This window comes from Muntiacus reevesi, chromosome 8 (assembly GCF_963930625.1).
Source record: "Muntiacus reevesi chromosome 8, mMunRee1.1, whole genome shotgun sequence".
Taxonomy (NCBI): Eukaryota; Metazoa; Chordata; class Mammalia; order Artiodactyla; family Cervidae; genus Muntiacus; species Muntiacus reevesi.
Genome location: NC_089256.1, coordinates 19386240 through 19530418, shown reverse-complemented (window position 1 = coordinate 19530418; position 144179 = coordinate 19386240). Strand labels below are relative to the sequence as shown.

Genomic DNA, 144179 nt, shown 5'->3' with positions numbered 1-144179 from the left:
GAGCTGAGAGACACATGGAGATAAGTCTCAGGGAACAGAGACTGGTATGTGCTGAACCTGAGGGTGAAAGAGGAACAGGATTCAAGTCCCCTCCCCCTGAAACCGAGCAGGGTCCTGTGGGGCTCCCAGGCACGTAGTATCTTTTTTGTTCCTCATTTCCTTTGGCAAGACTCCAGCCTCCATGACCTTCCCTGAGTTCCAAAGGGCAGATTTAAATAGTTGAGGCTCCAATACTTTGACTACTTGATGTGAAGAGCTGACTCACTGGAAAAGACCCTGAGGCTGGGAAAGATTAAGGGTAGGAGGAGAAGGGGGTAACAAGATGAGATGGTTGGATAGCGTCACTGACTCATTGGATATGGATGTGCGCAAACTCCAGGAGCTAGTGAAGGATGGGGAGCATGGCTTGCCGCAATTCATGGAGTTTCAGAGTTGGACATGATGTAGTGACTGAACAGCAGCAACAATCAAGGGAGGAGCAGTCAAGAAACCATCTGAGAGGAGGAACCAAGATGGTGGAGGAATAGAACGGGGGGAGACCACTTTCCCTCCTACAAATTCATCAAAAGAATAACTGAACGCAGAGCAAACTTCACAAAAAAACTTCTGATCGCTAGCTGAGGTCATCAGGCACCCAGCAAAGCAACCCATTGTCTTCGAAAGGAGGTAGGACAAAATATAAAAGATAAAAAGAGAGACAAAAGAGCTAAGGACGGAGATTCGTCCTGGGAAGGGAGTCTTAATAGAGGAAGTTTCCAGACACCAGGAAACTCTCGCACTGGCGGGCCTGGGGGAAATGTTTGAATCTCGGAGGGTAACCTGACTGAGAGGGGAACAATAAATAAAACCCACAGATTAGGAGCCTAAAAGCAACTCCCAGCAGAAAAGTACACCAGACACCCACATCCGCCACCAGCAAGTGGGGGTGGAACGGAGAGGAGCGGTCGGCATTGCTTGGGGTAGGGTCCGGGCCTGAGTGCCTTGAGGACAATCAGAGGGAGTTTTGTGAGTTACCAACTTAAACTGTGAGATAGCAAAAGAGAGAGAGAAAATTAACCGGCCCGAACACACTGCCGACTGTTCGCAGAACAAAGGGACTGAGAAAGTCCAGAGAAGAGCTCGTCGCAGGCTTCAGACCGGCCCAACCCCGCCGGAGGCTGGAGGCAGGGGTGAGGGGAAAGGGGCAGGCTCGGCCCCAAGGACCGCATCCCCTACCACACTGCAAACAGACCTCCAGTTTCTAATCAAAGACCTCCTGAGATTCTGGATGGTCGACATCTGCCGGGAGGGTCGCGGCGAGACAGAGGGTGCAGGCACCCGACCGGCGTGGGCAGGGACTGAGGCTGGGGACGCGGAGGGCAGAAGGCGCACGCACCGGACTGGCGCCGGCAGAAACTGAGACTGGGACGGTGGAGGGGAGAAGGCGCGCCGCACCCCGGGGAAAGTGCGCCCGTCAAGTCCCTGGCTGCCTGAACCGCTTGGACGGGGAAGGCACAAAAAACAGGCGCAGCTATTTATTCCGAGCTTTTGTGGAACACCCGAGGGCTGGAACCACGCGCAGCGCAGGGCAGGCTCCATATAGAACTGTCGGGAGCCTGAGCAGCTTAGACGGGGGAAAACAGCGCCAGCCCCTCTCCGCAGCGCGACGGAACTAGCAACCTGAATAAGAGACCACCTCCACCCGCCTGTGTCAGGGCGGAAATGAGGCCCTGAAGAGACCGGCAGACAGAAGCCCAATAAACAAAGGGAACCGCTTCAGAAGGGAGCGGTGCAACAGATTAAAATCCCTATAGAAAACACCGACTACACCGGAAGGGGCCTGTAGATATCGAGAAGTGTAAGCTGGAACGAGGAGCTATCTGAAACTGAGTCGAACCCACACTGACCGCAACAGCTCGAGAAATTCCTAGATATATTTTTACTTTTTTTTTTTAAGTAAGACAAAAAAAACCTTTTTTTTCTTTTTTCTTTTTTCTCTTTTATTTTCTTTTAAAATTCCCTATTACTCCCCCATTACTCCTTAACTTTCATTTTCACAGATTTTTATGATTTTTTTAATTAGGAAAAAAATTTTTTTTCTTTTTCTTTTTTTTCCCTGTTTCTCTTCTATTTTCTATTTTTCTTTTTCTCTTATTTCTTTTTAAAGTCCTCTAGTACTCCTCTACTACTCCTTAATTTTCATTTTCATTACACTATAACCTTACAAAAAAAAAGAGAGAGAGAGAAGCCCTATTTTTAAACCGAACTTCATATATATTTCTAAAATTTTTGTGTGTGTTTTGGTTTTTGTTTTTAATATAGTATTTTTAAGAGTCTAATCTCTACTCTAGATTTTTAATTTTTGTTTTTCAGTATATGATATAAATTGTGAACATTTAAGAATCCAATATTCAGCTCCCATTTTTATTCAGGAGTGTGTTGATTATTCGCTCCCAATCTTGACTCCCCATTTTCTATCTCAGAACACCTCTATTTCCTCCTTTCCCCTTCTCTTCCCAATCCAATTCTGTGAATCTTTCTGGGTGTCTGGGCTACAGAGAACACTCTGGGAACAGACAACTGCGTAGATCTGTCTCTCTCCTCTTGAGTCCCCCTTTTTCTCCTCCTGCTCATCTCTATCTCCCTCCTCCCTCTCCTCTTCTTCATGTAACTCTGTGAACCTCTCTGGGTATCCCTAACGGGGGAGAATCTTTTTGTCATTAACCTAGAACTTTTATTATCAGTGCTGTATAGTTGGAGAAGTCTTGAGACTACTGGAAGAATAAAACTGAAATCCAGAGGCAGGAGACTTAAGCCCAAAACCTGAGAACACCAGAAAACTCCTGAATACATGGAACATTAAGTAATAAGAGACCGTCCAAAAACCTCCATACCTACACTGAAACCAACCACCACCCAAGAGCCAGTAAGTTTCAGAACAAGACATACCATGCAAATTCTCTAGCAACGCAGGAACATAGCCCTGAGCGTCAACATACAGGCTGCCCAAAGTCACACCTAACACATAGACCCATCTCAAAACTCATTACTGGGCACTCCATTGCTCTTCAAAGAGAAGAAATCAAGTTCCACGCTCCAGAACACTGACGCAAGCTTCGCTAATCAGGAAACCTTGACAAGCCAATCGTCTAACCCCACCCACTGGGTAAAACCTCCACAATAAAAAGTAACCACAGACCTCCAGAATACAGAAAGCCCACTCCAGACACAGCAATCTAAACAAGATGAAAAGGCAGAGAAATACCCAACAGGTAAAGGAACATGAAAAATGCCCACCAAGTCAAACAAAAGAGGAGGAGATAGGGAATCTACCTGAAAAAGAATTTAGAATAATGATAATAAAAATGATTCAAAATCTTGAAAACAAAATGGAGTTATAGATAAATAGCCTGGAGACAAAGATTGAAAAGATGCAAGAAATGTTTAATAAAGACCTAGAAGAAATAAAAAAGTCAATTAAAAATGAATAATGCAATAAATGAGATCAAAAACACTCTGGAGGGAACCAAGAGTAGAATAACAGAGACAGATGAGAGTATAAGTGAGGTAGAAGATAAAATGGTGGAAATAAATGAAGCAGAGAGGAAAAAAGAAAAAAGAATCAAAAGAAATGAGGACAACCTCAGGGACCTCTAGGACAATGTGAAACGCCCCAACATTCGAATCATAGGAGTCCCAGAAGAAGAAGACAAAAAGAAAGGCCATGAGAAAATACTCAAGGAGATAATAGCTGAAAACTTCCCTAAAATGGGGAAGGAAATAGCCACCCAAGTCCAAGAAACCCAGAGAGTTCCAAACAGGATAAACCCAAGGCGAAACACCCCAAGACATATACTAATCAAATTAACAAAGATCAAACACAAAGAACAAATATTAAAAGCAGCAAGGGAGAAACAACAAATAACACACAAAGGGATTCCCATAAGGATAACAGCTGATCTATCAATAGAAACCCTCCAGTCCAGAAAGGAATGGCAGGACATACTGAAAGTAGCAAAAGAGAATAACCTACAACCTGGATTACTGTACCCAGCAAGGATCTCATTCAGATATGAAGGAGAATTCAAAAGCTTTACAGACAAGCAAAAGCTGAGAGAATTCAGCAACACCAAACCAGCTCTTCAACAAATGCTGAAGGATCTTCTCTAGACAGGAAATGCAGAAAGGTTGTATAAACATGAACCCAAAACAACAAAGTAAATGGCAACGAGACCACACCTATCAATAATTACCTTAAATGTAAATGGGTTAAATGCCCCAACCAAAAGACAAAGATTGGCTAAATGGATACAAAAACAAGACCCCTATATATGCTGTCTACAAGAGACCCACCTCAAAACAAGAGACACATACAGACTAAAAGTGAAGGGCTGGAAAAAAATATTTCACGCAAACGGAGACCAAAAGAAAGCAGGAGTTGCAATACTCATATCAGATAAAATAGACTTTCAAATAAAGGATGTGAAAAGAGACAAAGAAGGACACTACATAATGATCAAAGGATCAATCCAAGACGAAGATATAACAATTATAAATATGTATGCACCCAACATAGGAGCACCGCAATATGTACGGCAAACGCTAACGAGTATGAAAGAGGAAATTAATAGTAACACAATAATAGTGGGTGACTTTAATACCCCACTCACAACTATGGATAGATCAACTAAACAGAAAATCAACAAGGAAACACAAACCTTAAATGATACAATGGACCAGCTAGACCTAGTTGATATCTATAGGACATTTCACCCCAAAACAATCAACTTCACCTTTTTCTCAAGTGCACACGGAATCTTCTCCAGAATAGATCACATCCTGAGCCATAAGTCTGGTCTTGGAAAATTCAAAAAAATTGAAATCATTCCAGTCATCTTTTCTGACCACAGTGCAGTAAGATTAGATCTCAATTGCAGGGGAAAAAATTGTTAAAAATTCAAACATATGGAGGCTAAATAACACGCTTCTGAATAACCAACAAATCATAGAAGAAATCAAAAAAGAAACCAAAATATATATAGAAATGAATGAAAATGAAAACACAACCCAAAACCTATGGGACACTGTAAAAGCAGTGCTAAGGGGAAGGTTCATAGCATTACAGGCTTACATCAAGAAATAAGAAAAAAGCCAAATAAATAACCTAACTCTACACCTATAGCAATTAGACAAGGAAGAAAGGAAGAACCCCAGGGTTAGTAGAAGGAAAGAAATCTTAAAAATTAGGGCAGAAATCAATGCAAAAGAAACTAAAGAGACCATAGCAAAAATCAGCAAAGCTAAAAGCTGGTTTTTTGAAAAAATAAACAAAATTGACAAACCATTAGCAAGACTCATTAAGAAACAAAGAGAGAAGAACCAAATTAACAAAATAAGAAATGAAAAGGGTGAGATCACAACAGACAACGCTGAAATACAAAGGATCATAAGAGACTACTACCAGCAGCTCTATGCCAATAAAATGGACAACTTGGATGAAATGGACAAATTCTTAGAAAAGTATAACTTTCCAAAACTGAACCAGGAAGAAATAGAAGTCTTAACAGAGCCATCACAAGCAAGGAAATCGAAACTGTAATCAAAAATCTTCCAGCAAACAAAAGCCCAGGACCAGATGGCTTCACAGCTGAATCCTACCAAAAATTTAGAGAAGAGCTAACACCTATCTTACTCAAACTCTTCCAGAAAATTGCAGATGAAGGTAAACTTCCAAACTCATTCTATGAGGCCACCATCACACTAATTCCAAAACCAGGCAAAGACGCCACAAAAAAATAAAACTACAGGCCAATATCACTGATGAACATAGATGCAAAAATCCTTAACAAAATTCTAGCAAACAGAATCCAACAACATATTAAAAAATCATACACCATGACTAAGTGGGCTTTATCCCAGGAATGCAAGGATTCTTTAATATCCACAAATCAATCAATATAATACACCACATTAACAAATTGGAAGATAAAAACCATATGATTATCTCAATAGATGCAGAGAAAGCCTTTGACAAAATTCAACACTCATTTATGATTAAAACTCTCCAGAAAGCAGGAATAGAAGGAACATACCTCAACATAATAAAAGCTATATATGACAAACCCACAGCAAGCATCACCCTCAATGGTGAAAAATTGAAAGCATTTCCCCTGAAATCAGGAACAAGACAAGGGTGGCCACTCTCACCACTACTATTCAACATAGTGTTGGAAGTTTTGGCCACAGCAATCAGAGCAGAAAAAGAAGTAAAAGGAATCCAGATAGGAAAAGAAGTGAAACTCTCGCTGTTTGCAGATGACATAATCCTCTACATAGAAAACCCTAAAGACTCTTCCAGAAAATTACTAGAGCTAATCAATGAATATAGTAAAGTTGCAGGATATAAAATTAACACACAGAAATCCCTTGCATTCCTATATACTAACAATGAAAAAACAGAAAGAGAAATTAAGGAAACAATACCATTCACCATTGCAACAAAAAGAATAAAATACTTAGGAGTATATCTACCTAAAGAAACAAAAGACCTATACATAGAAAACTATAAGACACTGATGAAAGAAATCAAAGAGGACACAAACAGATGGAGAAACATACCGTGTTCATGGATTGGAAGAATCAATATTGTCAAAATGGCTATTTGACCCAAAGCAATCTATAGATTCAATGCAATCCCTATCAAGCTACCAACAGTATTTTTCACAGAACTAGAACAAATAATTTCACAATTTGTATGGAAATACAAAAAACCTCGAATAGCCAAAGTAATCTTGAGAAAGAAGAATGGAACTGGAGGAATCAATCTGCCTGACTTCAGACTCTACTACAAAGCCACAGTCATCAAGACAGTATGGTACTAGCACAAAGACAGAAATATAGATCAATGAAACAGAATAGAAAGCCCAGAGATAAATCCACGAACCTATGGACACCTTATCTTTGACAAAGGAGGCAAGGATATACAATGGAAAAAAGACAACCTCTTTAGCAAGTGGTGCTGGGAAAACTGGTCAACCACTTGTAAAAGAATGAAACTAGAACACTTTCTAACACCATACACAAAAATAAACTCAAAATGAATTAAAGATCTAAATGTAAGACCAGAAACTATAAAACTCCTAGAGGAGAACATAGGCAAAACACTCTCCAACATAAATCTCAGCAAGATCCTCTATGACCCACCTCTCAGAATATTGGAAATAAAAGCAAAACTAAACAAATGGGACCTATTGAAACTTAAAAACTTTTGCACAACAAAGGAAACTATAAGCAAGGTGAAAAGACAGCCCTCAGATTGGGAGAAAATAATAGCAAATGAAGAAACAGACAAAGGATTAATCTCAAAAATATACAAGCAACTCCTGAAGCTCAATTCCAGAAAAATAAATGACCCAATCAAAAAATGGGCCAAAGAACTAAACAGACATTTCTCCAAAGAAGACATACGGATGGCTAACAAACACATGAAAAGATGCTCAACATCACTCATCATCAGAGAAATGCAAATCAAAACCACAATGAGGTACCATTACATGCCAGTCAGGATGGCTGCTATCCAAAAGTGTACAAACAATAAATGCTGGAGAGGGTGTGGAGAAAAGGGAACCCTCTTACACTGTTGATGGGAATGCAAACTAGTACAGTCACTATGGAAAACAGTGTGGAGATTTCTTAAAAACCTGGAAATAGAACTACCATACGACCCAGCAATACCACTTCTGGGCATACACACTGAGGAAACCAGATCTGAAAGAGACACATGCACCCCAATGTTCATCGCAGCACTGTTTATAATAGCCAGGACATGGAAGCAACCTAGATGCCCATCAGCAGATGAATGGATAAGGAAGCTGTGGTACATATACACCATGGAATATTACTCAGCCGTTAAAAAGAATTCATTTGAATCAGTTCTAATGAGATGGATGAAACTGGAGCCCATTATACAGAGTGAAGTGAGCCAGAAAGATAAAGAACATTACAGTATACTAACACATATATACGGAATTTAGAAAGATGGTAACGATGGCCCTATATGCAGGGCAGAAGAAGAGATGCAGAAGTACAGAACAGACTTTTGAACTCTGTGGGAGAAGGTGAGGGTGGGATGTTTTGAAAGAACAGCATGTATATTATCTATAGTGAGACAGATCACCAGCCCAGGTGGGATGCATGAGACAAGTGCTCGGGCCTGGTGCACTGGGAAGACCCAGAGGAATCGGGTGGAGAGGGAGGTGGGAGGGGCGATCAGGATGGGGAATACATGTAACTCCATGGCTGATTCATGTCAATGTATGACAAAACCCACTGCAATGTTGTGAAGTAATTAGCCTCCAACTAATAAAAAAAAAAAAAGAAAAGAAAAAGAAACTATCTGAGGTGAGATTAAAGAAACCACAGAACTCAAGATTAGGACACCAACCGCCTGAGACCCTGTTTATAGTCTAATCTTAGCAACCCCACATTTGAATCTTTGTTATAAAACCCTTCATCAGATACTCCCAGGTTGGGACACATAGTTTTTTGAGGCAAAAACCCACTGTTTCCCCCTTTGTCTGCCAAAGTAATCAGCTCAGTTCAGTTCAGTTGCTCAGTCGTGTCCAAGCATTAGGGTCTTTTCTAACGAGTCATCTTTTCACATCAGGTGGCCAAAGTAATGGAGCTTCAGCTTCAGTATCAGTCCTTCCAATGAATATTCAGGACTGATCTCCTTTAGGATTGACTGGTTGGATCTCCTTGCAGTCCAAGGGATTCTCAAGAATCTTCTCCAACACCACAGTTCAAAGACATTAATTCTTTGGCACTCAGTTTTCTTCATGATCGAACTCTCACATCTACACACGACTACTGGAAAAACCATAGCTTTGACTAGACAGACCTTGGTCAGCAAAGTAATGTCTCTGCTTTTTAATATGCTCTCTAGGTTCTCCTTTTCTACTACACCCAAAACTCTGTCTCCAAGAATTTGATTCAACACTAATGTATAGAAAAGCTGAGCTTTCTGTAACATACCTCCAACTCCCACCTCCCTCAGATGGAGGCAGGGATCCTGGGAGAAAACAGCATCCAAATTTTTACATTGGGGCCTCTTGAAACCCATTCTGATGGATTATTCAGACCAACAGAGCCGTGCTCCCTTCTGGGGCAGGAACACCCTCAGTCTTCACTCTCTCCCTTATCACTGGGTGTGAAAGGATCAAGAAGCCATGAAAAATAACTTAGATGGGAAAACACTAGGGGTGGGGAAAGTGTCTTTCTCCTTGCTTTAACCTGTAAATGCAGTGCAAAGTGAATGAAAATTCCAGCCAGGTGTTTGAAGAACTCAACAACCGTTTGAAGATTTATATGGAGGAAGAAAGGTTTGTAAATGCTAAATCAACTTTGAAAAAGTCAGTAAAATAGTGGGCTTGGCCAAGTAGATACAAAGACATGCCTCAAAGTTAGAGCAATAAAAAAGTGTATGATAGGCACCCAAGACGGATGGATCATGGTGGAGAGTTCTGACAAGCTATGGTCGGTCCACTGGAGAAGAGAATGGCACCACTTCAGTATCCTTGCCTTGAGAACCCCATGAGCAGTATGGAAAGGCAAACAGATTGGACACTGAAAGATGAACTCCTCAGGTCAGTAGGTGCCCAATATGCCATTGGAGAAGAGTGGAGAAATAAATCCAGAAAGAATGAAGAGGCGGAGCCAAAGCAAAAACAACAGTCAACTGTGGGTGTGACTGGTGATGGAAGTAAAGTCCAATGCTGTAAAGAACAATATTGCATAGGAACCTGGAATGTTAGGTCCATGAATCAAGGTAAATTGGAAGTGGCCAAACAGGAGAGAGCAAGAGTGAACATCCACATTCTAGGAATCAGTGAACTGAAATGGACTGGAATGGGTGAATTTAACTCAGATGACCATTATATCTACTAGTGTGGGCAAGAATACTTTAGAAGAAATGGAGTAGCCATCATAGTCACCAAGAGAGTCTGAAATGCAGTACTTGGGTGCAGTCTCAAAAATGACAGAATGATCTCTGTTTGTTTCCAAGGCAAGCCATTCAATATCACAGTAATCCAAGTCTATGCCCTAACTACAAATGCCAAAGAAGCTGAAGTTGAATGGTTCTATGATGACCTACAAGACCTTCTAGAACTAATACCATCATAGGGGACCAGAATGCAAAAGCAGGAAGTCAAGAGATACCTGGAGTAACAGGCAAGTTTGGTCTCGGAGTACAAAATAGTTTTACTAAGAGAACACACTGGTAATAGCAAACACTCTCTCCCAACAACACAAGAGACAACTCTACACATGTACATCACCAGATGGTCAAAACCTAAAGCAGATTGATTTCATTCCTTGCAGCTGAAGATGGAGAAGATCCATACAGTCAGCAAAAACAAGACTGGGAGCTGACTGTGGCTCAGATAATGAATTCCTTATTGCCAAATTCAGACTTAAATTGAAGAAATTAGGGAAAATCACCATGCCATTCAGGTATGACCTAAATCAAATCCCTTACATCATAGAGCAGAAGTGACAAATAGATTCAAAGGATTAGATCTGATAGAGTGCCTGAAGAACTATGGCCCGAGGTTCATGACATTGTACAGGAGGCAGTGATCCCCAAGAAAAAGAAATGCAAAAAGGCAAAATGGTTGTCTGAGGAGGCCTTACAAATAGCTGAGAAAAGAAGAGAAGCTAAAGGCAAAGGAGAAAAGGAAAGATATATCAATCTGAATGCAAAGTGCCAAAGAATAGCAAGGAGAGATTTCATGCAAAGATGGGCACAAAATGGACAGAAACAGTATGGACCTAACAGAAGCTGAAGATATTAAGAAGGGGTAGCAAGAATACACAGAAGAACTATACAAAAAAGATCTTAATGACCTAAATAACCATGATGGTGTGATTGCTCATCTAGAGCCAGACATCCTGGAAAGTGAAGTCAAGTGGGCCTTAGGAAGCATCACTATGAACAAAGCTAGTGAAGGCGATGGAATTCAAGTTGAGCTCTTTCAAATCCTGGAAATGATGCTGTGAAAGTGCTGCACTTGATAGGCCAGCAAATTTGGAAAACTCAGCAGTGGCCACAGGACTGGAAAAGGTCAGTTTTCATTCCAAACCCAAAGAAAGGCAATGCCAAAGAATGTTCAGACTACTACAAATTGCACTCATCTCACACACTAGCAAACTAATGCTCAAAATTCTTCAAGTAAGGCTTCAAAAATACATGAACCAAGAAGTTCCAGATGTTCAAGCTGAATTTAGAAAAGGCAGAGTAACCAGAGATCAAACTGCCAATATCTGCTGAATCATTGAAAAAGCAAGAGAGTTCCAGGAAAACATCGACTTCTGCTTTATTGACCATGCAAAAGCTGTTTGGATCACAACAAACTGTGGAAAATTCTTCAAGGGATAGGAATACCAAAAAAGAGAGAGAGAGAGAGAGATTGGAATACCACACCACCTTATCTCCCTCCTGAGAAATCTGTATGCAGGTCAAGAAGCAACAGTTAGAACTGAACATGGAACAAGAGACTGGTTCCAAATCGGGAAAGGAGTACGTCAAGGCTGTATATTGTCACCCTGTTTATTTAACTTATATGCAGAGTACATCATGAGAAATGCTGGGGTGGATGAAGCACAAGTTGGAATCAAGATTGGGGAAGAAATATCAATAACCTCGGATATGCAGATGATACCATCCTTATGGCAGAAAGTGAAGAGGAACTAAAGAGGCTCTTGATGAAAGTGAAAGAGGAGAGTGGAAAAGTTGACTTAAAACTCAACATTCAAAAAACTGAGATCATGGCATCTGGTCCCATCATTTCATGGCAAATAGGTGGGGAAACAATGGAAACAGTGACAGACTTTATTTTCCTGGTCTCCAAAATCACTGCAGATGGTGACTGCAGCCATGAAGTTAAAGGACGCTTGCCTCTAGAAAAGCTATGACCAGAAAACAAAGATATCACTTTGCTGATATCAAAGCTAATGTTTTTCCAGTAGTCATGTATGGATGTGACAGTTAGACCCTAAAGAAAGCTGAGTGCCACAGAACTGATGATTTTGACCTATGATGCTGGAGAAGACTCTTGAGAGTCCCTTGGACTGCAAGATCAAATCAGTCAATCCTAAAGGAGATCAGTCCTGAATATTCATTGGAAGGACTGATGCTGAAGCTGAAGCTCCAATACTTTGGCCACCTGATGTGAAGAGCTGACATTCTTTTCTAGGAAAGACTGAGGGCAGGAGGAAGAGGGGACAGCAGAGGATGGGATAGTTGGATGACATCACCAACTTGATGGACATGAGTTTAAACAAGCTCCAGGAGTTGGTGATGGACAGGCAAGCCTGCTGCAGTCCATGGGGTTGCAAAGAGTCAGACACAACTGAGTGACTGAATTGAACTGAACTGAAGCACAGAAGTAGAAAATGAATCAAAAAGACAGAATAGAGAGCCCAGAGTAAAACCTCGGTCTATATGGGAATTCTTTTTTTTTTTTTTTTTTTTTCCTTTTACTGTGTGTACTCAGTTCCCGTGGTAGAGAAAACCAATTAGGAAAGAACAGATTGTTTAGTTGATAGTACTGTGGAAATTGTAAGTGTATCAAGCAAAATAAAATCGAATTTCTATCTAATATACAAATAATGGTGAGCTCTAGATTGATTTAACACTGACATGAGAACGGCAAAACTGTGAAGTTAGTAGAGAAAGATAAGAGAGTATCTGAATGATTGACCCTCAAGGTAGGACTTCTTAAGCAGAACTTCGGGTGCACAGAAAAGCTGGTAAGTTTGATGATATGAAAATGAAGGACTTTTGGGACTTCCCTGTTGGTCCAGTGGTTAGGATTTTGCATTTCCACTGCAAGCGGCATGAATTTGATCCGTGGTCAGGGAGTTGAGATCCCATAAGCCAAATGTCACAGCCAAAAAAGAAGAAAGAAAATGAAATACTTTTCCTCAAGAAAGATCATCATAGACTAAGAAAATAGGTAACAAAGTGAGAGAAGATTTTGAAAGAAATAAATCAACAAGGTATCAAAAATGTGGAACAAGAAATGTCTGCAAGCAAAAGAAAAATCTTAACAACCCTGATAGAAAAAGGGTTAAAAACAACTTACAGGCAGGAAGCTGTAGAAATCCACCTGCACTCGAAGGGGTGCCCAAAATCCTTAGTAGGCAGAGAAATGTAAATTAATACCACTGAAAATAACTTTACACCTCTCAGCCTGGAATTAATTCAAAAACTGACTGATACCAAGAACTGGCAAGGGCGTGGGGCTCCCTGGACCATGTGCTGGCTCTGCTGGTGGGAGTAATGGCAGGGGCACTTTCTGGGGAACAGGCTGTCCCTGGTTTAGGCAAATTAAGCCAAATAACTCCATTGTTGTTTAGGTCCTAAGTTGTGTCGGACTCTTTGCCACTCCATGGACTAGTCCGCCAGGCTCCTCTGTCTGTGGGATTCTCCAGGCAAGAATACTTGAGTAGGTTGCCATTTCCTCCTCCAGAGGATCTTCCTGACCCAGGGATTGAACCCAAGTCTCCTGTGTCTTATGCATGGCAAGTGAGTTTTTTAATCACCCCAATGACCCAGCAATTCTAATGCCAGGTGTGGGAATGCTTACCCAGTCCATGGTGGAGAAGTGTTTTAAAATGTTTACTGCAATAAGCAACTCACAAAAGGATAAATACTACTTGATCCCACTTCTATATGGTACCTAGAGCAATCAATTTCATCTAGACAGGAAGTAGAAGGGCGGTTGCCAGGAGCTGGGGTAGGGGAAATGGAGAGTTAGTATTTAGTGGGGACAGAGTTTCACTTGGGGAAGTTCTGGAGACAGATGATGATGAACAAGTGGGTATGGGTGTATGCACCTGAGCAGGTATGCTTGTGATGGGGGGTTGTCACTTGAATATCCAGGCTCAAGGAGAAAGTCTGTGTTGGTCCAGAGTGGGAGATAAATCAGGGGCACCGGTTGGGACTAGATTGAGAGCTTGAACTTGATCTCTGAAGCCAGGTCAGTAAGGTTTTAGAACAATACAGTGCAGGGTTGGTAGAAATGTGAAGAGGGGGACGGAGGGAGCAAGATGTCATCAAGGTAGACAGCCCCTAACACTGTGGGCCAGATCAAGGAAGCAGGTGGACACCAGGCTCACAACCTGCACCCCTTCCCTTCTTCTTGTAGCTCCACCCCTTTTCAGCCCCCAGGTTCTAGTATTGCAGGTGAATTTGAGGTTCTTCATTGAGAAAGAACTCAGAGATGAAGCAAAGAGGTTGAGAAAATAAAGTGAAAGGTTATTTGAGCAAAGATACACTCTCAGGGCTTCTTTAGGTGGCTCAGTGGTAAAGAACCTGCCTGCCAATGCAGGAGACACAGGAGACATGGGTTCAATTCCTGGGTTGGGAAGGTCCCCAGGAGAAGGGAATGGCAACCCACTCCAGTATTCTTGCCTGGAGAATTCCAAAGACAGAGGCGCCTGGCAGGCTACAGTCCACGGTGCTGCAAAGAGTCAGACATGACTTAGAGACTGAGCAGGCAAATCTTACTATAATGAGAGCACAGTGAGCAAAAGGTTGCATTTAGACACAGAAGATTCCCGTCTTTCCCCTACCTTTCCTTTTTTGCTACTTGGACCCTTATCACCCAAAATATGCAGCTTTCTGTCAGTCTGAAGGTTCCTGCTTTCCTCTCTCTGCCCATGGACCCTCACTGTTTACAAGTTGTGTGATTTCCTGCTGCCTGGCCCCAGTCCCCTTTTCTCTGCTCAGACCTAGCTACCTACCTGCAGTAACACCAGCAGCCTTCCAGCCCCCCAGGGTCTAAGGTGGACACACTGGGGGTGCAGTCTGCCTTCAAAAGGATGGACCCATGGAACTACCCTGGTGGTTCAGTGGTTAAGACACCACACTTCCACTTCAGGGAGCATGCGTTCAATCCCTGGTCAGGGAAATAAGATCCGGTGTGTCCCATGGTGCAACCCCCCCCCCCCAAAAAAAAGAAAGCACTGGGAAAAGAATCAAGAAAGGAGTGTGTGTGTGTGAGTGTTTTAGTTGCTCAGTCATGGCCAACTCTTTGCTACCCATGGACTGTAGCCCACCAGGCTCCTCTGGGATTCTCAAGCAAGAACACTGGAGTGGGTTACCATTCCCTTCTCCAGGGCATCTTCCTGACCCAGAGGTTGAACCTGGGTCTCCTGTATTGCAGGAAGATTCTTTAGCATCTGAGTCACCTGGGAAACTAGAAAGGGGTGGATATATCTATTTGTGTAACTAATCCACTTTTCTGTGCAGCGGAAGCTAACACAACATTGTAAATCAAGTGTACTCCAATAAAAATATTTTTTTTAAAAGAGGGTGGATCAAGGAAGAGCTCACACTGAAACTAGAAATGGTCTGGATCACTGGGGTTGAGGAGTGCTCAGTGGTGACACCCCAAACTTCCACAACTCAAGTGTTGAATCACTCACCAGCTACCCTGCTTTGCAGAGAGTTCCTGCTGAGCCACCACACCTTCTGAAACACTTGAATAAAGAAATGGGTGGGAATATTGACACTAAACTTACACAGAAAAGAATCAAGTGGTATTGAATCCAAGCCCAGAACAATCCATACTATAGGTTACTAGGGGCTGAGCAGGGGCTGGAATGCAAGAAGCTGAGATGAACCAGTACTGCCCAGTTACCACCCAGTGAAACAGATACTACTCAAGGAGCCAGGATTAATTAATCCATTAACCCCTGGATTGCTGCACTCCAGGAACTTACAAGAGGTCACATCCTCAGCAATTGTGATTATTCACATGACAGTAAGCCCAGAGTTGTATCTTTCTGGATGACCCAAGAGGAGCGCCAATACTTTGACCACCTGATGCAAAGAGCTGACTCATTGGGAAAGACCTTGATGCTGGGAAATATTAAAGGTAGGGGGAGAAGAGACCAACAGGATGAGATGGTTGGATGGCATCACCAACTCAATGAACATGAATTTGAGCAAATTCCAGGAGATGGTGAAGGACAGAGAAGCCTGGAGTGCTGCAGTCCATGGGGTCGCAAAGAGTAGGACCCAACTGAGCAACTGAACAACAAGATAAATACTTCATAAGCAAACAATCTGAATGAATCATACAAAATAATACAAGGTTGGAAAATTTTGTGGAGATTATGGTTTGTTAACCCATCATTTCATATCTGGCAAGAGAGAGTCTGAGTCACTAATTGGAACAATTTCTCTGGATTTGTCTCCATTATCATCCTTTAGGTTGTCCCCAGAGCTTACAGGGGAAAAGGAAGACATTTTCAGTGCCACACCTTCTACACCTATTCTTTGGGATTTTCACCCAAGCAGCTATCTCAGCAGAACACTCAGAAGCTGGGTCAAGCAGAGCTTGCTCTATTAATTGGGACCAAAAGCCCACACCCCATGACATTCAATAAGTCAGGCAGAGCAAGATGTCATTCCCAAAAGAGATACCTACATGGGTGTGCTCCTGCAGTGAGCTGATAACCACAGACCCAGAAGCATTTCTGGGGCAAAATGGTGGAGATATTTTGACCAGACTTCTTAAAATTTCCCCAGGGTCATAAAGAAAGGAAAGAAGTCATTCTTCTATAATAACTCAGCTGCTTTTCCAACCACAAGACTTTCTACACCCACCGCCAAAGCACAAGGTCAACCTCAAGAAAGGGTCTTCCCTGGCTAATCCCAGCAGCCATAAAACATGCTCGTAAATTTAGCTCTGTGACCCTTTCCAACTTCTGTGTGAGGGAAAAAAAAAATCCTAACTAAAGTCAGACGATAAATGACAAATGATTAAGTTATTCTCCATAAGCATGCTGTATGCACCATTCTAATGGCACTCACCTCACACACTAGTAAAATAATGCTCAAAATTCTCTAAGCCAGGCTTCAGCAATACATGAATCATGAACTTCCAGACGTTCAAGCTGGTTTTAGAAAAGGCAGAGGAACCAGAGATCAAATTGCCCACATCGGCTGGATCATCGAAAAAGCAAGAGAGTTCCAGAAAAACATCTATTTCTGCTTTATTGACTATGACAAAGCCTTTGTGTGGATCACAATAAACTGTGGAAAATTCTTCAAGAGATGGGCATACCAGACCACCTGACCTGCCTCTTGAGAAACCTGTATGCAGGTCAGGAAGCAACAGTTAGAACTGAACATGGAACAACAGACTGGTTCCAAATAGGAGAAGGAATACGTCAAGGCTATATATTGTCACCCTGCTTATTTAAGTTACATGCAGAGTATGTCATGAGAAACGCTGGGCTGGAAGAAGCACAAGCTGGAATCAAGACTGCCGGAAGAAATATCAAAAATCTCAGATATGCAGATGACACCACCCTTATGGCAGAAAGTGAAGAGGAATTATGATGAAAGTGAAAGAGGAGAGTGAAAAAGTTGGCTTAAAGCTCAACATTCAGAAAACTAAGATCATGGCATCTGGTCCCATCACTTCACGGCAAATAGATGGGGAAACAGTGGCTGACTTTATTTTGGGGGTTCCAAAATCACTGCAGATGGTGATTGTAGCCATCAAATTAAAAGACGCTTGTTCCGTGGAAGGAAAGTTACGACCAAACTAGATAGCATATTAAAAAGCAGAGACGTTACTTTGCCAACAAAGGTCCATGTAGTCAAGGCTATGGTTTTCCCAGTGGTCATGTATGGATGTGAGAGTTGGACTGTGAAGAAAGCTGAGTGCCAAAAAAACTGATGCTTTTGAACTGTGGTGTTGGAGAAGACTCTTGAGGGCCCCTTGGACTGCAAGGAGATCCAACCAGTCCATCCTAAAGGAGATTAGTCCTGGGTGTTCATTGGAAGGACTGATGCTGAAGCTGAAACTCTAGTACTTTGGCCACCTCATGTGAAGAGTTGACTCACTGCAAAGACCCTGATGCTGGGAGGGATATGGGGCAGGAGAAGAGGACGACAGAGGATGAGAAGGCTGGATGGCATCACTGACTCAATGGGCATGAGTTTGAGTAAACTCCGGGAGTCGGTGATGGACAGGGAGGCCTGGCATGCTGCGATTGAACTGAACTGAATGGCAGGAAATGAAGAGGAACTAAAGAGCCTCTTGATGAGGATGAAAGAGGACAGTGAAAAGGCTGACTTAAAACTCAACATTCAAACAGCTAAGATCATGGCAACCAGTCCCATCACTTCATGGCAAATAGATGGGGATAAAGTAGAAACAGCAGATTTTGTTTTCCTGGGCTCTAAAATCACTGCGGACAGTGACTGCAGCCATGAAATTAAAAGACACTTGCTCCTTGAAAGAAAAGCTATGACAAACCTAAACACAATATTAAAAAGCAAAGATATCACTTTACTGATGTCAAAACTATGGTTTTTCCAGTAGCCATGTATGGATATGAGACCATAAAGAAGACTAACACCAAAGAATTGATGGTTTCCAATTGTGGTACTGGAGAAGACTCTTGAGAGTCCCTTGGACTGAAAGATCAAACTATTCAATCCTATAGAAAATCTACCCTGAATGTTCATTGGAAGGGCGGATGCTGAAGATGAAGCTTCAATACTTTGGCCACCTGATGGGAAGAGCCAACTCATTGGAAAAGACCCTGATGCTGAGAAAGATTGAAGGCCAAAGGAGAAAGGGGCAACAGAGGATGAGATGGTTGGAAGGCATCACCAACTCAATGGGCATGAGTTTGAGCAAATTGGGATATGGTGAAGGAAAGGGAAGTCTGGCGTGCTACAGTTCATGGGGTCACAAAGTAAGACATGACTTGGCAACTGAACAATAATGTACACAAGAACTTATTTTTCACTATAAAAAGAGCTCTTAAAAATCAGTAAGGAGCCACCCAATAGTTGGGGTAAAAAACAGGATTTAAATAGGTAGTTGACATCAAAGCATAGGAAAATAGTCTCAAGCTGGCTCATAATTATAGAAACTAAGATAAAAATAATAAAAATGTTTTCTTTTCAATGTTGGCAAAAATTTAAAGTTTAGGTATGAGAAACAAGCATTCTCATACAGCGTGGGTTGCAGTGTAAGTACAATATCTGTGGGAAATTTTGGCAACATATATTTAAAATGTACAAACTAGCACAGTTTAAATTCTTAAAATATTTCTTAAGAATTTATTCTATGCAAAGAAGACATACAGATGGCCATAAATGGGCACATAAAAAGATGCTCAACATTACTAATCATCAGAGAAATGCAAGTCAAAACTACAGTGAGGTACTGTCTCACACCAGTCAGAATGGCCACCACCAAAAAGTCTATAAATATATTGCTGGAGAGGGTGTGGAGAAAAGGGAACCCTCCTACACTGTCGGTGGGAATGTAAGCAGGTACAGTCACTGTGAAAAGCAGTGTGGAGGTTCCTTAAAAGGCTAAAAATAGAGGACTCCCTGGCAGTCCATTGAATAAGACTCCTTGCTTCCAATTCAGGGGGCACAGGTTTGATCCCTGGTTGGGAAACTAAGATCTCATATGCCAGGCAGTGCAGCCAAAAATTAAAAAACAAGAAAGTTAAAAGTAGAGTTACCATGTGATCCATCAGCCCCACTCCTGAGTATATATATATGGAGAAAAACATGCTACATATACCCCAATGTTCATTTCAGCACTATTTACAATAGCCAAGACATAGAAGCAATCTAAATGCTCATTGACAAATAAATGGATAGAGTATATGTGGTACATACATACAACAGAATATTATTCAACCATAAAAGAACAAAATAATGCCATTTGCAGCAACCATGGATGGACCTAGAGACCATCATTCTAAGTGAAGTAAGTCAGACAGAGAAAGATAAGTATCATGTCACTTACATGTGGAATCTAACAAAAAACAAAAACACAAAGAAACAGTATAATTGGACTTATTTACAAAACAGAAATAAAGTCACAGATGTAGAATACAAGTGTATGCTTACCAGGGGGAAAGAAAAGGAAAGGAGGGATAAATTGGGAAATGGGGATTGACATATACACAATACTGCATATAAAATAGACAACTGATAAAGACCTACTATAGTAGGGAACTCTACTCAATACTCTGCAATGACCTATATGGAAAAATAATATTTAAACAAAAAAGAGTGGATATATGAATACATATGGACTTCCCTGGTGGATCAGTGAAAAAGAATCTGCCTGCCAATGTAGGAGATACAGGTTTGATGTCTGGGTCTGGAAGATCCTTTGGAGAAGAAAATGATAACCCACTCCAGTATTCTTACTTGGGAAATCCTATGGACAGAGGAGCCTGGTGGGCTACAATCCACCGTGTCCCAAAAGAGTGGGACATGACTTGGTGTCTAAACAACAATGATGTGTATATAACTGATTTACTTTGCTGTACACCTGAGACGAACACAACATTGTAAACCAAATATATTCCAATCAAAATTAAAACATAATATAATATAAAATACATAAACAATAAGGTCCTCTGTATAGCACAGGGAACTATATTCAATATCCCGTAATAAACCATAATAGAAAAGAATATGTGTATAACTGAATCATAGTGCTGTTCACTAGAAACTAGCAGAACATTGTAAATCAACTATGTATCAATCAAAATTTTTTAATTTAAAAATTTGTTTAAATTTAGCATATAGATATTTGCATAAATATATAAAATGATGGCTCAAAAATGTTTATGGTAGCACTATTTGTTATAGCAAATAAGTAGAAGCTGCCCCCAAAGTCTACAGTATAAGCCTGGTTAAGTCAGCATAGTAATGATATTATGCTGTTTTTTTTCCCAAAAAATCCAAAAGATTTATATGTGCTGATATGGAAAGATTGCCTGGATATTTTAAGTAGAAAGAAAAAAAGAGTAGAAAATAAATTCCATACTATATTATATTTACTGCACTATACAAAGTCTTCTTAAACATTTTACAATTTGATTTTTCATTTGTACACTAATATATATATATATATATATATCTGAATTCCAGAATATACAAAAACTATTTTAATAGTTTTTACTAATTATGAATAAATTACTAATATTAGTCATTATTAAATGGTTCCTTCTAAAGACTGGGGAAAGATTTGGCAAGAGAAAGTGAATTTTGACTCTCTCATCTGTTTGAATATTTTGCTTTACCATGAACATGTATTATATTGATCATTTCTTTAGAGTGACTCTAATGTTGAAGGGACCCCAGTGGTGGAGGGCACCATGTAATAACTCAAGGGCACTTAGTGCAAACTTACAGGCTTTGTTCATGTGAGTCCTTGTTTATTGATATTCCAACATAATTTACACCCACACTTTATGGGAACTTTAAGCCTTCAAGAAAGTTCTTGACTTTCCATGGATTGATATTACACCTATGCACACTTAACTGGGTCTTCTGCAGGTGGTACAATTTGCCCCTGCCCCCTGGCTTCTATTGCTGCATTGCTAAGAGAGGCAGAGACAGATGGTGACAGAGACAACTAAAAGCATCTCTTTATTCCCGTTGATCATGGAGAAGGCAAAGGAATCCCAGAAAAGCATTTACTACTGCTTCTTTGACTATGCTAAAGCCTTTGACTATGTGGAACACAACAAATTGGAAAATTCTTAGCGAGATGAAAGTACCAGACAACCTTACCTATCTGCTAAGAAACCTATGTGCAGGTCAAGAAGCAACAGTTAGAACTGAACATGGAACAATGGACTGGTTCAAAACTGGGAAAGAAGTATGACAAGGCTGTATATTGTCACCCTGTTTATTTAACTTATGTGGAGAGTACATCATGCAAAATGCTGGGCTGAAGGAATCACAAGCTGGAATCAAGATCAAAACCTCAGATACGCAGATGATACCACTCTAATGGCAGACACTGAAGAGGAACTAAAGAACCTCTTGATGAGAATGTAAGAGGAGAGTGAAAAAGATGTCTTAAAATGCAACATTCAAAATACTAAGATCATACCATCTGGTCCCATCACTCATGACAAATAGAACGGGAAAAAGTTGAAAAAGTGACACATTTTATTTTCTTTGGTTCCAAAATCACTATGGACAGTGACTGCAGCTATGAAATTAAAAGACTCTTGCTCCTTGGAAGGAAAGCTATGACAAATCTAAACAGCATATTCAAAGGAAAAGACATAATTTTACCAAAAATGGTCTGTATAGTCAAAACTGTGGTTGTTGCAGTAGTCATGTACAGATGTAAAAATTGGACTATTAAAAAGGCTGAGCACTGAAGGATTGATGATTTCAAACTGTGGTGCTGGAAAAGACTCTTGAGAGACCCTTGGACAGCAAGGAAATCAAACCAGTCAGTCCTAAAGGAAATCAACCCTGAATATTCATTGGAAGGATTGACGCTGAAGCTCTAATACTTTGGTCACCTGATGAAAAGAGCTGACTCATTGGAAAAGAAAAGACCCTGATGCTGGGAAAGACTGAAGGCCAAAGAAGAAGGCAGCAGCAGAGGATGAGATGATTGGAAGGCATCACCAACTCCATGGACATGAATCTGAGCAAATTCCGGGAATTAGTGTAGGACAACAGAGGAGCCACACAACCACAAAGCAGAAGAGCCAGGAGGCCTGCCCTTTCTGCCTCAGAGCCAGATTCATGACCTCATACAGGGGCCCCTAGCAGATCCTTATGACCTTATGACTTGAGGAACCAAAACTCAAGCCATCTACTGGAAGACACAGTCAGACTTCTGCTTTCATGCTTGAATTTAAATGCCACAGGGTACTCTGCCATCAGGGATTAGTACTTACAATTCAAGCCTCCAGAAGTGCAGATGGGCCTGGACCCTGGTCTGTGATCCCCTGTCCTTGGAATTCTTCTTAGTGCAGCAGGTAAAAGCCAATTCTGACTCCATGATGGAGCTGTTTCTTTGACTTTAATATTTCATTTTAATTGCTTTTGCTATTATAATCATAAATAATGAGTTGCCTCAGGGAACCCTGTCCCTTCATTGTTGTTTAGCCACTAAGCCATGTCCCACTCTCTGTGACACCGTGGACTGCAAAATACCAGGCTACCCTGTCCTGCAATATCCTCCAGAATTTGCTTATATTCATGTCCTTTGAGGCTCTGGTGCTATCCATCCATCTCATCCTCTGTCACCTTATTCTCCTTTTGCCTTCAGTCTTTCCCAACATCAGGGTCTCTTCCAATAAGTTGACACTATGCATCAGGTGGTCAAAATACTGGAACTTTTAACTTCAGCATCAGTCCTTCCAATGAATATTCAGGGTTGATTTCCTTGAGGATTGACTAGTTTGATCTCCTTGCTGTCCAAGGGACTCGCAAGAGTCTTCTCCAGCACTACAATTCAAAAGCATCAATTCTTCAGCATTCAGACTTCTTTATGGTCCAACTCTCATATCCGTACATGACTACTGAAAAAACCATAGCTTTGACTATATGGACCTTCGTCAGCAAAATGATGTCTCTGCTTTATAATATACTGTCTAAGTTTGTCACAGCTTTTCTTCCAAGGGGCAAGCATCTTTTAATTTCATGGCTGCAGTCCCATGACTGCAGTGATTCTGTAACCCAAGAAAATAAAGTCTGTTACTGTTTCCACTTTTCCCCCTTCTATTTGCCAAAAAGTGATGGAACTGGATGGCATGATCTTAGTTTCTTGAATGTTGAGTTTCAAGTCAGCTTTTTCACTCTCCTCTTTCAGCTTCATCAAGAGGCTCCTTAGTTTCTCTTCACTTTCTGCCATTAAAGAGGTATCATCTGCATATCTGAGATTGTTGATATTTCTCCTGGCAATCTTGATTACAGATTGTGATTCATCAAGCCAGGCATTTCACATGATGTACATTGCATATATCTTAAATAAGCAGGGTGAAAAATACAGTCTTGTCATAGTCCTTTCCCAATTTTGAACCAGTCAGTTTTTCCATGTAAGGTTCTAACTGTTGCTTCTTGACCCTGCCTCTCTACCTGAAGAGATTAACACAATCCCTCCCTTAGGTTGGCCATGCCAGGAGATATTTGTAAGGTAATGATCTTTACTTCCCCAATCCTTCCCCGTCTCTGTCCTATAAAAGGACCTGTCATCCAGGCCCTGCCAAGATGTTTATTTTGAGACATGAGTCTGCCATCTTCTCAGTCAGCTGGCTTTCCAAATACAGTTGTATTCCTTGTCTCAACACTTCATCTCTCAGTTTATTGACCTGTTATTTGGCAAGCAGACCAAGCTTAGACTCAGTAACATTTGGGTCCCCTTTTCCTTACTCTAGATTCCAGGTAGGCAGTTGCCCAAGGAGCACCATGCATTGCTGATTCTCCTCTGCTGGAAAAAGAACTTCCTTCCCATTGCCAAGGCAGGATGCTCTGTAAGGAACAGAATGGTTTTCCAATTCCATAGTGAATCCAATGGTAAGCTGTCAAGTCCAGAGGTTGAAGCTAACACCTTGAATATCTTCTGACCCAAACCACCACGTGTGCCTGCTCAGTCACTCAGTCATGTCTGACTCTTTGCATGCGACCCCATGGACTGTATCCAGCCCCAATTCTCTGTCCATAGAATTTTCCAGGCAAGAATGTTGGAGTGGGTTGCCATTTCCTTTTTCCAGGGGATCTTCCTAACCCAGGGATCGAGCCTACATCTCCAGCTTCTTTTTCATTGGCAGGCAGATTCTTTACCACTGCACCACCTGGGAACATAAGCCAAGAGGTAGGCTAACTTTTACTGTACCCTTCCACCACCACATTCTCTACTGAATAATAGTTTCCAAAGAAATGTACATATGATCTGGTGAATGTAGTCACAACTGATCCATTAAGCATGTACCAATTTTAAAAAACAGTATTGAACCCTTACTGTCACAGAGCTAAACACGTCACATAGACTATTTAATTTAATTTAAGGAAATAGCAATCTACTCCAGTATTCTTGCCTTCACTAATGTTAACAATATTCTGAAGAGTGGCATCCCCCGTTGTTTTTATCCCCATTTTAGAACTCAAGAATCTAAGGTATATAGAGAACTCATACAATTCAAAAATCATAAAACCAAACAACACAATTTAGAAATGGCCAAAGGATCTGAATAGACATTTTACCAAAGAAGATATACAAATGGTCAATAGGCACATGAAAAGGTACTCAACACCACTGATGATTAGATAAATGCATATCAAAACCAAAATGTAGTGTCACCTCACATCAGTCACAGTAATTATCATCAAAAAGACAACAAATAACAAATGTTGGTGAAGATGTGGGTAAAAGGGAACCCTGCACCGTCACTTGGAATGTAAATTGGTGCAGCCACTATGGAAGCCATTAGGGAGATTACTCAAAAAAATTGGGAATTGAACTGTCTATTCCTCTTCTGGCAGTATACTCAAAGAAAACAAAAACACTAATTTGAAAAAACATGCACCCTTATGCTCATTGCAGCATTATTTACGGTGACCAAGATCTGGAAACAACCTACAGGTTTACTGATGGACGAATGGGTAAAGAGAATGTGGTATGCATAGTGAAAAATTACACAGCCATAAGAAGGGATAAAATCTTGCCATCTGTCACAACATAGATGGGCCTTGAGGGTATTACATTAAATGAAATATGTGAGCTGAAGAAAGACAGATATCATATAATTTTACTTGTAAATACCATCTTTAAAAAAAAAAAAAAATGAGCCTCTAATGAAACCTGTTTAGAGAAGGACATGCACTCCCCTACTCTTGTGAGAGCACCAAAATCACAACTATCTGCTGAACAACCAGAAGACACAGGAATCCACTAGAAAAAGATACCCCACATCCAAAGACCAAAAAAAAAAAAAAAAAGCAGAAACAAGATGGTAGGAGGGGCGCAATCACAATAAAATCAAATCCCATACCTGCTGGGTGGACAACCCACAAGCTGGAGAACAATAATACCAAAGAAGTTCTCCCACAGTTGTGAAGGTTCTGAGCCCCATATCAGGCTCCCAGCCTGGGAGCTCCAGCAATGGGACTGGAAATCCCCAGGGAATTTTACTTTGAAGGCCAGCAGGATTTAATTAAGGACTTCCACAGGACCGGGGGAAACAGAGACTCCACTCTTGAAGGGCATGCGCAAAATCTTGTGCACACCAAGACCCAAGGGAAAGGAGAAGTGACCCCACAGAAGACAACCTCTTCCTTTAAAATCCAAAATTAAAGCTCTTTTCAGGTTTAACACTTCCCATCCCAATCATTTTATTAACTTGGCGTCTACTTTCTCTTGAGTTTGATTGATTTTCTGTAAGTTGACAATAAACTCCCTAAACAATGGGGCTGAAATAGAAAATTCTGGAAATCACACTTCGTGAAAAAGGCAATATTTTTTATCCCATTGCATTTTTGAGTGGGGAACTGGTGGCGACACCACTGAAGCAGCATCTATTGTGAAGCATAATATTCTAATAGTGGGGGTTCTTCTAAAACAGACTTTGTAGAGAAGGTGGCTTTTCCAATCCCTTCTAGACACTTGAGATGACTTTAGCTACTGTGAAATTTGGACATAAAATGAGAAATCCTTAAAAACCATGTCCAGACTCTGTGGACCGTTCAACACACTCAGGAGGTAACATTTCGAATGAAGCAAAGACACCTTTTAGGAGAGGAGCCCAAATCATATGGAGACCTTCATCGGGTTTGCAGGCATTTTCCATTCATCTTTTCATAAAATAGTTAACAGTGAACAATTAAGCCTCACATAGTTCACTCAGGGGTCCTCAGGTCTGTGGCCACTGTTCCAGCCCACAGCTTCCCTGAGTCCACTTGAACACAGAAAAGACTTTGTTGTAGGACTTAGCCTCGCAGCCTGAGGACCATGAGCTCTGAGCGCCAGCTGTCGCATAGTTACCAGGCCCTTCTAGGGTGCTTTCCGGATTACAAATATTGTTTGAAAACAAACCAGCTCCTTGGCTTCCATTCACACTGTTTCCACTGTTTTATTCTTGAGTTTAAAATCAACATGAGGCTCTGATACTGAAGAATACATCTCAGTCCTGGTATTCAAGAGCCTTGTGAGCGTGGCATAGTCTTTTCAACCATATTGCACACCACTTGGCTTGACAAATGGATTTTATAACCTTTACATTAATGTCTTTACATTATGTCTAATTTCAGGTCGGGTGGGACTTCCTGTCAGGGAATCCTTTGATGAGTTGCTTCAATAAGCAAAAATGAAAGAGAAAAACACTCCTCTTCAAATATATATTATGGATATAATAAAGTAAAAATTGCAGTGACCAACTAAAAATTAGAGCCGATGTCTTGCCAGTGATGAATTCTTTCCCAGTGGTCAGAATTACTCAAGGTGAAGCGCATATGGGTCATCAGGGCCCTAGAGGAAATCAAAGATCTCAGGGGGGTTGTCAGCATCACTTCAGCAGCCCCAGCTTCAGGAGGGGGTCTCTCAGAGAATCTGCCAGAAGGCAGCCCCCCACATCAACCAAGGTGAGGGTAGCACACACCCATGTGGGTACCCAACCCCCACTGTCATTATGAAGTTAAATCAATGCGAATACATTGATATTGATTGATTGATTGTGTATTGATATACAATACAGAAGTATAAAACAACAACACCAGGGGTGTCACTACTGACCACTGAATTTTACAAAACCTACAAGAAGGCCTGAGCACTGTTGAACCCATGTCAAGAGAGAAAGCTATGTGGTTTTTGAGGGGGGTTTTTTGGGGCACAATTAAGATTTACAGATAAGTGGATATCAAGGCTCCATGCTCAATGATAGTTCAGAGCACCAGCTTTGCAACCAGGTCAGTCTGAGGTCAAAGCTCAACCCCTTGCTAGCCCTGAGAACTTAGGCGAGCCACGCAATGTTTCTGGGTGTCAATATCCTCATGGCAGAATGAGAATGATGACACCAGTTGTACAAAATAACAATGAAATACTGTAGGTTTTCCCCTGTGACTCAGACAGTAAAGAATCTGCCTGCAATGCAAGAGCCGCAGGAGATGTGGGTCAGGAAGATCCCCTAGATGAGGGCATGGCAACCCACTCCAATATTCTTGCCTGGAAAATCCCATGAACAGAAGAGCCTGGCAGGCTACAGTTCATGGGGTCACAAAGAATCTGACTTGACTGAAGCGACTTAGCATGCATGCACAATGCTTGACACAACACTCAAGATACAGCATAGTTAATGTTTGATAAGTGGTGGCTATAATAATAATCATGAGAAGAAAGAGGAGGAGATGTGGAGAGGGAGAGGGAAGGGACAGTGGCAGGAGGAACCCTGAGCAGGAAGAAGAAGAGAGAAAGAGGAAGAAGATTCAGAAAAGGAGTATTTAGAATGTTTACAATATGTCATGTATAATGGCAACCCACTCCAGTATTCTTGCCTGGAGAATCCCATGGACAGAGGAGCCTGGCAGGCTACAGCTCATAGGGTCCCAAAGAGTTGGACACGACGGAAGCAACTTAGCACCCATGCATGCATATATAAATTGGGATGGAAATGGTAAGGCATGGCCTTGACATACAGAGAGACCTGGGTTAAAATTTTGACTCTGACATGTAGGTATTCATGACCTTTGAACACGTTCATTATTTTCACTTTCCCTTCAGACCATGTAAATCCACTTTTCAGCTTATAATTTAACTAAAGGAAAAAATCCACCCAACCACTCCCACCTTAAACAGGAACATTATTTAGAAGATAAGCATGGATTTGGTTTTAAGAAACTCTCAGTTTCACCCACTTTCTCTGCAGACCATTCACTCTGTCCCAATGTCCATTTTCCAGAGCATGGCCAAGTAGGAGGCCTCGGAGACTCAGAATTCACTGGGGCCACTTCACAACCACCATCATAAAACTGGCTCCTCCAAGTGCCACCACACAACAAGAGGCAGTAAAATCAAGTACTGGCTGGACTTCAAGGAGCAGGAAATATATACGGTCATTCTCTGCTCTCTGCCACATTTATTGGCTTCAGAACTGGGCCTGGGAGGGAAGGAGTAAAGATTACCAAAGAAACAAGGCTTAGGGGGGACATGCTGACCTGATTTTCATCTTTTTCTGTGAGATTACCCCTGCATATTTCCCCCTAATATGTTCCTGGTTCCAAAAGTAGGGTAGCTGAGCCATTTTAGGAATTTGGAGTAGCAGATGCAATTGTCTGTGTGTGCATGCAAAGGTGTGTGCGGTGTGTGTATAAAACCTAAGCATTTGAAATATAGTTAGCAGTTAGAAACTGTTAAAAATAATCTTTCATTTTTCACACACATCAAACGCTACTTGGTAAAGATACATGGCTGGCCAGAACAATAAAAGACAGTATACATTCTCAACCTCCAGCCTAATGACTTGATCAAGTCTAAAGGTATAAGGAGTAATAATGTCTGGATGTTGGCCAAAATCTGAGTGAAATTCAATTACTTTACAGTGTGCCTGGAACAGATAACATGTAAGCCCCAGTGAACATTACAACCTAAGTAGGACACAGGCCCCGGGCACCTTCCAGGATCGGTTCAGCAGCTTCATATACACAATGTTCTTACAGGCTTGGCTTATTTCTTCTAGCTATTACTACCAGTTTTCAGATCCAGCTCCTCAATGCTTGGCCTTCATAGATGGCCTCCATGCCCATCCCAGCATATGTGCTAAGTTGCTTCAGTTGTGTCCAACTCTTTGCCACACTATGGACTGTAACCCGGCAGGCTCCTCTGTTCATGGGATTCTCTAGGCAAGAATACTGGAGTGGGTTGCCATACCCTCCTCCAGGGGATCTTCCCAACCTAGGGATGGAACCCACGTCTCTCGCATTGCAAGCAGATTCTTTACTACTAGTGCGACCTGGTAAGCCCATTCCATCATGTACTTGACCCTCAAACCCTTCTGTATTCTCAAAACATCTCAGGGTTATCTTGGTTTCCAAGTTCTAAGATCTAGTGCTACTTACCCTTCAGATGTATTAACTATGACTTATTTTCCATGTTCTGATGCTTGGCATCTGGGGTCTTGCTGACCCTCGAAAGATTGCCCCTCCCAGGGCTGGCCAATTCCTAGAGACAGCCCCAATAACTCACACACTCTCTAAATACAACCCAACCAATCTAGAACCCACTCTCTGACTACCTTCTCACATTCCAGGCCTGATGTCCCAGACAATTAGTCAGTCCCCAGGCCCCAGAGTGCATTGGAATTATCCAAACTAGCCCATCCTAAGCCTGCTTGCCTGTCTAGGCAGTCCCTTCCCAAAGCAACCATGGTCAAGCCTCTTGTCCACATTTCTCCCACTCCCTCTGCTTCTTGAACCACTCTGGTGCTTTCATGTGTTCCTCCATGGCACAGAGAGCCCTCTCATTTGGGAGCTATGAGCAACAAACTGTTATTTCAATAGCAATCATTTACAGATCAGTTGACCTTAATGAGCCTCAAATTTTCTATTAATACACTGTGAGTTTTCCTGGGGGGGATGCATTCTTGGTCACTCAGTGTGTCCAGCTCTTTATGACCCCATGGACTGTAGCCCACCAGGCTCCTCTGTCCATGGGATCTCCCAGGCAAGAATACTGGAGTGGGGATGCTTCTCCAGGAGAGCCTACCAACCCAGGGACTGAACTCCAGTGTTTCTGGCATTGGCAGGCAGATTCTCTGCCACTGAAATACTTGGGAAGCCCTTTCCTGGGGGGGGGGGGGCGGGGAGGAGGGGCTCGAAGAATAAAAAACTGAATGTTAGTTGCTAGGTCCCCGTAGTTGTAGGCAAAGTGACCCAAAAAAAAAGGGTCTTCAGTTATTCAATGAGAGGAAGAGAGTCTTACATCTTACGAAGTCATAAGTCTGTACTGACATTTTCAACCCAAACCTAGTTTCACTAAGTCATTTTCTTATGGTAACCTAACACAAACTTGTCTCCATATTCATTCTCTTTTCCTTATCTGAGCAACTATCTTTTTTTTTTTTAATCATTTTTTTAAAGAGGATATCCTGTGCCTGCTTCAGTGTATAGACAGTGGACCCTCAAATAGCACAGGTTGAAACTGTTGGGTCCACTTATACTTGGGTTTCTTTCTTTCTTTCTTTCTTTTTTTTTTTTGGTTGCACCACATGAGCTGTGGGATTTTAGTTCCCCAACCAGGGATCAAACCCATGCCCCCTGCAGTGGAAGCAGAGAGTCCTAACCGCTGGACCACCAGGGAAGTCCCATGTGAATTTTTTTCAATAGTAAATACTATAGTACTACTCAACCTGGGGTGGTTGAATCTGAAGATACAGAACCCCAGATATAGAGGACAGCTATAAGTTACAGTCAGATTCTCAACTGAGTGGAGGTCATCACCCCAACCTCCACATTGTTCAAGGGTCTACTGTATAGTCACATTTACTCAATCAGACAACACAGATTTACTGGGCATGTAGTATGCACTATTTGGGCTCACAGGACATAACTGTGAACAATACAGCAAAAAATCTCTAATTACATGGAGCTTATAATGTAATGGGGTAAGACAGACAGTACACAGAATAAATGGTATATAGTAGGATGGAACTAGGGCTTCTCAGGTGCCTCAGTGGGTAAAGAATCTGTCTGCAATGCAGGAGACATGGGTTTCATTCCTGGGTTGGGAGGATCCCCTGGAGGAGAGCATGACAACCCACTTCAGTATTCTTGCCTGGAGAATCCCATGGACAAGAGGAGCCTGGTGGGCTATAGTCCATGGGGTCGCAAAGAGTCAGACACGACTGAAACAACTGAGCATGCCTGCTTGCAGGCATGAGAATTAGCAGGAAAATAAAGCAGGAAAGGGAGATTATGAGTACTAGGCAGACAGGGAGTTCACATTATTTTATAACAGTTTTATTGGGATATCAGTTCAGCTCAGTTCAGTCGCTCAGTCATGTCTGACTCTTTGCTACCTCATGGACTGCAGCACACCAGGCTTCCCTGTCCATCAACAAATCCCAGAGCTTGGTCAAACTCATGTCCATTGAGTCAGTGATGCCATCCAACTATCTCATCCCCTGTTGTCCCTTTCTCCTCCTGCCTTCAATCTTTCCCAGCTTCAGGGTCTTTTCCAATGAGTTAGTTCTTCTAATTAGGTGGCTAAATGATTGCAGTTTCAGCTTCAGTATCAGTCCTTCCAAAGAATATTCAGGAATTATTTCCTCTAAGAGTGACTGGTTTGATCTCCTTGTAGTCCAAGGGACTCTCAAGAGTCTTCTCCAACACCACAGTTCAAAAGCATCAATTCTTCGGCACTCAACTTTCTTTATAGTCCAACTCTCACATCCATATATAACTACTGGAGAAACCATAGGTTTGACTAGATGGACCTTTGTTGGCAGACTAGTGCCTCTGCTTTTTAATATGCTGTCTAGGTTGGTCATAGATTTTCTCCAAAGGAGCAAGCGTCTTTTAATTTCATGGCTGCAGTCGCTGTGTGCAGTGATTTTGGAGCCCCTAAAAATAAAGTCTCTCAGGGTTTCCATTGTTTCCTATTCTATTTGCCATGAATTAATGGGACCAGATGACATGATCTTAGTTTTTTGAATGTTGAGTTTTAAGCCAACTTTTTCACTCTCCTCTTTCACTTTCATCAAGAGGCTCTTTAGTTCTTCTTCGCTTTCCAGGAGGCATAGGTGTGAAGATGAATGTGGACCTGTGCTGGTAGTTACACCAGCATGCAATGGAAGTGAGAGAGCACACAGATCCCAGTGGGGCCGGCCAGGAAAACCGAGCCGACCAGATGAGAGGCGGTAGATGCACTCGAGGCAGAAATGTCTGCCAGGGTGGACTACCCGACTAACATGGTATTTCACTTGCCTGACCACAGCTCTCAATCCTACCGGAGTGAGGCAAGATTTACCCAAAAGCCCTCTGTCCCCCACTCCTAATTCAGACACACACACACACCCCCCCCACACACACACAGCTCCCTGTTCCACACACCGTTCACCTAGTTATGACATCTAACAGCTTCCCATTCTCTCTGAACTGTCTTCATCAAGAGGCTGTTTAGTTCCTCTTCACTTTCTGCTATAAGGGTGGTGTTATCTGCATATCTGAGGTTATTGATATTTCTCCCAGCAATCTTGATTCCAGCTTGTGCTTCACTCACCCCGGCATTTCACATGATGTACTCTGCATATAAGTTAAATAAGCAGGGTGACAATACACAACCTTGATGTACTCCTTTCCCTATTTGGAACCAGTCTATTGTTCCATGTCCAGTTTTAACTATTGCTTCTTGAGCTGTATACAGATTTCTCAGAAAGCAAGTAAGGTGGTCTGGTATTCCAATCTCTTGAAGAATTTTCCAGTGTGTTGTGATCCACACAGTCAAAGGCTTTAGCATAGTCAATGAAGCGGAAGTAGATGTTTATGGGGAAACAATGGAAATAGTGACAGACTTTATTTTCTTGGGCTCCAAAATCACTGCAGAACAGTTCTGCACTGAACAACAACCTAACCTCAATGAAGTTAACTTTTAAAGTCTACAACCAAGCAAATAGTCTTCAAACTGTACTCTGACTTGAGTCCCCATGGGGGTCAAAGTCCCTGTAGCTATACTCAGAGCAGCTCTTCATCCATCTGATTTTTATATGGAGATCCATTTAAACAAAGAGTTCCATAGCCTAAAATGAATATATCTATGTATTTGAAAACAACTGGATCCTTTGTAAAATTCCATCAGTAGTGATCAACTTTATTGTCCCATACAGGCGTGTACATGCGTGCAAAGTAGATTCAGCCATGCCTGATTCTTTGTGACCCCACGGACTGTAACCCACCAGGCTCCTCTGTCCATGGGATTCTCCAGGCAAGAATACTGGAGTGGGTTTCCATGTCCTCCTCCAGGGGATCTTCCCGACCCAGGGATTGAATCTGCGTCTCTTACATCTCCTGCATTGGCAGGCAGGTTCCTTACCACTAATGCCACCTGGGAAGCTCCCCTTGAGGGAGAACAAATTGGGTGTTTTCCAGGGTCTAAATTCCTCCTGGCCAGCAATTCTTTTTTGTTCGTTTGTTTGTTTGTTTAATTGAAGGATAATTGCTTTACAATATTGTGTTGGTTTCTGCCATAAAACATGAATCAGCCACATGTGCATATGTCTCCTCCCTCCTGAACCTCCTTCCCATCCCACCCCTGTAAACGGTCACAGAGCACTGGATTGAGCTTCCTGTGTCACATAGTGTTTCTTTAACCCAGTTTCACAGCTCAATTATCTGAGGAGCTTCTAAAAATACTTTGGCTTATGAGCCCCATCAAGAATTTCATAGTGAGTCAAAGGTGACATCATTGTTCTAAAACTATCCCAGAAATTCAAGCCAGGAGGAGAACCATTAACAGGTGTATTCAGGAACCACGCTAAACTCCCATTCTCTACCTAAATATTTTGCAATCTCGACATATCAAACAAATCCCCTGTAGCCACTCAGAAACACCATCAAGGTGCACTTTTTTAGTGAATTTGACCTGCCAACATTTCAGTTTAAAATCTATGAATCTAGTCAAAGGCTGGAGAAAGTTTTCTATTGTTGTTGTTCAGTTGCTAAGTGGTGTTCCAACTCTTTGCAACCTCATGGACTGTAGCCCTCCAGGCTCTTCTGTCCATGGAATTCTCCAGGCAAAAATACTGGAGTGGGTAACCATTCCCTTTTCTAGGGGAATCTTTCTGACCCAGGGATCAAACCTGTATCTCCTATGTCTCCTGGAACAGCAGGCAGGTTCTTCACTGTCTGAGCCACCAGGGAAATCCAAAGTTATCTATAGAAAAATCTGTTAGTATCTAGAGTGGTCTCTAGGGAAAAATTAAGCCAGGCTGCATTTCTCTGCTTTATTTTTGCAGACCCTGAGGAGAAATCAGTCTGTAAGTGTGATGTTTTCTTGTGGGAGCTTTATTTTCATCCCCAGATAACTTTTGTTTCTTTCGAGGGATAGACAAAACAAACATTTTATGTAACAGACCACAGAGAAAAGTGACCTGCTACAAAACAAGCAAATTAAAGTTCTTGTCCTGGGACTAAGGCATATTTTACCTCATTAAAGTCATTCTACTAGTGTGTTTTAGAGATTTCACAACTTACTTTTTTCCTACTTACCTGAAAGTCTTTCCAAAACAAATCGTCAAAATGCCGAGCAGCTCAAGCACCCATGAATAGAAGGCTTCTGCAAGGATAATGAGTCTATTTCCAAACATTTGGAAACACATCATACTAGGCTAAAAGGCTTGAAACAAGGACAGTTAGCCACTTGGCCCATGGGGTTTCTGTTTACATTTCCATGAGGAGCTACTTACAAGGTAAAAGAAGATTCTGTATCTTGATCAAAATTGTAGTAGGCTATCAGTTGTTGACAACTTTAGACTCCTATCAACCCCATAGACTATAGAGTCCATGGAATTCTCCAGGCCAGAATACTGGAGTTGGTAGCCTTTCCCTTCTTCAGCGGATCTTCCCAGCCCAGGGATTGAACCAGGTCTCCTGTATTGCAGGTGGCTTCTGTACCAGCTAAGCCACCACGGAAGCCCAAGAATATTGGAGAGGGTAGCCCATCCCTTCTCCAGCAGATCTTCCTGATGCAGGAATCAAATCAGGGTCTCCTGCATTGCACGTGAATTCTTTACCAGCTGAGCTACCAGGGAAACCCCTCTATGTAACCCAGCATGTGAAATTCAATCAATGACTGGTTTTCATGTCTTTTAAGAATGCAGCACATTTTGCCCAAAATTAATTGTCCTGGATAAAAGCATTGTCACAAAATTACAAAAATCCAAGATGGCAGAGTAGAAGGATGTGTGCTCAACTTCTACATACTCCAAAATTACAAATTGCTGTTGAGCAACCATCAACAGGAGAACGTTGGATCCCGCCAAAAAAAAGATACCCCACATCCAAGGGCAAAGGAGAAGCCCCAGCACGATGGTAGGAGGGGCAAAATCACATTTAGAATCAAACCCCCTACCCGTCAGAGATGCTCAGAGAGCTCAAACAAACGTTGTGCACACCACAGACCCCACAGAGACTGACCAGAACTGGGTTTCAGTGCTTCCTGCAGAAGTTCAGGTCAGCAGCGGCCTGCCGCAGAGGCAGGGGCTCTGGGTGCAGCAGACCTGGGTGTGGCATAAGCCCTCTTGAAGGAGGTCGCCATTAACCCCACCATAGAGCTACCAGAACTTACACAGGGCTGGGGGAACAGACTCTTGGAGGGCAAAAATAAAACCTTGTGCACACCAGGACCCAGGAGAAAGGAGCAGTGACCCCACAAGAGACTGACTGACTTCCCCATGAGTGTCCAGGAGTCTCCCGCAGAGGTGTGGGTGGGCGGTGGCCTGCTGCAGCGTCCGGGAGCACTGACTGCAGCAGTGCACCAGCCTTTTGAAGAGCTCTCCATTACCCTCATTACCTCCACCACGGTTTGGCCTCAGGTCAAACAACAGGGAGGGAACACAGCCCAGCCCATCAACAGAAAATTGGATTAAAGATTTACTGAGCATGGCCCCACCCATCAGAACAAGACCCAGTTTCCCCCTCAGTCAATCTCTCCACCAGGAAGCTTTCATAAGCCTCTTGTCCTTAACCATCAGAGGGCAGATAGAATGAAAACCACAACTGCAGAAAACTAACCACACTGATCACATGGACCACAGCCTTGTCTAACTCAATGAAACTATGAGCCATGATGTGCAGGGCCACCCAAGACAAACGGGTCATGGTGGAGAGTTCTGACAAAATGTGGTCCACTGGAGAAGGGAATGGCAAACCACTTCAGTATTCTTGCCTTGAGAACCCTATAAACAGTATGAAAAGGAAAAAAGATAGGACACTGAAAAATGAACTCCCCAGGTTGTTAGGTGCCCAGTAAGCTACTGGACATCAGTGGAGAAATAACTCCAGAAAGAATGAAGGGATGGAACCGAAGCAAAAACAACACCCAGTTATGGATGTGACTGGTGATAGTAGTAAAGTCTGATGCTGTAAAGAGCAATATTGCATAGGAACGTGGAATGTTATGTCCATGAATCAAGGCAAGGAAGTGATCAAACAGGAGATGGCAAGAGTAAACATTGACATTTTAGGAATCAGTGAACTAAAATGGGTTGGAATGGGTGGATTCAACTCAGATGACCATTATATCCACTACTGTGGGCAAGAATCCCTTAGAAGAAAAGGAGTGACCCTCGTAGTCAACAAAAGATTCTGAAATACAGTACCTGGATGCAATCTCAAAAATGACAGAATGATCTCTGTTCATTTCCAAGGGAAACTATTCAATATCACAGTAATCCAAGTCTATGCCCGGACCAGTAATGCTAAAGAAACTGAAGTTGAACGGTTCATGAAGACCGGCAAGGCCTTCTAGAACTAACACCCAAAAAAGATTTCCTTTTCATATAGGGGACTGGAATGCAAAAGTAGGAAGTCAAGGGATACTTGGAATAACAGGCAAATTTGGCCTTGGAGTACAAAATGAAGCAGGGCAAAGGCTAACAAGAGCTTTCCCAAGAGAACGCACTGGTCATAACAAACACCCTCTTCCAACAGCATAAGAGAAGACTCTACTCATGGACATCACCAGATGGTCAATACCAAAAGCATATTGATTACATTCTTTGCAGCCAAAGATGGAGAAGTTCTATACTGTCATTAAAAATAAAACTGGGAGATGGCCGTGGCACAGATCATGAACTCCTTATTGCCAAATTCAGACTGAAATTGAAGAAAGTAAGGAAAACCACTAAACCACTCAGGTGTGAACTAAATCAAATCCCTTATGACTATACAGTGGAAGTGACAAATAGATTTAAGGGACTAGATCAGACAGAGTGCCTGATGAACTATGGATGGAGGTTTATGATATTGTACAGGAGGCAGTGATCAATACCATCCCCAGAAAAAAGAAATGCAAAAAGGCAAAATGGTTGTCTGAAGAGGGCTTACAAATAGCTGAGAAAAGAAGAGAAGTGAAAGGTAAAGGAGAAAAGGAAAGATATACCCATTTCAATGCAGAGTTCCAAAGAATAGCAAGGTGAGATTAGAAAGCCTTCTTCAGTGATCAATGCAAAAAAAATAGAGGAAAACAATAGAATGGAAAAGACTAGAGATCTCTTCAAGAAAATTAGAGATACCAAGGGAACGTTTCATGCAAAGATGGACACAATAAAGGATAGTAATAGTATGGACCTAACAGAAGCAGAAAATATTCAGAGGAGGTGGCAAGAATACACAGAAAAACTTTACAAAAAAGATCTTAATGACCCAGATAACCATGATGGTGTGATCACTCACCTAGAGCCAGATATCCTAGAGTGCAAAGTCAAGTAGGCCTTAGGAAGCATCAGTATGAACAAAGCTAGTGGAGGTGATAGAATTCCAGCTGAGCTATTTCAAAGATGATGCTTTGAAAGTGCTGCACTCAATATGCCAGCAAACTTAGAAAACTCAGCAGTGGCCACAGGACTGGAAAATGTCAATCTTCATTCCAATCCCAAAGAAAGGCAATGCCAAAGAATGTTCAAACTGCACAATTGCACAATTGCACTCATCTCACACGCTAGCAAAGTAAGCTCAAAATTCTCCAATCCAGGCTTCAACAGTATGTGAGCTGTGAACTTCAGATAATTCAAGCTGGATTTAGAAAAGTCAGAAGAACCAGAGATCAAATTGCCAACATCTGTTGGATTGTCAAAAAAGCAAGAGAGTTCCACAAAAACATCTACTTCTACTTTACTGACTACACCAACGACGTTTACTGTGTGGATCACAACAAACTGAAAAATTCTTAAAGAGATGAGAATACCAGGCCACCTGACCTGCCTCCTGAGAAATCTGTATGCAGGTCAAGAGGCAACAGTTAGAACTGGACATGGAACAACAGACTGGTTCCAAATCGGAAAAGGAGTACGTCAAGGCTGTATATTGTCACCCTGCTTATTTAACTTATTTGCAGAGTACATCATGGCAAATGCTGGGCTGGATGAAGCACAAGCTGGAATCAAGATTGCAGGGAGAAATATCAATGTCATCTCAGATACGCAGATGACAGCCTTATGGCAGAAAGCAAAGAGGAACTGAAGAGCCTCTTGATGAAAGTGAAAGAGGACAGTGAAAAAGTTGGCTTAAAACTCCACATTCAAAAAACTAAGATCATGGCATCCGGTCTCATCACTTCATGGCAAATAAAGGGGAAACAATGGAAACAGTGAGACACTTTATTTGGAGGGCTCCAAAATCACTGCAGATGGTGACTGCAGCCATGAAATTAAAAGATGCTTGCTCCTTCAGAGAAAAGCTATAACCAACCTAGACAGAGTATTTTTTTTTTTTTTATTAGTTGGAGGCTAATTACTTCACAACATTTCAGTGGGTTTTGTCATACATTAACATGAATCAGCCATAGAGTTATACGTATTCCCCATCCCGATCCCCCCTCCCACCACCCCCTCCACCCGACTCCTCTGGGTCCTCCCAGTGCACCAGGCCCGAGCACTCGTCTCATGCATCTCACCCGGGCTAGTGATCTGTTTCACCATAGATAATATACATGCTGTTCTTTTGAAACATCCCACCCTCACCTTCTCCCACAGAGTTCAAAAGTCTGTTCTGTGCATCTGTGTCTCTTTTTCTGTTTTGCATATAGGGTTATCATTACCATCTTTCTAAATCCCATATATATGTGTTAGTATGCTGTAATGTTCTTTATCTTTCTGGCTTACTTCACTCTAGACAGAGTATTAAAAAGCAGAGGCATTGCTCTGCCAACAAAGGTCTATCTAGTCAAAGCTATGGTTTTTCCAGTAGTCACGTATGGATGTGAGTGTCGGAGTATAAAAAAAGCTGTTCAGTTCAGTTCAGTCACTCAGTCACGTCCGACTCTTTGCAACCCCACGAACTGCAGCACACCAGGCCTCCCTGTTCATCACCAACTCCCAGAGTCCACCCAAACCCGTGTCCATTGGGTTGATGATGCCATCCAACCATCTCAACCTCTGTCGTCCCTTCTCCTCCTGCCCTCCATCTTTCCCAGCATCAGGGTCTTTTCCAATGAGTCAGCTCTTCGCATCAGATGGCCAAAGTATTGGAGTTTCAGCTTCAAAATCAGTCCTTCCAATGAACACCCAGGACTGATCTTCTTTAGGATGGACTGATTGGATCTCCTTGCAGTCCAAGGGACTCTCAAGAGTCTTCTCCAACACCACAGTTCAAAAGCATCAATTCTTCGGCGCTCAGCTTTCTTTATAGTCCAACTCTCTCACATCCATACATGAAAAGCTCAATGCCAAAGAATTGATGCTTTTGAACTGTGGTGTTGGAGAAGACTCTTGAGAGTCCCTTGGACTGCAAGGAGATCAAACCAGTCACTCCTAGAGGAAATTAGTCCTGAATATTCTTTGGAATGACTGATGCTGAAGCTGAAATTCCAATCATTTGGCCACCTGATGCAAAGAATTGACTCACTGGAAAATACCCTGATGTCGGGAAAGATTGAAGGTGGGAGGAGAAGGGGACGACAGAGGGTGAGATGGCTGGATGGCATCACCAGCTCAGTGGACATGAGTTTGAGTAAGCTCTGGGAGTTGGTGATGGACAGGGAGGCCTGTTGTCCTACAGTCCACGGGGTCGCAGTGGAACACCACTTAGCGACTGAACTTAACTGAATGAAAAGCATTATAAACAATATACTAATTAACTGGCCAGTGGATGTAGAAGAGGGTTTGTTTGCTCTTCCTCTGTTTGGTGGCCAAATGCTTTACCCTCACCTTCTGATCTCCACAGCCCCCGCGTACATAGCCAGGGGGGCTCCGCGGACAGCGATGCTGTTATCAAGAAGCTTGTGCTTTATCGCCATCTAGTGGCTGTTCTCTATTACTACACCTCACCGGCTCTCTAAATGGCCCAGCGGTAACGAATCCACATGCAATGCAGGAGAAGTTGGTTCCATCCCTGGGTAGGGAAGATTCCCCGAAGAAGGAAATGGCAACACGCCCCAGTATACTTGCCTGGAGAATCCCAATCCATGGGGTCGCGAAAGAGTCGGGCACGACAGCAAAACTTTTGGTCACCCTACACTCAGCGTCTTTGCACAGGTTTGACACTGATTTTTAAAGAAGCATTTCTAATGTCTCTCAAGGAAATTTGTAGGCAGTACATTCCATTCCCTTTCTACACCTCTCACATTTAATCTAGAAAACTTGATGACAGAAATAAACTCTCTTTATCTCTTATCTTGGATCCTTGCACCAGGGGAAGATTTCAAACCAAAGAAATGCAAAAAAAAAAAAAAAAACCCAAAAGTAAAAAGTGGAAGAGGAAGCCTTTACTGTTCTGTGATTAGAAAAATGCACTCGAATTTTTATGGACCTGCTCTTTAAGTTAAAAAGTAAAAAAGGAGGACTTCCCTAGCAGTCCAATGGGTAAGAATCTGCCTGCCGACCTGCAGGGGACACAGGTTCGATCCCTGGTGCAGGAAGATTCTGCATGTTGCAGAGTAACTAAGCTCATGCACAACTATTCAGCCTGTGCTCTAGAGCCGGCACTCCACAAGAGAACCCACTGCAATGAGAAGCCCACCCACCACCACTAGAGAGTAGCCCTGACTCCCTGCAACTTAGAAAAAGACTGTGCAACAACCAAGACCCAGTGTCGCCTAAAACTCATTAAAAAAAAAAATTTTTTTTAAAGAAACAGTTACTTTGAATGTTCAGGCTCTGTGTGAACTAATCAAAATCAACTCTTTGAACCTCTGTTAGTTAAGATCGTCATAGAATTATTCCATGTCTCTGGTCTTTTCTCTCTCTTTTTCTTTTTTTTTTCAGAAGGATTTTGCCTATTAACCTGGGTGTTTCTTTTGAGTTTTTTTTTTTTTTTAATATATCTGTAATGCTGTTTCGTTTCTAGAAACTTCATATATCGACAAAGCATGTGGATTTTTAAACTATATTTTGATATCTCATAGTCCACATTTGTCATCGTGCCCCTGGAGGTTAGCCTGATGCGTGAAGCCAAATCTGGATGAGAACTGATACTAGTTACATGGTATTATTGATCAAAATGATTTTTGCATTTTAATAATACCTTGTAAAAAGTGAAATATAAGTGAATAAATAATATATACTAGAATATTAGTTTCTTGACTACAAAAGACAACATAATATAAAGTTAATTCAGTTAAGTGATTTATTAATTAATTTAAATCAATGATATACTCTATTATTAGCACAAATATTTATCTTCATTCAAAAATGCAAAAAAAAATAGGAGGAAAATTGGCATCTAGGTGAATAAATCTGTCTCCAGCCTGCTCTACCACAAGAGCTATAAGTCAGCCCCAGCAACAGCAAATGCTTAAGGCCTATTTGGGTGTGGAGCAGCTATAAAATTGTGATGCTTTTTACATAGGACGTAATCTAATGAGAGAGAGTACAAGCTAGAAACTAAATTTTAAGCATACGGATCTCCAACCCACTGCCGTCTCTCACCTTATTTTTAACAAGGAGAGAAATTTCCTCAGAGGAGTCTACTTCAACAGTTTGGAATAAAATAATGTTAATTCTCTTCAAAATGCCTCTTTTTGTTACCAGGGTAACCAGAAAAGAGCTGTCTGCCAGAGTTCCCGTGAGCCACACGACTTCTGCCACCAGAGACCGCATTCCCCAGTGACACCAACAGGCTTAGCCACAAAATCAATAGGCAGACTTAGGAGGAGGGAAAGTTAAGGGCTACTCCAAGTTGACAGCCAGCGTTGTCCTTAATTAAGAAAACAGCACAGAGAAGGGCCCTTCTGATGGTACAGAAGCAATACTGGCTGCAAGAAAAATACACAGAGCAGCACATACGCAGAGAGGGGAGAGATGTCAGCAAAACCTTACGAAAAGAAAAAAAAAAGAAATTGCTATCAGACACTGAGATGGGGCAAGTGAGCAGAGAAATGCTTCAAACCTACCTGGTGAACAAGTCAAGGGGCTGGACCAGCTCTTGGAGAACAGACACTCAGCATCAGGAGGCAAGATTACAGTCACAGGCTTTGCACGTAGCAGGCATGGCTGCGAATGAATCAGTACAGGAGAAACAGAAGCAGCCACTCCCTCCAGCGTAGAAACGTTCAGAGGGCACTGGGGTGGCGAATGTATTTGTCTGCATCGAGATCCCTACACACGTGGACAGCAGCGACATTTAAACAAGGCTTGGGAGACAAGGTACACAGCAGTGTGAATAATACAAAATATTATACATTTAATAATACATAACGAGACAATCAGTGTCATTTGAAAACATGGATCAGATCATCAATGCAACAAAAAGCATCCATCCCAGCGGGCACAGAAAAGTTCGGCGGAGGATCCAGGACCACCCCACCTCCCTGCAACAGACAGACTGAGCCAGTCTGTACATGGAGAGACTAGAAATGAAGAAATCCACTCCTTGGGACAAGATATTTGTTATTCAGCTTTATTTGTACGGTTGTTCTCTGGAAAGTTCTTCATCTTCAACACTAATTCTGAGAATTAGTAGCATAAGGCACATACAAAGAAGTACTTTTGTCTTATCACAAAGAGAAGTTCTATATTTTGCAATCTTTTTTTTTCCCCAGGGTATTAGTGAGAAGGACTATTCATGCAAAGCAAAAAAAAAAAAAAAAAAATTAAGCAAAGGCCACAAATGTCAGACCCGTGAAGGTATGTGTGTGCTGTCTTCACATTTGATTTCATGTCGAAATGATTAAGTAAATACATGCGTGGAGATCTAATCGCATCAGATCATACAATTCCCCGGTGAACCCTGGACACCCTGACAGAGGTGTGCTAGTTTCAGGCCAAAGCATTTCAGTGAATTCGGTTTGTGGGGAGACAGATGAAATGGTGCTTCGTGGTTTGGGTTTCCTAAAAGAAAGGGAAGATATTAGGGAGATGAAAATTAAAGAGAGACAGAGAATGTTTACCACAAATTTAATTATTTATCAAGAGAAGTGAAGTGAAAGTCGTTCAGTCATGTCCAACTCTTTGCAACCCCATAGACTGCAGCCTGCCAGGCTCCTCTCTGTCCGTGGAATCCTGCAGGCCAGAATACTGGAGTGGGTTGCCATTTCCTTCTCCAATCAAGAGTCGAACTGCCTTTTATTCTAGAAACTACTACTCATCAAGGGAAAAGAAAGGAAATTAAATTTTTCTTGTGGAAAACTAGCCAAGGTTTATATCCTTTCTCCATACTAACCTATCAAAGATCAGAAGGAAGCTGGCATCTTCCATTACAGTTTCCCCATTGCATTTTCATGAAAAATGGAGAGACTGAATTTACAGCTTAGTCCTGGGTGTTAGGGGGAAGCAGGGGAGGAGCAAGCAGGGGTAACTGAAATGGTCCACGGCTAGACTAGAGACAGTATGAAGCAGCATCCCGTTAGGAGACAGAACTCAGTCTCAGACTATAGACTGTTTCTCCTGGGGCATCAATTTAGCATCAATTTCAAATATAAAAAATGAGAAATCTCTCGTAGTTTCAATCACAGTCATATTCTCCATAGGACCATTTTTTCAAGCAAAATGCCTGGCATATCCATGAACTATGAGATGGTTTGTCTTTAGACACTGAATAGTTTGCGCATTTTGTGTTGCATTTTCAAGGACATAGGATCTCTCTGGGGGTCAGGGATGCGATTTAGGAAAGTGATTCGTGCCTTGACTGCCAGGCATTTTGACCTCACAACAAACTTCTATGAACTAAATTCCAAACTATAAGTCATCGGTTGTTGTTCAGTTGCTAAGTCACGTCCAACTGTTTGCAACCCCATGGACTGCAGCATGCCAGGCTTCCCTGTCCTTCACCATCTCCCAAAGCTTGCTCAAACTCATGTCCATTGAGTCGGTGATGCCATCCAACCATCTCATCGTCAGAGAAACAAGTAAAATGGCCTTGTCATAGGTTTTTTTAATCAGTCTATAGAGCCATCTGACTACTGAAGGATTCTCTCTCAGCTGTGTCATTTCATATTCAGTATTTTTTATAATTATCACATTAAATTGCATAATTTTTAAAGACTTTACAAGCAGAGTGAATAGAAATGAATTTAACTGTATTTATGAGTCTTTTACTGTTGGGGGGGAAGGTTGCTATAAATATCAGCATATTTTCCTTTTCTATCAGTCTTCAGATAGAATTCTAAAAGTAAACTTTTCAGTCTTCATTTTTTGCAAAACTGAGTCCCAATTCATCCCTTAGAAATGGGATTAGGGACACTAATCAGACTGACAACAGACTTCTCAATTGTAACTTTTTTCTTCTATTTAGAAGAAAATAAAAAATACAGAAATGAGATCGCTTCCAAATTGATCATCATTTGACCCTAACGTGGAGGTCTGTGTGGTCACAAAACGAAAGGAAGCACCTGGGAAAGCATCAAATGATGGGCTAGATTTGCTTCCCTGGGGCTCAGACGGTAAAGAATCTGTCTGCAATGCGGGAAACCTGGATTTGATCCCTGGGTCAGGAAGATCCCCTGGAGAAGGGAACAGCAACCCACTCCAGTATTCTTACCTGGATAATCCAATGGACAGAGGAGCCTGGAGGGCTACAGTCTATGGGGTTGCAAAGAGTTGGACAATACTTTGGCCACCTGATGCGAAGAGCTGACTCATTTGAAAACACCCTGATGCTGGGAAAGATTGAGGGCAGGAGGAGAAGGGGACGACAGAAGATGAGATGGTTGGATGGCATCACCGACTCAATGGACATGGGTTTGGGTGGACTCCAGGAGTTAGTGATGGACAGGGAGGCCTGGCATGCTGCGGTTCATGGGGTCGCAAAGAGTCGGACACGACTAAGTAACTAAACTGAACTGAACTGAGTAACTAACACTTTCACTTTCAGATTTGCTTTGTAATTTGAATAAGGAATGATGAAATTTCCATAGTCCCAATAATACAGTGTAATGGCTGCTCCCACCAGCTCCAAGATTTCCTAAAAATACATCCATTTTTTTTAATATCTGCCTTTTATGTATAAGTGTAAGTATATTAAAAGTGGAGATATATACTATTCAAATTGGTCTTTGGTGCACAGAGCGGAGACTTCTGTTAGCTGATATTTATAAGCACTGGAGTTTCTTTTCCTGTCTACAGTGGGACCCTTTTGTCTGCCCTTCACTAGACAGGCTCCAAGTGTGACTGCAGACCTTAACTGAAGACTTGCTATGTGTCCAGAGCTCACTCTCTCATCCTCTGTCTCTTCCTGCTCCCCTGATATCAATAGCCACCAAATTGGTCTTACTTGCTTCAGTGGAGGCATGGTACAGACAGAAAGAGACTACAATTTTTTTTTTAATGAACAAGAACCCTTAGGGTACCAGAAGAAATTGTGAGCCTCACTGTCCTAGAAAATAAATAGTTGCCCTCAAATCTGTTTGCAAGGTCAAATCATGTCAATAGAAACATAATGTTCACATGGGTATTTGCTAAAAGTCTGTTATACCAGATACTTTTATAGCTCTTAATGACCTTATCATCTTTTCTGTACAGGCCACAACATTTGAGTATTTTCTGTGTCCTCAATATCCACTTTCAGTATCTTCCTAATATAATACATTTTGGGTTACCTGCTGAAGCCACTCCAGTATTCTTGCCGTCTATGGGGTCACACAGAGTCGGACACGACTGAAGCAACTTAGCAGCAGCAGCAGCTGAAGCCGAAGCTCCAATACTTTGACCACCTGCTGCCAAGAGCCAACTCATTGGAAAAGACCCTGATGCTGGGAAAGATTGAGGGCAGTTGGAGAAGGGGACAACAGAGGATAAGATGGTTGAACGGCATCACCGACTCAATGGACATGGGTTTGGATGAACTCCGGGAGCTAGTGATGGACAGGGAGGCCTGGCGTGCTGCAATTCATGGGGTCGCAAAGAGTCGGACACAACTGAGCAACTGAACAATAAAAGGGTTAACTCACGGAACTGTTAAGAACCACGTAATTCTTTTTCATTGTCAATAGAAGTTTAAAATTACAAGGTAGTAAGCATACTTGTCAAAGATACCTAAAGTGACTTCACCATATTCCAAACTGTTTCTACATGGGTGCTCTGGCTAATATTGAATAAATGGATGTTTCAATATAAATCAACGAATAGTAATATCAAGTACTTATCACTGAATCTGGCAATATTTTTTTTTCATGGGCAGCCAGCTTCATGGTTTTTTTAGGTTGCATTGATAATTTATCGCCATTGTTAAGAACATCAATTGTCTAGTCCCCCACAGACATGTAAAGGAGTTCATGTGATAGATGCTGAGAATAGAACACTTCCTGTGCGTTCACTTAAATAAAGAGGAAGAAGCAGCGGCAGGTACAACACAAGCTTCCTCTCCTGAAAGACACTTTTTACAAGAAATCGTATCAACCACAGCCTTCCTTGCCCTGGTTCCCAAGAAAGGGGTCCAGGAGAGTTAACCAGCCCAGCGGCTTCAGGAAGGGGCAGCCCAGGGCCTTGGGAAGACAGACAAACAGGTTGAATTGGAATCCACCTCCGTCACTAAGTGAAATGTGGTCTAGACGGCAGACAGTAATAAACAAGTCTTCAACCCCAGGACGATGTGGCTACCTGGACAAGTGGAAAAATAGAGCATGAAAAGGCTTAAGACTCCTCTTCCTCATCTCCTTCTCCTTCTTCTTCTCCTGGTTCCTCTTCTCCTTCTTCAGCTTCCTCTCCCTCGGCTTCCTCTTCTGCTCCCTCTGCGGTTACTCCTTTTGTCTTTAACAAAAATTACATCGTTATTGAGAAGTATAAAGGTCAACAGATACAGTGAGGATGAGTGTAAAAGATCAGACTAGAGGTCAGGGCCTCCCACACCCCATCCAACACACACACAACACACACACACACATACACACACACACACACACACACACACACATCATCTTCCTAAACTGAGACCCTTCACCCTGGGATGGTTCTGCTGGCAATATGTTAATTCTAATGAGCTTCATGATTCCTCTCAAGCATACAGTCTTTACTTGTATTAAAAGAGTGTTCTAATACAATTACCTTTAAAAGTTCAGAAAGCAGCTGGAAGAATAAAATACAAAAAGAATCTCAGCAAATAGAATTTTGTCAGAATTTTGATGAAGCTTTTAAACATGTAAGCTGGCTATATTTTGTTATACAAAGTAATTTCTTGAATCCAAAGTTATCAGCAACCTATGTATATAATCTGAAACTACTTGCAAATTAATAATATGTTTGTCTTATTTTTATACATAAAAATGGGATTTTTTTAATGGAAGCTTGCCTAGCAAGAGAGAAATGAAAATTTATTATTGGAAAGATATAACATACATGTTATAACATAACATACAGGTAATGAAAAGTCACTGTATAGAATAGGCTAAAAATAACTTTTAGGTCTAATAATAGGGATGAGTTTGATAAAATAATATTAAAATAATGAAACAGATCTATATTTACCATCCCCATAAAATATATAGCTTAATTACATGAATAAAAGTAGACTACAGAAGAGGATCCATGAAGATTTCATAAATATGTGTGTGTATATATATGAGTGTGTAACCAGTGGGTCTCTCTGGGTAATGGGGTTATAAACTATTTTTAGTTTCTGTTTTTATCTGTATTATCTAAACTTTCTATAAATGTCATGAATTATTTGCAATTTTAAAAATCAGCAAAAGTTTTTGTGGGGGCCGGGGGAGTTTCTTACAACACTTGGGACGTTCTTTAATGTGAACGACCTTCCACTGAAATACCTAGACAATACGTGTGAGTTTTGGTAAATATTCTATCTACCCTTGAGTTTTCCATTTTAATTTATCTCTCTGATTAGCATTTGTACTTTTTGATTAATTTTTATTGGAATATAGCTGCTATTTCTTTTCCTTTCCCATTGTTGGTGCTTTCCTTTATGGATACAGGAAGGAAGGCAGAGAGCAAGGCTCTGCCCCAAACAGTTGGAGGCTCTGATCAGCTGTTTTTACCTCTGAGTGATCCCTCATTCCTTTCAGCCTGAATCCCCACAATGAAGATGCATCATCAACTCAATGGACATGAGTCTGAGCAAACTCTGGGAGATAGTGAAGGACAGGAAAGCCTGGCTTGCTACAGTCCCTGGGGTTGAAAACAGTCAGACACAGCTAAGCGACTGAACAACAACAGCGATTACGAGCATCAAAATAGTAGGCGTTCTTGCCCTTGACCTCCACTTGGCAACCCTCGGGTCACTTAGAACCTGTGTTCTCAGCCTGCATAGAGCATCAGCATCACCTGAAGAGCTTCTCAAAAAAATCTGCTGGGCTCCAGCTCAGGGCTTCTGACCCTATAGATCCGGGGCCAGGCCTGAAAACGTGTATTTGTAGAGGTTCCCAGGTGAGGCAGGTGCTTCTGGTCCGGAAACCCACTTTGAGAACCTCTGCTGAAGCCTGGAATTGCCTGGTGGCTCAGACAGTAAAGAGTCTGCCTGCAATGCAGGAGTCTCTGCTCTCTTTCTTAAATCACCCTGGTTGATGAAGACATGGTGAGTGCTTAAAAGTAGTAGGTTTGCTATCACCACCCGCCGAAATCTTCATTTACCAGGGTGGGTTATGTTTGTTCCCATGCTGGTATATCCAAGTCAGCCTTATTGTAATTACACAACTTAAATAAATATCATAGGGACTTCCCTGGTGGTGCAGTGGTTAAGACTTTGCCTTCCAATGCACGGGGTACGGGTTCAATTCCTAGTCGAGAAGCTAAGATCACACGTGCCTTGAGGCCAAAAAACCAAAACATAAGACAAAAGCAATATTGTAACAGATTCAATAAAGACTTTTAAAATGGTACACATCAAGAAAGCTTTAAAAAAACTAAGCACCATGGAATCCAGTGAAATATGAACATGAAAAGAACTTTTTTCCCATGTAAAGTTAATGGAATACTTTGAAAAGACCAACAGATATGTCTGTTATCAAACGAAGTGTTGAAAAGCTTAGGTGGTAAGGAAGACTCATGAAATCCAAAGGGAAAGAAACCAAAACTGGAATTTCTAGACAGACCACTGATTATGTTTATGTTAGAAAGACAGTGGGTAGTTCTAGTCATTGGACTATTATTTAAAGAAGTGATTTTTGTCCTGCATCCAAAAAATTGGCAGTAAATACACATCTGTATATTTCAAGTTAAAATAAATGTTTAAGGTCTCTACATTTTTATGATTTAACATTTTAATTAAATTCTTCATTTGTTCAAATAACTCCCAGCTCCAAATACGAGATATGAGGTCTCTCTAGGAATGTTGGTTATTATTTGAGCATAGATCCCATAAACAAACACGTTGGCCAGCCCAATAATAGTTTAAATTATATGTTACAGAGGATATATTTTATTCCTTTAAATTTCATCCTTAATATCACTAATATTGTTTTATAATTTTTCTTTCATTGTTTTAAGTGTACTTGTATCCTCAGTACTCAAGTATTTAATACTTCTTACTCTGTGCAATTCTTTTTTTATTATTATTACTATTTTATTTGCCTGCTCTGGGTCTTAGTTGTGGTGCCCTGGCTCAGTAATTATGGCATAGCACAGAGAATTCTACTCATTATTTTATAATAACATGTAAGGGAAAAGAATCACACATGAATCATTTTGTTACATATCTGAAATTAACATGACACTGTAAATCAACTATATTAAAAAAAAAAAAAATACACACACACACAAATCGTAATGCTCCCCTGGATAGATCCACACTAGAAATCCTAGAACCATGTGGTACTTACCTATGTCACATGTCTTCCAGACACTAAATGATGAGCTGCATGTTTAAACCTCCTGGTGTCTAAGGTACATACCATGGTGCAAGACTACAATTAAGACTCAGTCTTATCTGCTGCCTTAACATTGGTAAAAATCGGGAAGACTTACAATGGTCTGACCACTGGCTTCCCTCCCCCTCTGCTCCCACAGATTAGGTCTCCCACCCAAGCAGCCCTCGTTATCAAGGGACCAGACGCAGTGCCTGCTTTCACCCCAGAATTACTCAATCAGGCCAACCACGTCCCCTGTGTGGACTCAGGGACACCCCGTCCTCTTGATTCTACACAACCTGCCTCCCACAGCCCTGGTTGTTCACACTGTTCCCAAGTGACCCTAGCCCATGTGGCCCCGCACTGTGGGGATGACCTCATCCCCTGTGCTTAGAGAACATGTGAATAATAAACCCTGTCCATACCTGTGGCTAATTCATGTCAATGTATGGCAAAAACCACCGCAATATTGTAAAGTCATTATCCTCCAGTTAAATTAATTAATTAAAAAATAAAATAAACCCTGTCCATCTCACTTGTCCAGTGAGTGGGTACAGTTGTGTGTCTGCCATTCCCATAACCAGAGGGAGGGAATTCCTCACTCACCAAGAAGGTGAGTAGGAGGCCATCAAGTAACACCAGTAAGAACCACACGAGCAGCATAAATGGTGCGCTATTCAATGGGTTGGGAAGGAAGAAGGGAGAAGACATCACCACTGCAGGACTTGGTCCAGCCTGGCCTGACTTCATTGATGACACCTTCACCAAAAGAGATGAAGGGTCCTGAGCCCCTATTTCTCCATTCACCTCCAAATGTATCTCCAACTTATTTTATTTCTCTTCTCAGCAGGCTAAAGGAGGACTTTCTGGGAGTGTGGGTTGAGTCAGCTTCTCTGTATCATGAACATAGAGAAATGTTGGGAAAGCTGCAATTCTCTCACCTAAAAGATGCTTCTGTTAAGCACAACACAACCGTGAAATATGCTACTGTACCTCTTCCGCTGCTGTCTCTCCCTCTTCTTCCTTAAGTCCACAAACAGAAATTAAATAAAAACATAAATTCATGTAAGTTTTAAGTTGAATCTAAAAATTAAGCAAACTATATAGCCAATATTTGGTAATAACTGTAAATGGAAAGCAACTTTTAAAATGGTATGAAAATTTTAAACTATAAAAATTTTTAATTAAAAAAATAAATAGAAATTAAGCAAGTGATAATAAATACATGTTTACCGAAATGAAGACTATCAATTTATTGAGAAAACATCAATAGCAAAGATATGATAACTGAGCTATGCCTACTTATTTCATGCATTTTATTTCAAGTCCTTGGAATATTATAAAATTAAAGACATTTTCATCACTCTTACTCCTAAGAAAATACAACTAATTAGTAATACTGCTTAATTATATGTTTAATACTGTTCTATATCCAAGCATGTTGCAGACCTATAGAGCTATCAGAATATATATGCAAGCAACTAGAAAATTTGAACAAAATTATGTCTTTGCTTTTATGACCTTATAAGTATGGCTTACTTCAGTTCTGAACCAGTTAATAAAAGTAGATCAAAAACTTTTCCTCCATCAGAACCAATAACATTTCTAAACCATTTAAACACTGAGTCCTGGTTAAAGAAAGAAACTTAAAGTTAAGAAATGATAAAGCCATTTCCAGGCTCAAATAGATCTCCACTCTGCCAACACATTGAAGTTTCTATTTCCCTGGGATCAGAGTAGGAAAACCAGGCAATACCTCCTAAAATTGCAAAGAGATAAGAACCTTCACATCCTTTCCCAGAATGGCCCTCTGATGAGCCTTTCTGGGGCCAGAGCATTACAACGGCTTTAATTGGGCAGGCAGATCTGGTTCTAAACAGCAGTCCCTAAGCATTCCTACTGCCTTTCAAAGCAGGCAGTGAGCTCATGGAATTCTGGACCAAAGGAGTTGAAAGCAACCTCATAATTACCTATATCCTCTTACTCAGTCTTTCCTTTGGACAAATGAGGACACAGAGACCACAGACTTAAGTAATTAGACAAAAATCAGAAGCCAAGTAACACAATCAGGGCTTACTCTGAGACTCTTTGTTGTTGTTCAGTCGCTAAGCATGTCCAACTCTTTGTGGCCCCGTGGACTGCAGCACGCCAGGCTTCCCTGTCCTTCACTGTCTCCCAGAGTTTGCTCAAACTCATGTCCATTGAGTCGATGATGCCTTCCCACCATCTCATGCTTTGTCGCCCCCTTCTCCTGGTTCCTAGCTTAGTGTTCTTCCTACTCCACCACACTACCTCTCAAGACTGTCATGGAAGGAAAGTCATGGAGGGCCTGCCATATGGCCACCTTCTCTGGCCCAGCCTCAAGTTCCTGGCCAGCTCCAGAACAATACTCTTAGATTTCTGATGCTGGCAAAGAAAATACAGAAAGCCTGATCCAGCCGGCTTAAGCTGAGTCAACTCCAGAGGTGTCCCAGTACTGGGAATCTCTAAACTAAAGATGGCAACACAGCAAATCTTATAAAGTTCAGGGAAAGAGAGTCCTGCACTTGTTGCAGAATCCGAGTGTTGGTTTTTCAGCGATGTGTTGAATATTAAATGTCTTTGATATTGTCTACCTCTGCCCATGCCTTGCCCTTCCTTCACCATGACTGCCATCTTCTCTCACCAAGATTACCTCTGGGTTTCCTTATCTCCAAGTAACTCTCCATGCTATTGCCAGAGATATCATTCTAAAAGACATCCCAGGGACCTCCCTGGTGGTCCAATGGTTGGGAATTTGCCTGTTAAAGCAGGGGACACAGGTTCCATCCCTGGTTCGGGAAGCTCCACATGCTTCAGAGCAACTAAACCCATGCGCCACAACTACTGAGCCTGAGCTCTAGAGCCTGTGCTGAGCAACAAGAGAAATCACTACAATTAGACAGTAGCCCCTGCTAACTAAAACTAGAGAGATCCCACACACAGCAAGAAGATCTAGTGCAGTCAAAAAATAGTTAATTAATTTAAAAAAGACAACCCACATTACCATGCTGTCTAAAATCTTCCATCTTCTCACAATACCTCCATAATCTTTAGAATGGTTGAGAAGCCATCATGATCTGTCTCCTGCTCACCTTTCTAGTCACGTCATGTTTTACTTCAGCTAATGATCACATGCAACTTTCTCACATCAGCCACACTTCCCAGTGGCTACATACAATATGGCAACCACACACTGCATACAATATTTTCAAGGAAGACTTTCCTGACCCCTAGGGGCTTCCCTGGTGCCTCAGCAGTGAAGAATATGCCTGCCAATGCAGCAGAATCAAGTTTGATCCCTAGGTGGGGAAGGTCCCCTGGAGAAGGAAATGGCAGCCCATTCCAGTTTTCTTGCCTGGGAAATCCCATGGACAGAGGAGCCTGGCAGGTTACAGTTCATGGGGCGGCAGAGTCAAACTCGCCTTAGCGACTAACCAACAACAACAAACGCTGAATTAAAGAACCCCCCCCTTTTTTTTTTTTAAGAATCCCCTTATTTGCTCCCGCAATCATCATTTATCGGTCTCGCTGACTAGTCCGTGTGCACAACACGGACTTGGGGGCAAAACATGTGTCCTTGTTCATTTCTGGATTTCCAGGACCCAGCTACTGTCTGGAATAAATTCAATAAATGTGTTAAGTGACTAAATAAATGAACCTGTAACTCTTTTAGATCTATTAACTCTTTAGATCTCAAAGAATATTCATTTTCTTCTTGTCCACATACAATCAAATTAGAGTTCACACTACACAATACAGAACTATCAGTGATGGAGAGTTTTACACTTTTCTAAATCCAAGTATTTTTATTCATTGTGTACAGTTGAAACAAATGAGTTAACAGAAACACACTATTAAAAATGGGGTTATCCTTAGAGCTAGGCTAGAGGGCACTAAAAGTTCTTATAGGAATAAGTGGTCATCTCAATTTTTAGAGGTTGCCCCTGCTGCTAAGTCGCATCAGCAGCCCACCAGGCTCCCCCGTCCCTGGGATTCTCCAGGCAAGAACACTGGAGTGGGTTGCCATTTCCTTCTCCAATGCATGAAAGTGAAAAGTGAAAGTGAAGTCGCTCAGTTGTGTCCAACTCTTTGCGACTGCAGCCTACCAGGCTCCTCTGCCCATGGGATTTTCCAGGCAAGAGTGCTGGAAAATCCAGCTAGCAGTAATTACCAAGGAACCTAGGGCTTTTATCAATATTTGAATTGACCTTGGTTTCTTGAAAGAGACGTTAAATAGAAAAAGTAATTGCTCAGAGAATTTCTAGAGATACTTAGCCTCAAAGGGTCAAGTAAAGAAAAACAAACATTGTATATTAACACATATATGTGGGATGCAGACAAATGGAACAGGTGAATCTGTTTGCAAATCAGAAGTAGAGACACTGACATAGAGAACAAATGTATGGACACCAAGAGAGAAAGGAGGTATGGGATGAATTGGGAGACTGGAATTGACACATATACACTTCTATGTATAAAATAGGTAACTAATACAAGCCTATTGTATAGTGCACGGAACTCTACTCAATGCTCTGCAGTAACCTGAATGGGAAAGAAGTCCAGAAAGGAGGGGATATATGTATACATATAGCTGTAATGTAGAAACTAACACATATTGTAAAGCAACTATATTCAAATTTTTTAAAAAAGTTTTAAAGGTCATGTAAGCTTTGAAGAAACTTGGCTAAGACCATCATCAGCTCTACCAGAATAGAAGCTCATTTTCATGGTGCCATCCCCGATCCCAGGACTGCCTGGCATGAGGCAGCATTCAATCTGTCAATAAAATGTTGAATTAAGGTATTTATGTATGCCAATCCTGCCTCAAATCTTTCTTAGGAGGAGAGGGGATATTAATTAAATGAAAACTTCAATGCCCATCCTACAGTTCAGTTGCTCATTCATGTCTGACTCTTTGCAATCCCAAGGACTACAGCATGCCAGGCTTCCCTATCCCTCACCAACTCCCGAAGCTTGTTCAAACTCATGTCCATCGTGTCAGTGATGCCATCCAACCATTTCATCCTCTGTCATCCCCTTCTCCTCTCGCCTTCAATCTTTTCCAGCATCAGGGTCTTTTCCAATGAGTCAGTTCTTTGCATCAGGTGGCCAAAGGATTGGAGTTTCAGCTTCAGCATCAGTCCTTTCAATGAGTATTCAGGACTGATTTCCTTTAGGATTGACTGGGTTGATCTCCTTGCAGTCCAAGGGACTCTCAAGAGTCTTCTCCAACACCACAATTCAAAAGCATCAGTTCTGTGATGCTCAGCTTTCTTTATGATCCAACTCTCACATCCATACATGGCTACTGAAAAAACCATAGCTTTGACTAGATGGACCTTTGTTGGAAGGGTAATGTCTCTGTTTTTTAATATGCTGTCTAGGTTGGTCAGAGCTTTTCTTCCAAGGAGCAAACATCTTTTCATTTCACGGCTGCAATCACCATCTGCAGTGATTTTGGAGTCCCCCAAAATAAAGTCTGTCACTGTTTCCTTTGTTTCCCCATCTGTTTGCCTTGAAATGATGGGACTGGATGCCATGATATTGGTTTTCTTGAATGTTGAGTTTTAAGCCAGGTTTTTCGCTCTCCTCTTTCACTTTCATCAAGAGGCTCTTCAGTTCCTCTTAGGTTTCTGCCATAAGGATGGTGTCATCTGCATATCTGAGATTACATTGGTATTTCTCTCAGCCATCTTGATTCCAGCTTGTGCTTCATCCAGCCCAGCATTTCACATGATGTACTCTGTACATAAGTTAAACAAGGAGGGTGACAGTATAGAGCCTTGACATACTCCTTTCCCAAACTGGAACCAGTCTGTTGTTCCATGTCCAGTTCTAACTGTTGCTTCTTGACCTGCATACAGATTTCTCAGGAGGCAGGTTAGGTGGTCTGGTATTCTCATCTCTTTAAGAATTTTCCACAGTTTATTGTGATCCACAGAGTTGAAGGCTTTTGTGTAGTCAATAAAGCAGAAGTCGATGTTTTTATGGAACTCTCTTGCTTTTTCTATGATCCAACGGATGTTGGCAATTTGATTTCTGGTTCCTCTGCCTTTTCTAAATCCAGCTTGAACATCTGGAAATTCTTGGTGCATGTACTTTTGAAGCCTCATTTGGAGAATTTTGAGCATTACTTTGTTAGCATGTGAGATTAGTGTAATTGTGCAGTAGTTTGAACATTCTTTGGCATTGTCCTTCTTTGGGATTGGAATGGAAACTGATTTTTCCAGTCCTGTGGCCACTGCTGAGTTTTCCAAACTTGGTGACATATTGAGTGCAGCACTTTCACAGCATCATCTTTTAGGACTTGAAATAGCTCAGCTGAATTCTATCACCTCCACTAGGTTTGTTCATAGTGATGCTTCCTAAGGCCCACTTGACCTATCATTCCAGGATGTCTGGCTCTAGGTGAGTGATCACACCATTATGGTTATCTGGGTCATGAAGATCTTTTTTGTATAGTTCTTCTGTGTATTCTTGCCACCTCTTCTGAATATCTTCTGCTTCTGTTAAGTCCATACCATTTCTGTCCTTTATTGTGCCCATCTTTGCATGAAATATTCCCTTAGTATCTCTAATTTTCTTGAAGAGATCTCTAGTCTTTCCCATTCCATTGTTTTCCTCTATTTCTTTGCATTGATCACTGAGAAAGGCTTTCTAATCTCACCTTGCTATTCTTTGGAACTCTGCATTCAGATGGGTATATCTTTCCTTTTCTCCTTTGCCTTTCACTTCTCTTCTTTTCTCAGCTATTTGTAAGGCCTCTTCAGATGACCATTTCACCTTTGTTCATTTCTTTTTCTTGGGGATGATCTTGATCACTGCCTCCTGTACAATATCATGAACCTCCATCCATAGTTCTTCAGGCAGTCTGTCTATTAGATCTAATCCCTATTAGATCTATTTGAGTCTATTTGTCACTTCCACTGTATAATCATAAGGGATTTGATTTAGGTCATACCTGAGTGTTTTAGTGGTTTTCTCTACTTTCTTCAAGTCTGAATTTTGCAATAAGGAGTTCACTATCTGAGCCACAGTCAGTGCCTGGTCTTGTTTTTGCTGACTGTATAGAGCTTCTCCATTTTCTACTGTGAAGAATATAATCAATCTGATTTCAGTATTGACCATCTGGTGATGTCCACGTGTAGAGTCTTCTCTTGTGTTGTTGGAAGAGGGTGTTTGCTATGACCAGTGCGTTCTCTTGGCAAAACTCTGTTAGCCTTTGACCTGCTTCATTTTGTACACCAAGGCCAAACTTGCCTTTTACTCCAGGTATCTCTTAATTTCCTATTTTTGCATTCTAGTCCCCTATAATTAAAAGGAAATCTTTTTTGGGCCTTAGTTCTAGAAGGTCTTGTAAGTCTTCACAGAACCATTCAACTTCAGCTTCTTCAACATTACTGGTCAGGGCATAGACTTGGATTATTGTGATATTGAACAGTTTGCCTTGGAAAAGAACAGAGATCATTCTGTCGTTTTTGAGATTGCATCTAAGTACTGCATTTTGAACTCTTGTTGACTATGAGGGTACTCCATTCCTTCTAAGGGACTCTTGCCCACAGTAGTAGATATAATGGTCACTTAGCTCATGGAATTTTAAAGCATCAGAATTACGCAGGTCCTTAAATGTCCTCTGGAGGCTCAGATGGTAAAGAATCTGCCTGCAATGCAGGAAACACAGGTTCAATCCCTGAGCTGGGAACATCCCCTGGAGGATGAAATGACTACCACTCCAGTATTTTTACCTGGGAAATCCCACAGATAGAAGAGCCTGGTGGACTACAGTCCATGGCGTCACAAAGAGTCAGACATGACTGAGCGACTAAACAACAACAACAGGATAGGTTTGAATCACACACTGGACAAAGCTACAGATTAAAATCATTTTACCTTGTTGTTCTTCTAAGAAAGCTAGTCCATCAGTGGAAACACACTTAAGAAACGCATAAGAACATAAGAAAAACATAGAGAACACACCTAAGGAAAGGGGGGTGGGGAAGAAGGAGAGGGTGGAATGCATGAAGAAGCTAACATAGAAACATACACTACCATATGTAAAATAGAGAGCCAATAGGAATTTGCTTTGTGACTCAGGGTACACAAACCAGGGCTCTGTAACAACCTAGAAGGGTGGGGTGGGGAGGGAGGTGGGTGGGGGTTCAAGAGGGAGGGGCCATGGGCAAACATGTGGATGATTCATGTGGATGTTTAGCAGAAACCAATAAAATATTGTAGAGCAATTAGCCTTCAATTAAAAATAAATAAATAAACTTAAAAAAAAAGAAATCTGGTCAGAGGAAGCCTCCAAAGTGAGAAGTCTTAGAATTTCATAGCAGCTGTTTCTCTTGGGAAGCTGGCCAGGGAGGCAGGCTGCTGATGTGGCATGTGGCCAGGACTATGGACAGGTGTCAGCCGTGGTGAGTGTCAGGCAGTGGCTGGTTAGGACAAGTGGCCAGTGTGGAAGGAAGGCGGGGGACAGCCCAGAGGGATCTCAACAGGGTGACCAGGCTGGAGGTCAGGAATAAGAGCAGTGTTCTCTCCATCGTCAGACAGTATAGGGACTCAGGCTTAGACTCACGAGTTCATGGTGGACCTAAACCAACACCTGCCCCTTGATGTAGCAACTATCCTCAAGATTGATTTTGGAGGAAGCAGAATGGGGAATATGTATAGACCATAACCATGTAGCCAGTCAAGCCAAGGTGTCAGAAGGTTTTGGAGAGGATCACTGAATTGGCAAAGAACACAGTGTAAAATATTTTGGCCTCAGTGAAAACCAAACACAAATATTAACAAGTTGCATCTTTTATTTCCAGGGTTTCATAAAGTCCTCATGACACCCCCAGTCTTCAGACCCCTTCTCAGTGTTTCCAGAAGCTGAGGTGACCTGCTTGCCTTCTTTCTTCCTCTGGTAGCATTCACAAACCTCCCCTCTCCTCCTAAGCCCCTCATCCCTCCATGGTCATCAGGGAAAGGAAACATGAAGTCCCCTCTCTGCAGATCTGAAGCTACAGGTGATTACATCTTATGCAGGAATGAAAACTCTTTTCATGGTGCACCATTCTGCCTCCCAAACACTGCCCCAACCTGTCAGCAAGTAGGTAACATACACTTCGGCATCTTATGTGTAAGAACCCCTGAGCTTTGGGTTGGTGGTCAGGAAAAGTCCACCTCATTAAAGGAAATAATTCTAAATTTTTTAATCAATGTGATATTCTTCAATAAATATCTTCCCCATGAAACTGGCATCATCTAAGCATTTAGAAGTGTGTACTGAATAAGCATGTGCAGTAGTTGAAATCAGGTGAGCTTAGACACTCGGCTAGTCTATCACTGGTTTCAACGCTCCCAGCAGCTGGAGGGAACTATTACCATTGCCCACTTGAAAATGGTTCTGAACATACAGTTCAGTTCAGTTAAGTTGCTCAGTCATGTCTGACTCTTTGCAAACCCATGGACTGCAGCACACCAGGTCTCCCTGTCCTTCACCATCTCCCGGAGTTTGCTCAAACTCATGTCCATTGAATTGGTGATACTATCCAACCATCTCATCCTCTGCTGTCTCCTTCTCCTCCTGCCTTCAATCTCTCCCAGCATCAGGGTATTTTTGAATGAGTCAGTTCTTCAAATCAGGTGGCCAAAGTGTTATTGGAGTTTCAGCTTCAACATCAGTCCTTTCAATGAATATTTAGGACTGATTTCCTTTAGGATGGACTGATTGGATCTCCTTGCAGTCCAAGAGACTCTCAAGAGTCTTCTCCAGCACCACAGTTCAAAAACATCAATTCTTCGGCGCTCAGCTTTTTTTATAGTCCAACTCTCACATCCATACATGACTACTGGACACACAGGAATGGTGTTTGACACACAAATGAAAGGTTTGGGGAATATGGTCTATAAGTCTACTTAACAGAGATGCACCAGGGTCATACTCTTGGTTTCTACCTCCTACTGCAGCCAGCTGAGATGTCACCACTAGGGGACTCCAGGCTAAGAGCACACAGGACTCAGTACTAGATCCCTGTGAGTCTGTAATTCTTCCAGAATAAAAGGTTAAAATATGTTTGTATTCCTTGTCATGAACAGTGTGGCTGTATACATGTTCTCAGTTGCTCAGTCATGTCCAACTCTTTGCAACACCATGGACTGTAGCCTGCTAGTCTCCTCTGTCCGTGGAGTTTTCCATGCAAGAATACTGGAGTGGGTTGCCATTTCCTTCTCTGGGGATCTTCCCCATCCAAGGCTCGAATCCTTGTCTCCTGAATTACAAGTGGATTCTTTACCACTGTGCTACCTGGGAAGCAATGGTACATACCAGGATATGAATTCTCATTTTGTTCTCCCTGCTACCCAAAAGAGTTACTGTCTTCCCCACACACAAACTCCAATGAGACAGCCACATACTTGTTCTGGTTCCCCACCTGCTGGGAAGAAGTTACCGACTATGCTTTTCAAAATCCTGGGCTGAGAGAGGTGAGGAGGATAGATGATCCCTGGGGGAAAAGACCTAGGAGTTTAGGGCTTGGAGCTGAGAAGATGGAAGCAGCTAGATTCAAGAGAGAGAGAAGGAGGTGGATGTTCTAGGTGGTGCCAGGACCTACCTGATGCAAAAGCTGAGCCAGGGACTCTTGGGGCATCAGGGCAGCCCCTGGACATGATGCTCAGAGAAGCATCGACTGTGGTCAGAGGGCTGGTCCTGTGAGAGGCATGGCCACGTCCAGCCAGGGCAGAGGGCCTAACCCATGCTGAGAGACCAGCATTAACAGTTTCCAATGGGCATCAAGAAACCCACATCACAGCAGGACCACCATAAAGAACCACAGCCCTCTCGCCTCCAGTCACCCCTGAAGACCCCAGGATGACTCTTATGCCCCTGGAGAGGAGTGGGTCTCTGAAATGGTTCACCTAGATTGACTTTCCTGCCTGCCAGAAGTGGAGGCATGAAGCAGATAATATGATGTCTAGAGAAATCAATGAAGTTGACGGTCCATGACCACAAGTTCTAAAAACTAAACCTAGATTTAGCAGCAGCAGCAGCCCACAAATCCAATATTATTTAAATCCCTCACAGAGTTTTGGTTAGAAAAGGAAGTACAGGGAGCCACTGTTTAGTTACAACAGACTGGAGCAGTGAAAGCTAAGAATTCATGAGATCTCCCTAAGATGGTTTCAACAGAGCCAAGGTTTGTACCCAAAAGCCTTGGATTTATCTAAATTGTGATATCTAGAAGAACCTACTACATGTGAATGGTACTTTAAAAATCCATGTCACAAAGGTGGAACACAGTGATCTAATTGGCCTTTCTGCTCATCACAGATAAGCCTGTGTAAGCCTGGATGCACAACTGGGAAAGACGTGATGACAAAGAGCTGAGACAGCCATCTCAACCTTGAAAAACAACCCCAAACCAAAAAACAGACAGAAGGTTCTTGAAGCACAAAATGTAATCATTCTAAATATCAGAGCCCTTTTGTCTCTGTTTAAAATTTTAATCAAGTTTTCTATGTATTCAATCCCAAAGCTAATCATGTTATTGTGTCATTTTTAATGTTCTCTGACAGATCATGGTTTTCTCCCTTATTTAACTGAATTACAGTAAGTCATAGGGCATGCATCACTTGTTGAATGAGAAAAAGTCAAAATCTTTCTTTATGTAGAATGAAAACTTGTTAGTCACTCAAAACTCTTTGAGACCCCATGGACTGTAGCCCACAAGGCTCCTCTGTCCTTGGAATTCTCCAGCCAAGAATACTGGAGTGGTTTGCCATTCCCTTCTCCAGGGGATCTTCCTGACCCAGGGATTGAACCCGGGTCTCTTGCATTGCAGGCTGATTCTTTACCATCTGAGTCACTAGGATAGAGTAAATATTATTAAGAAATTGATAACTAACATTGATGTTAATTAATTATTAACATTAATTCATCTAAAATAAAAATGTCTTCTAAACTTCATCATTCCTTCACCACAGCCCATCCAAAAATACCAAAACAATATTTTTAGTTCCTATGGGGATCCACAAGATTGTAATTTATTTTGCAAAGTGCTCACAATTTCAGAAAATATTAACAAGAGAATCCCCGGGCTGAATGGCTTATCACTTCACTGAACTAACCGGCCCAGCAAGTGAGAAGCTAGAAAGCTGAAGCCAGCAGGCTATGGCCTCAAGATGCTGTCTTCCTCTTAGGTCTCATGAGAGAAAGGGAGTGGGGTGTAATGTTTCTTTCCTTTGTTTCTCTGCCTTAAAAAGAGCAAACTGAATTTCAGTGTGTAAATCAATATTTCTGTGCCAATGTATTAGGCAATCCATGCAAAGTCAGATTATAAAATGTTTTAAAAGATTTTTATAATCTCCAAGATAATTAAACGGTCACTCCATTTCATGTTAAATTGTTTATTTCAATTAAACAGGTTTGCCATGAAATCCCACCTAACTTCTAAGCAAAGACTGAAGAAGATTTGGTCTTTCTTCAAAACAGAAATGTCAAAGAGTCTTAAATTATCAACACTGAAATAGCAGTGTTCAAACATAAGGGAATTTACTGTCCTGGTTGCTCCCAAATTTAAGTTCCTTGAGATAAAGATAAACTGATGCCATCTCACATTTTCCATAGCAAGGCTTTCAGTCTTGGCCCCTTTCCCAGTCACAGTCTCTCTGCTGGGAACAAGGGTCCAACAATCTTAAGAGCTGTTCACACCTCTCCTGGAATCAATAAATAGGGACAAATGCAAACCACTGGGCTTCGGTAAATGATCTTTTCTACAACTGGCCCAAAGCAGAAACCCACTGAAATGCTCCTGATTTCTGCCCTGCCCATTCAGGCTCCCCTGGGGCCAGGGTCTCCCCTTTGCCTGGCTTCCCAGCCACATTTTCAGAATTCCTTGAATAAGTAGCCCATCTGACCCCCATTAGCTTAGCTTGGTGCTTCCAGAACCACAATCCTCACTTGGCCTTTTACCCTGTAGCCGCTGCATTGGAACATTTTAGAAGCAGCCTTGCATCAGCTGGGCCCTGCAGTTCCTCTGACTGGCCTCAAATTGGAAGCTTCAGATCCCTCTCCCACAGCTCCTCTTATTCTCAGCTCTTGTTGGCTTCCCACAAATCCTCTTGGTGGAGTATGTCAGCTACAAATCGTCACTTGCCATCTACCTCTACAAGGATTAAACCATGAGCCACTGCAGCTGCTGACCTCAACACCCCCAGAGAGGAGTTCAGGGTGGAGATCAGGAACAAGGCCCTCTGTGTCCTGGGAGGAATTGACAGAACAAATCCTCAGATAGATATTTTCAGGACTAGATTTTATGAGCCCAATTCTTGCACCTCCTCATATCTAAAGCACCAAAATCCTTCATGGTGATGACTGCTCCTCAAGAGTACCAGAAACCTTCTGCAAAATATATAAGCTTGATTGCACGTACCTCTCCTTCAGAAAAATCATATATACTGACCTTCCCCCTACCTCTTTGAAGCGGTTTCTCAGAGCTAACTGAAATGCTGTCTCCCAGGCTATAGTCCTCATTTTGCCCCAAATAAAGTTTAATTCACAACTCTCACATTGTGCATTTTTTAAGTCAACAGTATTGATAGGAGTTCATCAATACTTGTGAACAAGGCATAAGGTCTCTTGTTTCTGAAAGAACATGAACCCAACCTAACCCAAACAACACAATGACAAGCTTTGTGTAGCCTGTCACTCCAGGCCTGAGTTCAGGCCCTTCCTCTATCTTCCTTTCAGCCTTCACCCACCCCACACACAGCAGTTAACATGTTAAGTGAAAATTACCTGCTGCCTCCTGGCTAATCCCTCAGTTCCTCACTTTTGAGCTCACTATTGCGTGCCCAGAAAGATTCCCAGCATCTGGTCAGAGCTCAGTAAACGGTTATTGAATAGAACTGAATCCAGTGAAACTACAGTGAGAAAAGCAGACACTCACATTCTTCTCTTGGGATCCAGCAAGGTCACCCGCATCTTCATCACCCTCTTTTTGTGCCTCATGTTCTCCACTTTCTTCAGCCTTCTCTGTTCCCTGGTCACAAAGGAAACCCATGGTATCATCAACCTTGGATAAGCTTTCAAGACAACACCAGTCCATAACTGCTACGGTTTCCTTATTTAGATACAGTATATAAATGAAGCAAATGTAGACCTCTATTTACTAGTCACTTAACTCCTAGAGTATAGGATCACCAACCCTCAACACTGCTAACTGGATCTATCAGTGTCAATGAATAGCCTCAACTCACATGAATGGTAGAGTCATAAAGACCCTAATAGGAGCTAATTCATCCATTTAAGGCTTGTGAAGAGAACTTCAAAGGATTCCATATTTAAGGAGTATTAGTTTTCTATTGCTTATGTGGAAAGAGGCATTATAATTTTAGAGATTAAAAAAGATAGATGATAGAGATAAATGATAAATGATTGATAGATACATAGAGAAATGATAGATAGATGGATGGATGGATAGATAGTTGGATGGGTAGCTAAATAGGTGTGATGGATGAATGGATAAATAGACAGATAAATGTGATAGATGGATGGATGGATGGATGAATGGATGGATAGATGGATAGATAGATAGATGGATGGATGGATGAGGTAGACAGACAAACAGATATGGAAAAACTAGAACCCAGAAGACATTCTATGTAAAACAGGTTTCCTGGAAGATGGTTCAAGACACCAACTCTTACCTCTGTGGTGCTCTGAACCTCTCCTGCCACATCACCATCAGGAAGGGAAGACGCTTCCTCAGGCGACTTTGTCACCTGCATCACAGAAATTGAGAATGTTTGATAGTTTTCTTGAGGATAATGGCTTGCATTTCAACACCTTTTAAGTCTCCAAACTATATTTGTCTTCACCCCTCATTTTATCTTCACTGTGGTGCTCTAACCAAAGTCAGTGGATAGTCACCACCACTCACACCTAAGAAACAAGAAAATAAGGCAAAAATTGTCACACTGCAAGTTAGGGGCAGGGCTAGGATACACCTTCTTTTTGTTTTCCTGACCTATCCAGTGGTTTCCAGCCTTTTAAAGTGCTAGTTTATTTTTCTCATCAGAAGTAAATCCTAACTACGTGAGGTAACAGATGTTAAATAAACTTACTGTGGTGATTATTTCACATATCTACATATATCAAATCATTGTGTTGCACTCCTTAAATTCATACAATGTTATCTTTCAATTATATCTTAGTAAAGTGCGGTGATTTTTTTAACTTTTTATTTTATATTGGAGTATAGCCAATTAACAATGTTGTGATAGTTTCAGGTGCACATCTGAGTGACTCAGCCACACATACACATGTATCATTCTCTCCTAAGCTTCCCTCCTGTTCAGGCTGCCACATAACATTGAGCAGAGTTCCCCGTGCTATGCAGTAGGTTCTCATTGTATGCATCTGCGAGTGTGTGTTAGTCACTCAGTCATGTCCGACTCTTTATGATCCCATGGGCTGTATAGCCTGCCGCCAGGATTCTCTGTCCATGGAATTCTCCTGGCAAGAATACTGGCGTGGGTAACCATTCCCTTCTCCAGGGGATCTTCCCAACCTAGAGATTGGACCCAGGTCTCCTGCTTTGCAGGCAGATTCTTCGCCATCTGAGCCCCCAGCGAAGCCCAGGTCCTCATTAGTTATCTACTTCACACATAGCCTGTGTGTGTCCATGTCAATTCCAACCTCCCAATTCATTCCATGCCCCTTCCTCCTTTGGTGTCCTTGTGTTTGTTCTCTACATCTGTCTCTAGTTCTGCTTTGCAAATAGGTTCATCTGTACCATTTTCCTAGATTCCACATCCACATGCAAGATGTGGATGGACCTAGAGACTGACATACAGAGTAACATAAGTCAGAAAGACAGAAACAAATATCACATAATAATGCATAAAGATTTGGTGATTTTTATGCTGAAGGCACTTCAAGTTCATGGGAACAAATTGGGCCATAAACACACCCTCCAATCCCATGCTCCTACAATACTCAATATTAAAATATTCATATGTATTCAACTCTATCTTAACATACACATAGGCTATTTTTGTTTCATTTTTGTGTTTTTTAAAAACAATAAATAAGTACATACTATGCACAACTTGATTCTTTAGCTTACTATATCATGGGCATTTGTCCAGATTAATTCATATGGTTGTAACTCATTCCTGTTAACATTTGCTTAATGTTAAAAATATAGTAACTTATTCATATATTTCCCAACTGATGGCTATTCAGAAAGTTCACATTTGTGTGTCTACAAACACTATACTGAACTGAATAAAGGCATGCTAAATCACTTTTTTAAAAAAGAAATTTTTTGTTTTGTAGCTTTTTATATACACAAACCGGAGAAGGCAATGGCATTCCACTCCAGTACTCTTGCCTGGAAAATCCCATGGACGGAGGAGCCTGGTAGGCTGCAGTCCATGGGGTCGCTGAGAGTCAGACACGACTGGGTGACTTCACCTTCACTTTTCACTTTCATGCGTTGGAGGACATGGCAACCCACTCCAGTGTTCTTGCCTGGAGAATCCCAGGGACGGGAGAGCCTGGTGGGCTGCCGTCTATGGGGTTGCACAGAGTCGGACACGACTGAAGTGACTTAGCAGCAGCAGCAGCATATACACAAATTTATCTAACTTTTGGGGCTTCCTAGGTGGCACTACTGGTAAAGAGACAGAGAGAGAGTGAAGTCGCTCAGTCATGTCCAACTCTTTGCAACTCCATGGACTGTAGCCTACTAGGCTCCTCCATCCATGGGATTTTCCAAGCAAGAGTACTGGAGTGGGTTGCCATTTACTTCTCCAGGGGAGTGGTAAAGAACCTGCCTGCAAATACAGGAGACCTAAGAGATGGGATTTGATCCCTGTGTCAGGAAGATCCCCTGGAGGAGGGCATGGCAACTAACTCCAGTATTCTTGCCTGAAGAATCCCATGGACAGAGGAGCCTGGCAAGCTATAGACCATGGGGTTGCAGAAAGTCAGACACGACTGAAGCAACTTAACATGCACACATCTAACTTTTATTTTCTGACATGTAGTTATTTTATATTAATTATTAACATCTAGTGATTTAATCAACATGAAGTCTAATTTTGTGTATAATATAAAGTAGGGCTCTGTTTTCTTCCAGATAGATGAAAAAGTATGCTTGTAACATTTATATACCACCATTGTCCTTTCAATTAAGATGTTATTTTTGTCATTTATAAAATTCTATATATACATTTGGATCTCTTAACACACTAGTCTATATATAAATATATAAACATATCCATGGATGTATTTATTTTTTCTCTTGGATGCATTTATATGTTCCCATGCCAATATGTAGCTTTTATCACTGTAGTTTTAACATGAATTTTAATATTCTGAAAGGCAAGCTGCTACAAAGTCTCCTTTTTCAAAATTTTTTGGCTCTTCTCAGACATGTATTATTCCAGTACATTTTAAGATCATTTTCCCCAGTGTCAATAATTTTTAAATAGGCTTTTCTTTGAAATACCACTAAATGTATTTATTAGTTGAGAAATTTTCACTTCTTATTGTTAAGTCATCTCACCTAGGGCATCATACTCTCTCCATAACTTTAGTACTTGTTGGTGTCCTTCAGGTAAATTTACTCCTAAACATTTTAAAGATTTTTATCACCATTGTGAATGGGATTTGTTTTTTACATTTTAACTTCTCATCCATTATAGTTGATATAAGTAAAAGCTACTACTTTTTCCATTCTTTAATCCAGAAACTGTATGTTATTAATTCTAATGAATTTTACTGGAGTCTGTTGAAATTTCTAAGTATACATTTACATCATACACAAATGAAGATATTTTTTATATATCATACATTACATACACATGAGATATTTCATTTTCTTACTTTATTGTAATAACTACAGCTTCTAAAACAATGTTTAATAATATGTCCATGGCTCCTCTGCCCATGAGATTCTCCAGGCAATAATACTAGAGTGGGTATCTGTTCCCTTCTCCAGGGGACCTTCCCAACCAAGGCATCAAGCCCAGGTCTCCCACATTGCAGGCAGATTCTTTCGCATCTGAGCCACCAGTGAACCCCAAGAATACTGGAGTGAGTAACTTATCCTTTCTCCAGGTGATCTTACTGACCCAGGAATTAAAACCAGGGTCTCCTGCAAGGCAGGCAGATTATTTACCATCTGAGCTACCAGGGAAGCCCAATAGCCACAGTTTCTAACACAATGTTTAATAATATAGTGATGACGGGCATGCCTATTGTCTTTTGATTTTAATAGAAATGCTTCAGTATTTCATGGTTTATAATGATAGTTTCCTTTTGACAATTGGTTTTTATCGCATTTAATCAGTTTCCCTCTGCTTATATTTTAATCCATGTTTATTTTTTTAATCCATGTTTATTTTTAACTAGGAATATCTGATTAATTATATCCAATATCTTCTTGGTACTTATAGACAGAATCTTACAGTTTTCTCCATTAATAAGTTCATGTAATGAACTATGTCAATAGAAAAATTCTGCTTTAATTAATTACCTGTAACCCACTGCTAGATACAGTTCGCTAATACATTATTTAGGCTTTTCCCATCCAAATTCGTAACAGAAATTGATCTAAATATAACTGAAAGTTTTCTAAGTAACGCCTCAACTGATCAGGTATTTTATCTATTTTATTTGTCTGTTCAAATTATATATAGCCAAATTACATATAAACGGGAGACTTCCCAGGTAGTCCAATGGTTAAGAATCTGCCTTGCAATGCTGGGAATGCAAGTTCGATCCCTGGTCTAGGAACTAAGATTTCACAAGCTGTGGAGCAACTAAGCCTGGGTGCCCATTAACTACTGAGCCCACGTACCACAGAGCCCATGCTCCACACCTAGAGAGTCCACGCACCACAGCAAAAGATCCTGTATGATCAAACTGAGACCCCAAGCAGCCAAGTAAATAATAATAAAACAAATAAATATTTTTAATTCATATAAATGTATTCAAGCTCAGTCACACAGTAGTGTCCAACTCTTTGTGATCCCATGGACAGCAGCATGCCAGGCTTCCCGATCCATCACCAACTCCCAGAGCTTCCTCAAACTCATGTCCATGGAGTTGGTGATTACATCCAACCATCTCATCCTCTGTCATCCCCTTCTCCTCCCACCTTCAATCTTTCCCAGCATCAGGGTCTTTTCCAGTTTCTCAGTTCTTCGCATCAGGTAGCCAAAGGATTGGAGCTTCAGCTTCAGCATCAGCCCTTCCAATGAACACCCAGGACTGATCTCCCCTAGGATGGACTGCTTGGATCTCCTTGCAGTCCAAGGGACTCTCAAGAGTCTTCTCCAACACCACAGTTCAAAAGCATCAATTCTTCAGCGCTCAGCTTTCTTCACAGTCCAACTCTCACATCCATATATGACTACTGGAAAAACCATAGCTTTGACTCGACAGACCTTGGTCAGCCAAGTAATATCTTTGTTTTTTAATATGCTGTCTAGGTTGGCCATAGCTTTTCTCTGAAGGAGCAAGCGTCTTTTAATTTCATGGCTGCAATCACCATCTGCAGTGATTTGGGAGCCCGAGAAAATAAAGGCTCTCACTGTTTCCACTGTTTCCCCATCAATTTGTATTCAAATGATATATAAATTGAATATATATACACACACATAAACATACACAAATACACACTTTCTACTTTGTATTAATCTTGGTTTTTCCTTTTATTCATTCACTGAATATGAATTATTCTGTTTTTCTATTTTCCTAATTTTAAAAGTTGAGTATTCATTTTACTAGGTTTTTATTTTTCTGTTACTTTTTGTTGTTGTTTAGTTGCTAAGTTGTGTTTGACTCTTTGCAACCTCTGGACTCATAGTCCATGAGGCTCTTCTGTCCATGAGATTTCCCAGGGAAAGATGCTGGAGTGGGTTACCATCTCCTTTTCCAGGAGATCTTCTGGACCAGGGATCAAACCCATATCTCCTGCATTGGCAGGTGGATTCCCTACCACTGAGCCATGAGGGAAGCCCAAAAATATTTAAAGCTAACAATTTTCCTCTGTATGGAAATTTGGCCATATGTTGTGATTTGTATAAGCAAAAATATCTTTTGCTTATTATTTTATGATTTGTAATATCAGTTTTGTTTTCCTTTGGATATGGAGTTATTTGAAATATATTTATTTCTTAATTTTGTATGGTATTTCTCTTTCGTATGGTAATTCTATACTTGGAATAAAAATGGATCCTATAAAATCATCTCTTTTTGAAGTTTGTAAAGGTTTCGTTTGTGACCAAGAATATAATAGATTTAGAAATTGTGTAATAAGTATACAAGAAAAATACATTCTATTTCTATCTAATATATTCTTATTCTTGTATTTGGACACATATGTCTACACATATCTATTAAATTGTTTGCTGTCACAGAAGACCCCAAGGTACCAAAATAATCTTAAGAAAGAGAGATAAAACTGGAGGTATTAGGTTCCCGGATTTCAAATTATGCTACAAAGCTACAAAATCAAAGCAGTATGGTACTGGCACAAAAACAGACATACAGATTGATGAAACAGAATAGGGAGCCCAGAAATAAACCCACATATTTATGATCATTTAATTTATGACAAAGTAGGCAAGAATATCCAATAAGGAGAAGACAATCTCTTCAATAAATGGAGTTGGGGAAACTGGACAGCTACATGCTAAAGAATCAAACTGGACTACTTTCTCATACCACATACAAAAATGAGCTCAAAATAGATTAAACATTTAAATGTAAGACCTGAAACCATAAAACTTCTAGAAGAAAGCAGTACATTCTTTAACATCAATCTTAACAATGTATTTTTGGATGTCTCTGCAGAGAAGAGAAACAAAAGCAAAAATAAATAAACTTAACTACATCAAACTAAAAGGCTTTTGCACAGTGAAAGAAAATATTAAAAAACAAAAAGACTGCCTACTAAATGGAAGAAGATATTTGTATACAGTACATTTCAGGAGGGATTAATATCCAAAATATACAAAGAACTCATATAACTCAACCATGCAAAAATTTTAATGGTCAGAGGACCTAAATAGACACTTTGCCAAAGAAGATATACAGATGGCCAACAGGCACATGAAAGATGCTCAACATCACTAATCACCAGGGAAATGAAAATCAAAACACAATGAGATATCACCTCATACCAGAATGTCCATTACCAAAAAGACAGCATAGAGGGCAGTCATAAGATGGCGAAGGAATAGGACAGGGAGACCACTTTCTCCCCCACAAATTCATCGAAAGATCATTTGAATGCTGAACAAATTCCACAAAACAACTTCTGAACACTGGCAGAGGACACCAGGCACCCAGAAAGACAGTCCATTCTCTTTGAAAGGAGATAGAACAAAATATAAAAGATAAAAAGAGAGACAAAAGAGTTAGGGATGGAGACCCATCCAGGAGGGAGCCATGAAGGAGGAGAAGTTTCCAAACACCAAGAAACCCTTTCACTGGCGGGTCTGTGGGGAGTTTTGGAATCTCAGAGAGCAACATAACTCAGAGGGAAGAAAAAGCACACACACAGATTACATGCCTAACCACAACTCCCAGTGGAAAAGAAGCCTAGATGCTCCCATCTGCCAGCAGCGAATGGGGGCTGAACAGGGAGGCCTGGGCTGCATGCTTAGGGTAAGGACCAGGATTGGATGCTCTGAGAACAATCTGAGGGAGCTAACGTGACGTAGCAACCCAAACTGTGGGAGAGAAAAAGAGAGAGAGAGAACTTTCCCTCGAAAAGCTCTAAGCACAACCTGGCCTGTTCACAGAACAAAGGATTGAGCGAATACCAGAGGAGAGCTAGCCAGTTGTGGACTGGCCCCTCCACCCGCCGAAGGCAGAGAGGCAGGCGGACAACAGCCAGAGCCAGAAGGCGAGAGGCAATCTTGGTCCCAGAGATGGCATCCTCCACCAAACTGTAAGCAGGATCCCAGTTGCTATCCAAGACTTCCTGGGAACTGGACAGTGGACATCCACCAGGATAGTCTCAGTAAGAGGTCAGCTCCCCAGAAGAGACACACGTCACACCTGAGACGGCACTCTTGTGGTGCACCCAGGAAACTGAGTGGCTGGGACCAAGGAGGTGATACGACGCATCGCCCACCTGGGGAGACTGCGCCTGCCAAGCACCTGGTCACCTGAGCTGCTCAGGCCTGGGAAGGGCACAAAACTCAGGCCCAACCGAGTCTGCGCCTTTGTGTAGTATCTGAGAACCTGAACCTGAGCCACCTAGACCTGGGAAGTGCATGCAACCCAGGGCCCGCTTTGGACAGTTCCCCTGCAGAGCAACCTGGAGCCTGAGCAGTGTAGACCGGGAAAGCACACACTCCGTGAGCAGGGACAAACCCAGTGTGGCCCAGACACTGCGAGCACTCCCCACACACACCAGTGACATTTGCTTGCAGTGTCCCTCCCTCCCCACAGCACGACTGAACAAGTGAGCCTAAATAAATGACCACCTCCGCCCCCTTGTGTCAGGGCGGAAATTAGACACTGAAGAGACTTGCAAACAGAGGAAGCCAAAATAAACAAATAAGAAGGAACTACATTGGAAGTGACAGGTGCAACAGATTAAATCCCTGTAGTTAACACTGGCTACATTGGAAGGGACCTATAGACCTTGAGAAGAAGTATAAGCTGGAACAAGGAACTATCTGAAACTGAACTGACCTCACACTGCCCTCAACAGCTCCAGAGAAATTCCTAGATATATTTTACTATTATCATTTTTTAATATTTTTAATTTTTTAAAATTTTAAGTTCTTTATTACTCCTTTAATTTTCATTTAAAAAACCTACTATTACCTTTCAAAAAAAAGACCCTATTTTTTAAAGCAAATTTAATTTTTTTCCATAATTTTTGCCATTTTGTTTTGTTTTTTAATATTGTATTTTTGAGAGTCTAATCTCTACTCTATATTTTTTAATCTTTGTTCTTTGGTATTTGTTATCAATTTTATACCTTTAAGAATCCAATCTTCAGTACCCATTCTTACTTAGGAGTATGATTACTGGCTTGATTGCTCTCTCCCCTTTTGACTCTCCTTTTTCTCCCCCAGGTCACCTCTATCTCCTCCCTCCCCCTTCTCTTCTCTACTTAACTCTGTGAATCTCTTTGGGGGTTCTGGGCTGTGGAGAACACTTAGGGAACTGATTACTGGCTAGACTGGTCTCTCTCCTTTTGACTGCCCCTCCTCTCCTCCTGGTCACCTCTATCTCCCTCCTCCCTCTTCTCTTCTCTATGTAACTCTGTAAACTCTCTGAGGGTTCCAGACTGTGAAGAGCACATAGCGAATTGACTACTGGCTACATTGCTCTCTCCCCTTTTGATTACCCCTCTTCTCCTCCTGGTCACCTCAATCGCCCTCCTCCCTCTTCTCTTCTCTATGTAACTCTGTAAACTCTCTGAGGGTTCCAGACTGTGAAGAGCACATAGCGAATTGATTACTGGCTACATTGCTCTATCCCCTTTTGATTCTCCCTCTTCTCCTCCTGGTCACCTCAATCGCCCCCTCCCTCTTCTCTTCTCCATGTAACTCTGTGAACCCCTCTGGGTGTCCCTCACTGTGGAGAATCTTTTCACCATTAACCTAGATGCTTTATCACTGGTGCTGTATGGATGTAGATAGAAGTCTTGAGACTACTGTAAGAATAAGATTGAAAGCCAGAGGCAGAAGACTTAAATCCAAAACTTCAGAACACCAGAAAACTCCTGACTCCAGGGACCATTAATCGACAAGAGCCTATCCAAAAGCCTCCATACCTACACTGAAACCAAGCTCCACCCAAGAGCCAACAAGTTTCTGAGCAAGATATACCAAGCTAATTCTCCAACAATGCAGGAACATAACCCTGAGCATTAAAATACAGGAGGCCAAAGTCACACCAAACCCATAGACACCTCAAAACTCACTACAGGACACTTCATTGCACTCCAGAGAGAAGAGATCCAGCTCCACCCACCAGAACACTGATGCAAGCTTCCCTAACCAGGAAACCTTGACAAGCCACTCGTCCAACCCCACCCATACTGAGGAACCTCCACAATAAAGAGGAACCACAAACTTCCAGCATACAGAAAGGCCACCCCAAACACAATCTAAGCAAGATGAAAAGGCAGAGAAATATTCAGCAGGTAAAGCAACATGATAAATGCCCACCAAACCAAACAAAAGAGGAGGAGATAGGGAGTCTACCTGAAAAAGAATTCGGATTAATGATAGTAAAAATGATCCAAAATCTTGAAAACAAACTGGAGTTACAGATAAATAGTCTGGAGACAAGGATTGAGAAGATGCAAGAAAAGTGTAACAAGGACCTAGAAGAAATAAAAGAGTCAATCAATAATGAATAATGCAATAACTGAGATCAAAAGCACTCTGGAGGGAACCAACAGTAGAATAAGTGAGGCAGAAGATAGGATAAGTGAGGTGGGAGATAGAATGGTGGAAATAAATGAAACAGAGAGGGGGAAAAAAAGAATTAAAAGAAATGAGGACAACCTCAGAGACCTCTGGGACAATGTGAAATGCCCCAACATTTGAATCATAGGAGTCCCAGAAGAAGACAAAAAGAAAGGCCATGAGAAAATACTTGAGAAGATAACAGTTGAAAACTTTCCTAAAATGGGGAAGGAAATAGCCACCCAAGTCCAAGAAACCCAGAGGGTCCCAAACAGGATAAACCCAAGGCAAAACACTCCAAATATTAATATTTCCATTTGACAGTTGACAAAACTGAGGCTGAATGTTTAAGAAACTCAACCATATTAATCAAATTAACATATTAATCAAATTAACAAAGATCAAACACAAAGAACAAATATTAAAAGCAGCAAGGGAAAAACAACAAATAACACACAAGGGGATTCCCATAAGGATAACAGCTGATCTTTCAATAGAAACTCTTCAGGCTAGAAGGGAATTGTAGGACATACTTAAAGTGATGAAAGAGAAAAACCTACAACCCAGATTACTGTACCCAGCAAGATCTCATTCAAATATGAAGGATAAATCAAAAGCTTTATAGACAAGCAAAAGTTGAGAGAATTCAGCACCACCAAATCAGCTCTTCAACAAATGCTAAAGGATCTTCTCTAGACAGGAAACACAGAAAAGGTTTATAAACTCAAACCCAAAACAACAAAGTAAATGACAACGGGATCATACTTATCAATAATTACCTTAAATGTAAATGGGTTGAATACCCCAACCGAAAGACAAAGACTGACTGAATGGACACAAAAACAAGACCCCTATATATGCTGTCTACAAGCGATGCACCTCAAAACAAGGGACACATATAGACTGAAAATGAAGGGTTGGAAAAAGATATTTCACGCAAACAGAGACCAAAAGAAAGCAGGAGTAGCAACACACATATCAGATAAAATAGACTTTGAAATAAAGGCTGTGAAAAGAGACAAAGAAGGACACTACATAATGATCAAAGGATCAATCCAAGAAGAAGATATAACAATTATAAATATATATGCACCCAACATAGGAGCAAAATAATATGGAAGAAAAATGCTAACAAGAATGAAAGGGGAAATTAACAGTAACACAATAATAGGGGGAGACTTTAATACCCCACTCACACCTATGGATAGATCAACCAAACAGAAAACTAGCAATGAAACACAAACTTTATTTTTTTTCCATTTATTTTTATTAGTTGGAGGCTGATTACTTTACAATATTGTAGTGGTTTTTGCCATGCATTGACATGAATCAGCCATGGATTTACATGTGTTCCCCATCCTGATACTCCCTCCCGCATCCCTCCCCACCCCATCCCTCTGGGTCTTCCCAGTGCACCAGCCCTGAGCACTTGTCTCATGCATCCAACCTGGGCTGGTGATCTGTTTCACCCTTGATAATATTCATGTTTCAATGCTGTTCTCTCAAAACATCCCACCCTTGCCTTCTCCCACATAGTCCAAAAGTCTGTTCTGTACATCTGTGTCCCTTTTTCTGTTTTACATATAGGGTTATCATTACCATCTTTCTAAATTCCATATATATGCATTAGTATACTGTATTGGTGTTTATCTTTCTGGCTTATTTCACTCTGTATAATGGGCTCCAGTTTCATCCATCTCATTAGAACTGATTCAAATGAATTCTTTTTAATGGCTGAGTAATATTCCATGGTGTATATGTACCACAGCTTTCTTATCCATTCATCTGCTGATGGGCATCTAGGTTGCTTCCATGTCCTGGCTATTATAAACAGTGCTGCGATGAACATTGGGGTGCATGTGTCTCTTTCAGATCTGGTTTCCTCGGTGTGTATGCCCAGGAGTGGGATTGCTGGGTCATATGGCAGTTCTATTTCCAGTTTTTTAAGAAATCTCCACACTGTTCTCCATAGTGGCTGTACTAGTTTGCATTCCCATCAACAGGAAACACAAACTTTAAATGATACAAAGGACCAGTTAGACGTAATTGATATCTATATGACATTTACCCCAAAACAATGAATTTCACCTTTTTCTCAAATACTCACGGAACCTTCTCCAGGATAGATCACATCCTGGGCCATAAATCTAGCCTTGGTAAATTTTTAAAAAATTGAAATCCTCTCAAGCATCTTTTCTGATCACAATGCAGTAAGATTAGATGTCAACTACCAGAAGAAAAAAAAAAAACTCTTAAAAATACAAACATATGGAGGCTAAACAACACGTTTCTGAATAACCAGCAAATCACAGAAGAACTAAAAAAAGAAACCAATATATGCATAGAAACAAATGAAAATGAAAACACAACAAACCAAAACCTAAGGGATTCAGTAAAAGCATTGCTAAGGGGACGGTTCATAGCAATACAAGCTTACCTCAAGAAACAGGAGAAAAATCAAATAAATAAGCTAACTCTACACCTAAAGCAACTAGAGAAAGAAGAAATGAAGAACCCTGGGTCAGTAGAAGGGAAGAAATCATAAAAAATTAGGGCAGAAATAAATGAAAAAGAAACAAAGGAGACCATAGAAAAAATCAACAAAACTAAAAGCTGGCTCTTTGAGAAGATAAATAAAATAGAAAAACCATTAGCCAGACTCATCAAGATAAAAAGGGAGAGGAATCAAATCAACAAAACTAGAAATGAAAATGGAGAAATCACAACAGACAACACAGAAATACAAAGGATCATAAGAGACTACTACCAGCAACTAAATGCGAATAAAGTGGACAACTTGGAAGAAATGGACAAACTCTTAGAAAAGTATAACTTTCCAAAACTGAACCAAGAAGAAATAGAAAATCTTAACAGGCTCATCACAAGCACGGAAACCAAAACTGTAATCAGAAATCTTCCAACAAACAAAATCCCAGGACCAGATGGCTTCACAGCTGAATTCTATCAAAAATTTACAGAAAGTTAACACCTATCCTACTCAAACTTTTCCAGAAAATTGCAGAGAGGGGTAAACTTGCAAACTCATTCTATGAAGCCACCATCACCCTAACACCAAAACCAAACAAAGATGCCACTATAAAAGAAAACTACAGGCCAGTATCACTGATGAACATAGATGCAAAAATCCTCAAAAATTCTAGCAAACAGAATCCAATAACATATTAAAAAGATCATACATCATGACCAGGTGGGCTTTATCCCAGGGATGCATGGATTCTTCAATGTTCATAAATCAATGTGATACACCACATTAACAAATTGAAAAATAAAAATCATATAATTATCTCAATAGATGCAGAGAAAACCTTTGACAAAATTCAATATCCATTTATGATAAAAAAAAAAAAAACCCTTCAGAAAACAGGCATAGAAGGAACATACCTCAACATAATAAAAGCCATATATGTTAAACCCACAACACATTATCCTCAATGGTGAAAAATTGAAAGCATTTCCCCTAAATTCAGGAACAAGACAAGGGTGCCCACTCTCACCACTACTATTCAACATAGTTTTGGAAGTTTTAGCCACAGCAATCAGAGAAGAAAAAGAAATAAAAGGAATCCAGATTGGAAAAGAAAAAGTAAAACTCTCACTGTTTGAAGATGACAGGATCCTCTACATAGAAAACCCTAAAGACTCTTCCAGAAAATTACTAGAGCTAATCAATGAATATAGTGAAGTTGCAGGATATAAAATTAACACATAGAAATCCCTTGCATTCCTATACACTAACAATGAGAAAACAGAAAGAGAAATTAAGGAAACCATTCCATTCACCATTGCAATGGAAAGAATAAAATACTTAGGAATAAATCTACTTAAAGAAACAAAAGACCTATATATAGAAAACTATAAAACACTGATGAAAGAAATCAAAGAGAACACAAATAGATGGAGAAATACACCATTTCATAGATTGGAAGAATCAATATAGTGAAAATGAGTATACTACCGAAAGCAATCTATAGATTCAATGCAATCCCTATCAAGCTACCAACAGTATTTTTCACAGAACTAGAACAAATAGTTTCACAGTTTGTATAGAAATACAAAAAACCTTGAATAGCCAAAGCAATCTTGAGAAAGAAGAATGGAACTGGAGGAATCAACCTGCCTGACTTCAGACTATACTACAAAGCTACAGTCATCAAGACAGTATAGTACTGGCACAAAGACAGAAATATAGAAAAATGAACAAAATAGAAAGCCCAGAGATAAATTCACACACCTATGGACACCTTATCTTTGACAAAGGAGGCAAGAATATACAATGGAGAAAAGACAACCTCTTTAACAAGTGGTGCTGGGAAAACTGGTCAACCACTTGTAAAAGAATGAAACTAGAACACTTTCTAACACCATAAACAAAAATAAACTCAAAATGGATTAAAAATCTAAATGTAAGACCAGAAACTATAAAACTCCTAGAGGAAAACATAGGCAGAACACTCTCTGACATAAATCATAGCAGGATCCTCTATGACTCACCTCCCAGAGTAATGGAAATAAAAGCAAAAATAAACAAATGGGACCTAATTAAACTTAGAAGCTTTTGCACAACAAAGTAAACTATAAGCAAGATGAAAAGACAGCCTTCAGAATGGGAGAAAATAAAAGCAAATGAAGCAACTGACAAAGAATTAATCTCAAAAATATACAAGCAGCTCCTGCAGCTCACTTCCAGAAAAATAAACGACCCAATCAAAAACTGGGCCAAAGAACTAAACAGACATTTCTCCAAAGAAGACATACAGATGGCTAACAAACACATGAAAACAACATCACTCATTATCACATAAATGCAAATCAAAACCACAATGAGGTACCATCTCACACTGGTCAGAATGGCTGCTATCAAGAAGTCTGCAAACAATAAATACTGGAGAGGGTGTGGAGAAAAAGGAACCCTCTAACACTGTTGGTGGGGATGCAAATTAGTACAGCCACTATGGAGAACAGTGTGGAGATTCCTTAAAAAACTGGAAATAGAACTGCATACGACCCAGCAATCCCACTGCTGGGCATACACACCGAGGAAACCAGAATTGAGACACGTGTACCCTAATGTTCATCACAGCACTGTTTACAATAGCAGGACATGGAAGCAACCTAGATGTCCATCAGCAGATGAATGGATAAGAAAGCTGTGGTACATATATACAATGGAATATTACTCAGCCATTAAAAAGAATGCATTTGAATCAGTTCTAATGAGGTGGATGAAACTGGAGCCTATCATACAGAGTGAAGTAAGTCAGAATGAAAAACAACAATACAGTATACTAACGCATATATATGGAATTTAGAAAGATGGTAACGATAACCCTATATGTAAAACAGAAAAAGAGACACAGATGTACAGAACAGAATTTTGGACTATGTGGGAGAAGACAAGGGTGGGATGTTTTGAGAGAACAGCACTGAAACATGTATATTATTATACATGCAATAGACTGCCAGTCCAGGTTGGATGCATGAGACAGAGTACTCAGGGCTGGTGCACTGGGAAGACCCAGAGGGATGGGATGGGGAGGGAGGTGGGAGGGAGGTTCAGGGTGGGAACACATGTACACCCATGGCTGATTCATGTCAATGTATGGCAAAAACCACCACAATATTGTAAAGTAAAAAAAAAAAAGACAACATATAACAAGTTTTGGTGAGAATATGGAGAAAAGAGAACCCTCATGCACCATTGATAAAAATGCAAATTGTTACAGCTACTAGGGAAGAAAGTATGGAGAGTCCTTGAAAAACTAAAGATAGAACTGCCATACTATCCATCAGTGGTACTCCTGAGTATTTATCTGAAGAATATGAAAACACTAATATGAAAAAATATGCACTTCAATGTTCATTGCAGCATTATTTACAATAGCCAAGATATCAAAGCAACCTAAGTGTCCTTAAATAGATGAGTAAATAAAGAAGATATTATATGTATATATATCCTATATATGTGTGGAATATTACACAGTCATATAAAAAGAATTAGGACTTCCCTGTAGCCCATATGGTAAAGAATCTGCCTTCTATGCAGGAGACCAGGTTTGATCCCTGGGTCGGGAAGATCCTCTGGAGAAGGGAATGGTGATCCATTCCAGTATTCTTGTCTGGAGAATCCCATGGACAGAGAAGCCCGGCAGGCTACAGTCCATGGGATCGCAAAGAGTTAGACATGACTGAGCAACTAACACACAACACACACATATAAAAGAATGGAATTTGCAAGTACATGGATGGACCTAGAGGGTATTATGCTAACTGAAATAAGTCAAACAGAAAAAGACAAGTGCTGTATGGTATCATTCATATATGGACTCTAAAAAGCAAAACAAATGAATAAACATAACCAAACAGGAACAGAGTCATAAATACATAGTGGTTGCCAGAGTAGAGAAGGATGGAGTGAGGAAATAAATAACTGAGGGAGATTAAGACATACAAACTTTAAGGTACAAAATAAATGCATCACTGTTATAAAACATACAATATAGGGAATACAGTTGACAATTATATAATATCTTTGTATGGTAACTAGATTTATTATGGTGATCATTTTGAAACATCCTGAAATAATGAATCACTATGTTGTACAATGGGAACTAACATAGTGTTGTTGGTTAATTATAATTCAAAAACAAATAAACAAACTCATAGGGAAAAAATGTGTTTACCAGAGGCAGGAGGTGGGTAGAAGTGAACTGGATGATGATGGACAAAAGGTAAAAATTTCCAGTGACAAGATAAATAAGAACTAGAGATGGACTATACAACATGATAATATAATTAACAAAGCTGTATGTGATATATGAAAAATGTTAAAAGAGTAAATCCTAAGAATGCTCACACAAGGAAAACAATTTCTTTTCTAGTTCTTCAGTTTGGTATCTATACAAGATAATGGATGTTCGCTAAACTTAACCGTGGTTCATTTCATGATACATATAAATGATTATGCTGTGTACATTAAATTCTAGGGCTATATGTCAATTATATCCCAATAATACTGTAAGAAATTTTTTTAACTTTGATTTTTAAAAATTAATTTTGCTAATTACATTTGTTTGTATGCGTAAAAGAGTACCCAATATGTAAGAAATGCAAGGTATGTATTGAAAGGTATGTTTTTAACAAGTTTTCTCTAGGGGTTTCTGGTTTATGTATTTGACTGCCATGTACTATGATCCACAAAGATCCATAACTACTGTATTTTCTTCATATATTTTTACCATTTTTCTTTACATAATACCTCTTTTACTTCATTATCACTTTTGGGCTTTAATTCCTCTGCAGCTTTAATTCCTCTGAAAGCTGATATTCCAGGTTTCTTTTTGTTTATGCCCTTCATTTCAAGTTTTCTTTGAACTATTTTTTATTGTTATAACATGTCTCAATCTTCACTAAAATCTAATTTCACTGACAACTCTAATTCTAATATAGGAAAGTAACCTTCTACAGACACTCTAACAGACACTGACTATAAATTCTAGGTGAAATTTAAAAAATAAATTTTCTATAAGACATAAGTAAAGGAAAAACAAGGGAATGAACCAAAGCTAGATGATTCAAGAGGAAGTTGACACTTGAAAGATGAAAATGATTTGTACCCTCATGCTCACAGCCACATTATTAACAAAAGCCAAGAAGTGGAGACAATCCAAATACCATCATTGGGTGAATGGAATATATAATGGAATGTTATTCAGCCTTAAAAAAAAAGAAGGGAAGCAAATCCTGACACAAGCCTGTCATAAAAAGACAACTACCATTTGATTTCACTCATATGAGGAATCTAAAATGGAAAAATTCATAGAAACAGAGAAAAAATGGTGGTTACTAGGGACTGAGAATAAGGAGAAATGGGGAGTTTTATGAATATAAAACTTTCAGTCTTACAAAATGAAAAGTTTTGGAGACCTTTTGCACTGCAATGTAAATATAGTTAACACTACTGAACAGTAATTTTTTTTAATATTTTTTAAGAAAGTAGGAATAGCACCAAGTGAGTTGCCATTCTCAGGGCTTAAACCTGAAAGTAAGCAAATTTTTTGAGAAACATAAAACCACAAAAGCAAATTCACATATTTTTTTTTTCTTGTCTGAAAAATCAAAAAACCTGAATTTGGGGCAACCACAGCCCCTGGAAAATCAAGACAGAATCTTGGACAGGAGAGAGGCAAATGGAGAGAGCCCCAGATTCTGTTTATAAACTCTGCCAAAATCTTCAGCTGAGCCCAGAACAATGTGTGCATGTGACTGGTTTCAACTAAAGAAAAAAGAACTCAACTCAGTTTTAAGTTGCTGCTAGAAACATAGTGTTTGCAGTCTGAGTACAACAAAGTAAATGCCCTATTTAAGCCAAAAAAAAAATCAACATTTTTCAGAGGAATGTAGCAAAATACAGTCTGCACAACACAATATTCACTACGTCCAAGTATCCAAAACCCTTGAAGTATAAAGAACAAGGAAAATGTGACCCATTCCCAAAAAGAAAAAACAATAAATAGAGACTGAATCCAGAAATAAGCCAGATGTTGGAATTAGCAGACAAAGAATTTTTAAAACAACTATTAAGACTATAATATACTCAAAGATGTAAAGGAAAATATTCTTACAATGATGAAACAATTGGAACTATGAGCAGAGAAATAAAAACTGTAAACAGCAAACAAATGGGACATTCTAGAATGTAAAATAAAAGTACAATATCTGAAATTTAAGTGTCACCAGACTGAATGCAAAATAAAGATGACAGAGGAAAAAGTAAGTAAACTTAAAGATGGACAAACAGAAATTATACAATTTGAAGACTAGAGAGAAACAAGGTTTAAAAAAAAGCTTCAAGGAAATATAGGATAATGACAAAAGACTTAACATATATGGAGTTAGACTGTCAGATGGGGAGATGAGAAAAAATGGGGCAGAAATAATATTTGAAGCTATAATGGCTAAAAACTTCCTAAATTTGGTCAAAGAGTTTATAGATTCCACATTAATTCTTCCAATCCATGAATGCAGAAAATCTTTCCATTTATTTGTATCTTATTCAGATTCTTCCAACTATGTCTTACAGTTCTCAGTGCATAGGTAATTCAGCTCTTTGGTCAAATTTATTCTTAGGTATTTTACTTTTTGCTGCAATTGCAATGGAATTGTTTTCTTAATTTCTTTTTCTGCTAGCTCTTTGTTAGCATATATAACCAAATTTCTTGCCAGGTGCATTATTCTTGTCATAATTCTCATCAAGTCTTTCAAATTTGAAAATTAACAAGAATGAATTAACCACAGTCATTTTAAGTCTTTTGTCACACACAGATATTTTTCTTAGCTTCCCTGAAAGCCTTTGGAATCAGCTACAAGCCATCAGGCTTAATCTATTATGTAGAATAACTGCTCAGAGTGCCACAGAAAAGGATTATACTTTGAGTGCTGTGGAGTATAGGCTTCTGATAGCACCAGTTAGAGACCATATGACTGGACTGAGTCAGAATTTCCAAAATTCTAGTTGAGATGTAGATGGATTCCTGAGACTTGTAAACTCAGATCCAGTGTAATTAAGAGTCAATTACATAGAACAGAATGAATCAATGAGGTATGATTGTAGTTTTTGTTTGGAATATTGTTGACGTTATTTTAATGTTTTATTTTCTGGATATGTCAGGAAGTTCTCTGTTTTTGATCTTAAGTATTTTATAAATTTTGACATTGTGGCAGACACTGCTTTTGTACACTGAAATCAAACATTTGTGAATAACATTCTCTCTACCTGATTTCCCCAGAATTCAAAAATTCTAATTGAATCTTTTTACTTTTTATGACAATATAGTTATTTGCCTAGGTTCAGTAAGAATCTATATTCCTTGTTACCAAGGCATAATTGGAAACTGGTTATGCAACCAAAGCCTTGACTGTGTGTTATTAAGAATGAGGCTCATTGAGTATAGGCAAAACATTCTCTGATGTATCTCATATAAATGTCTTCTTAGGTTGGTCTCCCAAGGCAATAGAAATAAAAACAAAAATAAACAAATGGAACCTAACCAAATTTACAAGCTTTTTCTCAGGAAAGGAAATTTTTTAAAAAAGACAACCTACAAAATGGGAGAAAATATTTGCAAATGATGCAGCTGACAAGGGCTTATCACCAAAATATACAGACAATTTAATTGAAAAATGGGTAGAAGGCCTTAATAGACACTCTCCAAAGAAGATACAGGTGACCAGTAGGCACATGAGAAGATGCTCAACATTACTAATTTTTAGAGAGATGCAAATCAAAACTGCAAGGTACCACCTCACATGGGTCAAAATGGCCACCACTAAAAAGTCTACAAATTACAAATGCTGGAGATGGTCTGGAGAAAACGGAACTCTCCTACACTGTTGGTGGGAATGCAAGTTAGTGTGGCCACTACAGAAAACAGTATGGAGGTTCCTCAGAAAACTAAAAACAGAATTATCATATGATCCCACTTCTGGGCATATACCCAGACAAAACTATAATTCAAAAAGATACATGCACCCCTATGTTTATAACAGCACTATTCACAATAGTCAAGAGATGGAAACAACCTAAATGTCCCTCGATAGACGAATGGATAATGATGTGGTACATATATACAGTGGAATACTACTTGGCCATAAAAAAGAATGAACCTACGTACAAAACAGAAATAGACTCACAGACCTAGAGATCAGAATTGTGGTTGTCAAGGTGGGGGGGGGGGGTAGGGATGGACTGGGAGTTTGGGGCTGGTTGATGCAAACTATTACATTTAGAATGGAGAAACAACAAGGTCCTACTGTATAGCACAGGGAACTATATCCAATCTCTGGGGATAAACCATAATGGAAAGGAACATTTTAAAAGAATGTAGATATGTATATACCTAGGTCACTTTGCAGCAGAGATTGGCACAGCATTGTAAATCGACTATACTTCAATTAAAAATAAAATAGAAGAATGATGCTTATTGAATCAGATATGACCAGATGCCTGTGAAGAACTAAGGTTGACTTTACAGAGACAGTGCTTACTCACAAAGCTCTTTTGGGAAAACCAGCCCAGTACTTGGCCTGTAACAGCCTGACTAAGACAAAAAACTGGTTCTGTAAGCAATAATGCTGTTTATAATGCTGAATATCATTTTATAAGTATACATTTTCTCCACAATAGTCAAGAATGTCTATTTTTAGCTTGAGCAAGATTGATTTCCTTGCTGACACTTCTCCACGATGTTGTTTACTACAAAATGATACTGTGACAAATAATATTGTTTCCATAAATCATCAAGTGTCTGTCTTCCCCAAGGAGACTTGAAGGACTTCGCCAGAGTGCACACACATAAACACTGAGCAATAGTGACAGCAACGAAGGTTCTAGCCCAGACTGTGCTGCCAATAGTGGGGTCCCTCTGTGGTGTCTCAGATGGTAAACAATCTGCCTGCAATACATCTCTTTGCTGTCCAACATGCTCATCGCTGATTCAGTCCATCAATAATTCTTACCAGCATTCTTCCTTCAGAACAGGCACTAAAGTCATCCACTTCTACACCATTCTATCCCCATCACCCTAGTCCAAGCCACCATGACATTCATTCCACTGCAATCCATTCATCCTATTGCAGTCAAAAGAGTTCTAAGAAGGAAATAAGATCACTTTATTCCTCTGCTTAAAAACCCTTATGTCTTCACACACCTAAGATAGACTCCAGAGCACCCCTGCAAGCCACAGGCTTCCCATTTGCCACCCCTGCTTCCCATGTATCTGTTCCCCTCACTCCAGGGACTCAGGCCTCATGGCCATCAAGCAGGTTTTCATCTCTAAGCTCTATGCTGCCTCAGGACCTTTGCACTTGCTCTTACCTTTCCCTGAAACACTCTTCCCTCCACCCTTCCTTTCTTTTCAATATCCCAGGGACCTGAGTGTCCCCACCAAGAAACATATCCTAACATTAAGGCACTATCTCTTAAACATAATAGCTAAACTGATGTGACTCAGTTAACAAACTCTTTAATCAAATAAAAAAGATTAGATTGTGTGTAATAGTTTTTAGCACTTTTTTAAGCTGTTAGTAAAATGTACGAAATATGTTGCATTTAAGTTTACCAAAGCCAAAAAGGTATTTCATTGTCTTAATAGGAGGCTTTATAGGTGGCTTTACCCTCCTATAGAACCATTAGCTACCTGGGAAACCTACATTACCATTTGGAGATGGAATCTGTTAAACTTCACCCAAGAGACCTCAGGTATTATTACCTGAAGAATGCAGACACATGGAAGACAGCACACCCACATGCCTCTGAGACACACCCATCTCTGTAAGGTAAGCCTTTGGGGGGAACTCAGAATTTAATTGTGTGAGAATTAACTTTCACACAAATCTCTTTTGAAATGAAGCAGGGCACAAACAAATTAACTAAGAAATAAATGAATTAGATAAATGTGTGCTTGTCTTGTATCTATGGAGAGTCATGTATGAGATGCTTGGTAGAGGTAAGGATTTCAATGGAAGTAAAGAATAAAGCCAAGTGATCTCCATCAAGCATTCAAATTCATGGTACTTGTGTTATTACCATAATTCTTTACTTCAATGATATAATAATACATAATTAAAGATGAAACAGCACCAGAGGGGGGAAAAAACCTTATGAAATTTATTTATGAGTCTAGATCATACTTTTTCCCTACTTACCAGATGCAAAAAGGCAAAATTCAATTTAGTTTAAACAGAAATAATACAGGAGTATATATCACTATAAAACTAACTAAAATAAGCTGTTATGAAAAATTCATGACAAAATAATTTTACAGATATAACCTGAGAATTTATATTTTTACTTATTCAATTAACACACTAAAAATTAATGAATGCAATATTTCTTAACTTAGGTACTATAAAACTTATTACAACGGGTGTAAACCTCAAAAATAATAAAAGTATAGTTCTGAAATATGTTTTAGTAGAACCCATGCATGATATCTCTGCATAAGAAAAAGAAGTATATTACAATCATGTTAATTTAAAGATCATTACTTTTTTAACAGTCTCGGATGCTGATCTTATCCTCACTTATGACCTATATCAAACCCCATGGAGATGCTCAAGCTTACCTTTGAGCCTGGAGGGGGAGCCAAGCCAAGGAAGGAATAAATAATATTCTCTTCTTTTGCAGAGAAGAAAGAGTCAAAATCCTTGAAGCAAAGAAAAAGAATGATTAAACCCAATGCACACTTGTGAAGCAATACATTGTCCTAAGTTAATCTTTCTTATTTATTAGTCATAAAGTGAGGAGCTAACACAAAAGTTTATTCACTTTGCCAAAGATGATCAATCCCCAAATTGGGGAAATTGAACCATGAAGTTTACATTTGCTTTTACACACTTTCACTGTGCTTGTTATAATATAGTGAGAACACACACACACAGAGTATTCCGGCTCAGGAATTACTGACAAGACTCAAACATACATAGGGAAAGTCTTCTCTAAAAGTTTCACATCTTTAGCTGGTTTCCTTATAATTTGGTCCTATGGTTCAGACCCTGATTAAGGTCCAAACAACACAGGACTAAAACAAGATTTCTGTGCTGTTATATAGTAGCTTCTAGTCAGTAAAGAAGCCACCTGCAGTGCAGGAGACCCAGGTTCTATCCCTGGGTCAGGAAGATCCCCTGGAGGAGGAAATGGTGACCCACTCCAGTATTCCTGCCTGGGAAATCGCAATGACAGAGGAGCCTGGTGGGCTACAGTACATAGAGTTGCAAAGAGTCAGATACAACTTAGTAACTAAATCACCACCAAGGGACTGGACCTGTCTCAGACTCTTCCAATACCAGGAGCTGCAAGATTACAGAAGGTTTAGAAACATGATCATTTTGCCCAAAGGGGGGGAAATTGTAGAATGATTAGAAACCAGGCAGCAGATGGAAATCAGAAGCTCAGTAAAGATCGGCCCTTCCTTACCCCCAACCCAGACCAGGCCACACTCAAGTCAGTCCTTCACCAGGTGGGTCCTGTCCTATGCCAACTCTCCAGCAGTGTGTTAGTCAATAGCTTGGAAAAGTTTCACGTTTTATCATTAAAACATAAAAGATCCTCCTCCAGTCCACTTTCCTGTTGCCACTCTTTATTGCTGGGGCTATGATGCAGTTTCAACAGTGTTGCCATAGATTCAACCTGTACAGAGTTAGTCTGGCCTGAACTGAACAGGACTCTCAAACATATGGTCATGTTACTGCCTACCCTCTTCTGACATGTGTTAAGAGCTTAAAACCAAAGACAGGCCACCTATGTTAAGAAGAAAATGTTATGTTATTCCTGTGTGTTCATCTTATCCAAAGTTTTGCTCTTTTCCTACCTGTCACTCTGATTCTCTGTGATTATTTTCTTCTTTTGTACTGAATGTATTTTTGTACTGAATGTATTTTTGTAAGCTGCCTCATATCTTAAGGGAAATATCACATACTGTGAGTGAGTCTTTGGTATTAGAAAGATTCATTGATTCCCAGGACACACACTCACTAGTTGTTGCTAAAGATTACGTGATAGGACACATTAGTAGTAGTAGTACTAGTAACTTGTTGTTGTTCAGTTGCTAAATCATGTGTGCCTCTTTGTGACCCCACGGACTGCAGCATGCCAGGCTCCTCTGTCCTAGACTAATTTCCTGGAATTTGCTCAAATTCATGTCCATTGAGTCAGTGATGCTATTCAACCATCTCATTCTCTGCCAACCTCCTTCTTTTGCCTTCAATCTTTCCCAGCATCAGGGTCTTTTCCAATGAGTCAGCTCTTCACATCAGGTGGCCAAAGTATTGGATCTTCAGCTTCAGCATTGGTTCTTCCAATGAATATTCTGATTTCCTTTAGAATGGACTGGTTTGATCTCCTTGCAGTCCAAGGGACTTTGCAAAGTCTTCTCCAACACCACAATTCAAAAACATCAATTCTTCGGCAATCAACTTTCTTTATGGTCCAGCTCTCACACCTGTACATGATTACTGGAAAAACCATAGCTTTGACTAGATGAACCTTTGTTGCAAAGTAATGTCTCTGCTCTTTAATATGCTGTCCAGGTTTGTCATACCTTTTCTTCCAAGGAGCAAGCATCTTTTAATTTCATGGCTGCAGTCACCATCCACAGTGATTTTGAAGCCCAAGAAAATAAAGTCTCTCACTAACATGCAAATTTTCTCCAGACATCTCTTTCTAAATTTTGGAGGGATTTCGAAATTTTTTGCTCTTCTTAACAACATACGTGTGTGTGTGTGTGTGTATAAGCCTGTATATATGTATATATAAAAAACATATATATATATATCTAATATATATTTATATATATATAACTAATGTATAATACTAGTATGTATAATATATTATGCTTTTCCCTCTTCCATCATAAGGAAAAGACAAAAACTCAATAGAAGAATATTCAAAAGATATACAGAAGAAGACATACAAATATAAAGAGCTACACAATCTCTTTACTAATGGCCACAGTCAAAGGATGCCTTCTGTGTGCCTCCATGAAACTGCCACAGGGAGTCAGGGTGGATGGTTTAGAACAATCTTTAAATACGAGAGGGGTTGGTGGTTTATTTTGTTAAGTAGGAAAAAATTTTTAAGTGTCTGCTATGGTCATCATGTGTTTTCATAAAATTGAAAAGTACATTTTACCAATATAAAAGTGATAAGAATTTATAACTCACAAAGGTTCCACCTCACTTGACCCCAGCCCTGACTCTCAGGCCCTTGAGGGAGGTCAGATAAAAACAAATATTAAAACCTTCTCACACGATGATACACAGATATGGGGGTTATGTCACCCAGTGCTTCAAATATCCATGATACCATCTTCTTTCAGGCTTCCCTTGTGACACAGTGGTTTAGAATTCCCCTGCAGTACAGGAGACCTGGGTTCGATCCTTCAGTCAGGACAATCCCCTGGAGAAGGGAATAGCAACTGACTCCAGTACTCTTGCATGGAGAATCTCATGGACAGAGGAGCCTGGTGGGCTACAGTCCATAGTGTTGCAAAGAACTTGAGATAACCGAGTAACAAACAAGTAGTCAAGTAGTAGTTATAGCACAGGGAATTATATTCAGTATCCTGTGATAAACCATAATGGAAAGGAATATGAAAACAAATGTATGTATAACTGAATCACTTTGTTATATACCAGAAACTAACACAACATTGGAACTCAACTACACTTCAATAACATTTTTTTAAAAAACAAAGAAGGACTTCCCTGGTGGTCCAGTATTTGAAAATCTGCCTGCCAATCAGGAAACACCAGTTGGATCCCTGTTCCTAGTTGGGAAGATACCACATGCCACAGAGCCACTAAGCCCATGTGCCACCAACTACTGAAGCCCACGTGCCTAGAGTCTGTGCTCGGAAACAAGGGAAGCTACCGCAATGAGAAGCCCATGAACCGCAACTAGACTGTAGCCCCTGCTTGCCACAACTAGAGAAAGCCCATGCACAGCAATGAAGACTGAGCTTGGCCAAAAGTAGACAGGTTTATTAATTTAAAAAGCAAAGAAAACTTGACCATAATGGCAAAACAAAAGATAATTTTTATTAACATGCTGATATGTACACTATCAAAGTTATATGGAAGATATAATAAAATTGTCATCATACTGAAAAAAATTAAAAAATAAAATAGCATATTCAGTAGCATCAGTGTGTTGAAAACACCCTCCCGCTGCCCTAATCAGGTGGACATCCTGTCCCCTCTTGCAGCTCTGAGTCTCCAGACATATTTGCCTCTCTGCTGCATGGTTGAAGACCCTTTTAGCTGTGCCCAGGACCAGGCAGGCACCCCAGCCCTCACATAGGTGAAGATGCACAGATTCCAACTTGGCATCAGCAAATAAGTCTGCTACTTCCTGTTAGTATTTTTCTGCCAGGCGGGTGACCTGGTCTCCACTGGGCCTGGCTTCCTGGTGGTGTCCCCTTTCTGTAGCTAGAGGTTGTCTGCCATGCAGATGACATCTTCATCTGTTCTGCCCAGAGCAGCAGGAGTTCAGGCTGGCAGGGACACGATGATACACAGAACCACCCATGACACCAGCCCTTGCACTGACCTGGTGCAGAGAAAGCCACTGATTGCCCTTGAGGTTCCCTCTAGCTGCTGCCATCATTATTTGAGAATTCACAGAGGCCATTGAGTCAACTTAAATGATAGCCTTATTCTGATGGTCCACATTTCTATCATGTGGAAAGATATGTGAACCATCCAGATTTATGCCATTTTATTTTTTTAAAGCAGGTTTATTACTTTATTTTTTAAATTTTCATTTTATATTGGAGGATAGTTGGTTCACAATGCTGTGTTAGTTTTAGGTGCATAGCAAAGGGATTCAGTTATACATAGACATATATCCATTCTTTTTCAGATTCTTTTCTCATATAGGCTTGACACAATGGACATGAGTTTGAGCAAATTCCGGGAGATAGTTAAAGACAGGGAAGCTTGGCATGCTGCAGTCCATGGGGTTGCATGCAAACAGTCAGAGATGACTTAGCAACTGAACAACAACAATGCCATTTTAAACCTGACACATCCTTCAGAACTTTGAGTCTCTTTTTAAAATTGGAATCTGCAATACAAATAGTCATTTTACCTACTTTCTGAAAACAAGGTCCTCTGCCTCATTAATGCCCTTTTGTTGGGAATATCCACAGATTGCAGAAAAGCAAGTTTAGCAAAGCTGCTAGTAAGAAAAACTACTACTACCTCTCTGAATGCAGAAAGAATTCAAAACAGCTGCCCCCGGTCCAGCCAGCTCGCTCCGGCTTGCTCCGGCCCGGGGCCGCCCCGCCCCGCCCCCGCCGGCCGGCGTGCTCTGGGTGCCGCGCGGAGACCCTCTGCACCCGTGCGAACAGGGCGCTGCAAGCGGTGCGGAGCGTGCGGGCCGCGGGCGGGAGCCTGCGCGCCATCTTGGCACCCAGCGCGCCCTGCTCGCCGCGGCCATGGGGACTGCAGGCGGGTGCGGTCCGGGCACTGCGCACCGGCCCTGCTCTGCTGTCGGTGCGGAAATTCACAGAAAAACACGGATGGGTAACAACAGAAAACGGTGTTGGAACAGTGGGAATCAGCAATTTTGCACAGGAAGCTTTGGGAGATGTTGTTTACTGTAGTCTGCCTGAAGTTGGGACAAAGTTGAACAAACAAGAGGAGTTTGGTGCTTTGGAAAGTGTGAAAGCTGCTAGTGAACTCTATTCCCCTCTATCAGGAGAAGTAACTGAAATTAATACAGCTCTAGCAGAAAATCCAGGACTTGTCAACAAGTCTTGTTATGAAGATGGTTGGCTGATCAAGATGACATTCAGTAACCCTTCAGAACTAGATGAACTAATGTGTGAAGAAGCATATGAAAAATACATAAAATCTATTGAGGAATGAAAATGGAACCCCTAAATAAACTACTTTGAAACAACTTAATCTAGCATAGTTGTCTTAAATTAGTGGTGGATAGATATTTAAAAAGCAACTTTTAGCAAAAGAAACTACTTGTAACAATGTTTCCTGAAGAAAATACCCCTTAACTTTCTAATGCCTTCAGATAAACACTGTGTATCTTTTCCACAGCATCCTTTGATTTTTAGGCTAGGCTCCAGTTATAATATTCAGAATTCCTGAAATTATCTCTGATAAAACTAATTATAAAAATTATGTAATTCAAGGATAACATGGTTATCTTATCCCTTATATGACATTGTAACTTGCTTACAGCTATCCTTGGATTTGGGTCAAAATTATCTTCCCACTAGAAATAACTGCCAGTGGAGAAAAGTTTGTTAGTTGTATAGTGTCCAGTGAAGAATATTACTGTCTTAATTTTGCAATATACTGTGTTTGCTGGTGCTATTTTTATACAGTGAAGCAACAGCCTTGCAGGAGAATAAACAATTTAATAATAAAATATTCAACTTCTTTAAAAAAAATCATGTATGCTTATCTCATTAGAGCTGTATTTATAATAGGAAAACCCATCTTAAAAATAGAAGTCTCTTTTCTTAGTTGGGAAATCTTTTCTTCTTCCACAGTTACTACAGAAAGCATTGCTAGATGACAGTAAAATGAAATAAGAAATACCTTTGAAGTTCTAGTCCTACAGCAGAAAATAACTACAGAATTTTTACTCTGGGATAAACATAGGTTGAAAGAAAATACTTCAGTATCGTCTCCACTGTAACTAATCTTAATTGAAAAGGACAACGAAAATAAGAAAAAGTAAGAGATTTAAAACTCTACTTTCACTAGAAAAGTACTAGAAGAAAACGAGATGATTCCTTTAATGATATTAGAGTGCTGAATGATTTTTCTAAACAAGACATAGAGTGCAGGAACTATAAAATATATTAATAAACTGTCTACAGAAAATAAATGTTAAGCCCTGCATTCCCAAAAAAAAAAAAAAAAAAAAACACTTCAAAAAGTCAAAAGACAAATAAGAAACATAGGGAAATATTTGCAACATCTATGGTAGTGAAAGGGCTACTTTCCATCATAAGTAAAGATTCTCACAAACCAATAAACATTACCTATAACTAAACAGAAAAAGTAGAAAGTCATTGAAGAAAACACAGAAAGCTTATAAACAGAGGAAAAGATGTTCAATCTCTGCTATAAAGACAGAAATCCAAGTCAAAGCAGTGAGAACACATTTTTCATCTAACAAACTGATTAAATTTGCATACAGAGTATTGTCAAAGTCACAGGAAACCAGCCACACCCAAATATAAGCTGGTACAACTACAGTCCAGATTTAATATCTATTGAAATGTGAGACACATATATGCTGTAACTCAGCACATCTTCTAGGAATTTATCCTATATATATACTCAGACTTAACACAAAGTTCTGTATGTGTAAAGAGACTTCTGCAGCATTGTCTGTAGCTGAGAAGAGACATGAAGTTGCTCTGTCGTGTCCGACCCTTTGAGACCCCATGAACTAAAGCCTGCCAGGTTCCTCTGTCCATGGGATTTTCCAGGCAAGAATAGTGGAGTGGGTTACCATTTCCTTCTCCAGGGGATCTTCCCAACCCAGGGGTTGAATGCAGGTCTCCTACATTGCAGGCTGAGCCAGAGGAAAGCTGAAAACAACCTGAATGGTTCCCATTAGAGAACTGTGCCAATTAATTATGTCATATACAATGGAATGTTTTGCAACCATTGAAATAAAGAATATGTGACCCACCAATCCCACTCCTGAGCTTCCATGGTGGCTCAGTGGTTTAAAAAAAATCTGCCTGCAAAGTGGGAGACATGGGTTCATTTCCTGGGTCAGGAAGATCCCCTGGAGGAGGAAATGGCAATCCACTCCAGTATTGCCTGGAGAATCCCATGGACAAAAGAGCCTGGTGGGCTACAGGCCATGGGGTCGCAAAGAGTCAGGCACAACTAAGCAACTAACACACTATATACTCCAATATAAAATTTTAAAAAGCTTTTTAAAAAGAATATGTGTAGCTCTGCAATAACCTCTGAGATACAGTTATTAAATGAAAAGAACAAAGTGTATAGTTTATTTCCATTTTTTTAAGTGATTAACAATGGTTAATACACATACAAAATTCATGGAAGGCCAAACAAGGAATTGCCAACATTGGTGGGTCAAAGCAGGATGGCTACATAACTTGCAGGGCCCAGTGCAAATAAAGTAGTAAAAATAAAGTGATAAAAACAAGGCAACCCTTTTCCAAAAATCATTATGAATTTCAAGACAGCAACAGTAGAGTGTGAAAACAAGCAGAGTGCTCTCTTGAGTGGGGCCAGGTGTCACTTGCCAGGTGGTGGGCTCATAAAGCTGACCCACCTCAGAAAAAGGAACAAGAGGGGTCTAAAGTGGGAGGAAGAATCATCTCCACTGTGGACAACTCTGGAACCATTTTAATTTTTCTGTGTGCACACAGACTCATTTTTCGATTATTAAAATACATTTTATATGGACCTTTCTGGTGGCCCAGTAGTTAGGAATCCACTTTGCAGCAGGGACTGTGGGTTGGACCCCTGGTTGGGGAACTAAGATCCCACATGCAACTAGGCAACTGAGCCCAAACACTTCAACTACTGAGCCCTCACCCCACAACTAGAAAGCCCGCGCACCACAACAAAAGATCCCTCATGGCTCAACAAAGATCCCCCATGCTGCAACTAAGACCCAGTGCAGACAAATAAATAAATAAATTTTTAATTTCTAAAAAATAAAAATTGGCCATCACCACTGTCCCCCACCCCAAGAAGCCTTTTTCTCCCTTTCCTCATATAATAAGAATCACAGTTCTTAGAAATTCAGGTCAGGTTGGAGAGATGTCCAGAAGCCAAGCAGTCTGAAGGGTGTGGGGAGAGGAGCGTGGTATACAGGGGAGGGACCCTCCCTTACCAAGGAAATACTTTCCTCACTCTGGGAAGCCCCAACTTCAATCACAAGAGAGCTGGACCGGACCATTGCTCCTTGTTTAGTTACCAAATTGTGTCCAACTCCTTGTGACCACATGAACTGCCTCACACCAGGCTCCTCTGTCCTCCACTATCTCCTGGAGTTTGCTCAAATTCATGTCCATGGAGTCAGTGATGCTATTTAACATCTCATCCTCTGCTACCCCCTACTCCTATTCTCTTCAGTCTCTCCCAGCATCAGGGTTTTTTCCAATATGTCAGCTCATTGCATCAGGTGGCCAAAGTATTGGAGCTTCAGCTTCAGCATCAGTCTTTCCAATGAATATTTAGGGTTAACTTCCTTTAGGATTGACTGGTTTGATCTCCTTGCAGTCCAAGGGACTGGCCATAAGTTCCACTAAATAACTGCTCAACACCTTAAACATGTTTGAAAACACTTTCACATCCACAGGACTTTAAGTTTAGCCTCTGAAGAAGCCTAACACAGCCACGTAAATTCACACAGCCCGTGAATTTACCCAAAAGCCATGTCCACCCAGAATCTCAGAAAATGACCTTATTTGCAAATTGGGATATTGGCTTCCCTGGTGGCTCAGATGGTAAACAACCCACCTGCAATGCTGGAGACCTGGGTTCAATCCCTGGGTCAGAAAGATCCCATGGAGAAGGGAATGACTACCCACTCCATATACTTGCCTGGAGAACCCCATGGACATAGGAGTTATAACTCTGTGGGTTATAATTCCTGGGGTCGAAAAGAGTCAGACATGATTGAGGAACTAACACTTTCTCTTTTTACTTTCACAGATGTAGTTACTTATGATGAGGCCATGCTGGACTAGGGTGGACCCTGTTCCAATGACTTCTGTCCTTATACGAAAGCCATGTGAAGACACAGAGAGACCCCAAGAAGAAGGCCATGTAAAGATGGAGGCAGAGATGGACATGATGTGTCAACAAGTGGAGGACTGTCAGAGATGGCTGGCAGCCACCAGAAGCCAGGAGAGACACATGGAGAGATTTTTGCTTAGAGCCTGCAGCACAAACCAACCCTACTGACACCTTGATTTAAAACTTCTGGCCTCCAGAACTGTGAAAGAATACATTTCTGTTGTTTTAAAGCACTGTAACCATCAGCTAGGGACGCCATAACAAAATACCATAGACTGGGTGGTTTACTAACAGAAATGTGTTTTGGGTTCAGCATCATTGAGTGCTGCTCTCTTCCTGGCTCACAGACAGTTGCCCCTGGCTGTGTGATCACAAGGTGAAGAGAAAGGGGTCTCTTTCTCTTCCTCCTCCCATAAGGGCACTAATCCCACCATGAAGGCCCCACCCACAGGACTTCATCTGATCCTAATCACCTCCCAAAGATCCCTTCTTCAAATACCATCACCCTGGGCCTTAGAACTTCAATATAGGAATTTAGGGGGACACGAACATACAGTCCATAAGAATCACGAGATTTGTGGTATTTTGTTATATCAGCCCTAAGAAAGTAATATAAACCCCCAACAGCAGAACAATTCATGCTTCAGATGAGAGGTCTGAAAGCTTTTCTGTAAATGTCGTATCATGTCATCTAGTCACTCAGTCATGTCTGACTCTGAGACCACATGGACTGTAGCCCACCAGGCTCCTCTGTCCATGACTGTAGTGGGTTGCCAGTTCCTTCTCCAGGGGACCTTCCTGACTCAGGGATCAAACCTGGATCTCCTACTTTATAGGAAGATTCTTTACTATCTGAACCACCAGAAAAGATAGTAAATCTCAATGTTTCTGGCTTTGTGGGTCAGATGGTCTCTGTTGCAACTGCTCAGCTCTGCCATCATGCAAAATTAGCCATAGGCATTAGGTGGTGAATTAGTGCAGGCATGCTCAATAAAATTTCACGAAAACAGATAGTTGCAGGCCCTGGCACTTGGGCTGTAATTTGATGACACTTGCTTTAATTGAGAAATATAATAATAAAGAGAAGCTGAGCTAAAGGACCAGCAGTTTTGTATAGCAAGGAGAAAAGTGGTGACTTCCCTGGCAGTCTAGTGGTTATGACTCCATGCTTCCAAGGCAAAGGGCAAAGGTTTGATTCCTGGTCGAGGGATTACAATCCCACATGCCATGTGGTGAAGCCAAGAAAAATAAAAATTGCTTATAATTTTTAATAAATAATTAATTTTTTATAAAAGAGAAGAAGTGAGTGAAAAAATCTTATGCCAGGCTCCAACATCCAGAAACAGCACAGCTCTGGGTATTTAGAATCATGATGGCCAAATCTGAAAAATGACCTGGAAGACTTAGATGACCACTCAAAGCTAACTCCAGTTCTCATGCTCCAAAGTCCTTTGAGCTTTTAAATGTTTCTTTTCAACAATTTGATTTACTAAGCAGAATCTATAAACCCTGAGGAAAAAGTGATTTTATGGTAAAATGAATGACTAAATGTATAAAATAAAATTGCTATTATAATTAAATGACCAGAAGAGTTTTTGTTGGTTTTGTTTTGTTGTTTTTGGTGGTTTACGAACAACAGACATTTATTTCTCACAGATCTGGAGGCTGGAAGTCCCAGGTGAAGGTGCCAACAGATTCAGTGTCTGGTTGAGTACCCCCTCTCTGGTTCATAAATGGTCGTCTTCTTGTTGTGTCCTCACAAGGAGGAAGGGTGTCCAGAACAGTTTTTTAGCCATTTAGATGCATTTACACAAAACTTTCTGCCTGCAATGCAGGAGACCCGGGTTCAATCTTAGGTCTAGAAGACCCCCTGGAGAAGGAAATGGAACTCCAGTATTCTTGCCTGGAGAATTAGATGGACAAAGGAGCCTGGCAGGCTACAGGCCATAGGATCACAAAGAGTTGGACATGACTGAGGGACTAAAACTTTCACTTTCACTTTCACACAGAACTTTACTTCTGCAAATCATTCTTTGCAAAGGTGAACGTGTACCCAGTGGATGCAGGTGTATCCTACCAGGTTGATCAGAATGTCTTTTCAACTAAATGCTTGTTTTGTCTGGACAAGTGGCCTCCTCTCTTCAAAATAAAAGAAAAAACCTAAAGGAATCCCAAGAACTTCTGAATCATCATTTTATTGTTTCTATCATTTTTTAAATCTTAACTATTTATTCTTCACCATGGATCTAACCATCCAGGTATTGAATGGTAGAAATAGATCACAAGCTGAAAAATGTCAACAAATGTAAATGCTACCTCAAAGCTTATCTGCTTTAATTTCTGATAAACACACATGCAGAAAAATTTTCAGAGAAACTAAATCTCACCCCACAATACTGCTCCTCATTAAAGATCTGAGGAGGCAGCGGAATCCCATTCTGAGGTTTCTTCTCTCCAGGAACATTTTCTCTCATCCACTTCCTGTTGTCTTCATCTCCAGCAATATCAAACTCCTTAAAATCGATTTTATTAGCTTCCAAAAAGCCCACAACTTCTTGCTGTTTCTTCCTAATCTAGTCACGAGAAGAAAAAGATTACCATTAGGCTGTTTTGTAAAAACCCTTTCTCCAACTATACCATACAATACAAATAACTTTGCTAAGTATTTAAACAAGAAAAATCATAAAATCACACTTCTTCATCCCACAGGATCAAAAGAGCAATCGTTTAAATTCTGAAATTTTAATCTCATCAATGTTTAAATCATGATATACTCAACCAAATAGGAATAGAGATATTATCATCAAAGTTTTTATTTGAGGTCTTCAAAATACTTTTAATTCTATGCTAAGCTTTAAAGCCAAACAATAAATAGGAATTGGTTACAAAGAACAAGATGATAGAAAGAAGGAAAAAAACACAATTTACTATGAAACTCAAATACCAAGTACACCCACACTAAAAGGCACTATTCACAGTTATGAAAATGGGAACATGAGTCATGCTGAACAAAAGTAGCTTTAGAAATAACACAGGAAACTGAAAAGTCCACATGGAGATTATTGGAAAAGGAAGAGCAGGGAAAAAAACTAGAAAAGCTGGTGGATATTTCTCCTGGCACATGAAAGAGTAATGCAGTAAAATAACTGCTCTCTACTCACATCCAACTCTTTAAGTAACATCAAAGTGCAGCCACACCTAAGAAAACCCAGAGGCCCTTTTCTCCACATGTGGTTCACAAGTAAGGACTGTACCTACCAATGTCATTTCTTTGTGAATGTGGCCATCTTGAAATCTTAACACTCCTTCCCCAGAAACAATTACAATTTTCTCTCTTCAGTCAGAATTTTTCTCTCTTAAGTCAAGGAATTCACTCCCAGAACGCATGATGCCTTTTTTTTTTTTTTTTTTTTTTTGACTGAGGGTATGTGGGATCTTAGTTCCCTGACCAGGGATCAAACCCGCATCTGCTGTATTGGAGTCTTACCCACTGGACCACCAATCTTTTTTAAAAACACTGGTAAACAAGTTACAGCAGACTGTGGACCACATTGTAAGAACTCTGGGAGAAACTTCAGAATGATCAATAGCATAAACCAATCAATACTCATCTATAGATTCCCTACCCTGCACAAGACATGGTGCCAAGCTCTTCACATGAACAGATTCATAAGATGTTATTTGGGTTAAAAAAAAAAAAAAAAAGTCAAGAACTCATTTGTATAGATGATAAAGAGGCACAATATGGTCTGTTCTTAAAATTAAAAGTTTAAATTAGTATCTTCTTTGACATAAAAATATCCAGTATCTTAAGTCCTCTGAATGGACTATTGCCTCGCAACGAAAATCATCATTAAGAATGTTTTCTAGGATATGAGTCCCCTTGTCCATTTCATGTAACTTGTTTATCAGCAGAAGGACTAGATTCTGAGGATTCCAAACAAATGCTGAAAAGGTACATGCCCATCCTAAACCGAACATCTAGATTCAAATCCTCTTTTGTTTAAACCCAATTCGTTCGATAAAGATATATATAGTGAAAGTCACTCAGTCGTGTCCGACTTTTTGCCAGCCCATGCTGGATTAAGTAGCCTTTCCCTTCTCCAGGGGATCTTCCCAACCCAGGGATCAAACCCAGGTCTCCCACATTGCAGGCGGATTCCTTACCAGCTGAACCACCAGGGAAGCCCAAGAATACTGGAATGGGTAGCCTATCCCTTCTCCAGCAGATCTTCCTGACCCAGGAATAGAACCAGGGTCTCCTGCATTGCAGGAGGATTCTTTACCGGCTGAACTTTCAGAGATTTATACACCTCCCCAAAATTCTTATTTTATTCATTTTTGCCAAAATGATTGATGATATCAATGACTTTTGTGTAGAGGTTCTTTCCTAAGGTAAGGTAAAGAAAGACACACATGAATGCTTATGCCCTAGAACCAAATCACCACCAAAAACAAACCCTATGTAATTTGGTTTGGGTGGTGACTTGACTATATATAGATATAGCATATTCATTATAATGTTACTGTTTAATAATTTAATTAATATAAATTACTGTTTTATAATTTCAATTAATGTACAGTGAATATAAATTATGGGCTTCCCTAGTGGCTTAGATGGTAAAGAATCTGCCTGCAATGCAGGAGATCTGGGTTAGATCCCTGGGTCAGGAATGTCCCCTGGAGAAGGGAGTGGCAACCCACTCTAATATTCTTGCCTGGAGAATCCCAAGGGCAGAGGAGCCTGGCAGGCTACAGTCATGGAGTCACAAAGAGCTGGACACGATTGAGTGTCTAATACTTACCTAAATATAAATTATATATAAATTTTTGTATATGAATTACATATGCCCATATATAAATGGTAATCATATGTTTTCTTAATTAACATTTGAACCATCAACATAACAAAGATAAAGCAACTAAAAGCATTAGGTCAATAAATTAAAGGCTGCTCTTAGCTACAATACAACATTTAATCCATAAGACTCAGGCCAAGGGATCTATTTCAGTTTGGGGCAAGCGTAGACAAAAAATAAAAACAGAAGTCATACAGAAAGGAATAGAATGATGGAAGGTCCCTTAAGAATCTGGCATAAGCACTTGGGCACATTCCTGAGTGTCACATCTCTCAGAACCAATGGACAGACTGCTTACTTCCCCACCAGGGTGAGCTTCCCCAAGGCTATGCTAGGGGAACCCCAGATCGCCTCGTCCTTCTAGTGAAACCAGACTCCAAATTCCCCGGCCTCACGGCGGAGTTTCTGAATATCAGAAAATCCCATCAGACATGACGACAGGTTGTTGGGCTGAATTATTACTTTAATTAATCACGTTTTCTCTACATACTCTCCAACCTGTTCATAATTGCTTATGTCACTTTATAAATTACTTACTCCTTTAGCTATTTTTGGAGATAACTTTTCTGTTTCAAAGAGTAGAGACATCTTCATTTCAGGTAGATTTACTTTTAGTTAAATATTCAGAAGGCAACATTCTTTATTCTGTTCAAACCCCTCTCTTCCTTGCTCCTCAAATACCTTCAGCCTGGCTGAAGTTCACTTCCCCGTGGATGAGATTCCCATCTCTATTAATCATGCCTCAGGAATTAACTGAATCACTGTACAATACACTTGAAAGTAACACAACATTGCAAATTAACTACCTGTCAATTATAAAAAAGAAAAACTTAAAAAAAAATTATGCCTCAGGACTTGAGGTGGGATGGAAAGGGATTTCATTTTATTCCACAATTTCTAAATAGATGGAGAACATTTTCCCAAGTCCTGATTTATTTTTTCTCTTCTGGAAAGCCAAAGAAAAATGGAGAAAACAGGAAAGGAAGATCTGTTGACTATTATCCCTCTCAAGACAAGCAGTTACATCTACAGAAAGTTGACTTGACTGTTGGGAACATGATATTGCATTAAAGTTTATCTCTCAGCACTTCATTCAAAAAAAGAGAAGAAAAATAAAATCTGCCATCCTGGACTTCCCAAACACCAATCACTAAAATGGGTCAAAAGCACTGCTCTCCTAGCTGTCTGGAGCACTTGACTTCTCCTGGGGGCTGAAGAAGGGTCTTAGGATGAGCCCAGAGGGAGGGGTGAGCACGTGACTTCACCTGGCTGGCACGTGGCCTTTGCCCACACTCTGATACCCATTTGAGTGTGGGTGCACTCTCCTGCAACACCCCCTTGGTGGACCCTTGTTCAAGGAACCCCACTACACACTTCCCACTCCTTGCAGTCAATGTACAGCTTTTCTCCACATGGCCTCCCAAGCTGACCCCAGGGATACATCAGCCCCCAGAGGGGGCCTCCCCTTCATGGCTTCAAGGGGAGGAGTGGTGCAGAGCCCCGCAAAAGTCCTCACGGCAGACACACTTCTCCCTGCATGCCTCACCCCTTCTCCCCTCTCCAGGGTGCCATGGCCAAGGCTGCCTCCTTCTTCTGAGCAGCCTCTCTGGAGGATCTGGGGTCCTCAGGGTCTGTGTCACTTGGAACCTTCGGGACTTCAGTGGAAGCTCAGAAAGCTCTGTTTTCCTATCCTGTTACATTGACTCATAAGAAAGTGTCAATCTCAAAGAGAACAGTCTTGTGGTTGCCAAAGGGGAGGAGGGTGTGGGAGAGATGGAGTGGGAGTTTGGGAGTTTGGGAGTGGGAGTGGGACTTTGCATCTGCAGATGCAAATGACTGTATATAGAATGGATAGACAAGGCCCGACTATATAGCACAGAGAACCATAGCCAATATCTTGTGATGAATCGTAATGGAAACGAATCTGAAAAAGAGCATATATGAATATATAACTGAATCACTTTGGTATACAGCAAAAATTAACACAATGCGGTAAGTCAACTATACCTCAATAAAATAAATCAAAAAATAAAAAGACAGTGTCATTCTGGGTCCTGAAATCACCAACCACTGTTGGTGACTGTGATGCGTCAGACTGATCTTTGGGTCACTCGCTTGGCATCTCCCGCTTATTGTCTTGTACAGTTAGAAACCTCTCCAAAACAGGTGACTGCACTGTAATATAAAGCATGCTGCATCTAAGTGACAGGTGACCGGCGAGTCCATCCTGGCCAGGAAGGTTGTTATCTGAGCCGAAGCTCTGCTTGTCCATCACCTCATCTGCAAAATGGATAGAACGCTGCCTCTCTCCCAGGGCTGGTGAGAACCGAGGAATGCATGGAAAAGCATTTCGCACCACAAGTTGAGTAGCTGCGCAGTCGGGCACCCAGCACACTGTTACCTCATTGTCTCATCCTGATGGCCACACCAGGCAAGAATTCTGATCACCATCTTAAGATAACAAAACTGAGGTGCAGTGAATCAAAGAATTTTCCAAGGGTCACACCCAGAGTCATCAATTCAAGAGCTACGTTTTTCCCTTTATGAAGTGATAAGGTTAGTCACTCAACTGTGTCTGACTCTTTTGCAACCCCATGGACTGTAGCCCACCAGGCGCCTCTGTCCATGAAATTCTCCAGGCAAGAATACTGGAGTGGGTAGCCATTCCCTTCTCCAGGGGATCTTCCGACCCAGGGAGAGAATCTGGGTCTCCTGCATTGTGGGCAGATTCTTTACTAACTGAGCCACCAGGAAAGCCCAAGACTGGAAAAAGGACTAAGAAATCCACGAGCAATCATTAGTCTGTCCTTAATGATGGTGGCTCAGGGGCTGTGCATCTTGAAAACAGGGAGGACTGTCCTCTCTCCCCTTTGTCTTCAGACCCTTGCAGCAATGGCCTGCAAACAAAAACACAACCTTTTCCTGCTCCCAGGGTCTCTTCACCCACATCTGTCTCTAAAGTGGTAAATCAAGGAACCACAGTTTGGCATCAACTATTAAAACAGAGGTGTAATATACAACTTTACAATTGGTATTTTCCTTTTTCATTTATTTCATTCACCCAACAGAAGTCATGATGCTCTCTCTGAAGATATCACAGGCAAGAACCTATTTTTAAAGCATAGACTGAAGAAATAAGGAGTAAAAGTTTTGTAGACCAACCACCATCCACACAGCATAAGTGCTGGCAGCTGCTCTGGGCTGTCCTGCAAAGAAACTTCCAGGTGAAATTCCCTCAACCAGGAAAAATCATTAGCACAGACACCATAGGAATAATCTGTTCTTATTCTTTATGATAAGACAGAAATTCTTCAAGTTATGTGGCTTGAGATAATTATTCTGAACATCATCATAGATGAAGACCTTCTAATATTAACTAATAATTATAATAATGACAATAATATTGATTAACAATTACTAATAGTATTATTAACATTTAACATTAACTAATAATTATAATATCCAATAGTTATAACAATTATACTATTAATAACTAATAATTATAGCATTAACTAATAATGATAATATTTATTAAGCACTTAACACCTTGCTGGGCACTCTTGGCTTACTGACGCTTACTTACTGACCCTTACTGACCCTCACTCTTAACTTACTAAGTCTTCATGAGAACACTATAAGTTGAATTCTATTCTTATAGTCATTTTACAGACAAGGAAATTGAGGCTTAGCAAGGTGAAATAACTTTCTCAAGGTCACATTGTCCCACGTGGCACCAAAACATTTGCTTATAGCAGCAGAATGAACTAGGATTTTTCAAGATCCAGGAGTAAACAGTACCCCTTCAGATCCTCCCAGGCTAATTAAATCATGTTCCCAAATTTCAAGAATGTAGGAAATCAGAAAATCCTAAGAAAGGACCTGTTTGTTCATTGTCTTTGTTAAGGATATCTAGGGTCACTCAGACCTGATCTATGGAATATGTAGAAGATTGACAGGTTAGCAGTAAAAGTTTCCAGCAATGAGTGTGTCAACAGATTATGTGAAGCCCATGATAAAAGCCATTCTTCCATGATGAAAGCCATTTTCTTTAACAAAAAAATTTTTTTAATCTAAACAATCCAAAAGTGTGCTTTTTGTAGATCAAAGTTTCTGAGGTCATCAACAGCTGCAAAAGACTTTGCAGTTTTACATTTGGAATTTTTTCATAAAATTGGAACATCATGAAAGATGTTTGGCAGATCACTAAACAGTTGTGTCAGAGGGAAGGTCCAGGCTCTTTTCTCAGGTTTTCCTCTTGTCCTCTCTGGAAATGGTGTGAACTTTCAGGGCTGGAGGTGGGTGGTAGGGGAGGGGGGATGGCATTCAGTAGCTGCTGTTAGGATTGTTCCCTGGGCCAGTCACTTGCCTAGGGTGTCATCCTGGCTGAGGGCCCACTGAAATCCAAGCTGCAACCTGAGAAGTTCCAGGAATCAGATATAAAAGGAAACAGCCCCTGTGCTGGTCTTCACCTCTCAGGGCTAATAAAACTGTTTTCTCTCCACAGCCTCCCAGGTGTTAAAATGCCGGTCCAAATATCAGTCCCAGATAGACACTGCAGGTTCAAGTCTAATATCAAAGCCTGAATCATTTCCAAGAATAAAATGATTCCCTCTCTTACCCCTATTTCTTAAAGCACAGAACGAAGGCTGGACTTAGAGAGATGGTTGGGTGATTCTCAGCCTTGTCCCAAGGAAATCAGATAAAGCACCTATTTTTGGTCTGTTTGGATTCCTAGAGCATTTAAATCTGTAGCCTCAGAGATGTTTGGTTTTTTTTTCACTGTGACATCATTACCCTCAAATAATAGTATTACACATGCTAACTTTACACTTTCCTTAGGATTACATCGCATACACAAGTCATTACAGCCAAGGGTCATTTTAGTAATCTGGCCCATCATATGCTAAAAATGTTGTTACATAAAGTGTCATTTACTTGCAATTTTAAATTTGTCTAAGTCTCACAGGATGAAGGGCAGAAACATTCCACCAAAAAAAAAAAAAAAAAGCCTCTGATTCTATCAAAGATGCGACACCACAGACATAAATCACACATTGAAAGTCCTAGCATCCAACACACGCCCCTTCCTCAAATCCCCTTCCACACCCAGCTGCCCCAGATCACACGTTTTACACACTTCTTCTACACCATTTAAATCAAGGGAGAGAGCAAAGTGCTCGCAGGCTTACTTACACACGCCTCAAAAAGAAATGTAAGCCCAGCGCTGGGCCATACCCGCTGCTTCTACTTCCAAGTCTGAGTTTTTCAGAAAAGAGGACGAGAAGAAAGGCCCCGAATTCCATCAGACACCTACCGCTATGGACCCAGATGATGTGGCAACAAACACTTTGATAACCATTTTGAGAGTCGGAATGAGGATTCCCCCCAACACACCCCTGCGAGGGAACGCGGAGCAAGACGGATTCTGACAGCGACACAGACAAGTGCCAGATGGGGGCTGGCGGGGCCCCAGAGCTGTCTGAGCGCCTGCCTCTCGGCTCAACTTAAGCCCGGCCTCTCCCGGGCATCCTGGGCTCTCCCCTCCATTGGCCCGGGAATATTTGGGGATCTGGCAAGAAAATAGTTGATTGGTTGATAAAAGCAGCCACTGCACCCTTTCCCTTACCACTTTAAAAGCCCGACAACTGTCCCTAAAAGGCAAGGCTGCGCTCTGCACCAATCAGAGGCCTGCGCGGAGATGCCAGGGGCGGAGGGAGGCGGGGCCCGGGGCGGAGGGAGGCGGGGCCCGGGGCGGAGGGTGGCGTAGAGAAGGGAAGGACCTGGAGAAGCCCAGAAAACCATCTCTGTCCCAGAGGAGTCTTTGTTTACAGGGCATTTGGCAAACGCACAAGGAAGGGTCAGAACAGCCACAGAAGCCTTTTAAATAAAGACGGGCTTCCTTAATTTAAAATTTTATGACAGATTAAAAAATTAAATGACCTTCAACTGGAGTCCGCTTTAATGAATCTCCACTTTAATTCTGCATTACATAGGTCTTGCTTTATTATATTTTTGCGTCAGATAAATTTCGCTGAGTGAAAAAAATGAAGAAGGAACAAGTGATGAAAGTTTACTCAAGAAAGTACGTTTGTCATTAGTAAGAAAGAGTATCCCTTCTGGATCAGCAGTAGCGGTTGGTTACTAAATAATGTTTTTAAAGGGTGCGTGATTTTTACTATTAAGCCATTCAGCAGTGGCACCTAATGTACAAAGTATGTTTGGTTTTTTTTAATCTTTTGACCACACTGCATGTCACGTGTGATCTTGGTTCCCCAACCAGGGCTGGAACCAGTGCTCCCAGTGTTAGCAGAGAGGTATTTAAACCGCTATTGTGCCAGAGAAGTCCCAAAAACATGTATTTGCTAATTAATACTTAATCGTTTAACCCTATATGCAAAACAGAAAAAGAGACACAGATGTACAGAACAGACTTTTGGACTCTGTGGGAGAAGGTAAGGGTGGGATGTTCTGAGAGAACAGCATTGAAACAAGTATACTATCAAGGGTGAAACAGATCACCAGCCCAGGTTGGATGCATGAGACAAGTGCTCAGGGCTGGTGCACTGGGAAGACCCAGAGGGATGGGATGGAGAGGGAGGCAGGAGGGGGGATCGGGATGGGGAACACATGTAAATCCATGGCTGATTCATGTCAATGTATGGCAAAAACCACTACAATAATGTAAAGTAATCAGCCTCCAACTAATAAATGGAAAAAAAATACTTAATCGTTGTTCATTATCATTTATGAATACTCATCTTTCCCACATTCAAGTCTACTCTGAGGAATACCTTAATGAAACCTTCCAATACAATTCCAATGGATACAGTTAAAAAGTAAAACAAATGATGTTTTTCTTCATTGAAAAAAAAAAAAATGCAATGAGCTGCCACACAATAGATTCCTTTAGGAGTGGCCTGTCTCCAGTTTTCTCCCTTTACCACCTGTTTCTCCTAAAGAACTGAAGCTGACAAGCCGAGGGCCGTGTCAGATTTCACTGACACCCTAGAGCAGGCTGGGAGGTGGCAGCCTGCTTGTCAGCACCAGTGACATCAACAAACAAATTGTCTCCACTATTTTGGAGCTGTTGGGGGGAGGGAGATCTGTTTGTAATAGGCTTTCTCTCTGCGTCTTATTTGTATAGATGATTCGAATTCTGTTAAACATTAGCATTAAAACTCTAGTAAGAAGCCCAGATAGTAGACACCCAACTCTCTTGATGGGTTTCAAAGTCAAGATCAAGGGCATTTGGGGCAAAGATGGAAGGCTATATTTAATCTTCTTAATTGTCTTAGGACTTCCCTGGTATTTCAATGGTTAAGGTTCTGTGTTCACTCCCACTTCGGGGAATGAGGCTTAGATCCCACATGCCCTGTAGCATGACCAAAATATGAATATATAGTGATGGAGCATTTATGTAAACAAAGTTCTCCTCTTTAAAAAAAAAAAAAAAAAAACTGAGAGAAATAACCAAGTCACTCTCTTATTTTCAATCCCTTGCTACTCACGGAGGACATGGCTGTGGGATCCAAGAGAAGGGAGGAACCTGTCAGGTTTTTGCATCCAACCCCTTCACCAGAGCCAGGTCCAGAGGCCTCTTCCACTCCCCCTCACATAAGCTGCTTGCAAGAGAAGGCTACCCTGGGCCCAGAATATAGCTCAGTTCATTTACATCAGAATGAATGGTCAAGATGAACCCACCATAATTTAAATTACAGCCTCAACATGCAAAGTTTACTCCCCAAATTAGGTGAAGATGATTAATGCTTCCCCAAATTTAAGTCACAAGCTTTTTGTTTAAAAACCCCACCAATGCTCTCTCTTGGATCGATGTGCCCTCATGCTTCAAAGATGGATTTTCCTGCTATTATCTAAATAAAATAGAGCTGTAACACTGAGTTGTAACATTGATTTATTTAAGAGCTATAACATAATCCGTTCAAGACCTAAGAGCTGTAACATGGTCTGTCCAAGACCCAGGAGCTGAGATCTGTGGAGGGGGCTTTAATGTCCGTCACTCCAAATTTTTGTTGTAACAAGACAAAGAACCAAGGAGCATACACTCGCCTGACATCTATGGTGCCGTGACTCGGATTTAACCTGGCTGAAACAACCTCTACACGGAAGAGGCCAAGCACAGCAGGAGGCCAGTAGAAGCAGAACGAGAAGAAAATCCAGCGCAGGGGAAGGCCTGTCGTCCTGGAAACCGGGGCAGCGAAAAACGAACTCCGCAGAAAGCCCACACGGCTCAGGCTCAGATTCCAGAAGACCTCCAGTTAAGAAACCTTGGACCGGTGGACAAAACCCTGAGAAGGATTGTCAGAAGATCCTCTGACCAATCCTGAGGAAATCTGGTACACTGATGGAAGCAGCTTTGTCTTGGATGAAAAAAGAAGAGTCGGATATGCAGTAGTCTCCAGTTTTGAGATCATAGAGGCTAAGCTTCTGCCACCAGGTCAAGCTGCAAAATGCAGTGCCAGTTCAACAAAGATATAAAATTACAGCCAACCACGGAAAATATCACCCTTAGATGGACACCACTATGAGGACTCTGAGGCTTGAGACTAGCAAGAGGGGGATGCTCAATACCCCTCGCCTTCCCAGGTCAGCAGGAAGTAGCCAGCAAGATCTCGATGCCCCCATTCCCAAAGAATTGGGCTTCCCATCTCTTGAGGGGGGAATGTTAGGTAGTTAGAATAGGGAAAAGGAGTCCAGAATGGCAATGGCTAAAAGACCTGGAAGGGAAAAGCCCGTGAAAATAGAACAAAGGAAGGTTCGAGGACTGGAGTGAGAATCTCAGGTAAAACAAACAACACTCCTGGCTGGCCCAATTTACACAGGACAGGCCCAGGGAAACAGAAACATATAAAAAGAGGAGCCAAAACTCTTCTCCCTCGCTCTCTCCCACGCGATGGGGCACTCTTCTCTTCCCGTCTTTGGATCGACGTGCCCTCACACCTTGAAAATGGATTTTCCTGCTATTATCTAAATAAAATAGAGCTGTAACACTGAAAAAAAAAACCCCACCAACTCATTGTACCTGGTGATTCAGATGGTAAAGAGTCTGCCTGCAGTGCAGGAGACCAGGGTTCAATCCTTGGGTCAGGAAGATCCCCTGGAGAAGAGAATGGCAACCCACCCCAGTATTCTTGCTTAGAGAATTCCTCCTGCCAGAGGAGTCTGGCAGGCTACAGTCCATGGTGTTGCAAAGAGTCGGACATGACTGAGCAACTAACACTAACTAAAGATTATAAGTCATTTTGGTTTTTCTTCTTTTCCGTATTTTCAAAATTCCTACAGGGAATTCCCTGGTGGTCCAGTGGTTAGGACTCTGAGCTCCCACTGCAGAGGCCACAAGTTTCATCCCAACTTGGGGAAGTAAGATCCTGCAAGCCACACAACCAAAATAAAGAGATTTTAAAAATTCTATTCTTAATAGTGAGTATATACTATTTTGTCATACAAAACATTTTTTCAACACCTTAGTCCTAAGTCCACCACATAAGCATATTATGTTGCTCCAAATATTAAAAAATAAGCTCTGAATATTTCTTAATGTCTTTGTAAATCGTAATATACACTGTGGCTCATGTGCCCAGAAAATATACATTTATTGATCTTGTATATATACTGATTCTGCATAGCCACAGCTTACTCTGGCTTATTAAATTATAAAAGTCTCACAAGAAACTTCAGACATAAAATTGGGACAAATTCTAGAAAGGTTAAATATGACTCTATTTTTCATTATTTATAGGACCTAAGTCTATGGGGTCCCCTATGGGGTCTTCCTGGGACAAACCCCTCCCTCCATATCCTCTGCCGGCCTCTCCTTTGTAGAAAAGCTATAGTCCCCCAGGCCTTCCCTGAGTCGCAAAAGCCTGGTTCAAGAATTACTGATTGGGCTTCCTTGGTGGCTCAGTGGTAAGAATCTGCCTTCCAATGCAGGAGACATGGGTTCAGTCCCTGGCCTGGGAAAATCCCATATGCCACAAAGCAACCAAGCCTGTATGCACAATTATTGAGCCTGTGCTCTAGGGCCCGAGAGCCAAAACTGCTGAGCCCACATGCCACAACTACTGAAGCCCTCTCACCCCAGAGCCAGTGAGAAGCCCATACACTGCAGCTGCCCCTGCTCACTGCAACTAGAAAAAAACCTTAGGCAGCAACACAGCCAAAATAAATTAAAAAATAAAACTATTCTTTAAAAAAGAATTATTGATTAAAAGTATGTGAACATGTAGTGAGAAAAGTAGCAGTTCAACCAAGAGAATTGGTAACAATTTAAACAGTAAATCAGCCATATGGCAGTCACAGAATCTTTAGTTCCTCCCTGAAGTACATGGATAACATATCTCATGCACATTCCTGAGTTGTTTTAGAGATACTAAAGCCCCCACCAATGGAAGAGGCTAACTGAATAATGTCCGTGAGCACATAGCCCTCAGACTGACTGGAGCCTGATGATGTTAACTCCTGTGACACCACCCTGATAACTGGTATCCTTACCATCAGCCAATCAAATAATTGTGCACAAGCTAATCACCCACCCTGCCACCTCCCTGTCCCTCACCTTACCCATAAAAACACTTCCTTGAAGCCCATCAGGAAGCTCAGGGTTTTTTTTACCATCAGCTGCCCACACTCTTTGTTTTGGCACCTACAACAAACCCTGTGCTTTCCTTCACAACTCCATGTCAGTAGATTGACATTATCGTACACAAAGTCAGAGGACCCAAGTTTAGTTTGGTAACAGTAAGGTAAAACCGACTTCAGTCTTGACATATCCTTGAGCTGCTTGCCACAGGGATAAACAAATTTCCTACTTAAAATAATAGCTAACAATTTTGAGCAGTTTGCCATGCCAGACCTGATCTAAGGGCTTTGCACAAACCACTCCCGTGATCCGAACAACAGCTCTAAAACCGGGTTCTATTACTATCCATCCTCAGGGATGAGGACTTAGAATGGGAGATGGGGGAATTCCCTGGCTGTGCAGTGGTTAGGACTCAGTATTTTCACTGCCAAGGGCCCAGGTTCAATTCTTAATTAGGGAATTAAGATCCCAGAAACCTTGAGGCATGGCAAAAAAAAAAAAAAAAGAAGAAGAAGAATGGGAGATGATGGGAAAGGTAAACAGTGTATCCAGGAATTGAACCCAACCCCATTTACACCCATACCACACCAGAAAAACTCCTGATTTCCTACCTTCAAATTTCTAGTGCTCTTTTATTTCACTATGAATTATTCTTAGAAGCTTATCATTTTAATAATGACCATGCAAATGTACAAGTCAGAAATTCAAAAACTCTAACTGAAAGATCTTTTCCTACAATGACACTCATGAGCTTCAAGGTAATTAATACGAATACCAAACATTCCAAATGAGTCTTAAAAGAAAGTTCAATGAATCTCTGACTTTGAAGTTTCACTTCAGAAATAAGTTGCATGATCGAGTGAAGATGCAAGAGCCTAATTATTTCAGATCTGTAGTTCTTGATGTTAAAGTTAAATAACAATAGTTTTAGATCTGACCTAATTTTTAACAGAATTTTCTCTTTTTTCAAGTTTTATTGAGTTACAGTTCACAAATAAAATTGTAAGATATGTAAAGTGTAAATCATGATGATTGATAGATGTATACATTGTGAAAAGAAAATTTCATATAATTTTAATTACAGAAGTATGATATATTGGCCCCAAACTTAGCAGAGCTCCTCAGATGATCTTACAATAAATGATACCAGGTGCTATGCTTAGTTTAATTATATAACTTTACAAGTAAAATAAAATGAAAAGTAAAGGCTGACTTTTATTATGCAGAATAACAGTAGTGACTATCATGGTAACAGTTCAGTTCAGTTCAGTCACTCAGTCATGTCCAACTCTTTGCAACCCCATGGACTGCAAAACACCAGGTTTCCCTGCCCTTCACCAACTCCCAGAGCTTACTCAAACTCGTGTCCATCAAGTTGGTGATGCCATCCAACCACCTCATCCTCTGTTGTACCCTTCTCCTCCTGCCTTCAGCCTTTCCCAGCATCAGGGTCTTTTCCAATGAGTCAGTTCTTCACATCAGGTGGCCAAAGGATTGGAGTTTCAAGTTCAGTATCAGTTCTTCCAATGAATAGTCCAGACTGACCTTTAGAATGGACTGGTTGGATCTCCTTGCAGTCCAAGGGACTCTCAAGAGCCTTCTGCAACACCACAGTTCAAAAGCATCAATTCTTCAGCATTCAGCTTTCTTTATAGTCCAACTCTCACATCCATACATGACTACTGGAAAAACCAGAGCTTTGACTAGATGGACCTTTGTTGGCAAATAATCTCTCTGCTTTTTACTATGCTGTCTAGGTTGGTAATAGCAAAAGTAGTGGGTGGAATATTGTCCCCCCCCAAAAAAAAAATTCATGTTCCCCCCAAATCTCAGAATGTGACCTTATTTGGAAGCAGAGTCTTTGCAGATGAAGTTGGTTAAGGACCTTTTTTTTTTTTTTCAATAAAAGCTTTATTTTTTCATTTATGACTGTGCTGAGTCTTCGTGCTTTTCTCTAGTTGCAGCAATTGTGAGCTACTCTCTAGCTGTGGTACACAGGCTTCTCATTGTGGTGACTTCTCTTGTTGCAGAGTACAGGCTCTGGGGTGTGTGGGCTTCAGTAGTTGTGGCTCCCAAGCTCTGAAGCACAGGCTCAATAGTCGTGGTGCACAGGTTCAGTTGCTGCACAGCATGTGGGATCTTCCCAAACCAGGAATCGAACCCATGTCCGCTGCATTGGCAGGTGGATTCTTTACCACTGAGCCACCAGGGAAGCCCAGTTAAGGATCTTGAGATGAAATCATCCAGGACTTCAAGTGGGCCTAAATCCAATAACTGATGTCCTTACAAGAAGAGGAGAAAACATAGTCAAACACAAAGACAGAGGCAGAAGTTGGAATGATGTGGCCACAGCTAAAGAACACCAGGAGCCACCAGGAGGTGGAAAAGGCTAGGATTCTCCCCAGACTTGAAAGGGGGCACTGCCCTGCTGACACCTTGATTTTGTATTTTTGACCTCCAAACCCATGAAAGAATAAATCTCTGCTGTTTTAAGCTACCAGCTCTGTAGTAATTTGTTACAGTAACCTTTAGAGCAATAAAAGCCTAGGTTTGTAATGATGGCGATGATCACCATAATTACTAAGGGCTTCTCCCACTTCCATAACACACAAACAGAAAAGAAGCACCTCTTTCCAAAACAGAAGCAAAGACTATAGACTGCAAAGAGCTAGCAAAAAAAGAGAGATAAAGACCATTCAAATGGGAAAGGACATTCTGAGGATCCTCCATCTTTCAGAGTCCTCCAATCCTGAGAAACAAAGTTGGAATGTTCCCTTAATAATAAGCAGTCACATTTGTTGCTGTCTTGGGAGTGCCATCAGCCATGAACCAGCCATCTTTCCATGAACAAGTCTAGGGCAATACTTGTCTAATGTACGTCTATCTGGAGATGGTGCCCAGCTGATCCATAACAAAAACCACCACCCACTCTATATGAATAGCTCATCATCCAAGATTGTAGAAACACATAGCGAACTACAGTATAGCACAGGGAACTATATTTAATCACTTCAGGTCAGTCGCTCAGTCATGTCTGACTCTTTGTGATCCCATGGACTGCAGCACGCCAGGCTTCCCGGTCCATTACCAATGCCCAGAACTTGTTCAAACTCATGTCCATTGAGTGGGTGATGCCATCCAACCATCAACTATATTTCAATAAAATTACTGAAGCTGAAACTCCAGCACCTGATGTGAAGAGCTGACTCATTAGAAAACACCCTGATGCTGGGAAAGATTGAGGCAGGAGGAGAAGGGGGCAACAGAGGACAAGATGGTTGGGTGGTATTACTGACTCAGTAGACATGAGTTTGATCAAGCTCCAGGAGATAGTGAAGGACAGAGAATTCTGGCCGTATTGCCGACCATGAGGTCACAAAAAATCAGACACAACTTGGCAACTGAACAATAACAACAATAAAATTTAAAAAAAAAAAGAGTCTGCCTAGAAATGCCCACTGTCCCTATTACATAAAACCAAACACAAAAAACAAAAGGGAAATGGACAGATTTAAGGTACAAAATATGAATAACCTCAGATGAAAAATTATAAATATATCATATATCAACTGAACTGAACAGAAAATAACTGAAGATAACACAAATATCAACTGAACTGAACTACACAAACACAAAATACACTGCAAACAAAATTAAAAGGTAATTGACAAACTAAAGGAGATATTTGCAACATATACCATAATCAAAAGTTCGAACAAATCAATTTTTACAAAGATTAGCACCAAGTGGAAAAGTTGGCAAAGGAAGAAAAAGGCAAATCACAAAATAAGTACAAATAGTCACTAAAAATACAGCAAAAATGCCTATCCTTCCTAGTAACAAAAGCTGTGAGTAAAATCAAAGTAACGTGTCACACACACACACACACACACACACACATATATATATATATATGTAGTTATCATTTATTTTTATTTATTTGACAGTTCCTAGTATTACTTGCTCTGTGGATCTAGTTCCCAGCTCAGTTACTCAGTCGTATCTGACTTTCATGACCCCATGGACTGCGGCATGGCAGGCCTTCCTGTCCATCACCAACTCCCAGAGCTTACTCAAACTCATGTCCATTAGCCGGTGATGCCATCCAACCATCTTATACTGTGTCGACCCCTTTTCCTCCTGCCTTCAATCCTTTCCAGCATAGGGTCTACTCCAATTAATCAGTTCTTCATATCAGGTGGTCAAAGGACTGGAGTTTGTGTTTCAACATCAGTCCTTCCAATGAATAGTCAGGACTGATTTCCTTTAGGATGGACTGGTTGGATCTCCTTGCAGTCCAAGGGACTCTCAAGAGTCTTCTCCAACACCACAGTTCAAAAGCATCAATTCTTCTGTGCTCAGCTTTCTTTATGGTCCAACTCTCACATCCATACATGACTACTGGAAAAACCATACCTTTGACTAGATGGACCTCTGTCGGCAAAGTAAGGTCTCTGCTTTTTAATATGCTGTCTAGGTTGGTCATAGCTTTTCTTCCAAGGAGCAAGTGTCTTTTCATTTCACGGCTGCGGTCACCGTCTGCAGTACTTCTGGAGTCCATAAAAATAAAGTCACTGTTTCCATTGTTTCCCCATCTATTTGCCATGAAGTAATGGGACTAGATGCCATGATCTTAGTTTTCTGAATGTTGAGTTTCAAGCCAACTTTACACTATCTTCTTTCACTTTCATCAAGAGACTCTTTAGTTTCTCATCTGCATATCTGAGGTTATTGATATTTCTCCCAGCAATCTTGATTCCAGTCTGTGCTTCATCCAGCCTGGCATTTCCCATGATGTACTCTGCATACAAGTTAAATAAGCAGGGTGACAATATACAGCCTTGATGGACTTCTTTCCCAATTTGGAACCAATCTGTTGTTCCATATCCAGTTATAACTGTTGCTTCTTGATCTGCATACAGATTTCTCAGGAGGCAGGACAGGCAGTCTGGTACTCCCATCTCTTTAAGAATTTTCCAGTTTGTTGTGATCCACACAGTTAAAGGCTTTGGCATAATCAATAAAGCAGAAGTAGATGATTTTGTGGAACTCATTTTGCTTTTTCAATGATCCAACTGATGTTGGTAATTTGATCTCTGCTTCCTCTGCTTTTTCTAAATCCAGCTTGAACATCTGGAAGTTCATAGTTTATGTACTGTTGAAGCCTGGCTTGGAGAATTTTGAGCATTAATTTGCTAGCATGTGAATGAGTGCAATTGTGCAGTAGTTTGAACGTTCCTTGGCATTGTCTTTCTTCGGGATTGGCATGAAAACTGACCTTTTCCAGTCATGTGGCCACTGCTGAGTTTTCCAAATTTACTGGCATATTGAGTGCAGCAATTTCACAGCATCATCTTTCAGGATTTTAAATAGTTCAACTGAAAAAAATAAATAAATAAATAAATAGCTCAACTGGAATTCCATCACCTCCACTAGCTTTCTTCATAGTAATGCTTCCTAAGGTCCACTTGACTTCCCATTCCAGGATGTCTGGCTGTAGGTGAATGATCACACCATCGTGGTTATCTGGGTCATTAAGATCTTTTTTGTATAGCTCTTCTGTGTATTCTTGCCACCTCGTCTTAATATCTTCTGATTCTGTTAAGTCCGTACCATTTCTGTGCTTTTTGTGCCCATCTTTGCATGAAATGTTCTCTTAGTATCTCCAATTTTCTTGAAGAGATCCAGTCTTTCCCATTCTATTGTTTTCCTCTATTTCTTTGCATTGATCACTGAGGAAGGTTTTCTCATCTCTCCTTGTTATTCTTTGAAACTCTGCATTCAGATGGGTATATCTTCCCTTTTCTCCTTTGCCTTTCACTTCTCTTCTTTTCTCAGTTATTTGTAAGGTCGCCTAAGACAACCGTTTTTCCTTTTTGCATTTCTTTTTCTTGGGGAAGGTCTTGATCACTACCTCATGTACAATATCATGAACCTTCATCCATAGTTCTTCAGGCACTCTGTCTATCATATCTAAACTCTTGAATCTGTTTGTCACTTCCACTGTATAATCTTAAGAGATTCGATTTAGGTCATACCTCAATGGTCTAGTGGTTTTCCCTACTTTCTTCAATTTAAGTCTGAATTTTGCAATAAGGAGTTCATGATCTGTGCCACAGTCAGCTCCCGGTCTCATTTTTGCTGACTGTATAGGCTGTACATTGCCACCCTGCTTACTTAACTTAAATGCAGAGTACATCATGAGAAACACTGGATTGGAAGAAGCACAACCTGGAATCAAGATTCCCAGGGGAAAAAGCAATAACCTCAGATATGCAGATGACACTACCCTTATGACAGAAAGCAAAGAAGAACTAAAGAGCCTCTTGATGAAAGTCAAAGAGGAGAGTGACAAAGTTGGCTTAAAGCACAATATTCAGAAAACTAAGATCATAGCATCCGGTCCCATTACTTCGTGGCAAATAGATGGGGAAACAGTGGAAACAGTGATAGATTTATTTTGGAGGGTTCCAAAATCACTGCTGATGGTGACTGCAGCCATGAAATGAAAAGTTATGACCAACCTAAACAGCATATTAAAAAGCAGAGACATTACTTTGCCAAAAAAAAGGTCAATCTAGTCAAGGCTATGGTTTTTCCAGTAGTCATGTATGGATGTGAGAGTTGAACCATAAAGAAAGCTGAGTGCCAAAGAATTGATGCTTTTAAACAGTGGTGTTGGAGAAGGCTCTTGAGAGTCCCTTGGACTGCAAGGAGATCAAATCAGTCCATCCTAAAGGAAATCAGTCTAGAATATTCACTGGAAGGACTGATGTTGAAGTTGAAACTCCAATACTTTGGCCACCTGATGCAAAGAACTGACTCATTGGAAAAGACCCTGATGCTGGGAAAGATTGAAGGTGGGAAGAGAAGAGGAGGACAGAGGATGAGATGGTTGGATGTCATCACCAACTCAAAGGACATGAGTTTGGGTAAACTCCAGGAGTTGGCAATGGACAGGGAGGCCTGGAGTGCTGGAGTCCATGGGGTTGCAAAGAGTTGGACTCAACTGAGTGACTGAACTGAACTGAGTTGATTGAGCTTCTCCATCTTTGGCTGTAAAGAATATAATCAATCTGATTGAACATCTGGTGACGTCTACGTGTAGTCTTCTCTTGTGTTGTTGGAAGAGGCTGTTTGCTATGACCAGTGCATTCTCTTGGCAAAACTCTGTTAGCCTTTGCACTGCTTCGTTTTGTACTCCAAGGCCAAATTTGCCTGTTACTCCAGGTATCTCTTGACTTCCTGCTTTTACATTCCAGTGCCCTATAATGAAAAGGACATGTTTTGGGGGTGTTAGTTCTAGAAGGTCTTAGGGGTCTTCATAGAACCATTCAACTTCAGCTGCTTCAGCATTACTGGTTGGAGTATAGACTTGGACTACTGTGATTATGAATGGGTTTGCCTTGGAAATGAACAGAGATCATTCTGTCATTTTGAGATTGCATCCAAATACTGCATTTTGGACTCTTTTTTTGACTAGGAGGTCTACTCCATTTCTTCTAAGGGATTCTTGCCCACAGTATTAGATATACTGGTCATCTGAGTTAAATTCGCCCATTCCAGTCCATTTTAATTCACTGATTCCTAAAATGTGGATGTTCACTCTTGCCATCTCCTATTTGACCACTTTCAATTTACCTTGATTCACGGACCTAACATTCCAGGTTCCTGTGCCATATTGTTCTTTACAGCATCAAACTTTACTTCCAGCACCAGTTACATCCACAACTGGGTGTTGTTTTTGCTTTGGCTCCATCTCTTCATTCTTTCTAGAGTTATATCTCCACTGTTCTCCAGTAGCATATTGGGCACCTATCGAACTGGGGAGTTCATCTTTCAGTGTCTTATCTTTTTGCCTCTTCATACTGTTCATGGGGTTCTCAAGGCAAGAACACTGAAGTGGTTTGACATTCCCTTCTCCAGCGGATCATGTTTTGTCAAAACTCTCTACCATGGCCATCAGTCTTGGGTGTCCCTGCACGGTATGGCTCATAGTTTCACTGAGTTAGACAAGGCTGTGGTCCATGTGATCAGTTTGATTCAGTTCAGTTCAGTTTAGTCTCTCAGTCGTGTCTGACTCTTTGCAACCCCATGAACCGCAGCACGCCAGGCCTCCCTGTTTATCATCGACTCCCAGCGTTTACCCAAACTCATGCCCGTTGAGTCAGTGATGCCATCCAACCATCTCATCCTCTGTCCTCCCCTTCTCCTCCTGCCCTCAATCTTTCCCAGCATCAGGGTCTTTTCAAATGAGTCAGTTCTTCGAATCAGGTGGCCAAAGTATTGGAGTTTCAGTTTCAACATCAGTCCTTCCAATGAACACCCAGGACCGATCTCCTTTAGCATGGACTGGTTGGATCTCCTTGCAGTGAAGGAACTCTCAAGAGTCTTCTCCAAGACCACAGTTCAAAAGCATCAATTCTTCTGTGCTCAGCTTTCTTTATAGTCCAACTCTCACATCCATACATGACTACTGGAAAAACCATAGCCTTGACTAGATGGACCTTTATGGACAAAGTGATGTCTCTGCTTTTTAAAATGCCCTCTAGGTTGGTCATAAATTTCCTTCCAAGGAGTAAGCATCTTTTAATTTCATGGCTGCAATCACCATCTGCAGTGAATTTGGAGCCCCCAAAAAATAAAGTCAGCCACTGTTTCCCCATCTATTTGCCATTAAGTGATGGGACCAGATGCCATGATCTTAGTTTTCTGAATGTTGAGCTTTAAGCCAACTTTTTCACTGTCCTCTTTCACTTTCATCAAAAGGCTCTTTAGTTCTTCTTCACTTTCTTTCAATTTGATTAGTTTCTGTGACTGTGGTTTTCATTCTTCCATTCTAGTTCCCAAACTAGAGATCAAACCCAGGATCCTGCATTGGGAGTATAATCTTAACCACTGGACCACCAGAAAAGTTCCAAGGTGTCACTTTGTGACAATAACACTGGCATACATTTTTTAAAAAGAAATACGATTACCCTCAAATGTGGATTAAGGTTTGAACACATTTATTGTATCACTAAAACCTCCTAATCAATCACTAAAGTTTTTTTACTTTTCCTTGGTACTTTTCTGTACATGGTAACTTGCCTACACCAAACACGCATTACTTTGGGATCAGATTTTCTGCTACCGAGAAATTCATCTTTATCGAGGTTAACACGGGCGCTCTGCTCTAGGTCCTACTAGGCTGGGAAGCGGACACACACATCGGACTTGGATTCAACACACCCGGTGCGCGGGCGCTAGGGACCCGACGCGGGAAGGATCCGCGGGAACTCCGCGCCCACACGGACGCCACGAGGCCGTCTCCCTCGCCGCGGGCGCGCCAGGACGCAGGCGTGGTTCTAAGCGCCGAGGAGGAGTGGTGGGAGGCTTGTTTACGAACGCCTTCGCAGCCGGCTGACTTCACTCCCACAGTCAAGTGGGACGGAACTCACGTCCCAGCCCAGGCCGCACAGACGCGGTCTCGAGTGCGCGTGCGCGCAGCCCTCGCGGGCCAGTTCCCTAGCCCTATCCCGCTAGCCGGCCAGTCCCAGGAGGCCTCGCGTGCCCGTCTCCAGGGCGACGCGTCAGAGCCGGGTAGCCGCGGGGTTGGCGCTGCCGCGCGAGTAGAACGGAGCAGGTAACGGCCCAGCAGCCGCCGCCGCCGCGCCCCAACCGAGCCTCCTGCTAAACTTTCTGAGCCCTCCGGTGTCTCCCGATCACTCAGTCCCGCCCCTGCCCAATTCGGGCTTCGCTGCCTGGCTCTGGAGTTGGTAACGTAGCCGGGTCGTCAGGCCGCTTCCTCCTGCAAACGCGGTCTGGTGAGGAGCGGCCCTCGGCGTCCTCTTTGCTGGTTCAGACACTGTGATTGAGCCCACACAGCGCACTCACAAGACCACGCTGTCCCGGGAGAGGCTGACGGGCAGGGGACGGCCGGCCCTAGTCACCCCGCCCCACCCCACCCTCCTGCCCCATCACGCTGGGGCAAATTTCACCCCTTCCCCAACTTACTCGCTTTCACTATTTCTCTTTTAAATCTGACGCCTTCATTTATGCATCTACCTGCTTGCTTTTGTTTTGCTTTGTTTTCTCCTAATCTCAGCGCTGATGTTCCCCTAATCTCCATCCCCCGGAAGTCTGAACCCTTTGCAACAGCGTCTGTGTGTCTGCCCCTCTCTTGCTGAACTCAGGCTAGGAGCTCTCTGGCCGCAATTTCCCGGTGGCGCTTTACCATTTCCTTGCCACACTTGTGCCAACAGGTAACTTTTTTCAGACCAGATTTTTCACTGCGGAATACGACCTTGAGTCTTTTTTTTTTTTAATCCACACTCACTTTCTTAATGAATTCATCCAGTGTCATAGGCTCAAAACCGATCTCAATGCCGATGAACCCCAACTGCGTTTCTCCTGTTCTGAGCCTCCTCTGAGCGACAGACTCGTGTCTTCTGTCCACATCTCTCCACAGATGACTAACCATCTCCTACACAGCAAGTCCAGAACGTTTCTCCCAAACCTGCTCCTCTCCGGCTTCTACCCATCCTAGTTACTAGAGGCCATTGTCAGTTGTCTGGGCTTGGGGGTCCTCCTGGACTCCCTTTCTTCCTCCCTCTGCACCTTCAGTCTGTCAACACATCCTTCAGAATGTACCCAGAATAGATGTACAGTCCTACTATTTCTCCCAACCCCCACTGTCACCACCCCGGTCCAGGCCTGGATTATGTCAGAAGCCTCCTAATTGGTCTCCCTGCATTGAGTAGAGAGAGGCTTATGCTATTTTCCCTTTCTCTGTTATTTCATGTGAGTTAGGTGGGGTTATTTTTTTTTTAAGGATTTGAATTTTATAGTTTATAGATAACGATACAACATTTTCAGTATGTATTTTGAGAATTGTGACCTTTAAACCAAGTAGACAAAGCTCCGTAAGCTAAAAATCAAAAGATGCCCTTCAGTTTTCTGAGGTTTAGGGCAGTGTTTCTGGATAGGATTATGGCAAGAACATTAAAACTGACTTTAGGGAAGAATGAAAGAATCTGTAGACTTCTTCCCAGGGAGAAAAAGAAGTCTGGAGGAATTTACACTCTATCTGTTGAGTAGTCTTTCTTGTTTGGTGTTTTAGAGAAGCACCAAGAGAGGCAAATTGGAATGGAGACACAGGAGCATTCGTGTGCTGATCCCTTTGATAGCAAGTACCTGGGTGCTGATAGTCCTATCAGTCACAGAGTGATGCAGTGATTGACAAGACTTGCCGCTCCTCTCTGGGAGCGGATGGCCCCGCCCACCTGTCCCCTGGCCAATCGCAAACGCCGGCCTCCGTTTTCTTTTTTTCCATCCGGGGAAACCCAGGCTGAGGAAAGGAACAACAGTAGGACAACTGCGATTTGCAGAGGGTCTGTGGGATGTTCCACTCTCCCGCGGCTCCTCCTCATCCCGCCTGCTTTCACTTCCCAGAGCCTCTTAAAGCCACATGAGGGGACTCTCCTCAGCCCCAGCTACCACCACAGCAAGCTCCCCTGCGCGTTGGGTCTCACCCTGTCCTGCTTGCTGTTACTCTTGGCTGCCCATTCTCTCACCCATGTCATCACCTCTCCCATCTCTGCTGGCTCTTTCCCTTGGCTTTTGAACAAGCTTAAGACCTCCCATCACAAAAGAAAGAGAAACAAACTCCCTGATCCCCGATCCTCTTCATTTGCTATTAACTGTCGACTAAAAAAAAATATGCACAACGTGAGAGCTGCAAGTTAAGTTTTATTTGGGGCAAAATGAGGACTGCAGCCCGGGGAGGCAGCACCCCAGATAGCTCTGAGAGACTGCTCTAAGAAGGCAGTGCTGTGCTTAGTCACCCAGTCGTGTCCAACTCTTTGTGACCCTGTGGATTGCAGCCCATCAGGCTCTTCTGTCGAGATTTCCCAGGCGAAAATACTGGGGTGGGTAGCCATTCCCTTCTCCAGGAGAGCTTCCTGACTCAAGGATAGATCCAGGTCTCCTGCATCACAGGTGGATTCTTTACCATCTGAGCCACCAGGGAAGCCCAAAAAGGCAGTGGGGGAAGATCAATATATAAGATTTTGATGAAGGAGGAGCCAAGGCAATCAAGCACTAACTTTACAAAAGGTTTTCTGCTAGTCACGGGGAGTTGATGTCACCATGAAGGGATTTAGTGCTTTTCTAGATATGAGGAGATGCAAAGACTGAGATCGTGCAGTCAGTTCCTAAAAATATCTATCTAAAGACTTGTCCCACCGGTTCCCATGGAGCACAGAATGCCTCACCCTCCACCCTACATTCCCTTCAGGGAGTGTTGAAGGTCAGCAGCTGCAGCAGCCCAGGCAGATGGCAAATGTCCTTCTTTTTCTTGTTCTTGCATGTGTGCTAAATCACTTCAGTTGTGTCCAACTCTTTGCAAACCCATGGACTGTAGCCCACCAGGCTCCTCTGGTTCATGGGATTCTCCAGGCAAGAATACTGGAATGGGTTGCCATTCCCTCCTCCAGGGGATCTTCCCCACCTAGAAACTGAACTCACGTCTCTTATGTCTCCTGCATTGACAGGCACATTCTCCACCACTAGCGCCACTTGTTGTTGTTCAGTTGCTGCCAAATGCTCTTGGCAAGTGCCAGTTTATAGTTGACATGCCTAATTTCTCATCCCCCTCAACAGGCAAACTTTGGTAAAGAATCGCTGTATTCAGTGTATCCGTTCCTCGTCTCTCAATCCTCAGCCCACTCCGATCTGCCCTTCACTCTCACCTCTACACTAAAACAAGAACCGCTAATCAGACATCCCCAGCCACTCAGTCTTGCTCAGTCTCCCAGCAGCATTTAAGTCTGACCCCGCAGCAAAGGGCTGCCTTCCCTCGGCTCCTGTGCCCTCAGCCTCCACACTTCCTGCTCCCATCTCAGCTAGTGTCTGCTCCTGGCTCCTTAGCACTGCAGATCCTCAGAGTGCAGTGTCCTCCCCTCAGGCCCCCAGATTCCAACACTAGGCACAAATCCACGCCCACCATTTCTATGCTCTTGGCCCCCCAACCTGATCTCTCCACTTGGCATCTTCTGAGCTCAACCCATAGGTCCAGCTACTGGGTGGCAACACAACTTATACCTCTCAGATCCCCTGCAACTTAGCACACACAAGCCCTGACAGTCTCCCCCACCTACCCCACTGGGACCCCTGCACCAGAAACTAGGATTCCTCCTTGACATTTCCCCTCCTGCCAGCATCCAGTGTGCCTCTAAGTCCTACTGACATTGTTCCCCATGCATCTTTCAGATCATCGCAGGCACCTCGGTCCAAGCTCCCGCCTTCCTTAGTCCCACCTTCCCATTCACTGCTCTCTGACCTTTTCCTCTTCTGTTCTCCATCCTGCAGCCAGAGTCACCTCTTCAGAAGGCAGCGCTCATCATATCCCCCTTCCCCAGCCTCTCTCTCTCTCTTCTTACTGCTAGCTGCCTGTTCCTCTTGGATGAATAAGTCATATCATAAATGTGACTTCTGACGACCCTGCAGCTTGCTCACCCCTTGGACCTCTGGAGACCCATCTGCTTCCACTGGAGTTTCTCACTGGGCCCCAGACATGGGCCCCTCCTCCACCGACTGGCCCTAGTACTGCCTCCCCTGTCCACACCGTTCTTCCCACCTACCCCACACTCCTCTCTGCCCAGGCAGTTCCCACTGACCCCTTGTATCTCAGTCAGCTGGCACTGCTCTAGAGACACTTCCCAGGTCACTGTCTGGATCAGGTTTTTTTGTTGTATGTCCTCACAGACTTGTAGCTCTTTGCTTTAAAACACATAGAACAGTCACTATTGTGATTATTTTATTACTGACATACTAGCTCCACAAAAACAGACACATTTCTCTGTTCACTATACCCTCCACACCTCACACAGCTCCTGGCACATGGTAAGCACTCAACTGTGTGTTGAAAGAGTGAATGAATGAACATCCAAATGTGTAAGATCAAATCTGAGATATTTTCATGGAATTTTATTAAAATAAACATTATAGTGAAAAAGAGTCAGATCAAGGCTGGAAATTAAAAAGATATGTGGCATGGGGAGGGAGGTGGGAGGGGGTTCAGGATGGAGAACACATGCACACCCATGGAGGATTCAAGTCAGTGTATGGCAAAACCAATACAATATTGTAAAGTAAAATTAATTAATTAATTTTTTAAAAAAGATATGTGGCAGCAGCTGCGAGGAGGAGCTAAAAGTTTACACATCTATAAATTTAGCCCTAGAGTGTTGAATTTCTGTGAAGCCCATGCAGTAGTTGGGCTTCCCTGGTGGCTCAGACAGGAAAGAACCTGCCTACAATGCAGGAGACACAGGGTCAGGAAGATCCCCTGGAATCCCCAGGAATTCTTGCCTGGAGAATTCCACGGACAGAAGAGCCTGGCAGGCTACAGTCCATGGGGCCAAAGAGTCCCACATGACTGAGCAAGAGTGAGCACACACAAATGCAGTAGTTGCATTTGCCACTGCTCGGTGGGAATAGAGCTTCTAAACCTGAAGGTGCTTCTTTGGGAGGCCTGGTCTGGTAATGGATTTGAACTTTTTGTCAAAAATAAATAAAATACATAAAATTGTTAAATACCCAAAACCTATATAACTTGTCTATAACCATCCAAACCTTGAACATGGCACAATTCCATGTTATCCAAGAAAGCTTGCAACTTCTGATGTTTATAGATATATTTAATGTATGTATTTTTGTGCTGGACTAAACCTCAGACATTGAAAGTAGAAAACTTCATACATTAAACCATTCAATGACAGGTCCTGCCTGTTTCAACTAACTCTTCGATAGGCATCAGTCATTGTTTCTTTCCTCTGTTCCCTCTACATTTATTAGCTGTCATTATGCCATAAGGAAGAGCTTTCTCTTCCTTTCTCTATTTACTTATTTATTCATTTGTATTAGTATGGACTCATAGGTTCCTGTCTTATTTAATAGGTTGTCATCTTATTTCATCCTTATTTATTTTGATGTTCAAATTGTCCTAGATTTGATCAGAGAATACTTCAAGTTGGCTTCTGTGTCCTTTAAACACATACCAGCTTTATCTTGAACTTTACCTGGTCCATGCCTGGAATTATCCATTTCTCCAAGGAACTCTGATTTGACTTCGTATTTGTTGTTCAGTTGCTGAGGTATCCAGCTGTTTGTGACCCTGTGGACTGCAGCACACCAGGCTTCCTTGTCCTTCACCATCTCCTGAAGTTTGCTCAAACTCATGTTTTTTGAGTCAGTGATGCCACCCAACCATCTCATCCTCTGTTGCCCCCTTCTCCTGCCCTCAATCCTTCCCAGCATCAAGATCTTTTCCAATGACTCAGCTCTTTGCATCAGGTGGCCAAAGGATTGGAGCTTTAGCTTCCACATCAGTCCTTCCAATGAATATTCAGGGTTGATTTCCTTTTGTAGAGAATGGTATTTAGTGGAGAACGGAGCTCAGTGTGCTCATTGTTACTGGGGTGTCATTGCTTCTAGGCCCTCAACAGAGTTAGGAAAAATACACACACACACATCTGTATTTCTATATCTGTCCCTGTGTGTATAAAATGTGTAAATATATATATATATATATATATATATATATATATATATATATATATATATATAAAACCTAACACTTGGGGTTATTTTGAGCCTTCCCCCTCTCTATGTAAGTAAAACTCTCTCAGGCAGAAAGCAACTTGATTTCCTCAATGATCTTATTTGTTCTGTGTAGATAATCTCCTGATCTTGTTGTCACCTTTTGTCACCCACCCCCCACAACACACACACACATCATCTCCTCCCTACCCAGCTTTCTCAGCCTCCAGCCATGCCACCATTCCACCAATGCCTTTGCACCAGACAGCCTTCTTGGTTTTTAGAATCTCCACCCTGAGTGTTTGATGAGAGAGCTGGCTAGTTTCTCTAGCTAGTTTTTTCAAAGCAAACAATCCAACCAGCTCTTCAGAGTTGGTGATCTTTTTTCTAGATGTAGTCTGGACAAAGTATAGACAACTGCTTTTGAGAGCATTAAGTTACTTCCCCAAAACACTTGAAGTCACCCTCTTCTTTGACTTTCAACTGTATAATAGTACATTTATTTTACATTTTAATAGCCTATTTTAATCTCATTTCAATTCATAATTATTTTCAAGACAATCTCTATTAGTTTCCTGTCAATGTTCTAACAAATATCATAAGCCCAGTGACAATACAAATCTCTTCTGGAGGTCGGCAGTCTGAAATGAGTCTCATGAGGCTAAAAATTAAGATATCAGCAAGGCTCATTCCTTCCAGGCCTTCAGGGAAGAATCCATTCCCTTGCCTCTTACAGCTCCTAGAAAAGATTGTATTTGGCCTGTGACCCCTTCCTCCATCTTCAAAGCCAGCATAAAAATGAATGAGGACTATTCTTCATTGCAGTGCACGGACTTCTCATTGCAGTGGCTTCTCTTATTGGGGAGCACAGGCTGCAGGGGCACTGGCTTCCATAGCTGTGCACACAGGCTCAACTGCTCTGTGGCCTGTGGAATATTCCTGGACCAGGGATCAAACCTGTGTCCCCTGCATTGGCAGGTGGATTCTTATCTACCATATCACCAGGGAAGTTCTAAAAACCTTTTTATATATTTTTGGTTGTCTTTGTTGCTGTAATGTGCTTGGTATATAGTGTGTTCATACCTTTCGCCCATTTTACTCATGGATTATCATGAGTTCTTTATAAATAAAGGAGTTAAGTTAGCTCTTTGTCACGTATGTTGAGAGTAGTCTTCCCAGTTTCTGATGTGCCTTTTAAGTTTATGATTTTTGTTGTTGTTATAGAGAAGTTTTAAAAATTTTATGTATGTACCCAACATTGAACCACTTAAATACATAACAGACATAAAGGAAGAAGGTGACAGCAACACAATAACAATAGGGGATTTTAACACCACACTAACATCAGTGGTGGAGAAGGCAATGGCACCCCACTCCAGTACTCTTGCCTGGAAAATCCCATAGACGGAGGAGCCTGTTGGGCTGCCGCCTATGGGGTCGCAAATAGTCGAACATGACTGAAGTGACTTAGCAGCAGCAGCAACATAAGTGGATGTTAACAGAGGATGAGATGGTTGGATGGCATCACCGACTCAATGGACATGAGTTTAAGTAAACTCCAAGAGTTGCTGATGGACAGGGAGGCCTGGTGTGCTGCAGTCCATGGGGTAGCAAATAGTGAGACACGACTGAGTGACTGACCTGAACTGAACTGAACATCAATGGACAGATCATCAAGGCAGAAATCAATAAACAAACTCTGGCTTTAAATGACACATTAAAACGGATAGACTTTTGTTTTTTATTTATTTATATTAGTTGGAGGCTAATTACTTTACAATATTGTAGTGGTTTTTGCCATACATTGATATGAATCAGCCATGGATTTACATGTGTTCCCCATCCTGAACCCCCCTCCCTCTTCCCTCCTCATTCCATCACTCTGGGTCATCCTAGTGCACCAGCCCTGAGCACTTGTCTCATGCATCAAACCTGGACTGGTGATCTGTTTCACAGTTGATAATATACATGTTTCAATGCTATTCTCTCAGATCATTCCACCTTCGCCTTCTCCCACAGAGTCCAAAAGTCTGTTCTATACATGTGTGTCTCTTTTTCTGTCTTGCATATAGGGTTATCGCTACCACTTTTCTAAATTCCATATATATGTGTTAGTATACTGTATTGGTGTTTTTCTTTCTGGCTTACTTCACTCTGTATAATGGGCTCCAGTTTCATCCATCTCATTAGATTCAAATGTATTCTTTTTAATGACTGAGTGATATTCCATTGTGTATATATACCACAGCTTTCTTATCCATTCATCTGCTGATGGACATCTAGGTTGCTTCCATGTCCTGGCTATTATAAACAGTACTGTGATGAACATTGGGGTACACGTGTCTCTTTCAATTCTGGTTTCCTCAGTGTGTATGCCCAGCAATGGGATTTCTGGGTCATATGGCAGTTCTATTTCCAGTTTTTTAAGGAATCTCCACACTGTTCTCCATAATGTCTGTATTAGTTTGCATTCCCACCAACAGTGTAAGAGGGTTCCCTTTTCTCCACACCCTCTCCAGCGTTTATTGCTTGTAGACTTATGGATAGCAGCCATTCTGACTGGTGTGTAATGGTACCTTATTGTGGTTTTGATGTGCATTTCTCTGGTAATGAGTGATGTTGAGCATCTTTTCATGTGTTTGTTAGCCATCTGTATGTCTTCTTTGGAGAAATGTCTCTTTAGTTCTTTGGCCCATTTTTTGATTGGGTCATCTATTTTTCTGGAATTGAGCTTCAGGAGTTGCTTGTATATTTTTGAGATTAATTCTTTGTCTGTTGCTTCATTTGCTATTATTTTCTCCCATTCTGAGGGCTGTCTTTTCACCTTGCTTATAGTTTCCTTTGTTGTGCAAAAGCTTTTAAGTTTCATTAGGTCCCATTTGTTTATTTTTGCTTTCATTTCCAACATTCTGGGAAGCGGGTCATAGAGGATCTTGCTCTGATTTATGTCAGAGAGTGTTTTGCCTATGTTCTCCTCTAGGAGTTTTATAGTTTCTGGTCTTACATTTAGATCTTTAATCCATTTTGAGTTTATTTTTGTGTATGGTGTTAGAAAGTTTTCTAGTTTCATTCTTTTACAAGTGGTTGGCCAGTTTTCCCAGCACCACTTGTTAAAGAGATTGTCTTTTCTCCATTGTGTATTCTTGCCTCCTTTGTCAAAGATAAGGTGTCCATAGGTACATGGATTTATCTCTGGGCTTTTTATTTTGTTCCATTTATCTATATTTCTGTCGTTGTGCCAATACCATACCGTCTTGATGACTGTGGCTTTGTAGTAGAATCTGAAGTCAGGCAGGTTGATTCCTCCAGTTTCATTCTTCTTTCTCAAGATTGCTTTGGCTATTCGAGTTTTTTTGTATTTCCATACAAATTGTGAAATTATTTGTTCTAGTTCTGTGAAAAATACCATTGGTAGCTTGGTAAGGATTGCATTGAATCTATAGATTGCTTTGGGTAGCATACTCATTTTCACTATATTGATTCTTCTGATCCATGAACACGGTATGTTTCTCCATCTATTTGTGTTCTCTTTGATTTCTTTCATCAGTGTTTTATATTTTTCTATATATAGGTCTTTTGTTTCTTTAGGTAGATATACTCCTAAGTATTCTTTTTGTTGCAATGGTGAATGGTATTGTTTCCTTAATTTCTCTTTCTGTTTTCTCATTGTTAGTGTATAGAAATGCAAGGGATTTCTGTGTGTCGATTTTATATCCTGCAACTTTACTATATTCATTGATTAGCTCTAGCAATTTTCTGGTAGAGTCTTTAGGGTTTTCTATGTAGAGGATCATGTCATCTGCAAACAGTGAGAGTTTTACTTTTTCTTTTCCAGTCTGGATTCCTTTTATTTCTTTTTCTTCTCTGATAGCTGTGGCCAAAACTTCCAAAACTATGTTGAATAGTAGTGGTGAGAGTGGGCACCCTTTCTTTGTTCCTGACTTTAGGGGAAATGCTTTCCATTTTTCACCATTGAGAATAATTGTTTTTTAAAGATTTATTTATTTATTTATTTATGGCTGTCCTGGGTCTTCATTGCTTTCTCTAGCTGCAGTGGGTGGGGGTAATCTCTAGTTGCAGTATATGGGTGGCTTCTCTTGCTGTGAAGCATGGACTTTAGGCTCATGGGCTTAGTAGTTGCACTCGCAGGCTCTAGAGCACTGGCTCAGTAGTTGTAGTGCATGGGTTTAGTTGTTCTGCAGCATGTGGGATCTTCCCAGACCAGGAATCGAACCTCTGTCCCCTGCACTGGTAGGTAGACTCTTAATCACTAGAGCTTCAGGGGGCCCTTAGAACAGATAGACTATATATATATATATATATAACATTTGATCCTAAAACAGCAGAATACACGTTCTTTTCAAGTAAACATGGAATACTCTTCAGGATAGATAAAGTGCTAGTCTACGAAACAAGTCTCAGTAAATTTAAGAAGAAATCATGCTTCAAGTGCAGTAAACCAGGCATCGTTATACTGTAAACACTGATTGTTCAAAATGTAAATGCTACCGAAAATCTGAAAACCTGAACTGTACACTATCATAAATTGGATATATCAAGACAGCACACTAGATGTTCCCCATGGTCCAGAGGTTAAGAATCCGTGTGCCAATGCAGGGAACATGGGTTCAATTGCTGGTCCAAGAAGATCACACTTGCCATGGGACCATGTGTCCCAACTACTGAACCCTTGCCCCCTGGAGTGCATGGTCTGCAACAACAGAAGTCACTACGATAAGAAGCCCGCACTCCAGAACTAGAGAGTAGACCCTGCTCGCTGCAACCAGAGAAAGCCCACAGGCAGTAACAGAGACCTGTGTGTGTGTATATAATATTATGTACATTAATATAAATTATATTAATAATATTAATATATTATAGATAAAATTACTTATTTATTATATATAAACATTATATAAATAATGTAAATATAATTTATTTATTATAAGTGCAAGTGAAAGTGTCACTCAGTCATGTCTAACTCTTTGCAACCCCATGGACTGTAGCTCACCAGGCTCCTCTGTCCATTGGATTCTCCAGGCAAGAATACTGGAATGGGTTGCCATTCCCTCCTCCAGGGGATCTTCCTGACCCAGGGATCGAACCCAGGTCTCCCACATTGCAGGCAAATTCTTTACCATCTGAGCCACCAGGGAAGCCCGTTTATTATAAACAAATAATATTAATGTATTTATTACAAATAATAAATGTAGTATTAAAAAATAAATAGATAAATAAAAATTTTTTAAGAGGGAAGTCAGAGTCCTTTAGTTACCTCACCTTAGAAGCCACCTCTGAGTCACACTGGAGTGCAGGGGATTACACCAGGAAGTGGGCATCAGTGCAGGGCACCTTAGATGCTGCCCACCACCTGTGTGCATTCCAAAGTCAATCTCTGAAGGGTAAATGTAGCTCTCCTCTCGATCACTCTCTGGGGAAGAACAGTGACCACACATGGAGGAGCCACCTGGTTGTTTTCCCAGGTGAATGAATGAATACAGCTAGGTGATCCTCACCATCCAGTAAACAACAGTGAGGTGCCACTTATCCCTCTTGATAATCAGCAGGAAGGCCTTGAAATCTTCCAGACAGTGCCTGATCATCATTTCCCAAAACCAAACACAGTTCAGACTGAGTCTAAGGAAGTTCAAAGTGGTTCTTACAGAAAGATTCAGAAATAGAACTGGTTTGGGAATTTAAAGCATTCTGTGTTCTAGTGTGTATATGTATATATACAACTGAATCACTTTGTTGTACACCTGACATTAACACAAGGTTGTAAATCAACTATATTCCAATTTTTTTATATTCCAATTTTTAAAAATCCCAACAGCCAGCCTTAGAGAATGAGAATGTAATTCACTAACTTTTAAGTTGTCCCTGTTGTTGCTATCTGATTTGAACTTTATAATTCCTGTCAATACAGTCTCCCCAAAGTCCAGTCTCAGGAGTCTTATATTTTAGGTAGAAAAAAATATAAAAACCAAATTGAAATTTTTTTCTGGAACACACTTCAAAAATAATGTGTTGTTTTGCATTCCTAATTGTGCATTTATAGTTAGTTAACTATAATAAAGCATGGGCTGCCCAGGTGGATCAAGTGGTAAAGAACCCACCTGCCAATGCAGGAGACATAAGAGACACTGGTCCAGTCCCTGGATCGGGAAGGTTCCCTGGAGGAGGAAATGGCAACCCACTCCAGTACTCTTGCCTGGAGAATCCCATGGACAGAGGAGCCTGGCAGAATACAGTCCATGGCGTTACAGAGTTGGACACGACTGAACACACACACGTAATAAAGCGTAGGTTCTTTTTAAGGGCTGTAGCTCTAAATCTAAAAATACTTTTCTTCTATTAGGTTGTTTACTATGTCATTGGCTGGTCCAACAGAAACAAATCTAGGTGGACATTCCCCCGGCACGGCCATCGAAAATGGCAGGAGTTCCTCAAAATGGGAGGGCAGCAGCCCAGGTGTTCCCAGGAACAGTGATGCTTCTGACAAGAGTGTTGATTACAGCAGATCTCAGTGCTCCTGCAGAAGCCCAGGCTCCCACTGCGATTATTCAGAAGACTTTCTGTCTGAGTTCTCAGAAACCACAGCTAGGAACAACTACTTAGAGAAGCCTACGGTAAAACAAAAGAAGGAGAAGAAGAAGTATAATGTTTCTAAAATCTCCCAACCTAAAGGTAAGAAGCAAACTCTCCCAACTAAGACCAAATTTCGGGTTATAATGACATTATCATTTAACGCACTGGTAACCTGGAGTGGCCCATATTCAGCTTTATTGTCTTTCCAGATTGTACCAGTACTTATAAAATTATAAGTATTACAAGTGAATTTTTTTATAGAAGGAGTAGGAAATAGAGAAATTAAGAATAATCACAAAATGACAGAAAGCCCTCTTGCCCAGCTTTCCCTCCTGGAACCCATGAGTGAGGTTAGTTCCATTTTTAGTTAACAGGTGGCCTTGTTACAGAGCACCACAGTACTTGGATTTCACAGGCTTCTTGCCTTTCATCTCAGCTGAAGAGTCAAGGTTTCAGTCTCCAATGAAATGTAACTATCTGTCTCAGCATCCCAGGAAGATGGTCTTCGAGTCCGGTGAGGCATATTGGCAAAGATGCTCTTTAGGAAAAGGGCTGGTCAAAAGTCTGTTAATGTCATTTCCTTGTGGATTTTAAGAGTAGCAACAGCATCAGCTTCTAACTGTCCCAAATGGGAGTAGCTCTGCACCATCCTTGACCTCCTCACTTCCTACCCCCTTGCCTAGACTATGGTTATTCCCAGGCATGCAATGCTGGGCTTATAAATATTCCCTGTGTAGAAACCACTGCCACTCTCTTCCGGCTGTGACCATCAGAACTGGTGTCAGTAAGTGGCCAAAAAACAATTAAGAGCCTGTTGAATGTGGAGCACGTCCAGGGCCACATTCACCCAGTGCCTGCCTCTCACACCCAGCCTGCCTGGGACCCTGTGAAAAGCTAGAGTCTTCAGTTGCCCTTCTTCACAGCTTCAGAGCAGGGACTCTCCATCTAAGACTTGACTCTGGGAGCCTTAGGGAATCCTTTGCAGTGTGTGTGTGTGTGTGTGTGTGTGTGTGCACGCACGCGCATGCACATGCACATCTATTTGTGTTTGTGAACTTTCTAGGGAGAAGGACCCATAATTTTCCTCCAGGTTCTCAAAAGGTTTCACAGGCCTTTCTTTGGAGAGGTGGGAGTCCTGCACCCACTGGCAAGGCCAGGGCAGAAGACCCTACCAGGAAAAGGCTGAGCCACCAGTAGAGCCCATCACAAAGAATAAACCCCCCAAAATTCAGAAGTAGTCTGGCCCCCATGGGTTTATGACAAGAAATCATCAAACAATATACTACATCTTAAATTGAGTCTAGGATTTCACAGAACTGTATAAGAAGGCAGTTAGTGTTTATAAAATTATTTTTACAAGAAACAAACTGCATGTTGTTTCTAACAGCCTTACAATACAAATTTTTAAAACTGATTCCTCATTTATTTATTCCACAAATGTTTATTGTGTCCTTTATGCAAGATACTTGTTCATAAATTGGCAGCAGCCCAAATGAACTATAACTTCACAGTGGACTGGAACCTAAATTCCACGATCCAGGTGAGGGTTTCCCAGGTGACACAGTGGTAAAGAATCTGCCTGCCAATGCAGGAGACTTCAATCCTTGGGTATGGAAGATCTCCTGGAGGAGGGCATGGCAACCCACTCCAGTATTCTTGCCTGGAGAATCCCATGGACAGAGGAGCCTAGAGGGCTACAGTTCATGGGGTCACAAAGAGATGGACACTGCTGAAGCGACTGACCACGCAGAACCTAAATTCCATGATCCTAGTGAGGGTTTGCTCTCCCTTGGGTACTCTTTTGTGTGTGAATACTCTCAAATTATTTTAAGTAAATCTTGGATGCTTCTTTAACCCAAATTTTATGCCCCTGAAGATACCCTGTACCCCAGTGTATAATGACCTTCAAACACTTGTAACATCAAGTTTTGTCACAGAATGATAAAAAATATTCTTGGTGTATCCTTTTATTCTTTTGTTCCTTCACAGCCCATGTTGTGTAAGTGTTTGCCAAAAAAAAAAATTCAATCAGCAAGTAATTAAAGAATCAATGCTCGGGTAATGTAATTCTTGGGCTTCCCTGGTGGCTTTGTGGTAAGGAATCTGCCTGCCAATGCAGGAGATGCACCTTCAATGCTCGATCAGGAAGATCCGCTGGAGAAGGAAATAGCAACCCACTCCAGGATTCTTGTCTGGAGAATTCCATGGACAGAGGAGCCTGGCAGGCTGCAGTCCATAGGGTCACAAAGAGTGGGACAAAATTTAGCAACTAAGTAGGCACACAAAGATGTAACTAACCTCAACCAATAAGGCATAATGATTAACCAGTGCAGTGCCTTCTTGAGTGAAGGTTCAATTTCGGTTCAGCTTTCTGATATACAAAAGGAGACCTCTGACCCTCAGGGGCTGGTAACACTGAACCAGGAACCATCAATAGTGTCCCAGAATTCACTCAAAGATAATAGCTTCAGAGATTGTTTTCAATTCTCATCTTAAAAAAAAGCAAATTTTATAGCAGAAAAACATCTCATAGAGAAAAATTATAAGAATAAAATGAGAACTTCAGTTTGATAGGATTTTTGCTCTGGTTAGATACCTGAGATTTATATACTTAGATTAATATAAATAACAAGCGATATATTTCTATAATTTTATTTTCAAAATGTGGTTATTTCTTTCTTTGTAGAAAAAATGTACTTTCAGAACTCCTTCAATTATACCTTTCCTTGCTATGATTTGTCAATACAACGCCAAAACATGTGTGCACATGGGTGCATGCTAAGTCGCTTCAGTCATGTCTGACTTTTTGTGACCCCATGGACTGTAGCCTGCCAGGCGCCTCTGTCCATGGGATTCTCCAGGCAAGAATACTGGAGGGGGTTGTCATGCCCTACTCCAGGGGATCTTCCTGACCCAGGGATCAAACGTGAGACTCCTTATGTCTCCTGCATTGGCAAGTAGGTTCTTTACCACTAGTACCACCTGGGAAACCCACCAAGACGTTTTGTGAAGGTCATTCAAAAAACTGGTATACCTTCTCTGAGATCCGCTCTCACTGAAGTGGATCAATGATGAAAATAGCCAAATCTGAGCCTCAGAAGAACTCCTAGTCTACCTGATGCGTGATCTCTGTTGTTCTGAGAAGCAAGAAAATAATTTAAAATAAGATGTGTGTGGGTTTGTGTAAAGGTGACAGTAGATAACTGAGGACTTATTGGTGGGTGAGTGAGAGCTGGCTATGGATGTAGGTGTATGAAAGACTGATCATTTCTGAGCAATGATGAAAAGGTTTTACTGTGGACCTTTATAACTATGAAGGTTTCTACACGTGCTCTGAGCTCAGAATTTTAAAAAAGGGGGGAGAAAATGGCATACCAAAAAAGAAAAGTTATTTTACTGCGTTCAGTTGCTCGGGACACCTTTTGCCCTGTTGTCTTTGGGCAGAGGTGGGTGGAAGCCCTAAGGTGGGGTTGAGGAGGTATACTTTGCGACACTGATGCTGGAGCTGTGGAGAACAGGAAGGGGAAAGGCCTGCCTTTGAATCTCTTCCTACCCTGGTCCTTGGAAGAAGGGGCCACCCCCTTTAAGGTGACCTGGAAGAGAGAGAGGGCCCAGCAGAAGGCAGAGCCAGCACCAGCAGGGACCTGGCTCAGGATGCGGACCTGAACCAGACTGAGGGCGCAGACGGCAGGAACAGAAAGGGACTGTGACACAAAAAGGAAGATGACAGGGAGACAAGACCATGACGGGGCCAGGGAGGACGGGCACAGCGGTGTGACAGGAGGACAGAGGTGCTTTGAAAAGGAGGATGGGAGTGAGGGTGCACCTGGGGCAATGACTGAGCAAAGAGGAGAGGTTGGAGCCAGTGAAGCGGGGCTTGGGCTTAGGTCTGTTCAAAGAGCTTATTTCACTCTTTGTACTGGGAAGGCGTGACTAGTCTTGAGTAACAAGAGTCCCCTTTTTACTAACTATGGACGTAGATGTACATGTTTTTGGTGAATTAATTTAAGTGTTTTAGCTTAGTGGTTTAACAGCTAGGTATCTTAAGAGCAGCTTAACCATTCAGCTTTAAAAAAGGAAAACACTAGTCGCTCAATCATGTTTGACTCTTTGCGGCTCCAATATGGACTATAGCCCACCAGGCTCCTCTGTCCATGAGGATTCTCCAGGCAAAAATACTGGAGAGAGTTGCTATCTCCTCCTCCAGAGGATCTTCCCAACCTCATGATCAAACCCATATCTCTTGCATCTCCTGCATTGGCAGGCAGATTCTTTATTACTGAACCCCCTGGGAAACAGATAGTGTGGTCACTGTGAAATCTGTGTGGTCCATCGTACCCAAGATCCACATGCTTTATCCCCAGAAAGTGTCCTCTGTCTCTGCTGGCTCGTTTCCATCACAGGCAGAATTGCCTTTCCCACCACCAGACCAAGCACACTGAGACGTGTCTCAAACAATGTGTCCTCACTCGGGCCAGTAGCTCAGGGCCAGGACCCCAGTGACAATGCAGTTCCAACCGCTCTTTCTCAGAATCTAGGTATACTGGTATGTATACAGGCACACACGTGTGTACATCCACAGGGGCACACATGAATATCATAGAAACGCACATACCTGTGGAGCAGTGGCAAAGGCACACGGACCTGGGTCTGTCTCTCCCCCTACGAGCTGTGTGCCCACTGATAAGCATCATCATTAAAATGGGATAATAGACACTGCGGATACCATATATAAAATAGATAACTAATGAGAACATGCTACATAGGGAATTCTACTCAGTGCTCTGTGGTGACCTAAACGAGAAGGAAATCCAAGGGAGAAGGGATGTATGTACACATATAGCTGATTCACTTTTCTGTATAGCAGAAACTAACACAACGTTGTAAAGCAACTATACGCCAATGAAAATTAACTTAAAAAATAAAATGGGATAATAATACAATGTTACACATACAGTTGACATATGCAAATTCAGTTATATGAGCTTGGTGTAATATCATTTAGATGCTTTTTGATCAAAATAGTTTCCTGAGCACAATCCATCTAACTGGTTAATTGAGTGCCCAGTCAAAAGCAACAAAGGAAAAACTGCCTATGTTAGATATATTGAGAGATAGAATACTTATATGAATTCTCTAAGCAATTTAATGTCTCTTTAAACATCTTTTTAAATCTAAGAGACCTTCATATATAACTCTTGGCTCTAATGTTACCCTCTAGTTGCCTCATAACATTTTGTTGGCAGAATTAGATCAGATAATCTATTACATAAAGCATTTAATTCAATGCTTCACATATGGAAAACACTTGGTAAATTCTATTTATTCTTATGGTTTTTAGTTTACCTTTTATAATAGAAGTAAGTACAGGTTTCAGAGTCAGAGAAGACCTGATTTCAATTCCTTTTATGTCACTTGGTGGTTATGTAACCATGGACACATGACTTATAATCTCCAGCTATAAAACGGACTACTACTGACCTTAAAGGATTGCATTAAATGAGATAGCTAGACATAAAGTACGTAGCCTAAAGCATGAATATTCATTCAGTGTTAGTTCCTTCCCCTTCTACCTTGCATGTGTATGTGTATATGTGTGTGGGAGTGGGGGGGAGGGGGGTGTGGGTATTACAGATACCTGCATACTTACATATCTATATGCATATGGTTGGGCTTCCCTGGTAACTCAGCTTGTAAAGAATTGTCCTGCAATGCAGGAGATCCTGGTTTGATTCCTGGGTCAGGAAGAGCCCCTGGAGAAGGGATAGGCTACCCACTCCAATATTCTTACCTGGAGAATCCCCATGGATAGAGGAGCCTCGCGGGCTACAGTCCATAGGATCACAAAGAGTCACACGTGACTGAGCAACTAAGCACATACATATGACTATAGTAACAAACTGGATTATCTTCTTACACAGGCCAGAAGGAAATCTCGGTTAGAAAAAAGCACAGCTGGAACATACCATTTCTCAACTCTCATATCAGTGTCGCTGCCCAGCGATGTGATGCCATGACCCACCGCATCCTGTCAGCGAGGCTTCATAAGATCAAAGAACTGAAGAATGAGTTAGCTGATCTGCACCACAAAGTAGAGGCCACAGTCATAGAAAACCAATTTCTGAAACAAGTCCAGCTTAAGCACTTGAAAGCTATAGGAAAATATGAGAATTCACAAAATAATCTACCTCAAATTATGGCCAAACATCAGAACGAAGTGAAAAATTTAAGGCAGCTTCTCAGGAAATCCCATGGAAAGGAAAGAGCCGTGTCGAGGAAGCTGAGAGAGACGGATGGTGAGCTGCTGAGGACAAAAGATGCCTTGCAGGCCCTGCAGAAGATTTCTGAGGACAAGAGTCTTGCAGAGAGGGAAGAGCTCACTCAGAGATTGTCCATTCTTACAGCAAAGATGGAGGCAAACGACAAAAAGATACAGGTCTGTACTTCAGAGGCCTAAAAACGTTAAGGTTCCAAAATCAATCTAGAGAGGGTGCGCATTCATCATACTTGCCTGAGGAATGAAGCTCTACTGGGCTGAGCACACGGATGGTGGTGTCCGGTGGGGATGGGGTGGGTACAGAGAAGGGGAGGCACTCAGGAGAGACGGAAACAACCCCTCTTGTTGTGGACTGAGCTAGGGTTCCTTCTGTGTCTGTGTCACCCAAGCTAACTCAGATCCACTCGTCCACGGGCAGCAAAGCCAGTCTACTGACACTGTGCTGAGGTGCTAAAGGAAAGCACAGCGTTTATTGCAAATGCCAAGCAAGGAGTCCAAGTAGTTAGTGATCAAAATGCTTGAACTCCCTCAGTGGCTTTCAGGGGAAAATTTTTAAAGACAAGGTTGGGGGTGGTTGTGTTATGTGATCAGTTCATGGACATTCCTCTGACTGGTTGGTGGTGAGGTATTCAGGAGTCAACATCATCAACCTTCTGGTTCCAACCAGTCTGGGGCCTACATGTTTGTGGGCAGCATGCAGTTAAACTTCTTCCACCTGGTGGGGGTTCAGTATCTGCAAAACAGCTCACAGGACATGGATCAGAATATTGCCTATAGCCCTTGAGGAGAAACTAAAAGTTCTTAACTTTAATAGCTAAACTATTATTATTTTGTCTTGTGCTGTGTTTAGTCACTCAGTCATGTCCAACTCTTTGCTACCCCATGGACTATAGCCCACCAGGCTCCTCTGTCTATGGGATTTTCCAGGCAAGAATACTGGCGTGGGTAGCCATTCCCTTCTCCAAGGTATCTTCCTGACTTAGGGATCAAACCTGGGTCTCCTGCATTTCAGGCAGCTTCTTTACATCTGAGCCACCAGGGAAACAAATTGTCTTACTTTACTATTTTCATTTCTTTCTGCATCTTCTCACTTCTCTGATTAAATTTGCTCCTTGGAACTCAAGCAAGTTGTAGGAGGCTAAAGTTTTTCTAAAGACAGGAGGCAGATGGTGGACATGTGGTGGGGAGGGGTTCCTGTTTCAGAAAAGCCCTGTAGCATCCTGCTCGGTTACAGTTGGGCTCACTTACCTGGAAATGACCATTCTCTAAGGCAGTCTGGCGACCAGGGTTAGGGGAGTCTGTTCACAGTTGAAGGGCGGTGTGTTTTCCTGTGTTCTGGGAAACCTCTTTTAGAAAGTGAGCCTCTGCTCCAAACTGCTTCTGAACAGATCACTTCCCTAAACTGTAAGTGCATTTCCTCACCCTCTTCCTTGTTCTCTACCTCATCCATCTGTCCAGTCATTACCACAAAGACCCATGTCCTGGAAATAGAAAATTTTTCTAGGTAATATTCCTGAAGACAGATAGGGAAAAGGAATCTAAATCACTGAAGGAATGGATAGGTTGGTATTCCTCAAGGGTGCATGGTGGTCAAAAGCTTGGGATTACAAGGGGTGATTTGGGAGAACACTGATTACACTAAGAATTTTGCCTATTTTACATTAGGTGGTTTTGGTCTTTATGAACACAAAATGGAATGGACACAAATGGAATTAACTTACTCTTTCAAATTCCTTAATGGTGAAAGACAAGTATTTTCTATGAAATAGAAATCATTCATGAAGTAGACAAGTATTTACTTGAAATAATAAGACATTCAGTTCATTTCAGCCATTTTTCAGTTATTTCTTTCTTTTTTGGTAAAAAACCCTCCTCTATTTTCAAAGAGAATTTTCTCACATAAAATGGATATGTGAGCTACAGGACATAATGAGGAACCTCCTTTTTTACTGATGTAAATAGTGTACCAAGGTTCTAATGTTTGGCATCTCAGGTAGCATTGAATCCATCTTAGCATCTATCTGTCATGTGAAAGTACATGTATTTGTATCTCATATACATATTTTTACACATATGTTTAAGTAGCTCATGTCTCTCTACTACAACCAAAACCAAAAAGAATTCAAGAACTACTTAGCTATTTTCTTATCAGGAGCACTTGGTCATATAGGAGATTTCATTTGATTTTAGGGCATTTGGTGGGGGGGAAACATTTGTGAGACAAAACATGTAGGTATTTTTTTAATGTTAATATTTTAGAAAGTGTGATTTTAAAGATTATTTCATTTCAATCCCATTAGTTTACCATATTTTACACTTTAATGAGAAAGTGTTAATGTTATAATAAGGGAATCCATAAAGGGAAACTTTATGGTAAAAAAGGAAAGAAAAGGTCTTTAGACCAACCTCCTATTAAAGTCCTGCTCAAACAGTTCTCCAGTAAAACAGGTCTCATTCCAGAAAGGTGAATATACAATAGTAAATCCCGCATTTTTATAGAAGGTTATTGTGCTATAATAAGTCAGTCATTTCACTGTCTCACATATAACCCATTCACACGGGTGTGGCTCTGTGAGGCCTCAGCATAATTTCCAGTCTCGGTTATCTGAGAATCACAGTCCCTGAATCATGATCTGCACTGATGCTGGTAAACCTTTCAGCAAGAGATGCTTGAAAGATTTTCACAGAGTGCACTATGCCAAGTTAGTATAATACTTCATTTCAACACAATTGCTTAGGTT

General features: G+C 41.3%; 2 protein-coding genes, 2 non-coding genes and 1 pseudogene across 4 annotated transcripts in view; 4 read left to right on the top strand and 1 right to left on the bottom strand.

Annotated features, from left to right (window-relative positions):
• Positions 1 to 43373: 43373 nt before the first annotated feature.
• SH3BGR (SH3 domain binding glutamate rich protein) lies at positions 43374 to 107910 on the bottom strand. The gene is made up of 8 exons (XM_065943468.1): positions 107709 to 107910; positions 99923 to 100108; positions 88337 to 88417; positions 65445 to 65519; positions 64685 to 64777; positions 51723 to 51752; positions 47533 to 47682; positions 43374 to 43827 (listed from the first exon to the last, which is right to left on the bottom strand). Exons 1-7 carry the CDS (start codon positions 107751 to 107753, stop codon positions 47566 to 47568), a joined length of 627 nt encoding a protein of 208 aa, XP_065799540.1. The 5' UTR covers positions 107754 to 107910; the 3' UTR covers positions 43374 to 43827; positions 47533 to 47565.
• On the top strand, positions 89126 to 93926 carry LOC136173513 (glycine cleavage system H protein, mitochondrial pseudogene; annotated as a pseudogene).
• A 27031-nt stretch (positions 107911 to 134941) lies between the features above and the next one.
• The window catches only part of LCA5L (lebercilin LCA5 like), a 20470-nt gene continuing 11232 nt past the window's right edge, over positions 134942 to 144179 (top strand). The window contains exons 1-2 of the mRNA XM_065943283.1: positions 134942 to 135260; positions 141083 to 141597. Of these exons, the coding sequence (XP_065799355.1) occupies positions 134942 to 135260; positions 141083 to 141597 (834 nt within the window). The remainder of the gene's footprint in view (positions 135261 to 141082; positions 141598 to 144179) is intronic.
• Positions 138225 to 138304, top strand: LOC136173897 (small nucleolar RNA U2-19). The gene has a single exon (XR_010664362.1). It is a non-coding gene; the product is annotated as a small nucleolar RNA U2-19 (small nucleolar RNA).
• On the top strand, positions 138434 to 138503 carry LOC136173896 (small nucleolar RNA U2-30). The gene has a single exon (XR_010664361.1). It is a non-coding gene; the product is annotated as a small nucleolar RNA U2-30 (small nucleolar RNA).

Coding starts and splice junctions, on each gene's coding strand:
- SH3BGR (XM_065943468.1), bottom strand. CDS start 107,753: ATGGTTATCAAAGTGTTTGTTGCCACATCATCTGGGTCCATAGCG. Junction 88,418..99,922: donor ATGAGGAGCAGTATTGTGGG/GTGAGATTTAGT, acceptor CTTTGCTTCAAG/GATTTTGACTCTTTCTTCTC. Junction 64,778..65,444: donor AGGTTCAGAGCACCACAGAG/GTAAGAGTTGGT, acceptor CTTTGTGACCAG/GGAACAGAGAAGGCTGAAGA.